General features: G+C 45.2%; 1 protein-coding gene across 7 annotated transcripts; it reads left to right on the top strand.

Moving 5' to 3' along the window:
- Window positions 1–25,192: 25,192 nt before the first annotated feature.
- COL6A3 (collagen type VI alpha 3 chain) lies at window positions 25,193–138,843 on the top strand. Of its 7 annotated transcripts, XM_039494304.1 has the most exons (46): window positions 25,197–25,551; window positions 48,345–48,468; window positions 49,870–50,487; window positions 54,993–55,595; window positions 61,045–61,647; window positions 65,201–65,797; window positions 66,743–67,309; window positions 69,059–69,682; window positions 71,451–72,050; window positions 72,729–73,331; window positions 75,677–76,276; window positions 79,286–79,632; window positions 80,376–80,454; window positions 81,834–81,979; window positions 83,834–83,926; window positions 84,883–84,936; window positions 86,281–86,352; window positions 88,355–88,381; window positions 88,503–88,547; window positions 88,643–88,696; window positions 89,434–89,496; window positions 90,595–90,660; window positions 91,556–91,609; window positions 93,327–93,362; window positions 96,350–96,412; window positions 96,792–96,854; window positions 97,718–97,780; window positions 98,495–98,557; window positions 99,646–99,696; window positions 100,327–100,362; window positions 100,469–100,531; window positions 101,237–101,299; window positions 102,988–103,020; window positions 103,116–103,152; window positions 103,254–103,265; window positions 103,462–103,955; window positions 104,826–104,925; window positions 105,787–106,485; window positions 108,230–108,332; window positions 110,469–110,869; window positions 113,779–114,042; window positions 116,297–116,380; window positions 120,937–121,116; window positions 121,235–121,285; window positions 136,487–136,657; window positions 138,016–138,843. In XM_039494304.1, exons 2-46 carry the CDS (start codon window positions 48,381–48,383, stop codon window positions 138,054–138,056), a joined length of 9,774 nt encoding a protein of 3,257 aa, XP_039350238.1. In that variant the 5' UTR covers window positions 25,197–25,551; window positions 48,345–48,380; the 3' UTR covers window positions 138,057–138,843. The 7 variants fall into 7 exon arrangements, with proteins under 7 accessions (XP_039350239.1, XP_039350241.1, XP_039350238.1 ...); XM_039494305.1 differs by lacking the exon at window positions 120,937–121,116 and having other exon boundaries at window positions 25,193–25,551; XM_039494309.1 differs by lacking the exon at window positions 49,870–50,487 and having other exon boundaries at window positions 25,203–25,551.
- The last annotated feature ends 5,336 nt before the right edge of the window (window positions 138,844–144,179 follow it).

Raw genomic sequence — 144,179 nt, 5'->3', positions numbered from 1 at the left:
GTTCTGCCTGCAGAGCTGGGTGGCGGTATACATACTTGTGCGGTGGGAGCAGAGGTGGGGGCCATAAATGACAACAGACACAAAGAGGGTGCGGGGGAGTGATCAAATAGGTTTGAGCACCACTGAATTATACAAGAATCTGTTGGTGATCTTCTGGCCTCCCACTCAACTTTACATTTCTAGGTCACCTGCAGTTGGTATGACATGGCAAATATTATGTCTAGCGGGTCGTTATAGATCTGAGTGATTTAAAGCTGGTAAAAAGATTGTCATCACATTGCTTGAGGAAAAATTGGTTTTTCAACTGTATTGAATTTTTGATGGAAAATGCCTGTTTTTAAAAACCAGAATTCTAGATTTTAATCAAACCTGAAAACCAAGATTTTTTTTTGCCCCCCTGCAAAAAAATTGGGGGGGGGTTCAGTTTTGACTGAATCGGGAAGATGTTTGATGAAAAAGGGACAAAAAAGGAAGGTTTTTCAGTTGAAATTTTGTTGAAAGAATTTCCTAATCAGTTCCAAATTACTATCATTTGAAAATGTAGGCCAGAAGTGTGTTCGATTTTGCTTTAAGACCTTTCAGTCATCACAACATGGAGCAGGAATTACTGGTTGCATACCATAACCAGTGGGAAATCAAGGTGAGCAGCTCACAAATATGCTGTAGGCTGTAATCTGATCATGTAAATTATTCATACAGATGTTAGACAGGCATTTATTTGATTTGCATTTAAAATCTATTGGGTGATTATGCTGAAAGAATACCTCAGTAACAATCTGGATCAGCAAATGATTCCAGAACTAAAAAGAGAGAAAAGGTTAAATTCACTGTGTATGTTATTCATAAGCAATAATCCGACCAGCTCCAATACTAATCCAAAGTCCATGAAACAGTTCCCATGTTGGCATGGTCTGTGAAAAGAGAAGACTAAGGGGGGACATGATAGAGGTATATAAAATCATGAGTGATGTTGAGAAAGTGGATAAGGAAAAGTTATTTACTTATTCCCATAATACAAGAACTAGGGGTCACCAAATGAAATTAATAGGCAGCAGGTTTAAAACAAATAAAAAGAAGTTCTTCTTCACGCAGCGCACAGTCAACTTGTGGAACTCCTTACCTGAGGAGGTTGTGAAGGCTAGGACTATAACAATGTTTAAAAGGGGACTGGATAAATTCATGGTGGCTAAGTCCATAAATGGCTATTAGCCAGGATGGGTAAGAATGGTGTCCCTAGCCTCTGTTCGTCAGAGGATGGAGATGGATGGCAGGAGAGAGATCACTTGATCATTGCCTGTTAGGTTCACTCCCTCAGGGGCACCTGGCATTGGCCACTGTCGGTAGACAGATACTGGGCTAGATGGACCTTTGGTCTGACCCGGTACGGCCTTTCTTATGTTCTTATGTTCTTCTTGCACTTCTCCAGGACACACCGGCAGGTGCAGCTCCTCCTTGATGGGAAAGACGCCTAACGCAGGAAGTAACTCTGAGCACGTTCAGGGTGGGGTTGTGCTTCCTGCTTGGAAGGATAAGAAAATGTTTTTCCATCAGTAGCACCAGCAGCATGAGGAGCTGCCGCTGTGATCTGTATGTAGCCCAGTAATAAACACATGTTCTGTTTACTGAGCTCACGCCAGCATGGTCCTTCCTGGGGCGCTGCCTATTTGTGCTAGTCCACCAATCTGGTGACCATGAAGTCACACAACGCTCATTTGAAACCAGCGCAAAGATTCCTGTTGAGTTCAATAGGCCCAAACTTGGCATGGTTTACAGCGGAGCTAAACGCCGCTTAGTGTGTTCAGTGCACCACTTAGTTAAGGGCTAGAATGAGCCCTTGTTCAGGGCTCTGAATATGGCATGGTGCATAGTCATGCTGTTCCAGGGAGGAACTGACTCAGAACTGCCTCCTTCTGGGGATGGGGCTGTAATTTGCTGCTCCCTTTTACAGGGTGTAGCATACTCCCCTCCCAGCTGGGAGCTGAGGGAGCACAGCCAAGCTTTGCCATGGCCTGGTCCCTCTCCATCCCCTCCTGGCTCAGGGTGGAGGACCAGCCACTCAACCCTTGCTTTTCCCTCTGGACCCAAGGTCTAGGGACCCCTAATATGGCCATCCGGGTGGTAGGAGGTTTTCTTTGCTGCATTAGATCCATACACAATATAGCCTGAAATAACTACCGTATATACTCGTTCATACGCCAATTTTTTTAGCAAAAAAGGGAAGCACAAGAGAAGGGGGTCGGCTTATGAACGGGTAGAGAGGGAGAGGTGGGACACAGCCCCTGCCCCCAACAGAGGGAGCAGGGAGAGGTAGCACAGCCAGCAGAGCCAGAAGGGAAAAGTCTCTCTGCTTCTGGCCACGTTGCTCTCCCCCCAGCCTCCGAAGCAGCTGCAGCTCCGGGGCTGGCAGGGTGCAGCCCTGCTGCTCGGCCCTGCTCCCCAGAGCAGGCTGTGGCCGCACTGCCTGGCCCCACCTGCCGGAGCACGCTGCGGCCGTGCCACCTGGCCCAGCCCACTGGAACATGCTGCAGCTGCGCTGCCCAATCTGGCCCGCCGGAGCACGCTGTGGTTGTACTGCCCAGCCCGCTGGAACATGCTGCGGCCGCGCCGCTCAGCCCCCCCTGCCGGAGCAGCTTCAGCCAGGCCAGAGACATCCTCCCCTGGCCCTCCCCAGATAAGGTGGGAAGGGATGGGATGGGGAGAGTGTGGGGGTCCCGGGCAAGGGGTGAGGTCATGTGGGGGGTGGTCACAGGGGTTACTCCCCTGATTCCCAGCTTCTCCCCCCCACAAAATTTCCCCACCAGTTGCTGTCCCGGCCCGTCAGGGTAAGAAGCTGGCGCACCGGGACACTTTGTTTACTTAGGTTTACCTCCATGTCTGCAGACGCTCAAGATGGTAAACAAACCAAGATGGTAAACAAACTATCTCAGCCCACCAGCGGCTTATCCTGATGGCCCAGGAGCCAAAGTTTGCTGACCCCTGAATTATAGAGTCAGCTTATGAACGAGTTATAAAATTTTTTCCATTTTTACTTATCCATCTTGGATATAAGCTTATAAACAAACCGGCTTATGATCGAGTATATACGGTATGTTACCCTCTCTTCTTACCATTGCACTGAAGTTTTCAAAACCACCTATGTGACGTAGGAACCTAAGTTACTTTTGGAAATAGGACTTAGGCTCCTAAGTCACTTTGAACACTTCAACCAGGAAGTATGCTTCTTCCAGTGACTGAATCCTGTGTAACTAAACACATGTAAAGAGATCCAGGTGGGACAGGGGACATCCGAGTCTCTGCTCTGCCAGATTTGGGGCAGGTATGTGACCCTGGGTTTCCCACATCCCAGGAGAGTGCCCTCCCCACCAGGCTATATTTGGGAAACCGCAACCCCCCTCCTTGCAAAAAAAAAATCCAAAGGTTTTGGTTTCATCCCAGTGTGGAACAGCAATTTTTTTGAAATCTCAAATTTTCATGGGATGGGAAAGCCATTTCCTGCCCAGCTCGAGTTCAGACTAGAAGGTGTTTCTGAACTGTTCACTTTACCTATTCTACATAGACGTTGCTTAGTTGGTTACTTGAGTCACAGGGTATCGTTTCTGCTTCTTGGTTGGAAGACTGTAGCGGGGCAATAACCCCACTCCTGCCCTGAAGGGCTTAAAACAGCCCAGCGAGAGGGCTGTGGTGGGGAACCAGTAAGCCTGGGCTGATTGGCGAAGCAGCTGCAGCTGGGCCACGCCCCAGTCAGGCCACAGCTGGCCCTATAAAGGGGCTGCGAGGCTGGAGCTCAGAGAGTCTCTCTCTAGATGCTGAGAGGGATGGACCTGGCTGCTGGGAGCTGAGCAGGGGACCTCAAGTGGAGCAGGGCTGAGGAAAGGCCAGAGGATCTGGGGTGCTCCGGCGAGGAAAGCCCCCAGGCTGCAGGCCTTGGTAAAGGCCAAGAAGGATACTGGGTTGCAGAGGGGCAGCCCAAGGGTAGGCAGAGGCAGCAGGGCCAAACCCTCCTTGCCGATGATGAGTGGCAATTTTACTGCAGTCTGCCCCAGTGAGCGGGGGCTAGATGGTGACTGGCAGTAGCCAAAGACTGAGGCGAGGTGGGGATAGGGGGTTGGGGGGTCCCCAGGGAGGGGAGACCCAGCCAGACTGCGGGGTCCTGCGTGGGGCGGAACCCTGAGGTAAGGGGCATTGGGGTCCGGGAGGGACACTGGGGCCAGCGGCAAGCGGGACACCAGCCTGCAGAGGGGGCTCCTGAGTGGAAAGAGCTAATTCCCTGGATGACCATTAGGAGGTGCCGCAGGGTGAGCCCAATTACAAAGACTAAAAACATTTTAAAGAGGAGAACAAATAACCAGCAATTAGCTAGCTCACTTGTCAGTGCAAGTTTTTGGATGAATACGTTTATCACGAAGAGTGAAGCCATACGATTTGCAGAATTCACCGCTACATGGATTTCTACATCCCTGGTTACTATTTAGACACAGGCAATGCTATGAGAATTAATCTCTATAAATTGGGACAGCGATTAAGTGCTTTTCACAACCCACATTAAAATCACACATTTGGTTTTTTGCGCAATAGCATTTCTTTCCTCCAGATGTTTCTTCATTTCTCTCAATTAGAGAAATGCTGTTATCTTTCATAAGTTATCTGCTCTGCCATTCCGCGGACCACGTGACCTAACTGCTTAAGCTTTCGTCTTCTAGGATAAACTCTTCCACTGCTAAAGTATCCAAGACACTTCCTGCGTCTTTACTGTGGCTTATTTCCATAGGGGGAAAAGAGTGCACAATACCGTTCGGCAATTTATATCCGAGTACGAATGGCTTTTACTGAAAATTCATCCTCTCTATGTTCTGCCTTAGGAGTGGTTACATGTACTGTACACCAGCGGGACCCTATTCCACTGGAAGAGAAAAATCACCAAAAATGGGCACAGCCCAAGTTGTGCTTTATGGGGAGCCACAGTTCAATTCCTCAGAGCTTTGCTGCTGCCGTTCAAGTTTGTTTGGCCTAGTTTTAGCTGTTATCGGTGCTCATGTAAGAAGCAAGTTTTGGTGACGTCTCTTCAGATACAAGCAACTTGCTGCTAGGCAGCCTTTTTTTTACAACAGAAAGGGACAACCGCACAGTGTTATAACACTGGGGGGTGACGGGGCTTTCACACGCAGGATGAATGAAATGTTTGCCTGAGACTGCGTTAGTAAGGCTGGCAACTTCATTGGAGCCATGTTTTGCAGGGAACTTGGAAGCCTTTTTTCCACTGGCTTCCGCCATAAGCTGTTGGAAAGGCTGGCAAACAGTAACTGCAGCTATGTAATCCTTCCCCACCTCTTCCTCTCGGAGAACACGTCAATCTTGCATGTGTAAAGAACACCTAAAAAAACAGAGTCCCTTCATATAAAATAGTTAACAAGCTCAGGCAACCCCACAGATACCCTAGGTGCTCACCAGGGAGGATATTCACCCATTCAAGGTTCCAGTTTCAGCAGCACAGCCCATCAAATAGTCCACAGGAGGCACAACAGCCCTCTCCCCTCTTTGTGCCAAGCCATCTGAACAGAAAAACCCAGCAATGGTTCCCAGTCCCACAAGTAATTAATTAAAGAGATCTGCCCTGTACTGTGCTCTGGGGGCCAATAAACTTCTGCTTCTTTAAATGAAGCAGTGACAGATGGACTGAGGTCCACATTTTAAATGCCTCTCCTTCCCACTTAAAATGCCTCATCTCCGAATGGAAGAATCTGGCACCCTTACTCCCACAGAGCACCTGATACCATGAGTCGGCCCACTGCCATTACATGTGGTTGTGAGAATCTGACCCCGCTAGAGGCTGCCTGCAAACCGATTCAGCTGATCTCATTCATCACAGTGATGCATTGCTAGAGAGGTCCCAGGTCCCAAGCCATATGGAGCTTTATAGAATCGGAGTAAAGTTTCAAACCGTGCCTAAAGTCCAGACCATCAAAGGCATTTAGGCACCTAATTCCTATTGATTTCAATGGGAGTTTGGTGCCTAAATACCTTTGTGGATCTGGGCCTAAGTAACTTAGGCTTGGTCTACACTTAAAACTTATACCAGCACAGCTATGTCAGTCAGGGGTGTGAAAAAAACCACACAGCGATGTGACACAGATGTGCTGGCCGCACCCAGGGCTGCCCAGAGGGGCAAGTGGGGCAATTTGCCCCAGGCCCCACAGGGGACTCCACAGGAATATAGTATTCTAGAGTATTGCAACTTTTTTTATGGAAGGGGCCCCCGAAATTGCTTTGCCCCAGGCCCCCTCAATCCTCGGGGCAGCCCTGGCCGCACCCCCAGCATAGATCTCGCTTTGGGGACAGAAGGGTGCTTCTCTTGGCTCAGTAAATGTCGTTCAGGTAGATGGTGTTCCTAAACCGGCAGAAAAACCCCTTCTGTGGGTTTACGCTGCCTCTGCATTAGGGGTCCACGCTGGCATGGCTATGTCGGCATAGGATCTGTAGTGTAGACATAACCCTAGGAACCAAAGCCCCATTTTAAAAAATTAACTTAGGCTCCTAAATCCTATTGATTTGCAATAAAACCTAAGCTGTTACGGGTCAGATTTGTAAAGGTATTTAAGCAGCTAATTCCCACTGACATCCCCGGGGGGATAATAAAAAGGTTTTGCATTGGATCCAGTGATTGGAAAGTCCATCGCTTTTTCCCTTGTAAGGACTCTTCTCTCTCTATAGTCATGTGCAACCGTAGCCAATCTCAACTGGAGTTAAGCATGCACATGAAGAAAATAGGAGAGCTTGAAATCTACCATGCAAAATTCATTGTTTGCAGTGGTTTTAGAAACAGGATTGCCCTCTTTATTATCTCTTCCTTTGAACTTTCCTTTATCATCACAGAGCAGCTTGGGCCTCTCGTGTTATCAAGTTTGTCAGTGATATAAACACAGCAAAACAATCTTTGGTTTCACTTAAATAATCTGACTTTCATTGCACACATAGCAACGAGCATTTTACCGTCTATGCTGGTCATGAATTCCTGGCACTTCTGCTGCAAAGTTTAACCATGGGTTTAACCATCAGCTGTCAATGGGATTTTGGCTCCTAGGTGCCTAAATCTCTTTTGAAAATGAAGCTTAGGGTTGTCAGTCATTAGTCATTGTAACGCTGAGCATAGCGATGCTTAAATATCTTTACAAATCTGGGATTTCAGTGCTTATGTCACTTTTGAAAATGTTACGCCAAGAACTAACATCCAGAAACAATTGCATCCAGAAACAATTGGGAAACCGGTGCAAAACACAGCTGTGATAATATGCTCCCATCAGACCACTTCCACTGGGGGAGTTTTGCCTAGGGGTGTCTGTCACCCCTCGGTTAACATTTTCAGCAGAAGTGCTAATGAATGCATGAAAACAATTAATTTTGCCTGGTAGATTTCAAGCTCTTATTTTCTCCCTGTGTATGCTTAACTGCAGTAGACCTTGTTTACATTTGCACATGAATGTGGAGAGAAAAAAGCCCTTCAAAGGCAAACAGCAATAGATTTTCCAGTCACTGGCTCCCACGGAAAACATTTCTACTAAAATGACTTAAGTTTAAATGCTGACCATGTGAGAAAGTGGAATACGAAGTAATGAAGCAGGAAGCAGAGATGTTGTCAGCCTCGTGACATGTATCAAGATAGGAAGATCTGAGCTGCTGCCAGGGAACAGCAGGAAAGTTCTACAGCTCCTTTTACAAAAAACTTCTGTATTGTCTCTGCTCCCCCTCCCCGACTCTCCAAAGGAGGAGGAGTGGAAGAGGGAAAGCTAAGGGGTGTATCTCATGCCACTGAAGCTTTTTCCGCAGAAGGTTTTGATGGAAAATGTTCAAACAGCCCGAGCCACACTGTTCTCCCCTGGGGGAGAGAGAAGAGAAAGAAGGAGCTTCACATGACAGATGTTAGTCATGTCCTTAATGCACAAATGGAAGGTGGTCAGGTCCAGATCCGTGTGGGTATTTAGGCACCTATATACCTTTGAAGATTTGGGTCACAGATACTACAGGGATGAGGGCGATATAAGAACCTGTATAGAATAGGCCTCTGAGGTAGTATCTTAGGCTTCAGAGTTTATTATTCCAGTGTTCAGTTATCATTGATTTAACCTTAAATTTTGATTACACGGAAATGTGCTTTCCATCTTCTCATCAATGAGCTCTTACTGACTTTTGTCTTCAGAATTCATCTCAGTGGAAACCAATGCGGCCTCTCAGACCTCCTCACACTTTTCTCCACATTGCCACTTCAATTTACCCTACGCTTCTCAAGCTCTCTTCCCACCCCTTGAGGAAAGGTTTAATTCCCCCTCTCTCCATGAAGAATAGCTTCTTTGATAATTAACTTGTAATTAATATCGGGGTTAGCTGAGGTGATAGGTTAGGGGTCAGGCAGAAGTTGAGGTGGGCATATGTGCCGGGAGTTCCGAAGTCTGCGCTAAGACAGTTGTTTATTCTGGATTGAGATACAAGACTTTTCTGTAGGAAGTCCTCCAGCTTCCTGGAGTGCAGCCATTTAACCTTCTGCAGCAAATCTGAGCCTTGTAGAAGGAAATAAACCAAACACATTAGAGGGCTCAGAGTATGCACAGGGACCATCAGGTGCATGACTGGACATGAGAAGGAATTAAACAGAAACCGAAACCAATTGGGAACACTGCGTTGGGCATGTGATATAGAGGAGAGGAAAAGTTCATTACTAACTGTGGCAATGTATTCATCGTGGACAAAGTATTAGGGCAGATTCTGGCTTAGCTCTCTTACATTCAGTGGAACTCTGCCAGTTTACACCAGTCCTCTTAACCAAAGAGTTACCAAAAAATCTCTAAAGTATCTCTGATATGAACGTGACAGGCAGCTGAGAAAGAGCCTAATTGATGATCCTTGGTCTTGGGGCCAAAATTAGGTCCCTAGACCACAGTACTGGTATGCAGAGAGTCTCAGGGAGTGTTTCTGACTCTTGTGTGGCAATCAGGGTTTCCAAGTGAAACTACTACAGATGTTTGGAATGATCACATTTGTTTTTCTTGAAATAAGCAAAGCTGAGGTTACCCATGGACAAGATATTCCTCCCACACTCAAACCCCAGCTCCATCTTACTTATTCTTGCATACAGACTCCAGTGGTGCAAAGATCGCCGCACAGCTATTCGCAACAGCTGTTATAATAAAGCCACACACAGTCAAAGACAGCCGATGAAGAAAAATAGATTTATAGGTAGGATCTCTGTGAATGGTGAATACTCCCAGAGCCATTCTTATTTTCTCAGTCAGATTCAAAGTAATGAAATTTTGATGAGTGGGGACATTACGAAAATGCAGATTTAGGGCCTAATCCAAAATCCATTAAAGTCAACAGAATGGCACCCATTTACTTCAGTGGGCTTTGGATTAGGTTCTTTTTTCTACATCTATTGGGGCACACCCTCTTCTTCATCTGTCTTACACTGGTGAAGCAGCAGGGGCCATCAAAGATTATGGCACTTTCATTCTCAGCCCAGCCCCAAATAATCACAGAGAGGAGCAACCTTGGGGCTGCTCTAACCTACACCAACTGACAGTCATCCCTAAGGGAGCATTTGCTAGGTGGCGATTGTCAAAGTACATTGTGCTCTAGCTATCCCTCTCACTCTGATTCCCCCAATACACCCCCTTGCACAGAAGGCTGCAGAGAAGTGGTGTAGGAGCCAGCTATGGTAGGCCGGGACTCCTCAGTGCTAGGGGACTCCCCAGCAAGTGAGCAATGCAAAGGGACTGAAGGGCTGGTGAGAATCTGCTCACAATTTTTTCCACCAGACTGTCCATATTAAAAGACTTCTACTATCCATCCTTGGCTACTTCTGGAATCTCCATACTTCAACCATACATGCGGACAGTACAAAACTGAAAATCCACTGCAACGTGTCCCGCCCCCTGATTGCTCTGTGCCATTTGATTTAAAAAAGAACAACACAGTAAGTAAAATAATTACCCCAAATCATTTAGTTTAAAGAAATCCAGAAAATGGCAAGGCATACATCCCAAAACTTGCCTTGAACAGGAAAGGACCCATTCTATTCACCCTCATTTGGAAGTCTTTGAAGTCAGGATGTATTATACGTTTATATAATAGTCTCAGCATTGTTCTCTTTCATAAGATGCCCTCACATTGTTTATTTATTACCACACAATAAGCAGATGTTTTCAATGAGCAGTACTGAGTGATTCACAGGGCCACTTCCTATCACCCCTCCCCCGACTGCGATTATCCCACGGTTGCCATCTGGATTAAGGTGGTGTGAAGGGTGTCTGCTCACCGCAAGGCACCTTCTGGTGGTTGCGTGTAATACGGTAGCTTCCTTCTTTGGGTGGCAACTGCCTCCTTCCATGGTGTGGCCCATCCTCCTGGGCCAGCTCAGTCCTAGGGTTTTCCCTTGTGGGGATAGTCCAACCCAAACCAAGGGAATTACCAAAACCCAGAGTTTGTATGAGAGGGAAAGGGGAGGGCTGCCCTCTCTTGCTGTCTCTGTAGCAGGCCCTCCCATCCCCAAGGGAGGGATCTTTGGGCAGTTGTCTTAGGGAGAGATTCTGCCTTTCCCTCAGCTCTTCTCTGCTGGAGCTGCAGGGTGCGGATCTGCTCTCTTCCCTGGTCTGCCCCCCACGTGTGCTGCTCTCCTGCCTTTGGAGCATTTCCCACAGGGGCAGCAGGGCGGGCCTGGCTGAGCCCAGAGCAGTGCCTTAACCCCTTGTTGCCCAGTGTGGGGTTTGTACACTCCATCAGAGGTATAAACAAGACAAAAATGTGGTAAAATGTGATTCCTATCCTCAGCTGGATTAAATGCTACATTAAAAGGTGCATAGCCATGAAGTGCATAGAGATCTGCCTACAAGAAACATTGTACGTGTTTATGATCTTAACCAGCACCGTAGATTATTATTGTAAAGTTTAGGTGTTTTTTTCTGTTATTCACACAGAGCTCGCGCTAGACCATATAGCAATGTGGCTTGGGTCCTGATCCAGAGCTCACCGGGTGTCAAAGGGAATCTGTCTATTGACTCTAATGGCTTTGACTTAGGGCCTTCAGGCATATGATCATTAGAGGCCAGGTCCAGGATTATAGCAACCCGCAGCCACTAAAGAACTTCTCCTTTAGCTCAAGTCCTAGAGGATGGGGCTTGATTGTCCTCATGTACCTCCCCAGAGCTGAAATTTCATTCAAACTTTGAAATTCATAAACTGTCAGACGGCTCCCAAAATAACACATTTATTTGAATTTGCCAAAAGATTATGGCCAAAGTTTACAAAAGTGGCCAGAGATTTTTGGTTACCCAATTTCAGACACCACCATGAACTACCTCGACCCCCCACAGAACAGAGGCACCCCAAGTCAGTGGCCACTTTTGAACACTTTGGCATGTACGTCTTCTTTCACAGGTATCTCCTGTGCTATGGCTTTCAGTAGGAGAAAGCATTGCATAAGTAGTGACATTCCTGACAGAGGAATGTTCTGGTTCATATTATAAACAGCATATTTACTTACAAATTAAACCACGGTCCTGTACACACATTACATTACAGGGAAACAGGATTAAAATTATTTAAATATTTGAGAGTAGTTTGTTCCTTGTGATTAGAGATGACGTGAAAAGAAAGTGGTACAACTGAAGTCTTTTCACTTGATTTTGTTATTTGCATAAGCTCCAGTGTCAGATGACTGATAAACAAATAAGGGACAGGTTTGGATTAAGCACACGATTTGCTATGTATAGCATCGCTATGCCTACCATCACGTTTAGTATCAGTACAGCCTTGTTTTTCACTTCCTTGTCTGAGGTTATCCCATCACTCTATTTATCTTAGGTACTAAAGCTGGTAGGGAATTTTCTGACAGAATGGTTTCCCATCAGAAAATGCCGATTTGTTGAAAGTGAAATGTTTTGCGGAAGCATGTTGATTTAGACGGATTTTCATTTTTAAAAAGTGACACCACGTGCTTCCATAATGTCTGAATTCAGCATTTTCAGAATGGACCATTGTGATTTTTTTCATTTTGAAACGACAGTTTGTTTTGCAACGTCTTTTATTTTTTATTATAATTAAAAAAAATAAACAAACATGTAAAAATCAACTCGAAATGATATTCCCTAACCCCCACATTTTTATTTTGCAGGATATTTTGAAATTTTTGATTTCGTTCTAATTGGAAACAAAAATTCAAATTCATGGAATTTCCCATAAAATGGAAAATCTACTTCCTACACAGCATTATTGGGTACCTGGCCCCTATTAACACAGTATCTGAGCTCATCACAACTTCTAATGCATTTACCCTCACCACACCCCTGTGAGATAGGGCAGTGTTCTTATTCCCCTTATACAGATGGGGAATTGAGGCAAAACAGCTTGCCTGAGGTCATATAGCAAAGCAAGGAAGTAGGGGGGTGGGTGTTGGAAGGAGAGATAGCTCAGTGGTTTGAGCATTGGCCTGCTAAACCCAGGACTGTGAGCTCAATCCTTGAGGGGGCCACTTAGGGGGCTGGGGCAAAAATTGGTCCTGCTAGTGAAGGCAGGGGGCTGGACTCAATGACCTTTCAAGGTCCCTTCCAGTTCTAGGAGATTGGTATATCGCCAATTATTATTAAATTAAAAAACACCCAACTCCCAGCTAGTGCCCTAACCCCTGGACTGTTCTTCCTCATAAAATGACTCAGCTGGACATAGGATCAGCAATAATCTACTACTCCAATGTGCATTATGGGTAAAATCCTTGCTCCACTGAAGTCAATGGGAGTTTTGCCATTAACTCAATGGAGCCAGGATTGCACCCAGGATCTTCTGATTTACCCATCAGGACCCAACCAAGCATTCTTCCTTCCTTTGTGGGACCCACCCCTCAGTGCTGCTTCCACTTAACATCACATCACAGACTGAGGCTAACTGGGGATGTGAACAGGGTCAGGACAAAGGCGGGAATCATATTTGGGAGGCAGACATGATTTTGAATCACTCCCCTGGCTGCAGGTGTATTCTTTGCACCGTATGATGGGAAAGGCAGAACAGGGTATGTATTCTCCTAACTTATTCACATGCAACATTTGCTATTTTCTATCTTGTCTGCATTTCCCGCCCCCACCACATACCTCAGAATTTCCTCTGCACTGCGCCACCTTTTGTTTTAAGCCCAAGTACAGTCCCAAATAGTTGGTGGAAATGTCAGTGAAGTATTTGCATGCAGTGCGACACACAAAACACAAAACTTGTAAAGAAATGGAACCAAGAGAGGCTATAGAAAATATGTTCCAGATCATTTCCTAACTGGGGGAAAATGCTTTAGAAGAAAGCTATGAAAAATCCTTTGGAACTAATGAAAAGCATATCTTTCAAGCAAAATTATAATGCAGCCTGCGATTCTGGTCTAGGACGTAAATCCTTTGTGTTGGAAGTAAATAATAAAAACAGAAGAGCAATTTTCTTAAGGTGACAGGGCATAACATACACAAAATCAGATTTTTCTAGTTTAGTTCACCATACATAATCCAGGTTAGAAGTTGTTCTGTTGCTGACGGACAGAGGGACAAGATGAACAGGTCTTTTCTGCCTCTAATTTCAGTGATTTGTCACTAGCTAACCTCACTACAAACATCAATCTGCAAGCACTTTCTTTGGGAGGAAAGCCACAGATCCAGCAGGACGCACAACCTATGCCTTCTGGAGGAAGCGAGATACTGTTCTGAGCATGTTCAGCCCCACATACTAGGGGTGAGTTGCTTAGGCTTGTGATGGAGTGGAAGGCAGCCAGGCCTTATTAAGCAAGGTCCTCAGTGGTGGACTAAGTACTCTGAGTGACCCAAGCTGTAGGAGTGGTTTATGGAGCCTCCCCGTCCAGGTGATAGTTATGGAAGTGCTTTCTCTGTGTATCTGTGGAAATGGTTAGTTCCTAGGTAAGGTGTCAGTAGATGGTGCTCAAGAATCTGTAGCTTAGATCCTGGCTTTTGCAAGACCAAGACAAATTGATATCGGCACTTCACAGAGCTTCCTCTGTGCAGCTCCTTACATCAGCTCATAAAGTAGTATCGGATATCAAAGACTTCTCACTCCTTTAGCTCTTTGGACAACATTCCAGTTTCTGTAGTGATGAGTGAGGATAACTGTGAAAACCGGAGCTTCTTCAGGGTCTCACGATCAAGCTATTTACATAATTACAGACGTAGTTCACTCTTGTTACAGTGCCCCCGCAAGGGGAAAAGTTTAGGGGCCTCCCTCACCCATGGTGAAGGTGGCCTTATTGGTGGGCCTTCCCAAGGTGACGGTATCCCAAGGTGGGGCTCTCTGGAGGCATCCTACTGTCTCCATGGGTGATAGTGCCCAATGGGGAGGCTGTCTTAGGGCTTACATTACACGGCACAGCTCCATTTGAGTGGGTCACCACAGATGAAATTGAAGCTTTTCATAGAAAAGAGAATGAATGTCTGCTCTTAACAAACAATGCCATTATTTTATGGAAACTCAATTTATCATAATTAGGGAATAATAAATAACATTCATTCCTTTTGGTACCGAACCTCTGCTACACTCACACAGATGAATCCCCCCTTCCCCTACATACGCACAAGCTTCTGTGTCTACACCTGAGGGAACAATCTGGGCCTGCTGCATTTCAGTAAGCTGAAAACCCCCACAAATCATCTCTTTCTAATCACACATACAAATGTCACTGCTAAATCCTAAATACGTGGGATTTTCAAAAGGGATCAGCACTGGCCCACCTCTGCCCCATTGGCTGTTTTTTTTAAGGGGCCCAATCCTGGAGCCCTTACTCCAGAGAAAAGAAAGTTCCCACGTGCACAGTGCCTTGAAATTGCTTTGTTGTATGCAGTGTAGTTTTAGCTGTGTTGGTACCAGCATATTAGAGAAACAAGGTGGGTAAAGCTTGTCTCTCTCACCAATATAAGTTGGTCCAGTAAAAGATATTACCTCACCCATCCTGTCTTTCAAATTTAATGGAAATTTTAGGTTCAAGATTGATGGAAAAGTATCCTCATGCTAACAGGAGCCTTGAATACAGGTTGGAGGCTTGAAAAGGGGAATGCTCCCTAACCTTCTATTCGTCCAGGCAGGAGATGACTTGATCCCCTTCTCTGAGAAGTGATTTTTCTTCTGCAAGGACAGGACCAATTGGTGCTGAGATGACTTGCCCGAAACATGGTTCATAAAGAAGTCATTGGGTTCAACTCACAAAGTTCTTTTGAGATTCCTGACATAGAAATAGCTTATGTTTTTGCCATAGAAGAAAAAAAATATATATATACAAAGTCTGAGATTCTGGTACCCTGACCGAGATCCTTTACTCCACTGCCGAAATCAGTGAGACTACTTATGGAGTAAGGTGTTGAGTGAAGATATCAGAATCTGGCCCAAAGCCAATAAAAAAAGGATTTCCCAGCCCTCAGGCCCAACAAGTGGTGGAAAATAGGGCTCCTTCTGGCATTAAAAATGCATTTCTTTAGGATAATACCAAAGCTGTGCTTCTCCTGCCTCCCAAGTTGAGAATTTACTACTTTATAGAAAAGAGAACATCTTCTGAGACACAGGAAGTAAAAGTTAGGAGGGAGTCTGGTAAAATTAAGTGATAATCTTGTGTCCTGCTGTGCAATGTATAATACAAAGTGATGCAAAAATGTAGGTGACTCCAGATGAATCCCAGCAATGTTTTCCCCAATGGCTTCCAGAATGACTGGCTGCAGAATCAGTATTTGCCCCAAGCCCAGGACATCCTGGGTCTGATTGGTCCGTTTACACAGTATTCTTGTTTAGCTGCATGCTAAAGGTGATGGCCTGGACTTTAGCGGAGCCAGGACTGCACCCGGTCTGCTTTTCGGGTGCTTTGGCACTGATTTCAATATTGATTTTTCTTCCTATCCAGGCTTTGGGCTTGACTGTGTCCTGAGCCCATAGTAAGGGGCAGCATGTAACTTTGATGTGCCAGGAACATTCCTGGGAAGGAATTGTGGCTCAGGAAACCACTGTTCCCTCCCGCTTTCCGTCTTGCTCCTTGTGGGACTAGCAAATTACAGCTGGTTTATACCAGCAGTAGCTGCTGCCGCGCACATGCTGGCTAGTGAGTGGCAGGTGGAACTCAGGCACTGTCCGTTCCCCACCCTTCCCTACGCACCTGCTCTGAGGAAAGAATAAATACCCAGGGAGGCTAGTCTAGTGGTCAGGACACTAACTTGGCATACAGGAAACCAGGGCTCAGCTCCTGTAGCTCGGTCCATTAAGGGGGATGTTCTAAAGGCACAAATGGCACTTAGGTCAGGTGCCTAACTCCCAATGACTTTCAAGGAGAGTTAGTGCCTGTTTGCCATCTGTGGCTCCCCTCCGTCTGTGCCTCAGCTCCCACACACGGTGGCTGGCCCCAGTAAATGAAATAGGCCCCACAGCAGGACAGATGCTCCCAGTTTGGCCAGTTAAGATGGCGGGGCAGCACCTGGGAGCTATAAAGGCTCAGGAAGCGACCCCAGAAGAGGAAGTCCCCGCAGGAAGCCAGTGAGTCAGAGCAGACCGGTCTAGTTGGGAAGAGCAGAGGGCTGTGGAAGGTTCTGGAAGGAAGCAGAAGGTGTTTCCTGGGGGAAGGCTGAAGACACGGGGAGTGCCAGGAGCAGATTGATGGCTGACTTCCCCGATCTGACAGCCAGGCCGGGAGGCAGGAGGAACAGCAATAAAGGGAGCTGTCTGCCGGTTCTAAGCCAGAGCACAGGGCTGGGGTGGCCTGAAGGCAGGGGAGCAGTGGATGGGCTGACCTGCTGACATCTCCAGGGCTGGACAGCTGCACCCGAAGGAACCATCAGAGGGCCAGGGGCCTGAGGGATGCTCGCCTGGAAAGGATGCTCCCAGTAGAGAGGCTTGGGGGTTACTGCTGGGAAAAGCAGGGTTGTACTCCAGTTTGAAGACTGTCCTGGTACAAGGACAGGAGAGTCAGGGCCCGGTGAGGGGTGCCAGGGCTGCGCTGGCGAGCTGGGGCCTCGTGAGGAATGCCGGGGCTGTATGTTGCATGTACTGTTTGGATTATATGTGGGGAAATCTGGACTTTCAGTGAGGGCCTCTTGTTATGATTGATGTGCAGGGAATTCTTGTAATAAACGAACCCCACAAGGGCTATATTTATACATGGGAAGATGAAGTACTTATGGGGAGTCTGAAGAAGGGAAACTGAGGCAGGCATGCCTGCTGTGCTGTGGGTTGCTGCAAGGGAGGACTCCAGTTGGTTCCACCCTATCTGACAGGAAAATTGGAACTTTCCTATCTGCTGGGGGAGTTAAGGAATGTGAGCTGCCTGGATACTGTTATAATAGGGGACACAGGCATACCTTAGACACATGAACCCCAGGTAGCCTGCATAAGGCTATACATGGGCTAGGTATATTTAATCCTGGGGGTTGGACTAGATGACCTCTTGAGATCCATTCCATCCCGACATTTCTATGATTCTGCATAACTTGCTCCCCTGTGCAGGCATGTAGTCCAACATAATCTAGCTCTTTGCATTAGGGAGTTGTAAAATAATTCATTGGGTTTTTTTAAATTTCCCTGTGCTTGCTAGATGGGAAAGGAATCTTTGAAAAACCTAAACGTGCCTCATGGCCATTAAATCATGTCTGGCTAGTAATACTACAGAGAGGACATTTTAGTAGTGTTAGCCATTGTGCTCAGCTACCGTCAGCAGACCTTCATGGCATGTCAAGATGGTGTATTTTAATAATGATCAAAGTCCCCCCACCCCTTTCAGGTTGAAGATGGAAACAAGTCGGAGTCTCAAAAGTGCCTTGCCATTTTCTACGCTATTGTTTATACCCCATCATCTCTAGATAAACCCCGATGACGGACTATATATATGGCTAGGATTTGTCTTTGCTTTGAATTGACTGTTTCTATCTGGAATGTCTCTCTTTGATATTTTCCAGCTGGCAGATGGAATATTTCCTGATGCTGCTCAAAGTGCCTCTGCAGAAGGAGAGGGAATTGCTGGAGTTGGCGATTGAGGCTGTTATGAAACCACTAACAGAAATAACTGAAAACTATTCTGAATTACAAAACCCTCCAAGCACATTGCTGGATTGGCTATGACACCCTTGCCATGAAGCTTTCAACCCTGTTTTGTAAAGAAAAACCTTTAACTAGATTTTTAGCATAAATAAAGCCAATCATGTGTAAGCTTTTAATCCTTCATTACTTTACTTTAACGATCAGAGCAGTAGGTTAGATAGCTTTAATATTAAAACCATATTAAGAAAAATTGGTGTCATAAAAATACAAAATATTAAATTACCAGTCAAATATGTTTTAAATAGAACTGCTGTAGAAATATAATGCAGACCATATGAGTTTCACCACTGTCATTATTTATCTCTGAGGCTGTATCTTAGATGGTTTCACCAGAATTCTGGGTTTTTTTAACAGAGAGCTCCTCTGATTTGCTGACAATACATACTGTCCAGAAAAACTCAAAAGATCAGCAAGGCATAATTTTGAGTGCAATAAATCCTACAGTGTCATTGGATATTAGTGCATAATTTGTACTGACGACAATGCAAATTATATGCATATAGGAGGCTAGGACAGAGCTCAGATATATGCAATTATCACTTTTAATGATTCATTTAGATTTACTTTTATGATCAATTATTGTTTTTATTACAATAGCGCCAAAAAAAACCCCAACCCCAACTGGGAGTAGAGTCCCATTGTGGTAGCCGTTGTAGGAAAAGTAGGAAGAGCCCTTATCCTAAGGACCCTAAAGTCTAAATAGACAAGGGGTGGGAGAGAAAACAAACAGAGTTAAGCAACTTGCCCAAGGCCACACAGCAGGATGGTGGCAGAGCCAGGAATAGACTCCAAGGCTCTTGATTCCCTGTATAGTGCCCTGTCCAATGGAGCGTATCTAATCAGCCATTGATTATATCCTATGCCTGGGCAAATCCTGAAGTCCTTCCTTAGGTGTGGTCTATACTACAATGTTAGATCGACCCGGCCGTGTCTCTCAGGGGTGTGAAAAATCCACACCCCTCTGAGCAATATAGTGAAGTCACCTTAGTCTAAATATGAGCTAAATATGAGTCAATAGTGTGATGCTGTTGCAAAAAAAGCAAACATGATTCTGGGATGCATTAACAGGTGTGTTGTGAGCAAGACACGAGAAGTCATTCTTCCGCTCTACTCTGCGCTGGTTAGGCCTCAACTGGAGTATTGTGTCCAGTTCTGGGCACCGCATTTCAGGAAAGATGTGGAGAAACTGGAGAGGGTCAAGAGCAACAAGAATGATTAAAGGTCTAGAGAACATGACCTACGAAGGAGGCTGAAAGAATTGGGTTTGTTTAGTTTGGAAAAAAGAAGACTGAGAGGGGACATGAGAGCAGTTTTCAGGTATCTAAAAGGGTTCACCTTAGCCTCTAAGGATAGAACAAGAAGCAATGGGCTTAAACTGCAGCAAGGAAGGTTTAGGTTGGACATTAGGAAAAAGTTCCTAACTGTCAGGGTGGTTAAACACTGAAATAAATTGCCAAGGAGGTTGTGGAATCTCTATCACTGGGGATATTTAAGAGCAGGTTAGATAAATGTCTATCAGGGATGGTCTAGACAGTATTTGGTCCTGCCATGAGGGCAGGGGACTGGACTCGATGACCTTTTGAGGTCCCTTCCAGTCCTAGAGTCTATGGATCTATAAGAGTCTAAGTCTGGTCCCCTGTGCAGACAGTGCTACATTGACAGTAGAATTCTTCCATCAACCTGGCTACCGGTTCTTGTGGAGACAGATTACCTGTGCCAATGGGCGAACGCCTCCCGTCGGCATAGGTAGCGTTTACATGAAGTGCTCTAGCTGTGCCCCTTTCGCATTTCAAGTGTAAACAAGCCCTTAGTTCTTACTCAGGCAAAACTCCCTTTGAAGTCAGTAGGAGTTCTCTGGTGACAATTGAGTCAGGACTTCAAAACGTGACGCCATTGGAACAGTGCAAGGTATATGTCGAATATGCAGCCATAACACCGCTGGATGGGGCAAAAGTTTGATACCAACAAATTATTCCACCATTTGCCTGTAAGTGAGTGGTGAATTTTGGCCCAGTGTCTGCTGATTGTGGGCCTAATTTCCAAAGAGTTGTTGGCAATCACGGTCTGTGGTTCACCCACAACTATAACCTATATTTTTTCTTGAGCATCTGCCATGGCCTCATTTTGGCTGTGTGTTCCCTAACTGGCTTCCTGGTAATTTCTCGACCGTCAGAAAAGCCAGCGTGCTCAAGGGCAGATTCGGACATGCCGTGGGCATGGGTGTTCAAGGTAGGGAGAGCATGCAGGGAGCCCACTTCTCTAACCCCCTTACACACCTCTTTGGTAAGAAACCAGACTCCGGATGGGAGTAAGGCAATCTGGGGTGTGTTGACCCTGAACTGAAGTTGTGGGCGTATGCAAAATACTTTGCAGCTATGTCAATTAGCTCATTAAATAGTTTGTCCCCCCTGCCCTGAAGGGAGCTGTAGAAAACTTGGCAGCGAGGGATGTGAGTGTGGCCAGTGGTAGAAGTGGGCAAGGCCACGACTGGTTCTGTCCTTTAGCAAGGGCAGCCGTTCCCCTTCAAGCATGTCTGGCTTTTGCACTGCCTATTAAAATTGTCAAGGCTGCCCCTGCCCTAGGTGGGGTGAGGTTCTGCGAGGAGGGGATGGCTCCCTCGCTGGCAGTGCCTTCTGCTGGACACTTCAGCATCCCCGCTCCCCAACGCACACAGGGGTGTCCACACACTGCCGTGGCTGGGGTAGCATGCAGGGAGACTGCTGCCACTGCTCTTCAGGCTGGCCGAGGCCTCGCTCCTGTTCAGTGTGCTGCTTCCAATGTCTGTCAGTGCAGAGCCCTGGGCCAGAGGAGACACCATATCCCCGCGCTCCTCCAGCTGAACACAGTGTGATGGGAGGCCTTCCGCTCACACCGTTGCCAGTCCAACCAAGGGTCCTGTGTGGGAGCCTCTGCCTCCCCCAACCTGCCCCTGCTGGGCCGTCTGCTAGGGTGGCTGTCTGCCTCTGAACCACAGGAGTCTTCTGCTGTGCCGGCAGGCACTTCTCCGCAGAATGGAAAGGCCTTGCTCCTCAGCCCATGGCGTCTCCTCTGCCCACCTCTGAGAGAGCTGCGAGGAGCCAGGCCTCAGCTTCCTGCCACTCTAGCAGATGGCTTTCTGTGGGACTACACACCTGCCACTCTAACCAGGGTCCCACATGAGACGATGACAGGTATGGGCGAGTACAGTCCATTCAGTCGGGTACAGAGCCCAGATCCTTCAAGAGATTTTGAAAATCCATCCCACATCCTAGAGCATTCAAGTGTCTACAACAGAGAGGTGTGACCTGTAACCAGATAGCTTCCTGTCAGCCATGTCAGAGTTTGGAGTGAATTACACTCCAGAAACGGGTGCCAAGTTCAATGCTGGTAATTTGTGTGAGGGTCTAAAATCTGATCCTTCTAGTCGCAGTGTGTCTGACCGCAGGATCTCGCTTTCCAACTAGGGGGCCAAACTCTGCTCTCATTTGCAGTGGGGAATAACAGGAGTAACTCCATTGACTGCAGCTTAAGAACTTGATTTCGCTCCAGTTCAAGTAAATGAAAACACTCCCATTGGCTTGAATGGTGCAGGGTCAATCCCCAAATGGAGAAGCCTAGAGGGTCTATTCTCCCTTTGGTATGTAGAGTCAATGGGAGTTGCATAGAATGGGACTTGAGCACCAGACAGGTGCCTATCTAGCATAACATGCCTTTTGGGAGAAATGCGGAATCCCAGCTGAGCAACAATTCAGGATGGAGCCTGCCGTGAACAAATGAAAACGATAAGTTATTCTGCTCTTTAGAATCAGAGGGGGAGCCGTGTTAGTCTGGATCTGTAAAAAGCCACAAAGAGTCCTGTGGCACCTTAGAGACTAACAGAAGTACTGGAGCATGAGCTTTCGTGGGTGAATACCCACTTCGTCAGCTCTTTAGAGATATGCTTATATAGGTCTGAGGGCAGAGCTGACCTTTAATCCAGTCTAATCTGGAAAATTGAAGACTGCATTTCTGTCTCAAGTGAAGAGTTGTAAATTCAGTCCTTCATGAAAGCAATGGTCTATAAGGGCTTTCAGAAGGCTTATGTGCAATTATAGTGGTTGTTGAGATTTTTAATTAATACTTCTCTTATTACTATTTTTGAAGGTGTGTTATAGCTCCCAGGGTGTTAACTTCAATGGAGCTATGCAGATTTATGCAAGCTGAGGATCTGGCCCCAAGTCCTCAAGTCTGGAGAAGAAAATCCTGTGGTTTGGAATAAACGACGGAACATTTTTGTCAATAAATTACTTGAACTCTGTACTGGTTGTGCAGATTTACTTGTCTAGGAGTCATTACTCCAGCTGCCTTATCGCAACTGATCATATTTGTCCATATTCTGCAAAGAACCTTATTCCAGCTAGTTGTCCTGTGAGATTCTTTCGTCTCTTTAATTAGCATTCCAATTAGGCTCAGACATACAGTACCTTTGTATGTTCTGTTTTATATTAATGGTCTCAAAACGGAATTTTATGGACCCACATTGTAACCTCTCACCAGTAAAACCAATCAACAAAAACTTCAGCACAATTTCCACATAATCTATAACATCCATGCAGATCCATTATTTTTTCTTCCACTTTAGAAGCAGAAGATAATGAAACGTTGACTTCCATAGTCCTTTTATAGCAGCCTGCTTGGTAAGCTTAAATTAAGCCTCATGACACCCTTGAAGGTAAGTGGGGATGCTAAGACACAGAGAAGTGTGATTCCTGATTTGGGGGCATGCAATGCATGTGCTAAATATATGTGCCATTGCACCCCTAATTTGTGTGTGCAACTGCCACGCCTTCATGTGCAAATTTGAGTTATTGTGCATGCAAATGGCCAGTTCTAGTCACCTATACATACAGTTCCCCATTGCTAGATGTAAGTCACTCCTGCGTAGAGGACTTGCCATCTGCACGGAGGTGAGTTTCAGTTCTTATAAATACAGTTGTGATAGATACATGCATAAATTAGGCACCAGTTTGAGTGTGTATTTGAATGCAGATTTAAATGACTTGCCCAAGGTGACACAGCAAAGCCAGTGGCAGGGTTTGGAATAGACTCCCAGATCCAAGGTTCCCAAAGTGTGGGCTGTAAACTACTGGAGGTCTGTGGAGTATTTGCTGGCCACATGGTGCCGGCTCTCCTTATTTCCAGCTACCAAATTGTCTTAAAAATGCAGCTAAAAATACATTCACTGCACTCCTAATATTACTTTTCCATGGAAGTAATTACTGTGGTCAACTCAGGAATTATATGCAATCATGTATGGGAAGAGGTGGTCCAAGCAATCATGACAGCAATGGGAGGCAGTGCCAGTGATCACTAAAGGAAGGAGAAGTGATGCAGAGGCCAATATATCAAGATGTGAACCACAGTAGGAGAAGCTTGAGAATCCCTGTTCCCTGCCTCTTAGATGATACACTTTAGAATTTAGAACCAAGCCTCAGGTGGTGCCAATCAACACAGCTCCAGGGGTTCAACCGAGCTACGCCGATATATACTAGCTGAGGATCTCAGCCCCTTATTTTGAGGACACTTTCCTAGATGTATCAAATTCCTGCTAAGAAATTAGTTTCCTCTGAGGTCAGGTTCTCTGGAGTTGGGGTCTGTTTTCAGTATGACACACGTAGTATGAATGTTTGTACTACATCTTTATATAAGTTCAAGGTTCAAGTTGCCTAATTTAAGGCAGTAGCCTACTTGATCGTGAACAAAGAATGCCAAGTGCTATTTTGAAAACTGATCATTACATCAGTATGAATGCTCCAGGGTGTTCCTTTATTAGAGCATTCCAGCAATTTTTTATGTGGCTGATATTTGAAATGCCAGAAAATCAAGAACAAACATAGTAAATCCCCCTGTAAAAATGTGTAAAATCCTTTGAGAAACATTTTACTGCTAAACTAGCTTGATTCCAGCCTCAATAGGGCTGAACTAAGAAAATAGAGGTAAGAATAAAGAGGTTTTCTTATCCTAATTTCTTTTATAAAGAAATCAAAACCAAACTATTCTAATTTCAATCAATGACTCCCATCATTTAGAAGGTAGAAGGTTACATAGACCATTAAATACCTGTTTGACATTTCTTGCCTGTTTGAAGAAGTAGGTTAAATTTTCTAAACTACCTAAACAATTTAGGAGCCCATGTTCCAGTTTCAAAAGTGACTTAGGCCCCTAGGGCTAGATTTTTAAAGGTATTTAGGAACCTAACGATGCAGAGAGGTGTCGAATGGGATTTTAAAGAGGACTTTCACCTTGAAATCTCTACTGGCAAAAACTTAGGCACATTTGAAAATCCCACTAGGTGTTGTCATAGCCATCTTGGCACCAGGATATAAGATAGACAAGGGTTGGGGGTAATATCATTTAGTGGACAAACTTCTGTGAGTGAAAGAGACAGGCTTTCAAGCTTACAAGGGCTCTTCTTCAAGGCTTGACTTTTTCACCAACAGAAATTGGTCCAATAAAAGATATTACCTTACTCACCTTGTCTCTCTAATCAAAATCCTTATCTTTTACACTGACCTTATTTTTCAGAGATTTGCAATATCACACAAAGACAACACTCACACATTGCTTGATGACAGATTAAGCAGAGGAAAAGCCCAGGAAAGTGTACGAAAAATCCCACTAATGCTGTCCTGTTGCAACGTAGAAGCACATTGGAACATGCCACACCGAGGGTTCTTTTTGCAACCTCAGTTCTGCCTCTTGCCACTGTTTCTTTAATAACAAGAGATTCAGTACGGAACGCAGGGCTTGCTCCTATTTATTGCTCAGTCTAAAACCCAGGGACGATTTTACTTGCTGGTAAAATGAAAAACCCCTTCCTCAGTCAAGGAGGGATTATTACAATAGATTGTGTGAGCCCCGTAATCCCAAGAAGCAGATTTTTATTTTTAAATGTTGGAAAAGCAGACTGCATTTCCTGTTTTCTTCTTGCAGATACCAGTGAAAAAAGGGGTCAAGTCAAACCCTGGCTAGCAGGGAAACACAGCATGAAACAGCGATCCCAGTCTCAAGAGCCTCCCCACACACAGTGACTCAGAAAGGTGATCGGAGAGGAGACAAACTTTATTTTGAAGAGCTGTGGGACAGAGGCAACGCTGGCTCTGTGACATCACCCCCGCAGAAGGGCCAGAAGAAACAACGTAATGCAAGTCTGGTTTTCATTTACAGTTTGGGTCACTCAGTGAGGCGGCCTTGACTGTAACACTGGAGACAATCCAGTTTGGAGCTGCATCCTCCACCAAAGGCAGCTCCGTTTTCTGCTGCTCCAGCCTCACTGGAAAAACTGCAAGAGGATTTTTACCGTTCACAACCCCGCGCTCACTGTGGAGAATAAACAAACTCCAGGAAGGGGAGATTGAACGCCAAGGGGAAGAGATGAGTCCAATCTGCAGATAATTTGGTGTAAAAGGTCTGGGAATAAGTAATTCTTCACATTTATTTGGGGTAAGTGTTTCTTTCTCTACAGGAACTCCGATAGCCCAGAGTTTATTAATGCTCTATATATCACAGCTGTCCTGAGAGATTGTCTCCTGTGCTCTGAGTTTGCATGTGCTGACTTTGCAGATTTCAGGTGATTTTAGCCAGAGCGTTATCTCCTAGTTATGAGATCAAGGAGCTAGATTCATCCCGGGTGTAATAGTCCTGAATCCTGCAGGATAAGGTGACCAGATGTCCCAGATTTATAGGAACAATCTCGATATTTGGGGCTTTGTCTTATACGGGCGCCTATTACCCCCCACTCCCTGTCCTGATTTTTCACCCTATTGCAGGGTAACATCCAGGCTGAATCCCATGCCAGAACCACTCAGGACACTCTTCCTAGCTCTGCTCCCTCTTCCTGTAGCTAGACGCAGCTACCTGAGCAATCCTGGAGCTGGAAGCCAGCAGCGCAGAGAGAGCTGAGAGCAGAGCAGGAGCAATTTTAAGCCTTTTGTGGAAGGAGAGGGGAACTGAATAGGGTCCAAAGCAACTAATGGCATTTTATTGACATTGCTGACCACCGAGGTCCCGGCTTTGCTGTCCTTACTGTTGTAAATGTTGCTGCAGCCCTGTCTAAGGAGCAGCACGAGAAGGGCAGTGGAAGGGGCCGGTGGCAGGGCCAGTGCCTGAGGGGGAACCTCAGGGAGGGGCTGGGACGGTGGCAGGGCCCGTGCCCGAGGGAAGGGTGGGTGGGGGCTGGGAAGGGGCGGTGGCAGGGCTGGTACCCAAGGAGGCGCCTCAGGGAGGGACCGGGGCAGGTCCAGCGTTTGAGGGGGAGCCTCGGGGAGGGGTTGGCACAGTGCCCGGCGGGGAGGAGGGGCTGGAAAGCGGTAGTGGAGCCGGCGCCTAAGGGGGAACCTCAAAAAGGGACGGTGGCAGGGCCAGCACCCCAGGGGGGCCCCAGGGAAGGGTGGTGCCAGGGCCTGCGCCCGAGGGGGTCCCCAGAGAAGGGCAGTACCAGGGCTGATGCCCAAGGGGAGGTCCCAGGGAAGGAGAGGGTGCCTGAGGGGGGGCCCTGGGGAAGGGCAGTGGTGGGTCTGGCACCTGGGAGGGGGGGTGGTTCCAGGGAGGGACAGTGTGCCTGAGGGGGGGCCCTGGGGAAGGGCGGTGGTGGGGCTGGCACGCAAGGGGGGGCCCCGAGCAGGGACAGTGTGCCCGAGAGGGGAGCCGTAGTGAAGGACAGTGGCAGGGCTGGCACCCGTGGGGGTGGCTCCAGGGAGGGACAATGTGCCTGAGGGGGGCCCTGGGGAAGGGCTGTGGCAGGGCTGGTGTCCGAGGGGGGTGGCTCCAGGGAGGGACAGCGTGCCCGAGGGGGGGCCCTGGGGAAGGGCGGTGGCAGGGCTGGCACCCGAGGGGGTGGCTCCGGGGAGGGCCGGCGTCCAAGGGGGGTGGCTCCAGGGAGGGACAGCATGCCCGAGGGGGGGCCCCGGGAAGGGCAGTGGCAGGGCTGGTGTCTGGGGGGGGGTGGCTCCGGGGAGGGACAGCGTGCCCGAGGGCGGGGCCCCAGGAAGGGCGGTGGCAGGATGCTAGTAGCGTCTGTGCCAGAGCCTTTGGCTAGTCGAGCTCTGGGTGGAGGGGGCGGGCGGCTGTTGGTTGTGCCGTCCTCCCCGGGCTGCAAACGTCCTGGCTTGTCCTGCTTGGAATGACTGGTGCTGTTGGGGTGAGGGGGATGGTGGGAGAGCCAGGCTGGCACTGGCTCAGCTCTGTGCGGAGAGGCTGCAGGAGTGGGGAGATCAGGTGGGCCAGCCCACGTCGGGCCAGCCGTTGGGCATGGCTGCAGCAGGAGTGCTTTTCCCTGGGGTGTTTTATTGCAGTTACCTCTGAACCAGTCCCCACGGTGGGGCACACACTGCCCAGTGGCAGGACACACCCTATGGCTGCATAGGAAACGGCCCTTTACTCCTTTCCTTCCACATCTTTTTTGGCCCCCTCCAGAATGAAAAGGAAACCAACAACTCTGAGCTCCGCTCACTGCAGAGTGGGTGCTAGGGTGGGTGCTAGGGCTCTGCCGGACCTGCCCAGCCACAGTGTCTCCCAGATCCCCCCCCAGCCTGGCCACTGGCCTGCCCCCACCCACCCAGTCTCTCCCAGATCCCCCCCCCCCACCTGGCCACTGGCCTGCCCCCAACCGCCCATCCATTGTCACCCCCAGATCTGCCCCCTGCCACCCACTGCCCTCACTCAGCTGCTGGACATTTCACCGCATTAGGTGACTTCTTGGAAGAGCCTCTGGATCCCTAGTAATTTCCCGGAAGGTGGGAGGTGGCAGCTCCGTCAGTTTCCCGTGCTGTGTATTTGGTGCGGGTGGGTTGGGTGGGAGTGAGTAGTGGTGACAATGGGAAGCGGTGGCCAGTGTCAGTTTCCTTCCCTGTCCTACGGGGCAGCGGAGACGTGGGGTTTTGCGTGATCTGTTCCGGGTGCGGTGCATAGCCGCGATTCACTCTGCAAGCTGGACCCTGGCTGCGGGCAGGGGGGCGCGTAATAGCCAGGCTCCCCGGGGGCAAGGTGTGTTATGGAGACGCTAATCATTTGTTCTATCTAATTGCCCTGCTGGCTGAGTCCCCACCCTGCCACTTCTGTCCACACAGAGTTGTCTCCCCAGGGGGACTGATGCATGAGAGAGGTAGGAGGGGACCGAGTGATCCCAGCAAGGCTGATTCTGCTACTCACGTGCACGCTGAGTGGCACCCTCCCCCTGCAGTGCTCCTGTGGAACCCAGGGGGGCTACACACTCTGGTCCTTTATATGCAATGCCCTGGAAGACTATGGGGGGAGAGGGAACAGCCTGGCCTTTGTGTATACAACTGCCAATGAGAGCGACAGAGATGCCCTCCCAGGGGAAACCCCAAGACTTTTATTACCGGCTGGGGCCACCGAAAATGTAGCTGGGCGTCTGCTCTTGGGGGATTTTTGCTCTGACTCAGCTCCTGCCCATTTGCTCTAGCAACACGCCCCTCCTGACCAGAGCCCTTGGTGAGAAAAATGTTCCTGGCCCCAGCTGCTTCCTGACCAGACATCTGGGCCAAGACCGCTCCTGCCCCAACTCCGGCTGGCTAAAGTCAGCTTCATTCCAGTGGGACGCTGCGGAGAGGGGAAGCTCTCCACTTATTTGTGGCTCTTTCCCTGTGGTGGTTCATGCAGGATCTCTGGGGACTGTCAGTTTTAATCCCATGTCTTTGCCCCCCATCTGCTAGTTTAATCCCACTATTTGCTCCTGCACTGCAGCAGGCATTTCAACTAGAGCCTGTCATCAGAGCTCCTCACATTTTAAAACATGTTTAGCTCAACACCATGCTTGTGATGTAGGGCCATACGGTTGTCCCCACTTTACCGGTGGGGAGCCAAGGCACACAGAGGATAAGTGACTTGCTCAAGATCACCCAGGAAGCCAGTAGCAGAGCAGGGAATTGGACCTGGGTCTTCTGAGTCCCAGGCAAGCCCACTAACTACTTGGATCATCCCTCCTCAGCCAGCCTCCTGGCTGAATGGCACTGCCACCAGTCCCCGTGGTTGAGATAGCGTCACTCCCTTTCCCGCCATTTCTTCAGAATACAACGGAGATATTCACGAAGCGCCCCTTGAGGAGAACAAATGAGGGGTGACTGACAGCGGATTGCGCTGTGATGGACAGCGCACATGACTCCCCACATCCATGAAGCAGAGCTGCCATCCGATCATGTTCTCCCCCGGATTAATCCCTGTAGATCCATGGCTTTTGTGGGATGAGATTTTCAGGCTGAAAACTAGGGCTCTGATCCTGCTACCACTGATCTCAAAGACTATTCTTTCCCTGATTTCAGTATCATCAGAATTCGTCCCTAGGCGTGGATATGTATTCCCACGTGACAGATTAAAAACATCCTTCACTTACTTCTTACTTTGCTCTAATGATTTTGCTCTTATAATTCAGGTTTATGATCTTGACACATGTGTGAAATACCTAAGGGGGGGAGGGAGGTATCATCAGCACCTTCGGTGGAGATATTTGCCTGAGGTTACCATTTTCCTCTTGTTTGTCAGGCTGCGATTTCATTCTATCCAGCTTCTCCTGGTCACATTCAGTATGAACTGTAAACCTGGCTTACCATTCTTCTCCCTGCCTCTCGGTTAAGTGTATTAAATGTAGTTTGTCTCTCGGTGGTCTTTTGTGCCAGTTTTCTCCTGTGAATCAGATGTGAAGCACTGGTGTTCCACACATCCATCAGTTTTTCCACATTTTAACGATCCGTGTTCTATATTAAGAAGACGAGCAGCGTGGGTGGAGGGGACCTGGTACAGTAGGTTCCAACATATAAAGAGTCATTGATTCCTGAGGGAGTTTCCTCGTTTCTTCAGCAAATACTCCCTTTCCTCTTACTAACTGCTCTGGTTCAGTCCCAGATGTAAGAAGTAGAAAATAACCAGATTTTAAGCCAACAAGAGGATTTTAAAGAGAAAAATCCCTCGCAGCTCAGTATGAATTAACCACCAACCCTTGTCTCTCCTTTCCTCTCCCTTCTTTGATGTACTTGCATTTTCCCTGATGTCGGCACAAGAGGGCTGGGAAATCTGCTCCAAAGGAACCGCCTTTGCGACAGAAGGGTGTGGTATGTGGTCTTCAGTTAGGGGAGTACGAAGAGACGCTGTAGAACTAAAATGTTTGCATTGTATCGGCTCTGCTGAATGGAGAGTTTCCAAGAACTTTTCTGTGGAACCTTACCCCGTGCCTCGGAGACCTGACCCAACTGCCAATGACGTCAGCAGAAAAACTCCCATTAACTCCAGCAGGGGGCAGATCAGGCACAAGGAGAATAGGCAAAGTTAAGGAATAAAATAAGCAAGTCAACACACAATGTGACATAATTGAGATGAGCCGCTTGAGCGGCTGTTCCTAACTTGTGTGCTCATTCCGTTTTCCTCTAGGGATGCATGAAACAGCTGATGGATTGCATAATAAGGCTGGGGAAGTTTACCAAGTGGGGCTCACAGAGTGCATAGATCCAGCTACTACATTTCTCACCAGAGATCACTACTGACTTTAGTTAGTGGTTAGGTAGATCAGCAATGAATCACTCCCCTTCATATTTCCATACATCTGAAGTGGATTTGGAGGCAAAGGGTATTTTTTTTCGTTCAAACGCACATATGCAACTACCATCAGAGCTAGCACAGGTGAGAGCTACCCAGGTACAATGTGAGAAGAACATATCCCAAAACGTGTAACCCAGCCTTCAGCAAAACAGGAGAGCTAAGAAAAATTGGGTTGCAATGGAAAGGTTTTAAGATGTTCTAAACCTTTTGTTTTTTGCTTAGTCCAAGTCTAACTTGCAGTCTTTGGGAGAGGACATCATCCTAATAAAACCTTCACATTTCAAGTGTCATCAGTTTTCAATATCAGTAAGCAGCTCTGCTGTTAAACACTGATTGGGCCAGGTCTTCAGCTGATATGAATTGGTGCAGCTCCACTGAACTCAGTGGTGTGCCATGTCAGCTGAGGATGCATAGGAACTCTCATTGCTCTACAGAAGAAGCCTGATCTGAGGCTTGTTTGATGATGGTGTTGTTTGCCACAATATGACCAATGGGTAAGATTTTCAAAGTGCTTAAGTGATTTAAGAATCTAAGTGCCATTTTCAAAGGTGACATAAGCTCGTGAATCCCAGATCTTCAAAGGGGTTCAGGCTCCTAACTCCCAAGAAGTTCGGCACCTGAATACTTTCGAAGACCTGGCCCTCACAAGCCTAGGTCTCACTGAAAACCAGTGGGACTTAGGCATCTAAGTGTCTAAGTCATTTTTGAAAATTAGATTTAGTCTCCTAGGTCTCTTAGGAATTTTTGAAAATGTTACCCTGTACGATATGAAGAGAACAGATGAGAAAGGCACAAATTTAGATCCTTCAGCAAGAATCTCTTATTAGCAAAGGGTTATTCTAAATCATTTGTTTCTGTTTTCAGGCATCTGGCAGCATTCAGTATAGCAAATGCCTTCACCACTTGATTTCAGGGAGTATGCTATATAACAAGAAACATCTGAGCCTCCCGCAGGTATGTCAGGCTAAAGATTCGGTTAGGGAGACTTGTAGAACAAACAGCTTTCTGCAAAATTGCTTAGACCTCCAGCTGTCAAACATTTAACATTGATTAACGTTGGGGGCCATGATTTTGACTCTGGGGTATGGTCCTCTGCAGTCTTCCAGATAACTTCAGAACTGGAATTTATTGAACAGCAGCTGTAGATGATTCAGGTCTCAGAGGACAAAGTTCCAGGAAATCAGTAACTGACTAGGAGACTTCTGAGGTAAGTATTTAGCTGGCCAATGTGGGAACGGACACTTAAAACTCATTTGACTTAAAATACAGAGTAAACAAACAATATGGCCTCTGGGGCTGTGGTTCCCTGGCTTTGTGACAGCCACTAGGCCTGGCTGAGTTCTGCATTGTAGTCAGCTCTACCAGAAACGGATCATCAGTTGTGTCTCAGTATTCCGAGAGCAGCAGTTGTGGGTAGTGCAAACGCAAGAGTCGCTCCCTCTGGTTTGAAATGGTCAGAAATTGAGTGAAGGCGAATTTGGTTTTTTTCGGTTTGTTAGGATCAGATTTTTAAAGGGGCAGAAGGAAGTTCTGTCTTAGTGGCCTCCCCCCATTACCAGAGTATCTGAGCACCTCACAATATTTATTGTATTGATCCTCATAACGCCACTGGGAGGCAAGGCAGTGCTACTGGTCCCATTATACAGGTGGGGCGCTGAGACAAGTAGACATTTCTGAATCGTAAGGAAAGGGCCCCTGTCTGGGGATTCCATAGCAGTTTGAGAATGCAAAGCCCTGCTTTAATGGTGTGGTTAGTCTTTTCTCTCTGGACATGCTAAGAGAAAGAGGAAACAATTTTGAGACTCCAAAGGGGTTTTGTTTCTTTGCTCCCTTTCACAGTTGAGATTCCTTAGTCCCAAATTTCTTAGCAGCCAATTTTACCTCTTGAAAGAATGGGCCAAATTCAGTTCCCCATAAGCAGTCCCGTTGATTTAACAGGATTTCTCTTTGGTGGGGGTTGGATGGGTAAAAGGAGCTGCCAATGTGAGACCCTGACTCAGCAATGCAGTTGCATTCCTTGGTGCTGCTGCAAACCATCTGCAGAAAAAATTGGTCATGTTTAGGTGAAGTCAAATTCCACCCACGTTAGAACTGCTTTTTATGGGCCAGTGACTTTTCATTTTTCTCTGATGCTGTAGAAGTGCCAGATGCCAGAAGGGCTGAGGAGCATTAACACAGAACTTGAATACATACATGACATTTAACATCGCCTTTTCAAACAACTGCATTTAGAGGAGGAGTTGGATTCTTTAACACTGAATTTTAATCCCAGTTCAACCGCCAACTTGCTCTTTGACCATGGGCATTTAATTATTCTGTGCCTCAATTTCCCCTGACCAGTTTACCAGTGTGGAGCTCATTGAGTTTACCTAATGCAAGGGTATTGTGAGGATTCACTAATACTTGTAAATTGCTTTGAATATGACAACTACTATACTAGCAATAAATATCGTGAGTATAAAACTCACGTTGACTTACCCCAATACTTGAGAGAACACTGTACATTCTGCTGCATACGCTGAAGAAATGTTAGTCAAGGACTCCAGCAGATGGCAGCAAAACGGAGATTATGAAACACGTCTCTTGGCAACTGAGAGACCGTTGTGACTCACACCAGAAAGAATCATATGAAGTTCAGCCAAAGCTGAGAGCTGAAGAGATAAGCACGGATGTCCTCACTACATTAGCCTTTTTTAGTTGGTACCCTGGGACGACTGGACAGAGATAACTCATGTATCATAAAAATATTTCTGCAGAAGTAGATCAGCAGCAGCCAGATTTACTCTCACTTTCCCGTTAGTAAGTTAGAATAGCTAAGAAGAGATGGAATCGCCTGTTTTTCTAAGACGCTTAAGTCAGTTGGGCTGATTTACCCCTTTTCGTTCCTATCTGGCAAGTCTAGAAAGGGGCTTTTTGTTTTGCTTGTGCTTCAGTCATGGCTTTGCCGCAAGCCTTGAGGTAGGCCCAGTGTGTAGTTGCTCTGCCCAGAGGACAGAGTCATTCTCTGGGCCCTGGTTCTCCTTCAGAGAAGAAGCAATCTATGCCAGCCTGGCCTCGCCCACTTCCTCAGGTGCCAAGGCTCAGTGTATTGGGGAGGTGGGGCCAAAGATAACCCATTCCCCATCCTTTGCTGCCCATTCCCCCTCCAGATGCATGGGAGGGGGCACAGCGGCCCCACGGAGGCTGCTCTTATTCCACACAGCTACCCGTGAAGTGGGTACCCAATGGAGAGGAGTAAGGCCCTCCACCCATGGCTCCCCGACCCTTAATTCATTTAAAAATACAAATGCTTGAGTTATTTCTGCACACACTGAGTGGAGTTTTATTCTCAGAAAGAGACACAGCCTCTGAGTGTAGCTCAGAAAATACTCTGCCAAGGCCTCAATTATGATCCAGGGTATGGAATGGCTTTCAGACAAGGAGACACTAGGACTGTTTAGCTCAGGGAGGAGACCATTAAGGGAGGGGTATGATAGAGGTCTGTAAAACCATTAATTGAGTGGAAAGAGTGAATAGAGGACTGTTATTTACCCCTTTCACACCATTCAAAAACTAAGGGTCACCTGATGAAATTAATATGCAGCAGATGTGGAAGTACTTTTGCAAGCAGCGCACAATTAACCCGTGGAACTCATTGCCATGAGAGGTTGTTATGGCCAAAAGTATAAATGGGTTCAAAAAAGAACTAGATAAGTTCATGTAGGATAGTCCATCAATGGCTATTAGCCATCATGGTCAGCCATGCAACCCCATGCTCAGGGCAACTCTAAATTTCTGACTGCCAGAAACCAGGAAGGGAAGACTTGGCAGATCACTCCAAGTTTCCTGTTCTGTGCATTGCCCTGAAGCTCTGGTCCCAACCACTGTCAGAGACAGGAGACTGGGCTAGATGGACCATTGATCTGACCCAGTATGGCAGCTCTTACTTTCTTATATTAATTAAGTGTGAATAAAATATAGGTACAAAATGGATTGGCAAACAGACCTCTCACTGTTCTGCTCAGGGTCTGATCCTCTGGTATCTCAGTGCTACAGCTATTGCCAAATTGCAGGCAGGCTAATGCCATTTTGACACCAAATGAAATGTTTTTAAAGTCACTGAAGCGTGACTTAGAAAGTAACATTGCTACAGTATGTTACGGCGGAGATCTTCAACATCCCCCTAGGGATTTGAACACCCACTGCACATTAAACTGAACGGGAAATGAGCCCCTAAATCCCACAGGCAACTTTGAAAATCTCAGCTTCTCTCTCTCTCTCTCTAACATCACATGTACTTCCATCCCCTGGAAAAAGTGCAGTGGGGCGGAGGGGGAAACCTACTTGGATAGTTCATTGGTTTCTGAATGCTGCAAGCCCTACTGAAGAATTCCATCGTGTGATGAACTGCTGATCAGTAGGGCCCATCGGCTTAGGCTGAAGACACATGGACCCATGGCTAAAGACTAGCCATCCCATCTAGCTGCGTGCCTCCCAAAGGCCTCGGGGCTGCTTTGGACTGCCATGGGCTCCCCCCTCACTCAAACGTGCAGGAATTTGGTCCCTCACCCCGATGGGATTGGCTGTCTGCATAGAGCAAGTTAATGCTGGTGGATTAACTTATGTTGGACTTTTCCTTGCCTCATGCGCTCATTTTGGGAGGGCTGAAGGTGCTGGGTGGGTGATTCCTCCCACTCCACTCAGGCCTGATTTGGCATGGCCGGGTGCTTCTGCACCAGTCTTGCTCTGCTGTCCTTCGGTAGGGCTTTTCTCCTGGGCACATGCTGCATGGGTGTTTCAAACTCTGGTCAGCCTCTAGATCCCTCCTGCTAACACTGGGATCACAACTGACAGACATGCCACTCTGCCATTGTCTACCCCAGCCTGCCACCTCTGTGGGCTCCGTAACCCACAGCGGGCGTGTTTAACGCTTGCACTAAGTAGATCACCTCTATTCCCTGTTACTTATCCCTCTTTGCTTTGGGAGCACTGCATGTAAATCCATGCTCCCTGTCTCCCTCAGCAGCCAACCATGGCCTCCCAAGGCTGAACAGAGCCCAGAGGTGGCTGCACAATGAGAGAGGGAATCTAATGAGCCACCATGACTCCATGCTTTTGGGTTGGCTGCCATTTTGGCTGGCATACGTCTGTTAGTCTATAAGGTGCCACAGGACTCCTTGTTGCTTTTTACAGATCCAGACTAACACGACTCCCCCTCTGATACTTGAGCTAAAGCGTTCAAACTGCAGCTGCGGCTCATATCCTCTGTGGACAGGGCCCAGAAAGGGACCAGTAACACACATTCTCACTAATGTCTTACAGACCTCAGCCCCTTCGCCCTATGGAGAACATCCTACGGACGTGGGCCTAGATCTGCCTTCTGTCCATGAAATGAAACGTACCTCACTTGCACATTAGAGATTATCGGCACAAAAGCAACGCATGCATTTGTTTAATATAATACTCAGATACAGTCCTGGATCTCAACAGAAGATTTGTACCCCTTGATCTGTGTTCTTTTGAGGCAATGCATTACGTGGATTGCTAACTGCATACGCCTAGTGAGCACCAAAAAATGTCCTACAAGAGAGGGGAGAAACTTCATCCCCTCATTTGTATAATTATAGCTCAGTAGATAGGTTTTGCGTTTTGCTAGCCGGGAGCTCTGAAGCAGAGTGTTCTGCCCAGGCACCTCCAGCCAGGGGTGGCTCTAGCCATTTTGCCGCCCCAAGCAGGGCGGCATGCCGCGGGGGGGCGCTCTGCTGGTCACCGGTCCCGTGGCTCCGGTGGACCTCCCGCAGGCGTGCCTGTGGATGCTCTACCGAAGCCGCGGGACCAGCAGACCCTCCGCAGGGACACCTGCGAGAGGTCCACCGGAGCCGCCTGCTGCCCTCCTGGCGACTGGCAGAGCGCCGCCCCAAGCACGCGCTTGGTGTGCTGGGGCCTGGAGCCACCCCTGCCTCCAGCCCCCACCATGCCCCTGCACTGCGGGAACTAGCATAGAACTCTCTATGCATCAGCTGAAAGTTCCCCAGCAGTGGGAGAATGGTGAGCTGTGCCTTTAGAGCAATGCCAAAGGGCCCTAGCACAGGTCAATACATCGCCTCCGTGAGTTAAAGCTTGTGAAGTTTCCAGTCATCTCAGCCCAGGGGGCAGCAGATTGGGAACATTCTGTCATATCTCCGTTTGCTGGCTCTGAGCAGCCCATTGCTACATCTCCCGTCCACAGTTGACGTTGGTGCCATTATGATTCTATTCCCTTCCCTCTGCAGCTTCAGTGCCATTTTGGGGGTCTCCTTGGCATCCAGATTTCACAAATAAATCACTAGACAGGGCTGGCCAGTTCCCCGATGCAATTCTACCCTTCTAAAACCTACTCTGCCCTCAGTTTAATTGTGTCCTGCACTTAAATAATTAATTAAATACAACATAGAAGAGCAAATCGAATATTAAGGTCCTTTAGTTCATCTTGAGCTGCCTGATGTTCCCACATGTTCTATCGCTCGTTCCGAAAACACTGCATAGCTGGATATTTGAATTTAATGGGAATATTGAAGCCACATTGTAGTTATTCCCCTTGGACACAAACACACACACTGGAGTCATATCCACATACTCCCTACCCCTCTAAACCAGTTGGGCCAGATGAGACATGTGCAACGAATCAGAGTGATATAAAACAGCTGCAGTAAGTTTTTCCTGCCTTTTATGTTCAGATCTTTTAGATCTCGTCATCCGCTTTGCACGTCTTTATTTTTAAAACGACGCTCTAGTGAAAAAACAAATACAGAATGATTTTAGAAAGTCAATTTTAAACATCCACTAGAAATACAAAGTTATGTACAATGTCAAACTTTACGCACACAAGGCAGAAAATAGCTGCTGAGAAAATATTTAAGGAAATCAATTTACTACGTTAGTGGTAAAAATGATTGCCTTTTGAAGGGGTTATTACTAACAGATGGATATTATTTGATGCAATAGAGTACATATGTTGTATTAAGGGGTCAGTACATACTATATACATACACTGTAGCCAGACATGGTATTTGGAAATTTCAGTTTTATGTGACTGAATCTTTCTACACATAAGCTATTAGTGAAATTGTTCTGCAATCTTTGTATGAATTCTAATCAGCGCAAGCAAATGTCCCGCAGTTCCAACTTTACTAAAAGCTTGTCATCCCCACAGGGATCTCAGCCCCAACTCTCTCACATTTGCAAACTGGTGGCTCAATCAAGCTTTCACACACTGAGAAAAAAACTTTCCATGAAAATCTAAGGAAGTTCCCGAGGAAAAAAACTTTGTTAACATGGTAGTAAGTCTATAAATAAATATCTACCACTTTCAAACAATATTATTCGAATGCTGTCGTTGCAATATAACGAAACATTTGAAAGGAAAGACATTCAGAGGTGTGATTGCTTGAAAGTCAGGAACTTAGAAGGCTGTAATGCAAGAAGCCCATTTGCCATAATGTCTGGAAGGGCTTAATCATGAGTGGGCCTACGTGACTACACAGGGCAGTAAGGGACATGCGGTATCCCTGATTTCCCTACATAGGCTACGTGAATCACAGGTTACAGCACAGTGCACAGAATAGCCACTAGGAAGTTGCTACCCTTCCTCTCCTGTGCTGCTGGGTTGGGAGTGGGCGAGACGGGGTGGGGAATGGGTGGATTCTTGGTTCTCCCCTCCCCACCTTGAACGCATTGGCCTGCATAGCTGAACTGACGTGCCAGGGGAAGTGAGCTGTGATAGGGACAAGGCTGGTGCAGCTTACTTCCCCCGTGCAGCAAGGGGGAAGCGGTTGGTCTTTGTTTGGTTCCTACCCTGCTCTTGAGACAGTGTGGGCCCTTTCTAAGGGCAGACTGCAGGTTTCCAATACCCTTAACTCTGCTCCTTCTCTTACTGGTAGAACGGTTTCATTTCACTCCCCCTCCTGTGCTGGGGATTATAGAGTGCTCACGAGCATAGCTTCCTGGATGTCTGTGTGGCCCCATTAATCTTCTAAACCATCAGGCTATCCAGGTCCTCCCACTCTTGTCTCCAAGCCTTATGCCACACAGTACCCCCGATTGATCCTGTCTGCCACGCCCCCCACCTTTCCTCCTGCAAGCCTTGCTGCAAGCCTTTCCCTGGCACTTCTGAGCATGCCCGTGGGAGGGACGTATGAGGAAGGTGAAGGAAAGGATGAGGTTGTTAGGGTGTGCTGATGGCAGCAAGACACGTGCATCGACAGCCTCAGCAACGTCATTTGCTGATTCCTGTGGCCTTCCTCCACCTATCCCTCCTCACCCCTCAGCTCGTGTTTATCCCTTTTCCTGCCATGGCTTGTCTAAACTTAGGCCCCCTAGCCTGCGAGCCAGGGGCCTGCAGGGGCCTGCTAACTGCAGTAAGGCTCTGTGGGGGCGCAGCAATCCACTCCTTGCGCCAGCAGCTCCAGGATCGGGGTTTTAGCTGGGAAGCTCTTTGGGGCAGGTTTTGTCGATTCAATCAGTGTACAATCAGTGTACAATGCCCAGCACAAATGGGCACCCTGATTCCTAACTGGGGCCTTCAGGCTGTACCCTAAAAAATAATAAACTGGAGTAACACAGTGGTGAATCAGGCCCTTTGGCCTTAGCTGTAGAAATCAATAATTAAATCAGAGGACCCTAAATTAGCTGAAGGCAAATAAAAAGACTAACAAATGTACTTTGTAAACTATCTCGTAATATTCAAGTCAGTCTCAGGATCCAGCTCATGATTTTTAGATATGTGGGGCTGACAATCTGGGGTATATAGAGTGAGAAGAATAATGTTTGCCTATATTGCAGGAGTCTTGGGAATAACAACATCTAGCTCTTATGTGGACCTTTTCATCAGTAGATCTCAACACACTTTGCAAAGGAGGTCAGCACTATTATCCCCATTTTAAAGATGGGGAAAGTGAGGCACAGAACTGGGACTAGAACCCAGTCTCCTGAGCTCTATTGTACAATTCTGCCTCCCATACCCAACGGTATCATGAGGAGAAATAAAGTAAAGACCTTGAGGCACTCAGAGACTACGGTAAATAAGGCCTGTATATATATTAGATAGACAGACTGACACTGTATTTTCTCCCATCCGTTGTCTTGTCTGTTTGGACAGTAAACACTTTCGGACAGGGACCAGCTCTGTGTATATGAACAGTGCCTGGAATAATGGATGGTTAGGGTCTCTATGAATAATAACAGGAGGGCTTTATAAATGCAACATGACAGTGCTGCTGCTAAGTTGCAGACACCTTTACTTTGTTATTTTCACTAATGCATGGGGAGGAGAAAGTCGCATTGTAGTAAAGTATCATTGATACTTAATTATTTGGTCTTTATTAACAGCACATGGCGTGTACAGGTGTTTGAGATTCTTTTAGGTCTTTTAACGCTCAACAAGATTTTTTTCTTCCTAGCCTGGGACTAGAATGTGCAACCTAAACATACTAAAAAGTGTTTCCTTCATATCAAAGGACTTCTTACAAATATATATTTTTTATGGTATGCTGTATTTCAGAGCCTGTAAACAATTTAGGAAAATGACTTACAGCTGCTTAATATTAAAACAGAAAACCAAAATTGTTTGGATGGGCCCTTTCATATTAGCTGGAAAAAGATTGTCTCAGTTTGTGAATATTCTTTCCCACTTCCCTACAGACCAGTTGTAATAGACTGTGGCATGTCTGATAAAATGAAATACAGGTCTAATATAATATACCTTTCAGAAAAAATTTGCAACAGAAAAGCTTCAAAAACAGACTCCAACGAGAAACTGCTGAATTAATTTGCAAACTAGATACCATTAATTTGGGCTTGAATAGAGACTGGGAGTGGCTGGGTAATTACACAAAGTGAATCTATTTCCCCATGTTAAGTATCTTCACACCTTTTTGTCAACTGTCTGAAATGGGCCATCCTGATTATCACTACAAAAGTTTTTTTTCTCCTGCTGATAATTGCTCATCTTAATTTAATTAGCCTCTTAGAGTTGATATGGCAACTTCTGCCTTTTCATGTTCTCTGTATGTATATAGATCTTCTTACTATATGTTCCATTCCATGCATCTGATGAAGTGGGCTGTAGCCCATGAATGCTTATGCTCAAATCAATTTGTTAGTCTCTAAGGTGCCACAAGGGCTCCTGTTCTTTTTGAGAAAAATATCAATCTTCTTATCAAATGAAAGATGTTATTCACATTTGGGTGAATAAGGACAGCAAAATTCTGAAGCCACATTTTGGCTTATGCATTTTATTTTAGATATTTGATTAATGGCAGGCCTCATTTTAATCCCAGTTGATGAAACTAATGTTAATAAACAATCATAGCATGAAACATCCACTTGTCCAGTATTTCTAGAATCCCATTTTCCCACAAGGGGATTTTTCCAGTATGATTTAATAGGAGATCAGTGTTAACTGTTCTTCTCATTTATTTTTTGCAAATCTAGGTCCTACAAATACTTACGTATTTGAGTCATTTTACACAGGTGAATAAACCCATTGAATTCAATGGCTGGGACGATTCACACGTGTAAGCGTTTGCAAGGTCAGTTTGCCAGTTACTTCAGTGGGGCCAGGATTTCACCCCTTTTTGCAGTTTGGAAAGGATTATGCAGTAGGGCTTCCAAGAGAGCAATCTGTGGCAAGGTCCTACAGAGAAAGGAGGAGTCAGCTGGCTCAGTGACCAGATGTTCAAAAAGATAACAGCTATGTATGAAGCAGCACTGAGTTCTCCAATGGTTAGCATGTAATTGTCGCAGGATCTTCCTGCGTGAACTGCTGTCTTACAGTTGACAGACTGATTGAATGTAAAATATATCGGGCCAGATCCTTAGCTGGTGTAAATCAGTGTAGTTCCAGGAAAGCTAGTGGTGCAATATTGATTTTATACCAGCTGAGGCTCTGGGCCCAGATCCTCCAAGGTATTTAGGCACCTAACTCCCCTGGGAATTCCCAAGGATTACATTACTTTGTTGAGGTCCTAGAATGATGATGGTTTATTATTTGTGTTGGGCTTGCTCCCAGAGGCCCTGGCAACATGTTGCTTTTTTAAATGTTATATCTCCCTTGTTTCCTGTTTGTAGTCATAGTTCACCAGGATTAGAAATAAAGGTCCAGGTTGCCCCTTCCATGGAGGAACATGCTAGAGAGGGCCAGAGTTGGCGGGCATAGGGTGACCAGACAGCAAGTATGAAAAATCAGGGTGGAGGTGGGGGATAATAGGAGCCTATATAAGAAAAAGACCCAAAAATTGGGACTGTCCCTATAAAATCAGCACATCTGGTCACCCTAGGCGGGCATCCCCTGGGTTTTCAGGCACTCCTCTCTCTCTAATGGGAGGAATTTGGAGGTAGACTCAGAGTGGCTGGGCACAAGGCTCCCCCACCCCATAGATCTATGGGGAAGGGCATTTCCCACATAGGCAGGTGATCAGCAGTGTGGATGGGAGCCCCTTTGCATGGCAGAGCTGGACCATCCTTCCCTCTGAAAGCAGGGCAACCCTTTGTTGGTGCTTAGAAATAGTGGGCTTGATTGGCCACTGGGTTTCTCCAGCTTCCTGCCAGTGTAAACCTACTGGAATCGCATCACCGAGGCATAAGACTGGCAGAAAGCAGTGGGGAATCAGGTCCCCAGGTAAATCAGTTATGAAAATAACCCGGCAGGGGCTGTTGGGGAACAGTGACAGAGAGGAGCCTACAGGCATTAAAGCTGCCACTGCCGCTAACTTCCATCAGGATTTCTGGGCAGCAGAGCAGCAAACGCTACTGCAGAGAGTGGCTGCCCCCATGCTCCATCCCATCCGGCCTCCTTCCCGTGACTTTTCAGAGGGAAGATGGCCCCTGAAACACCTCTGGAAGGGATTTCTCAAGGCTGTTAGGGAGTGGTGAGATGATAATGGCCTGGTGGGTATCCCTCCTTCCCTTCCTCCCAGCTTGGGAGAGTTTTGCCTCGCTTTGACTGGACTGGAACCTTTGCTTGTCAATTAAAAATGGTCATAATGCCCTGTGCTATGTTGGTTGCCTTTAAAAAGGCCACCCTGCCTTACATGTGGGTTGGGAAATAATTGCAATGTCTTGCCTATTGCTTTGGGCATATGTTGACTTTTTAATAGCAAGTACTTTGTAGAATCATTAGGGTTGGAAGGGACCTCAAGAGACCATCTAGTCCAACCCTCTGCTCAAAGCAGGTCCAATCCCCAAATTGCCCCCTCAAGGATTGAACTCACAATGCTGGGTTTAGCAGGCCAGTGCTCAAACCACTGAGCTATCTCACCCCCCCCCCCCATCATTACTTGGGGTAATGATTGTTTGCTAACAAGGAAATAAAGTGCTGCCTTTGATTTTTCTTATTCAGTGGCTTTAATGCTGTGAAGCAAAGAAGTGCAGCTAGAAAGAGTGGCAGGGTAATCCAGCCATTCATATAATCTGGGAGAGTAAACACTGTGAATTCTTTCACCCAAATAGGAAGAAAAATGTGTGTCTTGTGGGCTTTCAGTAATTCATCACAAAGCAAGTGAGTGTTTCCTATAGCTCTAGCACTTCCTTGAAATACATAGGGCCAGATTCTCAGCTGATGCAAATCAACCGTGTTCCATGGAAGTCAATGGAGCAACACTGATTTACATCAGCTGAGGGTCTGGCTCAGCATACCTGCTCAAGTTTCAGTTGAAACCCAGTGGGACAATCATGAAAAGAGCATGTGTGAAATTGTCCCAGTGTGTGCAATTAACTTCTCAGGTGCCGCTTTATTTGTGCATTTCAGATGATCGAGGGTGCCTGGATTTATTTCCAGCTGTTTTTTTGGTCAGCTGTCTGGCTTCCAAGGCTTTGTTACAAAATCTTGTTATTCTTTTCATTGATGGTCTTGGATTCCCTTGTATCACTTAGGAGCACTGAGTTAATTGAGTTGGCAAGAACAGCAGAAAACAGTGAATGTAATTTTTTAAAGCTGACTTAGTTTAATCATTTGACTTATTTGAATCTCTTCTGACTCATTTGATTGCCTCATGTCCTTCTGGGGGAAGAGAAATATTAAATCACTACATTTTATACTTGGATGATATTTATCAGCTACGAAGTATTACTGGGGTATGCTATTTAAGATTGGAAGCAAGTCTTAAATCATAAACTCACCACCAGTATGGCAGCACATCTGCTGTCATACTAAGGGCTATATTCTTCCAGCCGATTTGCCATGTGAATGTCAGATAAAAAGCTTACATAAAGTATTCTCTTGGCTACAACATATAAAGTTATTCTTGGGACACTTCCATATTCGTACTATGGGATCATCCCCACACAGGAGGGGATTCCACAGAGGGGACCGGAAACATGCAGGATTCCTGTAGTTATTCTGCAGATCAGAAGAATTAATGGGCTTGAACTTGGACTGAGGTTTCCATGCCTGCCTTTGGTGTCCCTGAAACGGGTGAAGTGAGTAGAATTGCTATCCCAGGCAGAATGTCAGTCTGGCAGTGGCTTAATAAGAAAAGAACTAGCAATAGAAAGAAATGTTGATCAGTGCACGATGCTCCTGACTGGGTGGCCTCCAATGGCCAGCTGTAATCCTAACTTTTTTTTTTAAATGGGGGAACTACAGTTAACTAAGAGAAGCACAGGTAAAGAGTGGATCCTCCAAGTCCTTGACAGAGGTCTAACCATACAAACTCCTGAGCCACAGAAACTGTGGCTTAGATCCTGGCCCATGCTAAGGTCATTGAATTGCCAGAGTGGCACAAAAGGACCTTAAAACCTCCTTATACGGGGATCTGGGATTCCCCCAACTCCCATGCTTGTCATTCCTGAATATCTCTTCCCTTGTGCTGTAAAATAACCCGGCTGGGTGCGATCACAGACTTTGTCCCTGGGCAGGTTTTAGTAACAGGCAGCCACATAATGCCTAATGTCGCGTCACATGTTGCAGCCAGTGGGAAGGAAAACGGGGGGCCCAGGTGGAACCACCCCTTCCCCCCTTTGGGCCTACCAGACCAGCGCTGTGTATGTTAAAGAAGCACTAGGACCTCTGTGGCTGTGGGAAGAAAGAACTTGCCAGAAGGAGCCAGCCCCCGGGGCCATAGGCGCTGAAACCATCAGGAGTAGGCAGCCGGCTTTGATATCATCAAAATGTTCGCTATGGTTTGGACTGGACATTCCCTTCCCTGTGCTGATTGGCTGCTTGCTCCAGCCCATCCTGCCCTCGCCAGGTCTCTTCCCCTCAGCCTCGTTCCACCTGCCTGCCACACTCCCCTCCGTCCTCTCCCTCGCCCTCCCTTTGCCCTTCGGCCCCGCTAAGCCGCTCCCAGCACTGCTCCGCTCTGCGGGTGAGAGCCCCGGTGTGTGCTGTATCAGCGGCCTCCTCCAGCGCCCCCTGCTGATGGCCGCGCCGCTCCCAGGGTGGGTCCGTCTCGTCTTGCAATTCACCCTCCAGCCAGGTCACACTTTAGACACCCCCCTTCCGGGGTAACAAAAGTCCAACTAAAAGTCCCAATGGAAAGGATCCATGTACCCGCTTTGGGGCTATTCCTCCACCCGCCCTTGAGGCCCCATTCTGGGCTCAGTACTTCTTATCTTAGGCCTGTGCGCCCTGTTCTTGGGGCTGGTAGGGGAACCCCGGCCCACCCTCTGCTATGGGCTCCAGTCCAGGGACCCTGTGTTAAGCGACTCTTGCAGACATGCTGTTTATTTGGGCCACACCCTATGTCTGAGCCCTTTGTGCTGCTTCCCTCTAGAGCCTGTGCTTAACACAGCCTCCCCTGTGGTTCCCAGGCCTCTGGCTTCTCCCTGGGTCCTCCCAGCTCTGTCTTTTTCTCGCTCAGGACTGCCTCCGTGCCTTTCCCCCTCTCCAGGGCCCACCACAGGGAACAATTCCAGCCCTGTGGCCTTCTTCACACTGTCTTCCCCAAGCCCTTTCCAGAGAGCAGCGACTGCGCACCTTCCCTCTCCTGGGTCCCTCTCCTGGACCACCCCTGTAGCTTTCACTTCCTCCTTTTGTGAGGAGGACCCAGCACCTCCCCAGCTGGGCCTGACAACTAGTCAAACCCGACATGCCCCCCAGAAGCAGCCAGGTGGGCTAATTGAGCTCTCCCTCCTGCTAACCCTTTGGTCACCCCATCCCACCCACCCCAAAACATGTCAAAAGCAGCTGGTGCTAACATGCTGTTGGCCTGTCGTCACTCTGCGTTGGTACTCCAGCCCTTCCCCTACCCATTGCCTGCCTAAGCTATTCAGACTGCAGGCTCTTTGGGGCAGGGATTGTTTCCTGCTGTATGATTGTACAGCACCTGGCGCAACGGGCCCTCAGCTTGGTTGGCCACTGTAATAAGTAATACATAATAACAACAAAGGCACAGCCATTTTCCTCTTGCACTTGGAAGGAAGTATCTTGGCCTGGATATGGCCAGGACATAATATAGTTTGCTTTGAGCCTTTCTGAATTTCTTTATGCTTCAGTTATGCTGAACTCTCTTTTATAATGGATGCTCCTGGACCTAATGATTATTCTTATTTCTTATTTGCGTTGCAGCCGTACTTAGGAGCCCTGATCATGGCGAGGTGCTGTACACACCCACCCAACAAAAAGGCGTCTCCTGTCCCAGCAAGCTCACAATCTTCTCTTGGTGACAGTCACATGTCACCAGTCTTAGAAAAGAAAGAGTGAGAAACCACAGTGAGATGCCCCGCTGGCATTTATTGGCATAGCTCCGTTGACATCAGTGGAGCTATGCTGCTTTGCATCAGCTGAGGACCTGGCCCTCGCTGACAGGTTTTATGGAAATGTTTTCTGCTCCTGCTGGTTTCCTATGACAGAACATGCCTCTGTTGGAGCCAGTAGGGTCCCTGTGTCTCTCTGCTCTTTCCTTTGCATTTAGGGCTAGATCGTGGGTTAGGCAGTACATCTGGCAGGGTTGCCAGGATGACTAAGAAACTCCTCTATGCCCCTATGCTGGCTACCCAGGCTTTGGGTCCAGGTGCACAGAAGTGAGCAGGAAGGGAGGGGTGGGGCGTGGATGGAGTCATGCCAGGCTCCGCCTCCCCAGTGCACAGGCCTGTACTGCTAAACCAGTGCATGGGGAAGGAGAGTAGGAATTTGTTGCTGTACGGGCCATGGAGCATGGAGGACAGAAGTGGGGGACTGTGTGTTTCCTGGAACAGAGCAGCAATGCACCATCCCTTCCTATGGGCAGGGACCTGGTGGCATGATCTAGCCCTTATGTAGGAAGGGGCTCTGATCATCGCTCCACCAAACTTCATCTCTGCAGCATTGTCTGTTTCCCACTCTTTGTGGTGTCTTCTGCTCATATGAAAATGTTTTCCTTACCAGATTGCCATTTCCCATTTGATGCTGTTTATTTCTCTTTTGAAATTCACACACCTGGTTTTTGCCTGTCAATACCCACTTCCATCTTTTACATGACGTATCATGCCAAAACACGTCATGATTTGTGCATCAGCAATGCTGGCAGCACACATCCAAATACTGTTTTATTTAAGTGATGCTACAAAACCCCCAGAAGTCATATAAAAGATTGGGAAATGGGACAGAACGAATGTTATCGAGAGCAGAACGTAACCTGTTACGGGACAAATCTTCTTCCCAGTTACCCCGGTGGAATCCTATTGAAGGCAGTGGGATAAATTCAGCCTTGGTATAACCAGCACAGCGCCCATTGAAATCAGAGGGCGTTATGTGTTCTGATGCCAGTGCCAAATTTGGTCCAACTACATTTCACTGTAACCGAGAAGAGAATTTGTCCCGGTTATGGTACCTTTTCATTCACAGATCTCTAGCAGAAGTCAGCGTGAGTTCTAAGTAAAACATTAATATCAGGAAAGGAATTTATGGTATTTACTAATGGGGGTGGGAGGGCTTGTGGCAGGTGATGACTCCCCAGCGTGGCGCCTCCTGCTGGTCGTCTTGAGAATTAGCTCTTTCCTCAACCTGGAGCGCCCTTTACAGGCTGGTGTCTCACCTGCCGCTGGCCCCGTGCCCCTCCCGGACCCTGGTGCCCTCCTATGTCAGGATTCTGCCCCCATAGTAACCCACAATCTGGGTCTCCTCGCCCAGGGGAAACCCCTATCCCCACCTTGTCTCAGTGGCTACTGCCAGTCATCATCTAGCCCCCGCTCCCTGGGGCAGACTGCAGTCTGTAAACCACTCATCATCGGCAAGGTGGGTTGGACCAGCTGCCTCTGCCTATATCTGGGCTGCACCTCTGCAACCCCAGTACCCTTCCTGCCCTTTACCAAGGCCTGCAGCCTGGGGGTTTCCATCCTTGAGCTCCCTGGCTCCTCTGGCCTTTCCCCAGCCCTGCTCCACTCTAGGTACCCAGCTGAGCTCCCAAGCAGCCAGGCCCGTCTCTCTCTGAAGCTAGAGAGTGTGTCTCTTTAGCCTCTTTAGCTGTGGCCTGGTTGGGGCGTGGCCTGACCTGTGGCTGCTTCCCCCAATCAGCCTGGCTTTTCCCACTGCACCCCTCTCCAGGGCTGCTTTATCCCCTTCAGGCAGGAGCGGGGTGACCACCCCGCTACAGGGCTATAAAATCCTTAATCCATTGACATCAGGGGGGAGTGGCACTGGGGAGAGCATGGGTCTGAGGCCTTACATATGCCCCTAACACTGTATCGTAAGCTCTGGTGAGCTCTGGTGTGAGAACGCAGTTTACACTGATAATCTCTCTATTCCTGTTTAGGTCACACATTTGGTGCTTTGAAAAACAAAACAAAAAATGAGGAGACATCGGCATTTGCCGCTCGCGGCAATCTTTTGCCTCATGCTTTCAGGCTGTTGCATGGTTGATGCTCAGCAACAGGAAGGTAAGGCTCAGACATCCTTAGAGGATTTGTTATTTTCCAAAGTTTGATGATATTTCCTGTTGTGTTTGTGGACTGTTTTAAAATGTGCATGTTGAAAATATATTGTGACCTGTCAAGGTTTTTGACTGAGAGTTAGTCCGAGCATAGTAGATGCTTATCGATTGCTCACAAGTCAGTCAGCCTGAATGCCAATTCATAGACACATGCCAGAGTGGACTCCCAAGTTATCCTAAGCATGTAAAGAGTAAATGGTGTCAGTCTGATGTTGCTTTGTGTTGCGAGTGGCGCATTTGCATCTACTGGGTTGACACCCTATGTATTGTCTATGCTTCTTGGCAAAGGTATTTTGCATCCCTTACATGTCCGAAAGCATGGGAAGAAAAACGGAATGTTGCAATGAAAAGAACACCCAACTTCCAGCTGTTGCCACTGAATGGGCAGAAAGCTTCTTTAGTTTTCTGAAGGGATCTAATAGCATCTTTTGGAGTGTAACTAGTTTGTTAGGAGTTCATGGGGAGTAGAAAACACTGGGAACTCAGTATACAGAGCCCAGTTCTGCACCTTAGTCCTTATGGACACTAGCAGGGGATCCCTTGTCCAAACAAAGGTTACAGGGTTTGGATCATAGAGCATAAATTGCCTGTAAGCGATACTCATGTATATTAACATTACTGAATACCTAAGCCTGCGTTTTGACTAATGGAGAAGATTTCCTGGTGCTAACAATCCATGCTCCAGGAATTATTTAGTGGAACTTTGATCCTTTAATGGTTTTAGGCTTGGATCCTGCAAAGCATTGAAGCATGTGTGTGACTTTAAACTCATGTATAATCCCGCTGACCTCAATGGTACAGATCATCAAAGGTAGTTAGGTGCCTATGGGAGTTAGGCACCTAAATACCTTGTAGGATCTGGGCCAATGAAACTAATCACATGCTTTTGCATCAGTGGACCAGGGCTTTCGCCACAGCCCACAGTAAGGGGAGGGGAGGAGTCACGCCACTCCAGTGAGAGTGCATAGGGGAATTGTCCCAGCGATAAGTATAATGCCCCTGCAGTGCAGAAGGGGCATCACCTATGGAAGAGTGCAATGCATGCTGCTTCCCATGCTAAATGTCATAATTTCTCACCCTGGTGCTCTGGGAGTGCCAGGTCTGGGATTAGTTCTTGTGCAGGTGGAAGGGAGGATGGCTTTTCGCATCTCTCCCCCTCCTGGTGTCCCTGCGCAGGGCTATTCACAGCCTAGTGTCAAATGATCCTTTTGTCTTGCACCAGGTTATATGGGGAATAAGGGGCTTCATTTGATAATGCAAAATAGGCCATGTCTGAGGAAGGGTTTGGGCAACATGGACTTATTCAACTGACCTGTAGAAAATCCTAAACCAATCTGTTTTTTTAAAGATGTCAGAATCGTTGCTGCTGCTGATATAATATTTCTAGTGGATTCCTCTTGGAGCATTGGAAAGGAACATTTCCAACTTGTTCGAGAGTTTCTGTATGATGTTGTAAAATCTTTAGCTGTGAGAGGAAATGATTTTCGTTTTGCCCTGGTCCAGTTCAGCGGAAACCCACACACAGAGTTCCAGTTAAATACGTATCACTCTGACCAAGATGTCCTGTCCCATATTTCGAACATGCCTTATCTGGGGGGAGGCAACAAGACTGGAAAAGGATTAGAATACCTAATCCAAAACCATCTCACTAAAGCTGCTGGAAGCAGAGCGAGTGATGGCGTCCCCCAGATTATTATAGTGTTAACGGACGGACGATCCCAGGATGATGTCGCTCTGCCATCATCTGTCCTTAAGTCTGCTGATGTAAACATGTTTGCAATTGGAGTGCAGGATGCAATGGAAGGGCAATTAAAGGAAGTAGTGAGTGAACCCCGAGATACGCACCTTTTCAACATAGAGAATATTACTGCTCTCCACGCCATAGTAGGAGACTTAGTGGCAAGTGTTTGCACATCCCTGACTCCAGAAATGGCTGGAGGAAAAGGAGTGATTAAAGACATCACAGGTAATGGCAAACTGCTGTGCTGAGACATTGCCGTACTGATCCTTGAGATAAGTATGGTAATTGCTGGTATTGCACTGTTTAAAGCCTTTGTAGGGGAGGACCGAGATGGACGTTCAAAGGTTTAAAAACAAAGGTTTCCCAGCCAATCATACAGTGAAAGCCTGTCACTGTTTGCAAAATATACTAACCTCCCTGCCAGATTATTAAATCAAGCATTGTCTAGGTCTGTGAGTCAGCGATAGGAGAAAAGCATCATGCTTCCAAATGCAGGCCCTGAACCTGTGATCCAACCCCCATGGGCACAAAGGCCAGCCTGCTTGCACAGAGCTGATTGCAGGACTCATGGGCAGCCTCCTCCTACAGTCAATGCTTGGGCCAAACTCTTGCCTGATCACAAAGTGCAGGGCTCGTCCCTAGGAAAATTTTATTCCAAATGCATGGGCTTAATAATGCAAACAACTGCAGAAATCCCTCCCGGAGGCATTTTTGTGCATTCATTAGCAGAACAGGTTTAGGGATTTTTGTAAGAAATATTCTTACGAGACAACTTAGTAGCAGCTAAGGATCTTTACGCCTAGCCCATAATATCCACTATTTGAGGCGCACACCCTATCAGCTGCCCAGTTGGAAGATGGGAGCTGATAAGCTGGGACTAGGCTGTCATTGATTCACAGTGAGATGTGAAATAAAGGCCTGCAGCAATAATGGCAGCCGTAGAAACATTCCCCATAAGACCCTGCTCCAAAACCCATTGAAGTCAGTGGGGAGACTGTCACTGACTTCGGTGGGCCCGTGAACTAGTCCTACGTGCATAAAATATATCTAGATAATTCGGTTTGTGAAATACAATGGATCACACTTGTCTTGTCTGATTCACAGCCCATCGGAGCTGATGGGAGCCACTCCACAGACTTCAGGGGGGTTGGGATCTGAAGTTGTTTGGGGATCATTTTCTCTCCTCAAAACTTCGCTATGAGCAGACTCTCACGATAGGAAGTGAGGACCAGTTTGGCAGATGATCTTCTCCTTGCACTGCAGGGAAGACGCTGTGGGGGGTTCTATTAACCCCTGCACTTCCAGGAGGCACTAATCAGTATAAGGAGCTTCAGGAAGGCCATGTTTGCACTCTCAGAGTGACACAGCTTTAAAAACTCTGACTATTCTTCCTGCATCTCACTGGGAGCAGATGCGGCAAGAATGGCTCTTTCCTCCTGTTGGCTCCCTGCTTGGTAACAGTGGTGGTGAGACTAGGCTCCAGATATTTTGACATCCCATACCCACTGTAGGATAGTGGCAGCTTTTCTTCTCCTCTGCTCAGTCTGCTCAATGAAGGCGGGCAAGTTGGTAATCCCCGTTGCAGTGCTGCAGTAGGACCATCTTGTAAAAGAAGGGACTGTCACCTGGGACCCCACTGACTTCCATGGTGCTGCCCTGGATGCAAGAGAGGGCACAACTGGGCCCAATGAATGAGACAATTTTGCCCCTTTATGCGATTACAAAGTTGGAGAATGACTGTACGTTCCACGTAATAAAGCTGAATGATCAAACCTTTGGTTTTATTCCTGAGACTCCATCTAAACGTCCATAGCCTTTGGGTAATGTAAGACAATAGCGATATACAAGATATAACATTAATCCACTCATTTTGTCTTGTCTAATTAACCTCTCATTTCAGTCCCACCAGTTGCTATCCATCATTGCATGATACTTTGCACAAAAATGCGTGAGCACAGGCCTATTGTTTTGCTAAGCATTTGACGGGGCAAATAGACAGATCATTTGCAATCCACGGGGAAATTAAACTTTTTCCCACCAGTGACCTATGATTTCTCAGTTATAATAAGGGATTTTTTTCAATATATGAAATAACTATGATATCTGACACTCTGATTGCACTCTATAGAGAGTTCAATATTTTTGCCACTAAGGGCCTGTTCCAACTCCTATTGAAAACAATTTGCATTTTGCCATTGCCTTAATGTGTGGAGGATTGGGCCTGTATATGAAACATCTTGACAGGTAACCAGACTAATGTGTTGAATTCCCTATTGGTTCATGGACATTTTTCTAGAAGAAAATATTTTTAAGCCCAAAATACACGTTTATTTCCATGAAGGAGTATTTCTAAGGTTACCTCCCTTCAAGAATAATTTTGGCGAGTGTTATTTTTCTACTAATAAAATGAAAGGTAACATTAGTACATAACTGCATTTTGTCACTGTGTGATTTACACAACCTAGATATAAATGATAATAAAAATAATGGTGCAGCTGATGATCAATGCTGGATGATATTGTGAGCTCCCCTAGACACAGTCCAAGCTGATCATCTGTCTAACATGACTTTATGGTGCCATTCATTTAGCTGGTAATTGACTTTCATTCATTTTATCTTGTGATCCCATGTAGCCCTTTTTGTAAACTTCTCCACCTAAAAAATGCCATGGCCATTATAATACATGAAAACTAAGTGTAAGAGGAAAAGCAGACCTTGAATTTGCACTCTAGAAAACACAAACTTTGACAGCCACAGAGCTGGCTAGAGTGAATAGGAAAGTCAGCCTTGAATTTGCCCTGATGCCTACATTAAATCTTAGCTGTCTATCTAATCTGACACTCTTTGCTTAATGGTGTAACAAGCATGTTTTCATTTGTCCTCCATCACTGGCTTGTTCCATCAGTGTGTACGTAAGTACAAGGTTTTTACAGTGATGAAAAATTATCCAACATTTGCATACATTGTATTCTGGTTTCCTCCTGTACAGGAGCTACTCATACTACGATGACCAATGGACACGATGGTCAATAAATTAAATACCATTATTAAAAGGAGGGTCAGGACACATGAAATAGATATGAACAAAGCCATGTATTGTTCAAGCTATTTCCTCTGCTTTTTTTATTGTTATGTGGGCTGAGTACACCGCAGTCTGAAATGATCAATTCAATTAAAAGTTAAGGACTTTCATAGCTTTTGACTAAATCTCCGAGCCCTTAGTGGTTCTTAACCATAGCGAAGTTATTTAATTGGCATTGCTTATGGGGACTGCAATGGCTCATGAGATAGGTAAAGGACTAGAGCCTTTTACTGTATCACATATTTGCATCATGTGATGGTATTTCACAGAAGTGGCTCCTGGCAAAGACCAGAGGTGAAATCCTGACCTCATCCAAGTTAATGGGAGTTTTGCCATTGACTTCAGTAGAGCCAGGATTTCGCCTTAGGTGCTTTAAAGCTCAGAGTCAGAGAAGATTCCCCAAATCAACCTGTCAGTTATTTATTAATGGCTTCAGGATTGCTTAGTTGTATCGTGGAAACATCTGTGTCCGCTTTGGGGTATATTCTGCCCTTGATTCATTTGTACAACTCCCATTGACATCAATGAGCACAAGGAGGGAAGAACAGACTGTTAAGGAAATTCTTAGTCTGCTTTGATAAGTCCTGCACAAAAAGAGGTCCTGCCTCCTTTTCCAATTCATAATTCATTTGACGTACATATTCACGTTAGGTGTTTGTGACCATCCAGGTTATAAGTAAGGTTGGATAATTATGTCATGACTGGTTTCATCCGCCTGTTTTAACATGATTCTGCATTATTTGATTGAATATCCAGTGGTCATGCAAAAATACAAAACCAGATACCTGCATTTGTAACCAATGCAAGGTTCTGTGTTTGCACACAACCACAAATACAAGCACATTTATTTGTGGTCTTCATCTGCGTAGTTATTATACCTGTAATGATAAACTTTTCCGACTAATATTGTGCATGGACTGGACAACTGAGAATAAAGTTCTAAAATGAAATAAACAGTCAATCGTTCAGCCTTTTTTTATTGTTGGTCTACAAACACATTTTAGATACTGGTCACTCAGTGTGAAAAAAACAATATATTCAGCCAACATTTCAAACATACAACACAGCAGAATTCCAAGTAGAGGCTGAAACTTTCCATATGAAAAGAACTACCGGTTCACCAGCTGTGAATATATTCTTACAGCGTAATAGTTACATTTTGTCTTGAAAAAAGTGCAATGAGATAACTTCCCCTGAATTTAACCATGATTACAAATTATGTTCACATTTCCACTGACTGTGCAAATGTGTGTTTATGTATAAATCTGTTTAGTTCTTTTGGGTCTCCTAACTTCTGTAAATATTTAGACAAGTCACTTCCACAGAAATTATCTAGATTTCACAAAATTCTGTGCTCTAGAGTTTCCCCCCTGTAAAAATATTGTCACGGTATTTAACTATAAAAATGAATTTAGATTTTTTTTCATAGTATTATATTGTGTCATGAAACAGATATTTGGTCTGTTAACTCATATTCAATCAGAATGCAGAACTAAGAGGCAAAATTCACTGTCCTTAATAAACGTGTGTTTTGTTTTCCCATTTTCGTGTTTCTTACTGTTTTCCAAAGAAACATGTCAGAACACTGTATGACTGCATGTAATCACTTGTTTTAATGCTTTCACCTTTTGCATTTCTTTTTTTAAAGCGCAAGAATCTGCTGACCTTATTTTCCTTATTGACGGATCAAACAACATCGGAAGTGTCAATTTCCCAGCCATACGTGATTTCCTTGTAAATTTCATTGAAAGACTCTCAGTTGGAACTCAGGAGATACAAATTGGGGTGGTGCAGTATAGTGACCAACCCAGAACTGAGTTCTCTTTGAACCGCTACTCCACAAAAGCTGATGTTCTGAATGCAGTGAAGGCACTTAGTTTCCTTGGTGGCGAGGAAGCTAACATTGGTGCAGCACTGGAATCTGTGGTGGAGAACCACTTCACACGGGCAGGAGGCAGCAGAATAGAGGAAGGCGTGCCTCAGGTTTTAGTGCTGATAAGTGGTGGAGAGTCTAGTGATGATATCAGAGAGGGAGTGTTAGCGGTGAAGCAAGCTAGTATATTTTCATTTAGTATTGGGGTCCTGAATGCTGACAGTGCAGAGCTTCAGCAGATTGCTACTGATGGAAGCTTCGCATTTACTGCCCTGGATATTCGTACCCTTGCTGATCTTCAGGAACTCTTACTGCCAAACATTGTTGGAGTGGCCCAAAGACTCATTTTGTTAAATGCCCCAACCTTTGTCACAGAAGGTATGTATGCATTTATAGAATGTTGTATTTCATTGAATGAATGGCCTCTTGCATGTTTAAAACACATCTCTGGTATGTTCTCTGAGAGAGAGAGGAGAAGACACCGGGCTACTTTGAGGAAACGCATTAGCCCAGCAGGCAACACGTTGACCTGATGCTATCACAACAGGAGGTTTAAACCAAATAAGCAGGGTATAAAAAAACCAGATGTGAACTCCTCTGATTTGTCAGTCTCTGAAGAACGCTTGTGTCATGAAAACTTACAACATATGTTGCTGTAAAGCTTCAATAGAAGGCTTAAGTGTGACATTTAGTCAGGGAAGTTAACAGATGTAAAATTCAGATGAGGACTCCACAGTGCTATAGACAATGATATGACTGCAGATTGGGGTTCATTATTCTTAGTCATTAGCTAAGAAGTAACTAGTAGGGATGGCCCCAACGTGCAGCTTTCATATCCAGATCTAGATTTTGAACAAATACTATGGTGAGAGGATGTTCAGAGCCAATTTGGGTTCAGGAGGGAGCTAGTTGGATATGTTTTTCCCTCCTGAAAATGTTGATTTTTTTCACCAAAAACAAACAAAAAAGCCAAAAAATGTTTTTTTTTCTTTTCAGTAATTGAAAATTGAAATGTTTCAGCCGAGACTTGATTTTTCCTTTCTTCTCTTTTCTTTTTTTAGTTTTTTTGGTTTTCTGACAAGAAATTGAAAATGTTCAGAGGAAGGCAGAAATTTTCAGCAAACATTTTCATTTAGTCAAAAACAGTTTTCCACTGGAAAAAGTTTTGATGGAAAATGTCAACCCGCCCTACCTCATGCCCAGCCCTACTATGCCAGATTTCTACATTAAGGGCAAAATTCATCCCTGGGCAAAGGGCAATTTCAAGTCCTACCAACTACTTAAGTCCTTTATTTTGAGGACTTAAGTGGCACAACTTAAGTGACACATAGATGTTGTACAGACCATCTGTACAGGAACGAGGAATAAGGTTGCATTAGAGGGTACTATTACATTGAACTATTTTTTTTTTAAAAAGCAGCCCTCAATTATTTTTAGAGGCAATCCCTATCCTATTAACATAATTTATCCTTAAATACTGTAGCTGAGTTGGTTGGCAGCTTTACATGGAGGCAGTGAAAGCAAAACACTGAAGTGTCACTTCTCGGTTTAATGGCAATGAAGATTTCAAGTAACACACCCAATCTATTTATTACTCAGCAGCATTAACCGGGTTATTGAAACATAATTCATGAATATATCTGGTAACATGTCCTTGAAATGAAACATACCTGTGCTGGAGTTAATATGTAACACATTAATTTTATGGAACATGCAGGTAATTAGGATCCCTTGGTACTGTCATTTTATAATTGCTTTAATTAAGTTAAATTCAGTAATATATGGTTACCATAATAGACATGAAGTGCCATATTTTCAAAGGCCCCTGTGATGAGTGAATCTTCCAAAATGTTCATGCATCCATTCAGCCAACGCTCCTCCCTGGGTACATGAAGATATCCATTTGTGCATGTCATTACCCAAGTGATATACATAAGAAACCCTTTCTGGATCCAAAGGCCAGTACGGACTATGATACATTTTGTATGGTTCACCCACTGCGCAGGCATTTGAAAACGTCATCCCAAAATGTTTCAATCAGTTATATTCTGAACTATATTATATCATTGGAGTTGTATGGGTGCAGCCAAGGGCAGAATTTGGCCCAATACCTTATCTTACTACATGGGCTCCATTTGTTCGTTGGTAAATGCATGTAATTCTCACTTGTGGTAGTTGTTTAATCTAACCATCTGGCCTGGTTTCAAATTTAATTGGGGCAGTTTGTTCTTGTTTAGCTAAAAGCGTCTATTCCAAAACCCACTAAAATCAAGCCCAAAGGATCCAGTTAACAGCTCATCTGTGCATGGGGGGGCAGCAGCTGGGGGCTCTGAGTTTAGAACTTTTTTCCAGTTCTTTGATATTTATGTTGGAAATTTTTTTTTCTAAACATTCTACTCAGAGACTGCTAAGAGTGTAAATTTCAGTCCTCGCAATACCGCACGGGTTGTAGTTCATTCTGTTTCTACTTGTATATTTTCTATTTACAGCACCACTCATTAGAAGAAGTATCAGTCTGGAACATTAGACAACAACTAAGAATATGTCTGTGTCTAGAAAAATGGAGAGAGAGAGAGAAAAGGAGAGGCTGGAATTTTCAAAAGTGCCTATGGGAGTTAGGCCCTGAAATTCAATGGGAGTAGGGCACCTAATTCCCATCTGTGCCTTTGAAATTTTGCCCACAATGTACAGATTGGATATATTATACAGATCAGCGCGAGCGATAAGAAATCATTCCTGCAAGGTGCTAAACACCCTGTGAAACACCGAGGCCCAGATCTCATAGGTAGCTAGGCCCCTAACTCCCACAGTTGAGGGAGCCCTTTGGAGCCCTCAGCATTTTTCAGAGCCAGGTCCTAATGGCCTGATGCAAAGTCCATTGAACTCAGGGGGAGTGTGTCCATTGGCTTCAGGGGTCTCTGGATCAGACTTTAAGAGTCTAACCTCCCCTAAACAATCTGGAAGAAATAGTTTTGTCTTAATCTTGTCCATTGAAAGTGGCACTGTGATGAAGTGGGTTTTTAAAAATGTTTCTGGGGGGCGGGTGTTTGCAGTTCCTGCATTCCTGTTTTATGAGGAAATGTAGTGTATAATTTGACCATGGCAATCACTTATTAACAAAGACTTATGCCTTATTGGTCACCTTTGTGCCTGCCAAACTCTTTGGATGAATCACCCTAACTTCTATATAAAGTTAAAAGAGGACCCAGGGCCTCCATGTTTGGATATCTAGCTGCTCACAAGCCCTAAGGGTACTGCTGGCATCTTTCTGGAGGACACAAATCAGTGCTTTAACAAGCCTTATTATTAAGCTGGCATCCTTCCTACATCCAAACCTCTGGCTTTGTGCCTGGCACCCCTCTCCGGTGGGAAACTGATGAGGAACAAAACTGACTGCTGGGGGAACAAATATTGGAAGGGTTTGGAAACTATTCAAGGTTCTGGAAAGTGGCTGAGGGTAAACCACTAATGAATGGTATGTGACTAGCTTAACTTTGGCAGCTTATGTTAGTAACATCCTTTTTAAACTGGGAAGCCTAGGCAGTTAGAACTAGATTGTGATTTAGATTATCCACCGGCATAGACAGAGTAAGAACTCCTGCATCTAAGGTGACCAGATACCAAGTGTGAAAAACCAGGACAGGGGTTGGGAGCCTAAATAAGAAAAAGCCCCAAATATTGGGACTGTCCCTATAAAATTGGGACATCTGGTCACCCTACCTGCACCCCACACACCCAACATTGGGTCCAGGGGCACAGGAATACACCTATTCGCCTGCTTGCTCTCATCTGGGAGTAGGTGGGCGGGTTGTGGGCAGAACCTTGGCTTTACCCTTTAATGTAGTCCAAGTCATGCAGTCCTTAGTCAAGCAAAACTCCCACTGGAGTCTTTCAAATCATAGGGCTTTTGCTTGAGAAAGGACGTAAGGCCAAACACTAATCTTATTCCCAGCCAGAATAGATGGGCAGGGGCTCGCTGATGGGCTCAAAGACTGCCATTTCCTGCCCCCACGCTAATGGCGTAGAAGAGTTGCTACTACCACCCGTGAGCTGTAGTAAAGGCTATTACTTCTGTGCTCCCACTACTCAGCAGCTTTGGACAACAAGTACAACATAGTCCGGAACCATTGGCCAAAGTTCCGGTGCAAGCTGCCACAGACAGAACTCTGGCAATCTTTGCCGTATTGTGCGCATGGAGTACTGTATTGAATCCCTATAACAGCCTGCCTGCCGGTGCATCAACTCCACTGCTTTTTAGGCCTTCTGCTTCGGCACAGAGTCTGCTCACAGCAATGGCCCTGATTATGGATTTTGCCCCATAAGAGCATCAAACTCCTAAGAGTATTTTAAGGTGGCACATGGCTTTTCACCGGCCAGCCATATCACAGAGAGTATTGTAATATGGACTTTTCTTGTACCCTGCTTTCTTAGTTAGCCTAAAACATACAAAACAAGCTGGGCAAGGTTTTCAAAAGTGACTTGTGATTTTTGAATGTCTCTATTTTTGGGTGACCAACTTGAGACCCCATAATGGAGTCTGGCTTCCAGCCTTTTTTGGAAAATCCATTATAAGGCATCTTAAGGTGGGCACCCGAAATTAAAGCCCTCAAAATCACTAGTCACTTTTGAATATCTTGGCCACTGTGATTTAAAAAAAAATGGAAAAAATTCCTCCAGTGTTCTTGTACAAATTGCTTTTCACTGTCACCCGGAGAAGCCAAGAATTTGTAAAAAGAAGTGTCAGTTAAGGCTGAATGTGGAAATTGAAAAGTACCCTCTCCCCATCCTATAATTGTTGATTTTCTTATTATGGATTCTAGGGTAATATTGTTGAAAGTTAAATGAAGATTGCGCAATATTCACATGCACAAATGATGCAATTAATATTTATTTATGATAGTGTCTATATATCATCATATTTTATCATAATGCCTATTAACCATGTTAATATTTATTTATCTAGTGCCTACATTTTCTGTGTTAAATGTAATGGCGTTTTGATTCCAGTATGGCACAACCAACTTATTTTCTAATTACCAGCCCTTCAGACTCAACTGGGGATTTGAAAATCCAGTTGTGTTCTTTCTACTTCTTACATCAACATCCCTAAAAAGATTTGGCAGTTAAAATTTAGTCAAGCCAGAATAGAATCCAGCTCACTCTTCCAAAGCTGGGCTGGCTGTGTTGAGCGAAGAACAGTAATAACTTGTTTTATTAGCTAAGGAAACAGACAGGACATGAAGACACACAGGGAACAGGTATGTGGAATAAGTGGGAACTGTTCTTTACTTAATTGCTTTTGTGAGCATAACCATTTTGAGACACATGGGACTAGATGATGTAAATTAGCATGCCTCCACTGAAGCTAATAGGAATACACCTAGAACTGATGTTCTAGCCTTTGAATAGGAATACACCTAGAACGGATGTTCTAGCCTATTGAAGAGTATGATGATTTTTCATTTGTGTGTGTTTCTTCTGTGCTAGAATACATTTTGCAATTTTATGATGATTAGCTTTTGACATTTTTCTAACTTTTACCCATGATTTAGAAAGAGACATTGTTATAATAAATCATATTATAGTGGAATTCCATGCAATTCCACATTAGAAAATGGGGACATGTCCTGAAAGGAAGCACTTCAAAAGGGAAGGAAGTGAAGTTCATGACACAAAACCAAAGTACCCATAAGAGGCATGTAAAACAACTGTAACACTTAAAGCAAACAAGAAGTCCTATAGCCCATTCAATTGTTAATGTTGCATTACTAAGCATTGTTGATTGAGCACTTCCACTGACAATATATCTGTATATTGTTAATTGCAGTTGTTGAAGTGAACAAGAAGGACATAGTCTTCCTGATAGATGGCACAACTGCATTGGGAACTGGCCAGTTTGGGGCAATCCGTGATTTCATTGTCAAAATCATCCAAAGGCTGGAAATTGGACCAGACCTTATCCAAGTAGCTGTGGCACAATATGCAGATACTGTAAAACCAGAGTTCTATTTTAGTGCCAGTCAGAATAAAAAAGATGTCATCGCTACCATTAGGAGATTGAAGTCAATGGGTGGTACGACACTCAATACAGGTTCGGCATTGGACGTTGTTAGGAAAAACTTCTTCACCAGTTCTGCAGGGTACAGGAGTGACGAAGGTGTTCTGCCCATGCTGGTGCTCATTACTGGTGGTAAGTCCACAGATGACGTTGCCCAACCAGCAGCAGAGATTAAAAGGAATGGAATTGTGGTTCTCACCATCGGGTCCAGAAATGCAGATCAGTCGGAACTTCGAGCAATTGCCCAGGAAGCAAACCTTGCATTCACTTCAGCTGCCTTCAGTACTGCAGCTCTGCAAGCCATTCTCCCGGCAGTGCTGACACCTGTAAGAACACTCTCTGGAGAAGTAGTTATTCAAGAAATACCACAAGGTAACCATACACATTTATCAAAGGAGATGTAGCTAACATAGTTCTCAATTCTTATTTTATACCTAGTAGAGATGAATGAATCGTCCATAATGGACATTTAGTTCAGTTAAATGTTGCCTCTTTTCCATTTGCAAAATGTTCATGAGCAGATTGTTAAATTCTTTAATGCATTTGTTACTTGAGGTTTTTCATTAATGTCTTTGTAAATTTGCCCTCCCCATATATTTGTCATAAATATTTAGAACCTAAACTTCAAAATTCATGCTATGCTGGTTAATTACATAAGTCACATGGTATTGTTTCTGATCTCTGATGAGATGATTTGTGTTACTAATCACCACAGAGCAAATTTTGAATATTACAATCAAATATGCAATTTGAAATTTGCTTTCAGTGGATATTCAGTCGATCGTGCAAGCTTAAAAATTCTATTTGAAAGTAGTGTACATGTGACGATAAAGCTTGACCATTCATATGTTTACAGAAAGTGAACCTGAAAAGTTTGTGAACATTGATGACTTCTAATTCACTTTCAAATTCAAATTTGCAGAAAAAATTCTCATTATCCATCCATCTATAAAACTAACTGAGTATAAAACTAGTCTAGAATTGATTGTGTTCATTTAGGGTGTGACCGAAAGCCCATTGAAGTCAATGGTTTCTTTCCATTGACTTCTGTAGGCTTTGGATTAGACCCTGACACAGTAACCTGAGTAATGGCATCTGAACCAGTTTCCCATGTATTTCAATAGATGATTTATGTGCCTAAAGATTTTGTACTAAGGTTCTCCTCAGGATTTTTCACCAGTAGGTGTGAGGCTGGATTCTTATAATAAAATAGAGGGTCATGTTCTAAACTCTCATTTCAGTCCCATGTCATGAAAACATTAGACAAATAAGGCCTCCCCCTCAGTTCCCATTAAGGTCACTAGAGAGATTCCCATTGGCTTAAGTGAAACTGGATCAGGACTGTATCACTTTCTAGTTTCTCCAAGTTACTAAAATGATAACCCAGGGTGCAGAGAAACTGTATGGTTTTAGGAATCCTTTCAAAATGCAATGACTGCTCCCTGACATTTTACAAATCAGTTTGCCTGCACTGGTCCTTAATTAAGATGAATATCACGGGAAAAGAATCTAGCATTTAACAAGCTTTTTCAAAATGTGTTTCCTGCTAATACAATTTCGCATGGCTACATGTCAACCCTGACATTTTTATTTCAAAATGCCAAGTAAAAATGTCCTTAAACTTTTTGTTCTTTAAAACTTATAAATGTAGCTTCCCTCTTTGTCTCTCTGTCTCTGTCATAAACATAGCCATAAAGAAACACTGAATGCAAGTAAATGTTCCCTTGCAACAGCCCATTACAAATATTCCTACTGAGTATGACACTCCAATAGATTATCTGAGGATATTAGTTCACATCAAGGCCTTGAATGGTGACCACAGATGAGAACAGGGAAGAGCAACTTAATCTATATGATTTGGCAGAAATCATTTCATTCCAAAGGGACCAGTTTTGCCCTTTTGATTTTTAATGCCCTCTTACTAGGGCCCTACAGAAAGAACCTGAAAGAGAAACGGATAGATCTCTCTAATGTTCAAGTTTAAAGACATCAAACATTACCCTTGACAAAAGGACCTTCAGAATAGAGGAACGTACCTACACACATGCCTATATATGTGGAGTTGGCATCCATATGATCAATTGGAGAGGCATGCTATAAATTACATAGGCAAGTGATAAATGTGTTGCCTTCCTATGGAGTTTATCTCAGACATAGGACCATGTCTCCAGCCCATTAGTCTATCTCCCGGGGACTTCCCCTAACATTTCAAACCCCTCAGCAGCTTCAAACACCAGACTTAGTGTTTTTTAATCAACCTACAAGAGAAAAGTTGACTCCTGCATCCCCATAAAAGTGGAATTTTCCCCCAAACTGACCCCAGGTAGAGGCCCAGATTTGTTCCGGAAGCAATGGCAGCTTTTCAGCACATAGGAATGTTATGATTTTAAGTCTGATGTCACAGGACCTTTAAGGACTAGAAGTGGGAATTGGAAAAGGGAGATTCTAAGGGTGAAATCCCAACCCTATGGAAGTCAATGGGAGCTTTGCCATTAACATCAATAGGGCCAGTATTTTACCCTAAGCTTCCCAGTGGGATTTAGCACTATCTTCTAATCCTATAAAGGGCTGAGATACTATTTTAAAGCTGTGACATTTTGACCCAGATCCTGCAGTTTGCTGCACAACTCCAGAGCAAAAAGGCCCTAATGCTGATGTAGGGAGAATCCTCTAGTGGGATTCAGCTGGAGTTGTGGATCTGATGCCACCTTCCTCTGAGTTGCAGGAGAGCATGGCTGGGCCAGGTACTATGCAACATCAATACGAGGGGCCAGAATTTGGACCTAAGCAAGGAGTGCAGGATCAGGCAGTACGTCCCCAAAGAGGGAAGTTCTTGTCCATCACTGATAGCAAAATGCAAATCTGCCATTCTGCAGCTAGGGAGGGTGGAGATACACAGGCACCTTACATAGTCACCCCAATCAGGGCCAGCTCCAGGCACCAGCGAACCAAACAGGTGTTTGCGGTGGCCAATGAAAAGGGGCAGCACATCCAGGTCTTCCATGGCAATTTGGCAGCAGGTCCCTCAGTCCCTCTCAGAGGGAAGCAGCAAAAAAGCTGGAGCCGGCCCTGACCCCAATACAGCCAGGAGAAACACCTACTTAAAAACACAGCATACAGTGAACAATATTTAAGGTGGTGACTCAAAATACCATCAGAAACCAGTTACTTAAGACAGGTGCTCTTCTACTGACAGTTGTACTCCAGGGGCCATATTATGTTCTCTGAAACGCCAGGGCAAACCTGGAGTAACTCTACTAGAGCCCATGGAGTTACCTCAGATTTACACTGACAGCAAAATCTGGGTCACTATGCTCTGGGGGCAGTCGCTCGGAATGAGACATTGTCGCATAAGGATGGTCTCTGGTACTGGTTTCACTATATTTGGCCATGTTTCAGATCACAGTGTATTTTACATAATACCGAGCTCATCTTTTCTATAAGGTGTTAATAGGAGGCCCAAGTTTTAATTAAATATTATCTCCCTCACACCAGTGTAATGGAGACTAACTGCAGAGAGTCAGATTCTTCTCTGGTGTACATTAGTGTTTCTCTATTGAAGCCAATGAAACCAGTTGACACCAGCGGAGGTTCTGACCCAGAGTAACTACAGAGTACGCAACCATTCTGATTGGTATTAGTGATAATATACATTTTCTATGCAGCAGACAAGGTTGAGGCTCCATTTCTAAATACGAGCCATTCAATTGCAGCACAAGCGAAAAACAAAACATCCAATAACTTCATATAATGTTCTTGATGTTACTCTCTTGGATACTCTCTCTTCCCTTCGCTTTCTCTCTCCCACTCCCCTCTTCTCTCTAACAAGGTATACATGTGTGTACGGTACATACTGTATGCACACATGACAAATACTGGTATGTTTTCTATGATGTCTCACATTATTTTCTGTGCTCCACTGCAGTTCAAAGCAAAAGGGATATCATCTTTCTTTTGGATGGATCACGCAACGTTGGAAATACCTACTTCCCATTTGTACGCGACTTTGTTGTGAGCCTAGTTAACGGCCTTGATGTTGGAAATGACAATGTACGCGTTGGCCTAGTACAGTTTAGTGACACTCCTACAACTGAATTCTTTTTAAACACATTCCCAACCAAGGCAGATATCATTACTCGCCTGAGGCAGTTGTCCCCTAGAGGGGGAACAGGGCTGAATACTGGCGTGGCACTAGACTTTGTCCTTACGAATCACTTCATTGAAACTGCTGGGAGCAGAATAGATGAACAAGTTCCACAGGTCCTGGTCCTGCTTGTAGCAGGGCAGTCTGCTGATGCATTCATACAAGCGGCCAATGCATTAGCTCGGGCTGGAGTCCTGACGTTTTGTGTTGGAGTTAGAAATGCGGATAAGGCAGAACTTGAGCAGATGGCATTTAATCCAAGAATGGTGTATTTTGTGGATGATTTCAGTTCTCTGGCAGATTTACCACAGGAGTTAATTAATCCTTTAACAACATATGTTAGTGGAGGTGTGGAAGAAGTTCCACTTGCCCCTTCAGGTAATATCTACCTTTCTTCATGTTGACTGTATTAAGTTGGTCTTGTTTCTTTTGATTGTTTACTTTGAATGTTGCACAACTTCTTACTTGTTCAAGGCCCTGATCCAGCAAAGCATTAAGCCGGTGTTTAATTTTATGTGGGTAGACCCACTGACCCACTGAAGTCACCACTAACATGCTTACAGTTCAGCATCTGCTCAAGTGCTTTGCTGAGTCAGCACTGGTCTATGTCCACCATACCAAATATCCTGCCCAATTGCCCCGTAGCCTTTGTATCCCGACCTCTTGGGATGCATTAGTGCCTACGATAGGTGTTTGTATGGACCAGCTCACATGTAGGGAGTGGTTACTGCTCCCCACAAAAAATGAAATGGAGAGATTAATATAGTACAGAACAGCATAGATCAACCAAAGCAAAAGCAAACCCCCAACATAAAAGGCTAGAGTCAACCCTTAATTGCAATCCCACTGAAATCAATGGGCTGGTACGGGTGTAGAGGAGGACAGAATTTATTCTTGATAGTGAGCTAAAAGTTAATGAAAGTCTCTGACATTATCTCCAAAAATATTTGTGTCAGGTTTAAAGTTAACCTGATATATATAAATATTCCCCCCTCCCCGAGTTCTTTTATTGTGGCTCTGTTCAGAAGGGGCTATTAAAAAGATTATTTAATTTGGAAATGCGAAAATTAAGAGGAATTTGACAAATAGATAACAGAGCTCCACTTTGCTTTGGAAAGTCAAAGAAATTAAAAGGTGACCAAAGTGAAATAGGTTAAGTATCCCTTTTCATTTAGTTAGATACTTTCATTTTGATACTTTAGTTAATGAAAATCACTAAATCGTTTTAAATATCAAAATCCAGCTCCTTAAAAGAAAAGTTTCCATGATGAACCATAAAAAAGGTTTAACATCTTGTTTTCTTTTTCTTTCTATTTGTTCTAGTGAGTAAGCAAGACATTTTATTCATGATTGATGGCTCATCCAACCTAGCTGGGCAGTTCCCTCTTGTCCGGGACTTTGTGCACAAAATTATTTCTCAGCTCAACGTGAAGCCAGATGCTATCCGAGTCTCTGTGGCTCAATACAGCGACAACGTCCAGGTGGAGTTCACCTTTGACGAAATCCCATCCAAGCAGGAAATACTCCAGAAAGTGAAACGAATGAAGATCAAAACTGGGAAACAACTGAATACGGGGGCTGCACTGGATTATGCAGTGAGGAATCTGTTTGTGAAGAGTGCTGGAAGCAGGATTGACGAAGGTGTTCCTCAGTTCTTGGTTCTGCTTTCTGCTGGGAGATTTACTGATAACGTGGAACAACCAGCAGAGGCCCTGAAAGGAATGGGTGTTGTCGTTTTTATTATCGCAGCCAAGAATGCCGATGTCACAGAACTAGAAAGGATAGTTTATGCTCCACAGTTCATTCTAAAAGTCGATTCCCTTCCTAGAATTGGAGACATACAAGCAAAGATAGTGAACTTATTGCAAACCATAGACATTCAACGGCCAGGTATGGAAAGCCACCATTTTTTTTGTTTTTATAATGTTGAAACATGTATCAAATTTGTTTCAGAGGACTAAAAAAAAAATGTTGCGAAACGATCATTGTAAATTAGAACTACACATGAAACAATAGATCCTGGGCCTGATCCAAAGCTCACTGAAGCTGGTGGAAAGTCTCCCACTGATTTCAGTATGTTTTGGCTCAGGCCCTATACGGCTGAGGTTTAAAATAATTATGTAGCAAGTGGTAGTCTACGCTGGTTTTCCTTCATTCAGGCTCTGATCCAGTAAAGCACTTCAGTGCATGTTTTCCTTTAGGCACAAACAGTCTCATTGAAGTAAAAAGCCTATCTTATGGTTTACGATTTACATTATAAAGTATAATCCGCAGGTCACAACAGAGACTGCAGCCCCATTGTGCTAAGCACTGTGCAAACATAGTGTAATAGTCTCTTCTCTGAAGAGCTTACAGTATGAGTAGCTTTAAGCGCTTTGCTGGATTAGGGCTACAAGGAGCAAATTAGGGCAAGGTTGTCTCTATTTCTCTTCCAAACTGATTTTGTTCTTCTTGAAAGTGGTGTGGGGAAAGAGGAACATGGCAGAATCAACAATCCAGTGCATAAATCTATTGCTTGCCATCCTAGGTTCATTTGTCTATCTTTCTTCCTGAATGATCAGCTTTTATTTTTTGCACTCAGATATCAACCCGTAAATTAAATGCTATTGAATCAGTTGCAATTATAACTGGAGGAAATTAAAATGGCAGAACTAGAATAAAGGATAACAAAAGGGTAACAATTCAATTATCAAAATTCTAAACAGCATGGTACCATACAGACATCGTCTGTGAACACATATGCCTTTTTTTTTGTGAAACATCCCTGCTTTGCCAGCAAAGACAATGGGTATTATGGGCTCCTACCAGCAGATGGAGACAGGGAAAATGCAACATACTTAACATGAAGCCTCCATAAAGGTTCTAGGCAGATGAACCTTATCCGGTCTTTGACAGGCAGTGACCGTTTACTGGTTGGCCTGAACCAGGGTTTTGAAGTTTGGTGTGAGTTTGTTTGGTAGTAGAACTGATCAATTTTTTTAGCTTTTAAAAATGTTCAACTACTTTTTTCACAAAAAACGATTGAACATTTTTCATTTTTATTTTAGTTCACTTCTTTATTTTGCTGGCTTGAGCTGGCTGAAATATTGTTACAAAAATATTTTCACCGTTGTCCAATCAGCTGTGGAATTTGTTTGTGTGTGTGTGTGCACGTGCAACATTATTTATTTCTAGGTTAGAACACTCCCTAGGGAAGCTTTTTTTTCTATTTCTCTCCTCCATCTTGCACCCCCTCTCTAGGGCACTCTGTGTGGAGTAGTCAGCTGGTGCTAATGTGTTCCACTCCCTAGAGACCCTTGATCACTTTGGGAGAAAATGCCCCCTGGTTACATACTCTATTTGTCCTCCCTTGCTGAAGGCTGATGCCTCCACTAAAGAGTATAGAGCCCCTCCCGACTAGGTAGGTATCACCCAGCACATGATGTCGCATGGTTTTTATTGGATTTCCATCCATCTGTTCATTAGTCAAGAGCATTTGACTGCCTGGCTAAAGGTAAACTATAAAGAAACAGGATCAGCATCTGTGATACATGACCTAAGAGCCCAAGAGTTTCCTCTATCTACAAATCATTTTATACAGAGGATGTCTACTTTATGCCAAGAATCTGACTTATCTTCCCCTCCCCTCATTGTCTCCAGAAACAGCTGATGAAAGTGAGAAGAAGGATGTGGTGTTTCTTATTGATGGCTCAGATGGTGCCAGAAGTGGTTTCCCTGCACTGAGGTCCTTTGTGCAAACAGTGGTTGAGAGCCTGGATGTCAGTCCTGACAGGGTCCGTGTTGCCGTGTTGCAATACAGCAACATCGTACAACCCGAGTTCCTTCTGAACGGCTACTCTGATAAAGCAGATGTGATCAACGCCATCCAGGGCCTGTCCAGTATGGGAGGGGCTCCTCTTAATACGGGTGCAGCCCTGGACTATGTCATAAAGAATGTGTTCACGAGCCCAACTGGCAGCAGAATAGCTGAAGGTATCCCTCAGCTACTGATTCTGCTGACATCTGGCAAATCAAGGGATGATGTGAGAAGGCCCTCGGTGGCCATGAAGACTGGTGGCATGGTGCCATTAGGCATTGGAATTGGAAATGCCGATATCACGGAGCTGCAGACCATCTCTTACATTCCAGACTTTGCTGTTGCCGTCCCTGACTTCAATCAACTGGATACTGTACAGCAGGTCATCTCAGAGAAAGTCACTCAGCTCACCAGGGAAAATATTGAACAGTTAGCCCCAGTTCTCGAATCGCCAGCACCAGCTCCAGGTGAGAAGGTGTTTTCTGGCTGTTGTGTCTGCAGAGCAATGCACATTCGAGTAAGATTCAGAGACAAAAAACTGATGTTTAAATAAAATTATGGTTCTGATGCAAAGAGGGAAAGGCAAGGCATTCACAATTAAGGCTCCAAAACCAACCTCATCTCCCTGCCAATTTATCCTCTATTTGCCCACTTGTACCTGGGTTTGCAAGGATCTGTGTAATTCCTGCCAGTCATTCAAATACATCTATAGGCCTGTGGTCCACGCAGGCAGACTGCTATGTCTACACAGGTATCAGAGGGGTAGCCGTGTGAGTCTGGATCTGTAAAAAGCAACAAAGAGTCCTGTGGCACCTTAAAGACTAACAGATGTATTGGAGCATAAGCTTTCATGGGTGAAAACCCACTTTGTCAGATGCAACTGCTGCGTCTGACAAAGTGGGTATTCACCCACGAAAGCTTATGGATATTAGGAAAAACTTTTTCACTAGTAGGGTGGTGAAGAACTGGAATGGGTTACCTAGGGAGGTAGTGGAATCTCCTTCCTTAGAGGTTTTTAAGGTCAGGCTTGACAAAGCCCTGGCTGGGATGATTTAGTTGGGTTTGGTCCTGCTTTGAGCAGGGGGTGGGACTAGATGACCTCCTGAGGTCCCTTCCAACCCTGAGATTCTATGATTCTATGACTCTTTGTTGCTTTTTATGTCTACACAGTCCACTGAAGTTAATGCAGGCTCTGGACCATAGTCTTACAATAAATAAATGGGGTGATATATTAATTAATAACTTAGTGACCAGACAATTTCTGCCCCCACTTCCCCAAAAGAAAACTAGATCATTTAGATAAGAAACTGACATTTTCATGTAAATTCAGATTGCTGTCTAGATGTTTCAGACATTTATAATTCAGGCACAGAACTTTGCTCTGACCTGAAGCCAGGTAGAAAAGCTCATCATCAGGAAGCAAACCTTCCTCTAGGAAATAACAGCAATGGGGAAAATAACTCTCAGATGGCAAGTGTAGAGCAGCCTAGTGATGCAAAAGAGATGGGGGTGTCCCTGAACTCACTTTCTCAATGTTTAGATGGTCATCTTGCAATCTGCCCTGTGTAAGGGGCAGCATGGGGCTGCGCCTCTCCGGGAAAAGACCAGAGAAGGACCTGTGGCTCAGAGATAATCCTCATGTTTACTACCTCATGTGTGTGGCAAGCTAGTCTGGCCAGTGAATAGCGGGTATGTGTGGAGCCAGGGCTCCTCTGACTCCTTGCCGTCTCAGCCCCCTTCCTGGCCTTCACTCAGAGGACTCATAGCAGGAGAGCAACCATTACTCCTCCCCACGTGGCCAGAGTCGCAATCTGAACAGGGGATCAAAGGGGCTTTAATGCTTCTGTTCCCTGACACAGCCAAGAGAGAGGGCTGACGGTCTCCCCTCTGTGCACTAAATGACAAATCGTGATACCGATTTTTTTAATTAGTGGCTGGATTGAAGTGAGATTGCGGGACAGAAGGTGGCCTGCAGGGTCTAGCCTCACTTGGATTCTGAATGTTGTAAATCAGAATTGTGTATGAGGCCTGCAGACTAGATTTCCACACTATTTAATCTTACATGTTGATTTCATTGGACAGCTGATTTCAGCACGGTGCTGCTTGCGGATGACCCCGAAAACGATGATGTGTAATTGCACATCTATGAGTGCCTTAAATTTTTGCCCTTTAGATCATTTACCAATGCAACTCTTGGGCATATGTGCATCATCTGAACTCTTTCTCTTTTGACAGTGAGCAGCAAGAAGGATGTTGTGTTTCTCATTGATGGCTCCCAGTTTGTTACCGCTGAGTTCAATCTTATCCGTGGTCTGATCGAACGGATAGTGAACTCCCTGGATGTGGGTTTCGATGCCACCCGGGTTGCTGTGATCCAGTTCAGTGATGACCCCAAGACCGAGTTTCTTCTCAATACTTACTTCAGCAAAGATGATATGCTGAGTGCTGTGAGAACATTAAGGCCCAAATTTGGCGGAAGGGTTAACGTAGGAGCTGCCCTGGAGTATGTATCGAAGAATGTCTTTACAAGACCTTTCGGAAGTCGCATAGAGGAAGGTGTCCCTCAGTTTTTAATACTGCTCTATTCCCGCCAGTCTGCTGATGAGATAGAGGACCCTGCCCTCCAAATCAAACTAGCTGGAGTCGCACCTCTGACTATTGCAAAGAATGTGGATCCTGAGGAGCTGACAAAGATTTCTCTCAGCCCTGAGTATATATTCTCAGTGAGAAGCTTCCAGGAACTACCCAGCCTAGAGCAGAAGCTGCTGACCCCTATTAGAACGCTGACTTCAGACCAGATACAAAGGCTCCTGGGAGACATAATTGTCCCTCCAGGTAAGATTGTCTGATCACCCAGTGCCTTTGTGTTGCTGTTCATGTAGATATTGCTAAAAGTGCAAATAACTTTCCATTCTTTCCCCACCAACAGATGATTTCTCCCTGAAAAACAAATACAGCACATTCACACTGTCAAGCGAATGGAGATTCATTAGTGATTTCATGGAGATATTGAGGGCTAAGGTTTTCTGGTCAAAAGCATTGCTTACCTTGTCTGCTGCTCTTTGAAGAGTTTTCTAGTTCAAATGAGCATAAATCTGGGGCCAAATGAAGTTAGGCACATTTAAGGAAATGAATGCATAAAAAGTAGAAATCAGAGTGCAGGAGATTAGGATTTGGGGTGAGATATACTTATGATTTTGGATGTAAATTTAAACTGACTGGTAAAGCCCAAAAGAGGCAAAGAAAAAACACCGCCCCCCAAAAGAAACCAACTCCAATTCCCATGCCTAAAGGTGGATTTTCACTTTAATAGCTAGCACATGTTAGCATTCCCCCTTAAAAACAAAGCACATATGCTCTATTTATCAGGTGAATGGAGCTTCATCAGAGATCCCATGAGTTGGCTCATCTCTGGGAAGAGATTGCTCAGAAACCTTACAGCAAATCTCAAGCCAAGGAGGTTTTTCGTGTCAGTAATTTTCCTCTCTCCTTGACGTTTTTGTTCTCCTGCAGAATTGGACGGCGATAGGAAGGACGTCGTCTTCCTCATCGACAGCTCTGACAGCGTCAGGACCGAAGGTCTTGCACACATTCGGGATTTCATCATCAGGATTGTTCAGCAGCTGGATGTTGGGCCAAACAAAGTGAGGATTGGTGTGGCCCAGTTCAGCAATACCATATTCCCGGAGTTCCTTTTAAAACAACACAAGACCAAAGATGCTGTTCTGCAAGCCATACGCCGCCTGAGGCTAAAAGGAGGGGCCCCGCTGAACGTTGGCGCCGCGCTGGACTATGTTGTGAAGAATTACTTCATTAAGTCTGCAGGGAGCAGAATAGAAGACAGGGTCCCCCAGCATTTAGTCCTCCTCCTTGGAGGGAGATCCCAGGATGATGTGACTAGACCTTCTGCTTTGATTGCATCCACTGGGGTTAAAATCCTGGGTGTAGGAGCAAGGAATGCAGATAGCACTCAGCTGCAGAGAATTACCAATGATCCTAGACTTGCATTCATAATCAGAGATTTTACAGCACTGCCAAGCATTGAAAAGAGATTCATCAAATCGTTTGAGGAACCTCAAGAGCCTACACTTACACCTCCTCCAATTCCAATTCCTGGTCAGTCTTTTATTCATGTTGGTATACACTGGGGGAACCTTCGGGATGCAGCATGGGATACAATTCTCATAATTTGTAAAGCCGTTCAGAATTAATGTATTTTAGTCCTTATTCCTTTGCTTGCATTGCACTAAAGAATACTCGCCGAAAGGGCCTTGCAGAACTTGGAAAATGGTAGAATTTCGAACGTAAATAAGACGGAAATATGTCCCTCATAAAAATAAATAACGTATTATATAGTGTAACATTTGGGCGGGGTGGGCCCATGCTCTGAGGTGGCACTGAGCAGTCTCTCTCTTAGGGGCATGGCTGGCTGGCTCTTGCTCACATGCTCAGGGTCTAAATGATCACTGTATGGGGGTTGGGAAGGAATTTTTCCTCAGGTCAGATTGGCAGTGACCTGGGGGGGGGGTTCCACCTTCCTCTGCAGTGTGTGGGGTGCAGGTCACTTGCCAGGATTATCTGGGTATGTCTCACTTAATCATCTCCCTGCCATTGTGGGGGTCTTGGGCACTGGTGCCCCTCAGTCCCTCTTGTTCTCTGCCTGTGGCACATAGAGGGTACGTCTTCACTACTGGCCATATCGGCGGGTAGCAATCGATTTCTCGGGAATCGATATATCGCGTCTCATCTAGACGCGATATATCGATCCCCGAACGCGCTCCTGTCGACTCCGGAACTCCACCAACGTGAACGGTGGTATCGGAGTCAACAGGGGGAGCTGCAGACGTCGATCTCACACCATGAGGACGGTAGGTAACTCGATCTAAGATACTTCGACTTCAGTTACGCTATTCACGTAGCTGAAGTTGCGTATCTTAGATCGATCCCGCCCCCCCCCAGTGTAGACCAGCCCTTAGTCTAGTCTCCTGTGGGCTGTCGTACTTTGGTCTCATTTCGGTTGTTGAGTTTAGCGTGTGGGTGCTGGGTGGTGACGTTGGCCTGTGCTATACAGGAGGTCAGACTAGATGATCTGGGGGTCCTCTCGGGCCTTAAACTCCATGACTCTATCATAAACATTATGTTTTCTGGACCCTTTCATCTGAGCAGTCACAACACTGCTTGTGTCGCTGAAGAAACATTAAGATGAGATGGAAGTGAGAGGGAAACGTGACATTACTTCACACGGGGCCCACTCCAAAGTCCATTGAAGTCAGTGGAAAGATTTCCATAGACTTCCAAGGGCCTTCGATCAGGACTATATTTGGGAGTTCTCCTAGCCTTAAAATAGAACCGGGCATTTTGCTAAACTAATAGAGGTTTTGCACTTAGATTTGGCATTTGGGATTCTTTTCCCTGCCTTCCCCCACCCCCAATATATCCTGTTCTCTGCACTGGCGTCACCCTGGGGTGCTTGCATGTTGTGTGTGAATCACTGTTCTTATCATTTGCTTGCTCAGCATTTTCCTCGTTTGATTTTTCACTGGTGCCCAGTAGTGAATTACACCCAATGGTACCCTAATCTGGACTCTTGATGGACAAACCTCGTAATGTTTGGTTCCAATGAGCCCATAATCTTTGGGTGCGTCTCCAAAGCTTTTAAAATACAGTCACTCCTTTTCTTCATGTAACCATCGTTGTCTCTTTCAATGACCCTAACCGTGCCCTTTGTATTCTCAGCATATAATCTGTCACCCTAAATGGTTGCCTCAAGCCTAGGCATATTGATTCTCTTCTCCTTCCTGTTGCTATGGTCTCTTTTCCCCCAAGAGGTCACCTCTGGTTGATATTTTGCCAAATGCAAAATGTGGTCTCAATAGATCTTGCAGAACCTGCTTTGCTGGCTGGTTTCTTCAAATCTCACATTTCAGAGGGCTTTCCTAGTTCATTGGTGCTTTAGGACATTTTCCCCAGCACGGACTGACTGATTTTGCTAGGGATTTAGCAGGCTAGCAGCACAGAGACTTTGGACATCAGGTGCTAATATGAATCTCCAAAAAGGTGAGGTGTGAGCTGGGGTTTGTGTCAGTTTGTATAGTCCGGCCAAGATTTTAAAAAGTGACTTGTGAATTTGGGTGCTAGCAAAAGAAGAGACATCTTAAAGGGGCCTGACTTTCCGAAAATGCAGCGGTCACCTGCTCCCTGAATGTCAGGTTCCTTTAAGATTGGCCTCTCACTTTTGAACGACTTGGCCTTCACTGACTCATTCAGAATCAGCCATAGCCTTACTGCTCATCTTATTTCCCAAGGCAAGACGTGTTTCTAAATAAAAGGCAGAATTATTTCTTCGTGCAGCACGCAGCCTTTGCCGACAATTTAAAAATGGTCTGTTTCCTCTATTGTTTGAGACGATATTCTGGGTGCCACAAAGCATTTAATACCCACCTTCTTTTTAACTGTTTCAGATGGTAAAAAGGAAGTCGACATCGTGTTTCTGCTGGACAGCTCCATCAATTTAGGGAGAGAGAACTTCCAGCAGGTTATCCAATTTGTATATTCCATAATTGATGCTCTCTATTCAGATGACAAATCCATTAGAGTGGGATTGGCCCAGTACAACTCTGATGTGACCGATGAATTTTTTCTCAAGGACTATCCCACCAAAGACCAGATCTTACGTGCTATCAATGGAGTAACCTATAGAGGAGGCAGAGTGGCTAATACTGGAGCAGGCATCAGACATATCCAGGCAAAGCACTTTGTGAAAGAGGCTGGTAGCAGGGGGGACGACAGGGTCCCTCAAGTTGCTTTTATTGTGACAGGAGGCAAACCTATGGATGATGGACAGACAGCAGCATTGGCACTGACAAACGCAGGTGTCAAGGTGTTTGCCGTTGGTGTGAAAAACATTGACCTGGATGAAGTGAGCAAGCTGTCCAGTGATAGTGCCACTGCTTTCAGAGTGCCAGTGGCCCAGGAACTGTCGGAACTGAATGAACAAGTGTTGATTACTCTTGATGCTGTTATGGAAGAGCAGCTGTGTCCAGGAGTGAGTGAATTCAGAGGTAAGTACCACTGTCGTTAAAAATATTATTTCCATGTATAGTTCTCCTTTTGGAGCGCTTTGCTTTAAACAGCCCCCTCCAATAGCATCATTGTATTCCTGTTCCCATGCTTTCTAAGGGCTGGTCTACACTGTGGGGGGAGGGATTGATCTAAGATACGCAACTTCAGCTACGTGAATAGCGTAGCTGAAGTCAAAGTATCTTAGATCGAGTTACCTACCATGCTCATGGCATGGGATCGACATCCGTGGCTCCCCCTGTCGACTCCGCTACCGCCGTTCGCGTCGGTGGAGTTCCGGAATCGACAGGAGCGTGTTTGGGGATCGATATATCGCATCTAGATGAGACGTGATATATTGATCCCCAAGAAATCGATTGGTTTCAGAGGGGTAGCTGTGTTAGTCTGGATCTGTAAAAGCAGCAAAGAATCCTGTGGCACCTTGTAGACTAACAGACATTTTGCAGCATGAGCTTTCGTGGGTGAATACCCACTTCATCGGATGCAAGACGACGAAGTGAGTATTCACACTTGCATCTGACGAAGTGGGTATTCACCCACGAAAGCTCATGCTGCAAAATGTCTGTTAGTCTATAAGGTGCCACAGGATTCTTTGCTGCTTTTAAGAAATCGATTGTTACCCGCCGATATGGCCGGTAGTGAAGACGTACCCTTACAAATTCTAGTGACTGGATTCAGCCCTAGACTGTAAACTCTTCCCTAGATGATAAGCTCTTCAGCACAAAAACCATGCCTTCCTATCCATCGGTGGGGCACCTAGAGACATGTGGGGTGGTACTGCAATATATGTCAAATAACAATCCCAATAGGCATTCTAAGATGACAAACACTAGCATAGAATATCAGGGTTGGAAGGGGCCTCAGGAGGCCAGCTAGTCCAACCCCCTGCTCAAAGAAGGACCAATCCCCAGACAGATTTTTGCCCCAGAGCCCTAAGGGCCCCCCCATTAAGGATTGAGCTCACAACCCTGGATTTAGCAGGCTAATGCTCAAACCACTGAGCTGTCCCTCCCCCCAGAATTGTAGGACTGGAAGAGACCTCGAGAGGTCATCTAGTCCAGTCCCCTACACTCAGGGTTGATTGATCATGTGTTGACAATGATAGTATCGCCACCTCAAACAAAATAGTTACTAAATGATCTAATGCTGCCCTGTGGATTGAAGTGTTATCTGATCTGATTGGCCCCTTTGTACTGACTTAATTAGTTTTCATGGTGTACTAAGTGATAAACTCAAAACTAACTGCCCAAGGTTAGCATGCATGTTATGCCAGTGAATTCCAGCTTGACAGGTGGCCTCACCATGGATTTTGCCTGTAGATCAGAACTGGGTATAACTATATATATCGGAGGATTAAGGATTGTGGGGAGAAGAGTAGTGAGATTTACCCCTTTTGTCAAGGTCTGCCCTTAACTTTCAGGGCACATTGTCGTATTATAGGATCTATTTCATTGGTCCATCCTCAGAGAGCGATGGGCTTTGTTTGGCTCTAGAAAGTACTGTACAACTACTGGGTCGTTCTGCAGATAGCCCAGGTCACATGATGCTGGCTCCTCCTCATTTCCAACTGACTGCATGGCTGCAGATGTGCCAAGATGCACACAGAAGCAGCTGGCAATAAGGAAGGCGATGCTGGTGTTTCTGCAGGGTTCTTGCATGAATGGAAAGGGGATCCAGACTGGTAGGGCTCCAGTGGATGGACTGGGAGGGGAGGGGAGGCTGGGTGTTGATCTCTCTATTAAGATGTGGTCCCCGCTGGGGAAAAGTTAGACATGCCCATGATACAGATAATAATAACATTTTGCACTCATCATTTCATCTTTCATCGAAGGATTACAAAACACTTCACGGAGATCGATTACAGCTCACAACATTCCTGTGAAGTAGATAAGCCCAGATGGAGCTAACAGAATCTACCTGCCATGCCAAATGATACAAAACTGTTTGGCCACTATACTGGGACTAGAACCCAGGAGTCCTGGCTCCTAATGCCCTGCTTAAACCACTAGACTTTTTGCATCTCATATTAAATCTTTGTACTAATTCTCTCCTAAAATAATGCAAGACTTCTAATTCTGGTCAAATCAAGATAAAATGAAACTCCAGTTTTTGCTCACAAATTGTCACACATTTTGGTCACACATTTGGTCGCAAATGAAAGGAGAAAACACTTGCCCACTATTAAAGGATGGACAAGCTTTTACAGAGGCAAAAGAAGGTATTTCCCCATGCAATCTAGAACACATTTATTTCTTAGCAGATTCATTTCCTATTTGTTTTTGAACAGATGAAGTCAAATTCTAAACAACAGCTACACTGAGAAAAACATAGGCCCTTTCCCCAATATAACCATTTTTTATTCATTGTTATTATAATAAGTAGTAGCTAGGGATCCAAACCAGGATCAGGGCCTCATTGTACTTGCCGTTGTCATTTGGACAACTAGTACAAAGATTGTCGCTTTCCCAGAGAACTCACAGTGTAGGATTCAGATAATAGTCAACAGATGAATAAGCGGTGACTCAATTTAAAAAAATAAATAAACAGATTTCTGTACCTGCTCTGTTCTGAAGCAATCATTGTAGAATCGTAGAAGAATCATAGAAGATTAGGGTTGGGAGGGACCTCAGGAGGTCATCTAGTCCACCCTCCTGCTCAAAGCAGGACAACCCCAATTAAATCATCCCAAGCAGGCCTTAAAAACCTCTAAGGATGGAGATTCCACCACCGCCCTAGGTAACCCATTCCAGTGCTTCACCACCCTCCAGGGCCACCCAGAGGATTCAGAGGTCCTGGGGCAAAGCAATTTCGGGGGCCCCTTGCATAAGAAGAAGTTGCAATACTATATTCTCATGGGGGCCCCTGCAGGGCCTGGGGCAAATTGCCCCACTTGAACCTCCCTCAGGTGGCCCTGCCACCCTTCTAGTGAAATAACTTCCCCCCACCACTTACTCTGTGTCTGAATGAGTCTACACATTTTTCCTCCCCAGAATGCAAACTGGATGTGATACTTGGGTTTGATGTCTCGGATGTTGGACCTGGGCAAAATATATTTAATTCTCAGAGATCATTGGAGTCCAAGGTAGAGATCATTCTGAACAGAATTACCCAGATGCAGAGGATCAGCTGTACTGGCAACCAGCAGCCGACTGTGCGCGTGGCAATCATGGCCCAAACACCCACCAGAACCATTGAAGCATTTGACTTTTCCGAGTACCAGCCGGAATTGTTTGAGAAGTTCCAAGAAATGCGCAACCGTGGTCCATATGTCCTGACGGCACAGACGCTGAGCTCTTACCAGAACAAATTTAGAACAGCTCCTGCCAACAACGTGAAAGTAAGTCTGGGTGCTCCTCTCATTCTAGAGGTTTTTCGATGTGCTTTGAAACAGAAACACAATGGGCAAGATTCTCTACTGGTTTAAACAAGCACAGGTCCATAGAAGTGAACTTAGCATTGCAAGTTTACACCAGGTAGGAAACTGCCCCACTTGAAATGTTGAGAGCATGAAAGATTTCCTGACACTGAAAAGCAAAGATCCCTACATGTCTGGGTCCCCCCCCCCACCCTCCATTATTTCTTTACTTGGAATATTGCTGTATAAATTTTAGTTTAATTGATGCAGGGAAATTAATAAACAAAGCAGCCTTATTAGAGATTCTTAATTGTATTGTCTTGCTGCACTTAAGTGGCTTTTTAAAATATATTGTAAGGCACAACACTGTGGAGTGTCACTCCGGCTAATGTTTGTGAATACCAATTTGGGCCATTTACTGAGCTGTAGCTATTACTAACTGGAAAATGTACATCTGAGTAACATGATCCAGCACGTCAAGCCAAAAAAACCACATATTTGAAGGGCAGGAGGAATCGGTAAGATCAGCTAGTCTCACCTCAGACGAAACGTGTGCCTGAAGAAAGCATGTTATTGCAAGATCGGCTCTGAATATTATAGTGTAAATTCCATTGAAGGCAATGGAACTAAGCAAAATTGATGCTAGCTGAGAATCTGGCCAAACATTTCACTGTATGTGGCTGTGTTTCACAATTGAGGCCTGACTTGAATTTTTTCCTTCCCAGGTGGTAATTCACCTAACCGATGGCGTAGATGGTAGAATGGCTCAGCTGGAGGCTGCGTCAGCCGCGCTGCAAGGAGAAGGTATTCTATTAGAGTGCCAGGACGCTCACTTTTCATTTTGCTTCATTTTGCCCCAGGCTTCTCATAAAAGAGGTGCACCCAGCTTTTTGATGAATGGTGAGGTCAGTATTAAGCTGAATTCCGCACACCCTTGCAGTTTTTAATCCTCTTCCCCTTTGAATAATGCTATGGAGGCGTTACACTGATGGAGACTCTGTGCATGGTATATCGCGGGCAGAGGCAAGCCCATGCGGACAGACTCAGATCTGAATCTGAACGTCTTAGAGTCTGGGGCACAGGGGTGGAGTTCAATCCAGGATCCACACAGCTCTTATTCAGCTTACATTAACCGATAGCTTGGGACCTGTGACGGCAGAGGATTCCCGGGATGCTGATCTGTTTCATCCAAAGTGATGGCAGTGCAGGATGGGAAATGGAATCCTTCTGGTACAGAGCAGGTCCAGCATTGGCAATGACAGTGCAAGCCCCACCTTACGCTGCTGACAGGGTCAGCTATAGGAATGAGATGGGAGTTCAGCATCCACACTCATTCATGGGCCGATTCTGCAAGCCCTTCATACACGGAACTCCCATAGACTGCAGGGCAAGTTCCCGAGGCAAAGGGCTGGCAGGACTGGACCCACTGCCTTTGCTCTTTCCACCTGGGATTATGCACGAGCTAGATTGTATTGTTAAGGTGCAGCCCTGCACTGCCACTGGCGACATTCTGCCTCCTAGTGCACTGTGGGCAGTACAAACTGCTACACCCCTTTAGAGACTGCAGCATACACCCTGCACGCTCTCACAGCTGACCACGGTTCTCTCTCCTTCCTGCCCCCTTCTGGGCACAGTGCTCCTAGCGGAAGCATCTTGGGACAGCCCGGAGCACAGAAGCTGCAAGGCTGACCCAATCTTCTGCAGCCCACACAAGAGCAGAGCAATTCCTCGCTCTCTCCCTACTGCACCACCCAGTTATGGGGCCAGCAGGAATTTAGCCCCATAAGGACAATTTTGGTCATCTGGCCACCTGTCCCCACTGGGCCGAGACCAAGTAGCTTTAATTGGACAAATGATCAGCCACCAGGTGTTTCAGCCATTAAATGAAGCAAATTGTATTCAAGCTGGTGACCTAGAGGTGAAACACTGTGTGTGTAGCCCATCCACTACCTACTGGCACCTAAACATGATGACTTTCAAACCCAGAGAGAGGCAGATGGATCATTAATCCCTTCCATTATCCAGACCCCCTAAAATCATTCAAGTTAATGAACATGTGCCAATATTTTCTTTAGATTTCCAGTTAAGCAGACAGGAACAATCCATGCTTAGATTTTACAATATGCATGCTTCCAAGTGTTGCTGGCACTTTCACAGAAATGCATTCTGTTCCAATCCTTCAGGTGTAAAGGCTCTCATCTTCGTGGGGCTGGAGAGAACACCAAATTTTGAGGATGTGATGCAGTTAGAGTTTGGACGTGGGTTCACGTATAACAGGCCTCTCAGAGTAAATCTGCTGGATTTAGATTTCGAGCTGGCAGAACAACTTGTAAGTAACTTTGAGCTAACAGCTTGTATAGAGCAGAAACTTTACAAACACTCTGGCCGGATCTTTGGCTGGTGAAAATCCTCCATCCATGGAGCTCTGCTGATTTACACGAGCTGCGGATCTAGCCCTATAAGCTCATTTGTGTATTTTTGTGGCTGCTGCAGTGAATAAAATTAAATCCTGACTTTCTTGTATGGACTGGTGCTGCTCTATTGATTTCAGAGGAGCTATGTCAGTTTATACCACCCAAGGATTCAACCCTGTACTCCAGATGCGATGCCACAGAACGGGGCTATTGTTTCCCTGTTCCAAGAAATTAGGCCTCTCTACATGCCATTTGCATTAGTCTTGTTGCTTTATCTCACTACAAACTTGTGGCTACCTTGCTCTCACTCTGTGTCACCATTAAATCTCTTTAGCAGTGCTGCTTTCTAGGTTTCTTCCTCTGCGTGGATAGCTGTCTTTCAGTAATATTTCTGATAGTGCACTAGCTTGCAATTGTATTATTTTACACCCAAGTATGTAATCTCTCTAGGGCTCTTTGCAATAATTTTCTATCTTCATTGGCATTTGCAGTTGCCCCCAGTTTAGTATCTCCTGCCAGTTTTATAACCTTCCTCATCCAGATCATTAATTAAAATGTTAAATAAGACCAGATTTCACACTGATCCTCGTGTTACCTCCACTGGACACTTCTCCCACAAATCACTACATAGCTGTTTAACATTACCCTTTGGCTTACCATTCGAGCTAGTTTTCAATCTACCTCTGTGCAATTCAATTTGAATGAATTTTCCTAGTACAATGCTGAGTAGAGAGAGGTGAGACCTCTGTGACAAACAAATTTACTTGCTGAATTTCGTTACTGGTTTCCTGCTAATGAACTACCCAAAACTAACGAGGAGTCCGGTGGCACCTTAAAGACTAACAGATTTATTTGGGCATAAAATTTCGTGGGTAAAACCCCCCCAGTTCTTCAGATGCATGACTCCACAAAAGCTTAGGCCCAAATAAATCTGTTAGTCTTTAAGGTGCCACCAGACTCCTCGGTTTTTTTGTAGATACAGACTAACACGGATACCTGGTACCCAAAACTAGACAACTTTTTATTAATTTGTCTGCTCTTTGTGGAAATTGTTTTGTTCAAATGACTTTCAGCCTTGGAATGCCAGCGGGTTGCTTGCTGTGAGGATTCGTTGGAGCATTCCATGTTCATGATTTGACAGTTCAGCACTGCGATTGGTCACCTTAAATCATATGGCATTGTTTCTGGGCGAAACTAGGGCATACCAAGGCCAATGCACCACTCAACTCTCACTCAAGTCCATGCATTGGCCTTCTGCCCAGGGGTGAATTTAGATCCTCTTTTCCCCGGTATGTGACTTAGTCTGTATGAATTACTTCCACTTTCTGCCTGAAAAGGAGTTTGCTGGGAGTCTGGCATTCACTTTCCATGAACGTGTGTGTACACACATCTTTGCTTGCATGAACATTTGGGAGGAGCAAATAGAAATGGTTGCAAATATAGTGGAGGCAAAATTCCATTTAAAAGCATCTAAAATCCTGGGGCATATTTTTTCTCCACCTTCTCTGGCTCTGTTCAGAGGCTGTATCAAACATTTCACTAAAATCCACTAATATCTAGGTCCTTACCCTGCAATGAAACCTTGCTCAATGTGGATAGACTCCTAAACTTGTGCAGTGTTCACTGCAGGATTGGGGGATAAACCTTAGCTCCTTCATCTATTAAATTACTCTTCCTGCATACCTGTCCATCACACAGCACTCAAGGATGAATGTTGCTTAGGGAGTTCATCTCCTGCATGGGTTTTTAACAGCTTTCTTTCATTATAGGACAACGTTGCGGAAAAAGCATGCTGCCAAGTACCCTGCAAGTGTTCTGGACAGCGGGGAGATAGAGGAGTGCCAGGTACCATTGGACCAAAGGTACTGTGCTGCATCTAGTTTTGTAATATCCAAGCTTAGGTTCACATTTCACAGAAATCCTCTCACAGAAATCCTCTCCAGACCTTTCCCCAATAAAGAAATATAAATGTAGCACTCACTCACTTCAGCATCCTACATGCCTAGCTAGAAAGGTAGGAGGGATAGCTCAGTGGTTTGAGCATTAACCTGCTAAACCCAGGGTTAAGAGTTCAATCCTTGAGGGGGCTACTTAGTGATCTGGCTCAAAATCACTACTTGTAAAGGCAGGGGGCTGGACTCAATGACCTTGCAAGGTCCCTTCCAGTTCTAGGAGATTGCTATATCCCCATATATTATTATAAGGCACAAGTTCCCACATTATTATTTTAAAAGCACTTTTTAGTTTAAATAAAAAAAGGTTCTGAGCTGCAAAATGGCACTTTTTTAGTTTTTAGATTTGCTTGTTTTAAAATTACAATTCAGGAGGAGACAATCATCTAAAGCAACACTAATGAAACTGTGGGGCTTCACGTTACATAGTAATGGGATTCATTCAGAATTTCTTCTTCATACAGTTCCATCTAGTGTCTCCAGTCAGGGTCAGAACCTGACTGTGCCGGGTCCTGTACAAACACAGCAGGAGACAGAGCCTGCCCCAGAGCATTTACAATCTAATTTAAAACAGGACACAACCGGTCGGTGTAGCAATCGGATGGGACGATGTCGGGAAAATGAAGAATCATAGTGATAGAAAACGTGGTTGCATAGACTAGTTAGCTGCACAGCTTGAAAGTCTGTGGAAGTCATAATCAGATTATTTAATTTAACTAGTTTCTTTATAGGTTATACGATCCACGCGTCTGCTCTGTATTAAATCCAGGGATATTTTGAACAGGGGCTTAAAGGGGGAGCATGGATTGTAGCAAGGAAACCTCAGATATTATGTGAAAAATCGACTGATATGCCTTGTGTTTTAGGGTGTTCCGGGTGAGAACGGCTACAGAGGCTATCCAGGCGACGAAGGTGGACCTGTAAGTAACTGCCTACAGCTATATTGTCTCAGAGGGGAATGAAGGGGGCACTTGGCCCTGCTCAGATTGTTTCCGGCTGTGGCGGGTGGTGGGTACTTCGTGCCCAACATCCCCTCCTGTGTACGTGGGGCAGGGAGTGGGAGGTGCCCTGCTTCCAGCCCCCACTAGTTACTGGCCTGAAACGGTGTTAGAAGCAAGGGGGAGCTGGGGAAGGGTGTGTCTTTCAGTCTCTGGGCTACTCCGAGGGCGGAGCACACACCTCTTCGCCACCCCTTACTCAGGGCAGAGAAGCTTTGGCTGCACCTGAGTTACACAGGGAGCCAAACAAACAGAGCAAACATGCTGCCTGTGTGAAGATAGTGGAGTACCCCAAAGTAATGGATATGGACTAAAAGAAAGGTGGAGTGATTGTGCTGCCCTTTTCAGTCCAACCTCTGGGATATCAGACAGTAACAGTGATGGTGAAGACAATGAGTCCCATGACTTTAATTTCTAATTAGCATCATTGCCTCTGAACCGATACTTCACCATGAAGTCCTCAGGGGTGGCTCTAGCAATTTTGCCGCCCCAAGCACGGCGGCACACCGCGGGGGGTGCTCTGGCGGTCGCCGGTCCCGCGGCTCCGGTGGACCTCCTGCAGGCGTGCCTGTGGAGGGTCTGCTGGTCCCATGGCTCCGGTGGAGCATCTGCAGGCATGCCTGCGGGAGGCCACTGGAGCCGCCTGCTGCCCTCCCGGTGACCAGCAGAGCGCCCCCCGTGGCATGCCGCCCCTAGCACGCGCTTGGCATGCCGGGGCCTGGAGCCGGCCCTGGAAGTCCTACATAAACTAAGAAATAAACAAACACTCCGTGATGCACAGCACCAGATGGTGAGCTGGAGACCAAATGGCTGGCTTTTCTCATCCATCCAGCAACATCATAGAGAGAAGCCAAATTCTGCTCTCAGATACTGTGTACCATGGGAGTTGTGTCTGAATAGTTAAGGGCAGGATCTCATTACTGACCCATCCAGAATGCATTTGCTTTTAGGAGAACCTCCTAGAGACAATTTAACAAGAAGATATTCTCTTTCAATTGCTTCCTAAAATGAGGGATGGCCCCCACATGTCGTGACCAAGGTCTTTGGCAGGATGCCGTGAGGAAACTCACACTGCAGCTGCCTGCCCCTGTCAGTTACTGACCTCTGGAAAGTACTGTTAGATTTTATCATGGAAATATGCCCAGCCCTTATATGCATATTCAGTTTCTGGTACAGTAAAACCACAATCCAAGCATGCAAATACACAAAGTTAGGGTGAGTAGGGTGTATTGTAGACCGTTACTAATTGCTTCATTCCTACAATAGGGTGAACGGGGTCCCGCAGGTGTCAATGGAACTCAAGGATTCCAAGGATGTCCCGGTCAGAGAGGAATTAAGGTATGTTTTTAATGAAGCTCTAGAGAATACAGCCAGATCCTAAGTGGGTGTCAATCAGTGTAGCTGCATTACAGCTTTTTCCCGCAGCTGAGGATCTTATGCAAAATTAAGAAAGATCTAAGATCTTATGCAAAACTTAGACAGAAATATGGTGCCTTCCGCATACGTCACAGTAGCTGTAGTTCATAGCACTGTAATGTGAAGGAACAGTACCATGCAAAGCGCTTACACCCAATATCACACTGTCTGCAGACAAAATAACATTATCATTGGGAGCCTTTGCAGCTGGACCACAGGGGAGAGAGAAGAGAGGAGACTGATTTTCTTGACACCATCAACATGTGTGAATGTTGGCTCAGGGCTGGGATTGTGTGGGGGAGGGAAACTGCAATGGGGAACAGAGAGCAAAGTGAGAAGATGACTATCGCTTTAGATGGATGTATTAAATAATGGCTCAGAAAAGGGGACAAGGAAAAACAAGAACTTGGGGGGATGTGCAATTTTTATTATAAATATTCATAGACTCTGAGGCCAGAAGGGACCATTCTGCCACATGCCAGAGAATTTCTCCCAGGGATTCCTGTGTCAAACCCATATCTTGTGGGTGAGCTAGAATGTTTCTCTTAGAAAAATATCCAGTCCGGAACACCCCTTGGATATAGATTTATTGTGGCTCAGAAAAGGGATCAGGCATGAGGTCATTAGGTTGAGGAGAAGGGGATTTGTTTAAGGAGTAAACTATGTATTGAGGCCACTGGCTAAAATAGACATTACTTTGTGATGTGGCATGAGAATGGGGGAGGGGGCCCAATTTCTGAAGGCCACTGTGTGGGCTAGATTGTGCCCTTGTCTTACTCGGCAAAGTCAGATGAGTAAAGGGCAGTAAAAGCCGCACTCCAAAGTCCCTGCTAGACTAAAACCTACCCAGATCTTGGGTCCGGTGGGGATTCCAACCCCTGTTCTCCAGATACTGCCTGTGGTGAATGAGTGTGGGGAGGGGTTGGAAAGTGGTCTCCTCTCCCCCCCTTCCCCCCCATTCCTTGCTGGTCAGGGGAGCTGCTGGGTGGAAGGGAGCGCGCAGTCAAAAGCTGCAGTGAGAGAGGCTTGTAAAATCCCCTCCCAGGGCGATTCAGCTACATCTTGCCTCTCACTTTGGGCTCAGTCTGTCCTCAGCTCTCCTCACACTTGGAAAAGTTCCTTAGAAAACAGCTGTTTGACTAAATAGGGCTGCTGGCTCCCATAGCAGATTTTTCCAAACTCTTCATGTTTATCAGCTGATTTAGCGCACAGTCCAGCTCCGGTGCTTAATTTGTAAAGAAAGAGCTGCCAGGACTCAAGTAATTAGGTGCCAGGGCTCAAGAAATTTGTTTACTTTCATAACTGATGTGGCAAGCCCAGAGGTGCCGGGGCTCTGAACTGCCAGGCCCAGAGGTGCCGGGGCTCTGAACTGCCAGGCCCAGAGGTGCCGGGGCTCTGAACTGCCGGGCCCAGAGGTGCCCGAGGCTCTGAACTGCCAGGCCCAGAGGTGCCGGGGCTCTGAACTGCCAGGCCCAGAGGTGCCGGGGCTGTGAGCTGCCAATCCCAGAGGTGCCCGAGGCTCAGAGCTGCCAGGCCCAGAGGTGCCGGGGCTCTGAACTGCCAGACCCAGGGGTGCCGGGGCTCTGAACTGCCAGGCCCAGAGGTGCCGGGGCTCTGAACTGACAGGCCCAGAGGTGCCAAGGCTCTGAACTGACAGGCCCAGAGGTGCTGAGGCTCTGAGCTGCAAATCCCAGAGGTGCCGGGGCTCTGAGCTGCCAATCCCTGGCACAAATTAAGCACTGTCCAGCTCCCACTGATGCCAGCTGAAAGGCTCTAAGGATGCAGATAACCTGGCTGCCTCCCCTTCTCACTTTGACTGGGGGAGGTTTATGATGCTGGTTTGACTGCCCCATCTCTCCCCAGCTGCAGATCTCTGTGGGAAGTCTCTAGGGGAGAGTAACTGTCTATTTTCTGTTATCTTCAGGGTTCCCGCGGATTCCCAGGAGAAAAGGTAAGTGAACGTGTTACAAACATAACGACAATGTCGGGCAGTGCCTGCATGTGTGAAATATTTCCTCTCTTCACCTGTGTGCGCATTTAATCATTTGTACCATGCTTCTTTTATTCTGTAGGGCGAACTGGGAGAAATTGGCCTGGACGGCATAGATGGAGAAGACGTAAGTCATTTTAATGAGTTCTCTCTTAATGAGCTGCCGGGGTACTATTGCCCCTAAAGCAGCAGAAATTCTTCTAACGCATGTGTCTTTGGCAGGGGGAGAGAGGCCTACCAGGCACGTCTGGGGAGCGAGGCAATGCCGGCAGAAGGGTATGTTTTATTATATTCGCTGTTCCGGAACGATTACACTCAGTGACTCTGGTCCTTGGCTGGGGTGGAGGGACACACCACACAACTTGGGAGGGGATGGGTTTAAGCCACTTTTCCGCTCTTCTCATCCGGGGCTGGACGTGCAACAGTCTGGTCCCGTGGTATAAAAGCAGCCTTCAGGCTGCTCTAAATTATATCAGCTCCCTGCAGTCTCAAGGGATTGTTATACCAGCTAGGGATTGCTGGGGCAGAAGGAAGCCCTGGGCACGTCCCCTTTCTCCTGCCACATTTCTTATCTCAGCAGGGAGTTGGAGAGCATAGGAGCCACTATATCACCTGTACAGCAGCAGGGGAACCTCCTACACTGGGGAAATCCTCCCATGACCAGCTATAACAGCTGCAGGGCTGCTGTGTGCGTAGCTAAGGATCAAAACCAATATGCTCCCTTTCTTATGAGTGGCTGAATACTTTTTATTCATTAAGACTTGTACCAAAGCCAATAGCAGTGGACAAATCCAGAGCCAAAGGGACTCTCACCAGCAGTGATCAGTTTTATTCCATGAGTCAAATTCACATGGCTCAGCTTGAGCCTGCATTCCTCACTTCATCCTTACGGGAGTTTCGCCTGAGAGAGCAGAGGAGGATCACAGTTGATGTGCTGAGTAAATCTACCCCATATAGGCAGGCGTGTGAGCCCGTTCTGTGGTGTTTCTAATTTTCTGTATATCTCCTGAAAGGGCGAGAAAGGCGTTAAAGGAGCCAAAGGAATACGAGGTGACCAAGGGCTTCGAGGTGATCCGGTAATTATACTTTAGCCTTTGCAAGGATTTACACTGGCCAGGCCTCCCCACTCTGCCCTCGGCACGGATTAGCCTACAAAGATGGTTCTTCATTCTGCTGTACCCAGAACTCCAGCTGATTGGGGACTAGATCCTTGATGCCTTGTAGCTCCACTCGAGTCACCAGTTGAGGAGCTGGCCAGGGCTGTGTTAGGAATGTACAAAGAGGCCCTCAGTAAGGGACAGAATGGACAAGAGCTGTCTGTGCTGTTACCCCACTTCCAGAGGACAGGCACACGTGAAATTGCCGTTGCCAAATACATGTCAGTAATATGCCTGTTTCCAGATGCCTGCCAGAATGTGACCCATTGAACCTACCGAGGATGGCTGCTCAATAAGATGTGCAAGTAAACATTACAGGTTGCCTTGTAGTTAAATATGAGAAACCTTCCTGTTTTGAAACCCAAAGGTGCAGTCTAAAAATATGAGGCTGAGATGAAACAAATCAGAACAATATAAGAAGCACACACGAGCCAGTCTGTATTACATGGCTGATGAGAAGAGTCATCTAAATAGCTTCACAGGATCTAGACGTACTGTGAAGGTGGTAAAGTAGTTGCCATATGAAGGAACTATTATATTGAATCATACCTATTATCTAAGTTACTGTGTGGGCAAAGGAAAACCCCAATGTAGTTGCTGCCTGGGCAGAATCAACATGTGGCTAGCACTTACCTCTTGATATTGACTTATGTTTAGGGTGACCAGATAGCAACTGTGAAAAAACGGGACAGGGGGTGGGGATTAATAGGTGCCTATATAAGACAAAGTCCTAAAAAATGGGACTGTCCCTTTAAAAATGGGACATCTGGTCACCCTACTTATGTTAAACTGGCCATTCGTTTACTTATTGGAAACATGGTTTCGTTATACGAAATCCTTTCCCCATTCTTATTCCACTCTTACAATATGTCTCATGTCCCAGGCAACCATTGTGATCTATTTATGTTAAAAAATGAAACATGGATGTTAAAATATGATGGACTATTTTACAGCGTGTGATGTCTGCCTCAGTGCCCCACTTACACCGGTGTTTTTCATTGCTTCTGCTGCTTTCAGGGTGAGCGTGGAGCCAACAACACACAACGGGGACGCCGAGGCCCAAATGGTGAAACTGGACCAATGGTAAAGTATTGAGATTGTTTTTTAAGTAGGTTAGAACAAATAAAGCAGGAAAATAGGACATGGCAAACAATGTTTAGATTTAGGAGAGCTGGTCAGAATTTTTCAGAGGGCATATTTTTCCACTGAAAAATGGCATTTTGTTGAAATTGAAACTTTCTGTGGGACCATGTCACTTTTAGCAAAATTTATTTAAAACCATTTGAAATGAAGCTTTATTGGAGCAGACGGTTACAATTTCATTTTGACGCTACTCTTCACTGAGAAATGTTTTTTTTTCCATATTATTATACATTGGAATATACCAGGGGTTCTCAAACTGCAGGTCGGGACCCCTCAGGGAGTCGCGAGCTGTCAGCCTCCACCCCAAACCCTGGTTTGTTTTCAGCATTTATAATGGTGTTAAATATATAAAAAAGTATTTTTAATGTATAAGGGGAGGTCACACTCAGAGGCTTGGTATGTGAAAGGGGTCACCAGTACAAAAGTCTGAGAACCCCTGGAATATACCTTAATAAAAATGAATTATAATATAATATATATTATCATTTTAAATATCGATTTTTTTTAAAACTCCAAGATTGGAATGAAGCATTCAATTAACCTGAAATGATTTTTTTTCCAAAAATTGTGTTGAGCAAGAGATTAATTATTCTTTTTTGAAATACTGGAATTTCCTATAGAATGGGAATTCTGAGTTTTGACTGACTCTAAGGTGTATGTGAAGGGCCTGATCCAAAGCCCACTGGAGTCAATAGAAAGATTTTCCATCGACTTTGAAGGACTTTGGATCCGTCACTAATAGAGCTGGCATGAATGTTTAATTTTTGAGAGCTAAACCGTGTTCTGCTTACTAGTAAATCTCAGGATTCTCATCTCAGTCTTTCATTTACCATAGGGAGAACCTGGACCAGATGGAGTGCCGGGTTCCCCTGGTGGAGTTGGAAATGACGTGAGTATCCTTAGTTATCCTGGTGTTGTAGACATCCCCTCCCTCTCAAGGAAGTATCTGGTGCTATGAAAAGGATCTTGAAGGGTCAATAAAAAAAGTAAAAGTGTAAAAAGGGTGTAAAAGTACACCCGATGGAACCTAAATGAAAAAGGCATTGGTCTGTCACTTCAACCAGTGCTGCTTAACCACGACAAGCCATATTCTGCTGTCTTTTCTGTACTTAATGAATCAAAACTCCTAAACTGCCAACTCAGTGGGAATTTTGCCTAAGTAGGGACTGAGTAGAGATTTCAGGATTGAAACATACATTTTTTAAATTTGTATAGAGGGAACTTAGACATAATATTTAAAGAGTGCAGTTATTTTACAGAATTAGGCTTGTATTTTTATTAGACATGGTCCCAATTCAAATCCACCAATCTGAACATCCCAAACTGTGGGGAAGTTGGATAATAATGTTGCAGATTAGATCTCTCTCTGCTTTTGATAGGTAAAATTTTACTTCTCTTTGCATGTTGACTATCAGAACAAAAAAAATCATTACCTAATTGTGAAACAAAGTCAACTTGACACGTGCCAGGTGTGTGTGTGTCTTGGATCTACAACATGTATGTCAGAACTTGATGGCACTGCTGAGTGGACATCGAGTGCAGAATGTGCCATACAGATCTCAAAACAGAGGCCTGCTTCTGCTCTCGGTTACCCTCTAGAGAAGATCTGGGAGGTAACACCAGTGTGAGAGCAGATTAAATTAAATCTCTCCCCAAATTCACAGCTCAGGGCTATGCCCTAATGGCATGATATACCCGAAAGAATATTGTTGCAGGGGACAGAGTGGTGTTATTAGCTCGTAGTTTGCATCAGAGCACCTGGTATATTTGACATGATTCATGTTCATAGCAGTGAATTCCTTTTTGAAACGGCCATATTGAGTCACGGAACCAGGACACTTCTCTGAACCCTCTGGGCTCCATTCTAATCTCATATATCACAATGTGCATTTGTGCGTCTCTGCAGAAAATTGCAACCTCTCTTTAGATGCTTTAGTGGAGCTTTCAAGAGGTATGGGGATGCTTATTTGTATGTTTGGGATCCAAACTGAGCCCTGAAAGTGTAACCAAGATGTACCCAGCCTCATTTGATATAGGGTCTGCTATAGCCCTCAGGACACGTGCTATAGTGAATGTGCCTCTTCCGATTCACAAGTGTGTATTTCATGTATTTTCTTTGCCGATATTACAGTTGGGAATATTTAGAGCCAGGTCCTCAGCTGGGGTAAACCCAGGTCACGTCTGAGGAATCTTGTTCACAGAACGAACTTGCTTCGTTCTGTGCCTTACTTCATATTCTCCTTACAACTCTAAGAGGCAACTAAAAAAATACCAAACAAACCTCAAGAGGAAAAGGCCTCGTGCTTTTCCACCCTTTTCCCAGAGTTTTAAGGTCAGACTCTGATCTCCTGCCACTGGAGGAACTCTGGTGATGCCTGTGGTGTTGACATTGGTGTGAAAGACAGCAGAATAAGGCCCAAAAGGAAGTCGTTGCTATTTCAGCTGGCAAGCCAGAGCCCTTTGGAGACACCTTTCTCTTCTGCTCTGTTGCTTCCATGCTGCGTACATAAGCACATGGTTAAAGGAATCAGCGCAGACCACAAGCTGTGAGTATTAGATTCAGTTGCTTTGCATAACATGTTTTGTTGCAATTTATTGATTCACAGGGGAATTTCGGAAGAAGAGGGCTCCCAGGAGTCAAAGTAAGTGTCCAGTGTGTTGCGTGGTAACCATAAAACCTGGCAATGTTGCACAGGCGGCCGGTTTGCATTGCAGACCGTGTAAGTGGTACAGAGTTGATGTGTTCCAGACAGAGAGTTGAAAGTGACTTGCACAGTAGTGCTGGAAGCAGATCTGGATTTTGTTTTTCTCTTCTTTTCTTCCACATCTTCTCCAAACTTACCTCCTTCCTCACATTTCTCAGCTCCTTCCCCTCCTGTGAAATTAGACTCCACCTCTGCGAAGTGCAGGCCCACTCTACTCTCTCTTTCCGTCCAGGCACAACAAGTGGGAGGCCAAGGAGCAATCTCATTTTAAATAGAGCAAGAAACAAACCCCAGCGTTAACTTCACCTCCAGTCATGTGTTCTGAAAGTAAAGGAGGAGGCAGTGAGCAATTGGAGGAGACTGAAACGAGCTGAGAGAATACTTGACAAAATTTCCCAGGATTCATTGCTTGAATAGAATAACGAAATTGATTTCAGCTCCACAGTCTCACTCCTGTCTGCATTTGTTACTATTGTGAACGCATGTATTAGCCGAATGTTCATGGAAAGGGAAAATTTTAAGTGACTGTGCAATTCGGATGTTGAATTTCTCAGCATGAGTATTCATATTGGAAACTTGAGCCTCACAATTACACTCAACAAACTATAAAGCAGAAACAAGTCCACATGACATGTGTGTCCAATCATCATTAAGTAACACAGCTCAGATTTCAATATTGACTACTGAACACTCAGAGTGGTCTTGATTCTGCAACTCTCTTCCTGGAAAGTGCTATTTTCCTGCTTCTTTGAATCCAGTCTGGCCCTTCTTTGGGTGTTTCGGTACATCTTACTTTGTTCAAAAGCATGTTGACTACTTTTAACGTAGGAAAAAATAATGTGTTGGGAATCAACAATCTAGTGGCCTGGGTTCCTGATCTCGTGTGCTTAATAAGAATGTCGTGCAGTTATTTATTTAATATGTGACCATGTGTATAACAAATTAATTTTGGCACTGTCTGGTCTGTACTGCACTGCGTTGTGTCCTCTGTCCTACAAGATGCTGAGTCCCTCCTAAGAAACTGCGAGTGCCCTCAACTTCCAGTGAAGCAATGGGAGTTCAGAGTGCTCAGGTCATTCAATGCTAACCCTACAATGGAGGGAGGGATAGCTCAGTGGTTTGAGCATTGGCCTGCTAAACCTAGGGTTATAAGTTCAAGCCTTGAGGGGGCCATTTGGGGATTGGTCCTGCTTTGAGCAGGGTGTGACAGTGCTGCCTGTGGGAGACAGCTGAGGTCACTCAATCAGGGTGAACTGCAAACCAAACAGGGCAGACAAACACTGGTGGCTATTTCAATACTTAGATTTACAAAACAGCTTCTCTAGTACCTCACTGGTCACTTAGAAGTCCAAACCACTCAGTTCCCTTAAAGTACCCAGCCTCAGGCCTCCGTCCAGACACACCTGTCAGATATTATGATGATTCCTGAAAATTTTACTTCATCATATGAAAGAAAAGGTTCTTCCAATCCCAAAGGATCAGCCACATACCCAGGTCCAATTATAATTTAGATCTTACCCAAAATACACGCTATAGCCAATTCTTATTAACTAAGCTAAAATTTATTAAAAAAGAAAAGAGAGAGAGTGTTGGTTAAAAGATCAATATATAGACAGACTTGAATTCAATTCTTGAGGTTCAGATACACAGTAGAGATGAGCTTGCAGTTGCCAAAACTCCTTTTAGAAATAGTCCATAGGTTATAGTCCAATTTCCATATTCAGGGTGGCTCCAGTCAATGACTGGGGATCTCAATCCTTATGGCTTAAGGTTTCCCCCTCTTGAAACCCAAAGCAGATCTGAGATGAAGAAGGATCGTGTCCCAGGCTTCTTATACATTTCCAGCAGCCTTTCGGCCTGAGAAAACAATAGGCTTAACTCCTTCTCCCAAATATCCTGGCAATTAGCACAGAGTAATTTATCCATTAAACAGTTCAGATACATGTTAGCACAACCTTCAAAGAGACACATAGACAATAATACTTTTTCACTCAAGTATCATCATAAATGTTAATATTCCCTTTTTGATCTTTGAATTAAAACTATAGCAATAGACAAGACTTGTTTGCTTACATCACAAGACCTGAGCAAACGTCTACCCTTCTACCTCTAACAATGCAGACTTGCATTTCAAAGCTCTATTCATTTACATATCTTCCTAACCAGTCCTCAAGGTTCGCCCATGGGTCAGGTCTGTCTATGAGTTAATTAACTCTTTCTGGCCCTGTCACCTTTCAATGAGATATTATATTATACTCATAACGTCACACAGGGGGTTGGACTAGATGATCTCCTGAGGTCCCTTCCAACCCTAATAATCTATGATAACTGGGGTGAAATCATCTGGCCTGTGTTAGACAGGAGGTCAGACCAGATGAGCGAAAGGTCCCTTCTGGCCTTAGGTCTACAAATCAATTGTACTATGCTGTGTGAATCCAGCCCTGCAGATCTCATGCCAGTGCTTTCGTTGCAAGGTTTATCTGAGTAAGGACTGCATGATCAGCCTTTGAGTTTATAAGTCAGTGTCACTAATGCTAATGGGACTTAAACACATATGAATCAGTAGGAGAAATGAACCCCTTAAGGCACATGGTTTACTGGCCTTAAAGGGTTCATTTTCATTGTGCCTGATTCTCATTTATACTAAGGCCTCTTTACATCACCAGAACAGTGTAACTAGGCCTTTGAATACACAGAGCCATTGTTCTTGCTAAAGCAGAAGGCAAGCTAGCAGGAGCGTGAAATGACTCTACGTCTGTGATTTCCAACCGTTGCTGTACTGTGACCTCAGGTTACATGAGAAAAAACCTCATAACTCCCCTCCCATCTAGCCGTAAAGAAAGGGAGGCTAGTTGTGACTCGCTGAAAATTGTTTGCGACCCCAGCCCTGCCCTGTTCTAATCTGCATTGTGTTGTATTTTAAGGGTGCCAAAGGCGCGCCGGGTCTACCAGGAACCGTGGGAGAACAGGGTACAAGAGGGCCACAGGTTAGTAAGTTTCACAGGCCATTCCTAAACAGCTAAATATGTTTTCCTTTGCTATGTTACTTCCTTTAACTTGCTGCTGCAATATGCTTCAGCTTAGGCTTGTTCTGTGTAAACATCTTTGAGACCTTGTCCATAACTGCTTCTGAATATTACAACATGGTGACTATGATCTGTGGTTTGCACTGTGGCTGACATGAGTCACTCATTATATTTATGGTGTGTTGGTCACATCATAAAACATTGGAACTGGTCCCACGGTTTTCAAAATTGTCTTTTAGCCTCGTAGCTTTGGTTCTTCCTCTTAGTCTCATTTTAACAATGTTATCTCAGCCCTTTAATCTTTTATATCTTATATAGTATCTATCTTTTCCGTATGCAGGGTCCTCCTGGTCAGCTTGGAACTCCAGGCCTAAGAGGCGAGCAAGGCATTCCTGGCCCAAGGGTAAATATTTCTTGTTCTTCTCATTCTGGGGGACCAGAAGAAGCTTACTAATGAAGTCATTGAGAATCTTTCCATTGATTTCAGTGGGACTTTCAGTGGTTTGAGCATTGGCCTGCTAAACCCAGGGTTGTGAGTTCAATCCTTGAGGGGGCCACTTAGGGATCTGGGGCAAAAATTGGTCCTGCTAGTGAAGGCAGGGGGCTGGGCTCAATTACCTTTCAAGGTCCCTTCCAGTTCTAGGAGATTGGTATATCTCCAATTATTTGTCTTTCTCCCCAGTACCACGTGCCTTGCAAAAATAATTTGATTTGAAGCTCATGGTAAGGTTCCCCAAACTACTGGTTTAAACATGAACATGAATGTGAAATTCATTGGATCAAATCCTGACCAAGTTCCAATTTTTTTACAGGCAAAGTCCCTGTAAGAGGGGGCTTGGAGGGCCAGGTGGCCTAGTGATTGGAGTGCTTGACTTCCAGCCCCCTACTTCTGTGGTCAAGGTGCCTAAGTCTTTAAGGCAGGGGGATAGGGGGAAGGAAGAAAGAGTTACTGAGGAATTAAAATGCATTTAGTCCACAGACAATGTAGATTGATATTAACAATGCCACCAATTCAATTTTTCCACTCATTTCCCATTAAAATCAATGGGAACTGGGCCTCTGAACCCCTAAGCAGCTTTGATGGATCTCAGTCTTAATAGCTAATAGGTGGTTTCCACTGTTGGGCAAAACCTTTTCATTGTTTGCTGTGGCTGATCCACACGTTATTAATAAATGAGCTATGGAGCTAGGCCCCAATATTTAATTTCAATTTACTGAGCTTTATTGAAACGTTGCAAAATTTCAGCTCTTTTCTTTCTATTGTAGGGGGGTGGTGGTGCTGCCGGACCACCTGGGGATCGGGGCAGGATTGGTCCCTTAGGACAAAAGGTACGTTGAGCATTAATATTGAGCATCGATGCCTAAAATAATCATGAAAAGCTGCTGAATGTGAGTTTAATCTCTTTTTTTAAACATACTGGCAATCAACATGTTCAAGCAAAGTTGTGATTTATCATCTTCAAGAGTTTGCATAGAGTGGAACAAAGCAGGCTAAAGGCTAAGCCACTGGCTGCTTTACTGGAATCCTATGTCATTGAACTAGAAGGCACATTTATTAAAATAAGAACAACTTTGAGATTCATAATATTCTGGGCCAGATCCTCAGCTGGTGGAAATTGGTGTCGCTTGATTGACTTTGCTGATTTGCACCAGAAGATGATCCAATCCTTTTCTTCGTGATCTTTATCACTGTTATGCCCTCTTCACATATAGCCACCGGGCCACCAAACCTGCTGTTGTAACTTCGCCGTGGAGTTGGATCAGGAAAACATCTGGCCCGTTGTATTTTGCCTTTAGTGTTGATATGCTCACAAAAGACAAATGGTGGCACTTATTACTGCAGCTTCTGTGTATTACACCATTTCTGAAATCACTGGATCAAGCAAAACGGTCAAGAGTGCTTCTGCTTTAGCCACACATTTTCAGTTGTGTAAACATGGCCGTGCATTTCTGCTTGTCAGGGACCGTTACAGATGCATTTGTAGCAAAGAATCAATGCATAAGCAGAGAGATAGGGGCTTAAATGAATACTCCCTTTTTCAGGGTGAACCTGGTGATCTTGGAACAAAAGGACAAGCTGGATTTCCTGGGCCTCGAGGAGAGACCGTAAGCATTGTCATGTGCCCCGCTAAAGGATGCTGGGCTAAATCCCATTCTGGTATAAATGTGCAAAATTCCATCAAAGCAGAAAATTTAGTTTAATTGTCCTGTCTATGGTCCTTGTATCTTATATGGTGACATGTAAAGAAGAAATATACATCATAGTTTTACTCTCATGTGAGCACTTTTTTACATTGCAATCACTCTCCGGAGGAGTCTTTATATTAGCTGAGGGGATACTATTAGGTGATTTTTATTTTTTTTTGCCTCTTACTATCTGTTCCTTAAACCTAAAAATTCTTCACAATGAGCAAGAACAGGTGTATAGACCAGTGCAAGAAATATTATCAGCGCTATGGGTAAAATTCACCCTGTTGCCCTGAAGTGGTAGCTAGGTCTCTTTCTGGCCCATTGCACAGGGCCTAGATGGATACCCTACTTAGCAGTCACCATAGTTCCTATGATTCTCAGCTTATTACATATTGCAGTCGTAAAAGTCAACTGTAAGAGTCATCTCATAGGACCTGACACTCCTTACGCCATGTAGGATTGGGCCATAGGAGAGATGGTTGATTGTCTAAAATAAGGAGGAACAAACTCACCTGGATTGCAGGATCAGCACTTATGTAAAGTTAAGCATATGCCTAAGTATTGGTGAGATCAGGGAAGTGGTTCTCAATCCTGTTCCCGTTGAAGGCAGTGGCAAAATTTCCATTGACTTTATGGTTCCTCTAGGAATAGAATAGCTATCCAATATACTGGTTCAGAGAGACTTCTGGTTTCTTCTGAGCAACATAATATACAAACAGGGTAAAATCCTAGTGCCACTGAAGTCAATAGCTAAATTCCCATCAACTTCAAGGGGGCCAGATTTCGCCGAGAGTGCATATACACCAAGCCTGTTTTTAATTTTATATCTTTGTTTTTACTTCTCTCTAAGTAACTAATTCTAAAAGGCCTGATTCAAAAGCCTCTTTCCATTGACTCCTATGGACTTTGGCTCTTGACTAAATAGATTTTTGTGACTCTTACATTGCACCAATAATCCTAGCACATGTGTTACATATTAATGCTTTCATCTTTGTCAACTTTAGGGAGAAGATGGGCGAGATGAAGTCGGCAGGCCAGGATCTATAGGCAAAAAAGTAAGCACAACCATGACGTGTCTAACAGTATCGCTTCAAGGACCTTAAAAAACAACCCAAACCCTGGAGGTAACAAGGACCTCCAGCCTCCAATTGAATCCACATGCATGGTACCTGGGGGTATCTAGTTGAAGTCAGTGGGTTTGTGCATAGGAACAAGGATCTGTTCTAGTGTGTCTGATTATTGAATCACAACAAGATGCCGGCCAAAACCCTGCGCCCTCATATGTGTTGGGTATCAGAGGGGTAGCCGTGTTAGTCTGGTTCTGTAGAAGCAGCAAAGAATCCTGTGGCACCTTATAGACTAACAGATGTTTTGCAGCATGAGCTTTCGTGGGTGAATACCCACTTCTTTGGGTGTCTTTGTGCTTGTTAGCTCCTCAGTGGAACTTGTCCTGCCAACTGATATAGCAGCATCGGCTGTCATTTCAGTCTTGTTTGATATTAACAGTCCAATAACAATCAGATTTTTAAACCAGCTGCCATTTATTCTCTCTCGATCGTACCAATGTTACGAGTCTGCAGTTTCAGTCACTTTTCCTCCACCGGTTCTTTTCCTTCGTACATTTGATTTGGGCCTGTCTTCAAAAGCAAGATTAATTTTTTAAAAAAACTTTTCTGTTATTACAGGGTGAAACAGGATTCCCAGGATACCCAGGGCCAAAGGTACCACTGAGCTTATGTAACTTCCCTTCATATTCTGCGAGCGTAGCAAATTTCTGCTTTATGCTGTCTGCCGCTACAACTCCTGTTTATGCTGTTTTCTAAACAGGGACCATTTGGACCTAAAGGTGGCCCTGGAGGGCCTGGCCCTAAAGGATTCAAAGGGCGCAGGGTAAGTTTTACCACGACACAGTTTCTCATGCAGTTCCTTTATGCGAGAATGGAGTGAAAGCCTGCTCAGCTCCAGGGCTTTGTGAGTTCTGCGCAATGGTCATTCGGGCTATTCTGAGGGTTCTCCCGCTACCAGTGACTGGGATTGCTAGGCTGCAGCTTTGGGAGAGTGATCGGTTGGGCCAGATTTTGTTCTTCGTTACACTGGAGCATGCAGCCCTGCTCAGAGAGTCCCATTCTGCCTGGGGGGGAGGGGATTTACCTGCCACAGGTAGATTAATGCAGTCACTGGTCTGAAGAAACCGCTGCACATTGGTTCCACGGGTGAGGGAGGAGGATTCCTCTCACCGTGAGCATGTACCGAGCTTTCTGGCTGGCTACTCATGTCTGGATTTTCAGTTAGAGCACAGACATATTGCTGTGCTGTATGTAGCACTTGTAGTCAACTGGACAAAGTTATTCCTCAGGAAGCCACTTCTTTATATTAGTACCTTTATTCTGAAAAATAATCCACCATGGGAGATTACACTGGTTGTATTTCCGACACCTATTTTTTAGTGGGACTGTCCCTTACAAAGCTCCTAACTCATTAGCACCTATGTACATAGGACTCTGTTCACCTTGAAGAGCATTCGGGACATTCTCCTAGTCTTGTGTTCAAACATATCGAATGTGGATTGGTGATCTTTATTCTACTGTTTCCTAGGCAGGTGTAGGAGATCCTGGGCCACCAGGTCCAAAAGGAGAGATCGGATACCCAGGACCACCTGTAAGTGTTCATTGTATTTACAGCTGGTCTAGTAAACGGACTTCACTGTCCCCAGAGAACTTGCTAATTTCCCTTTCCATTAATATGTAGCATGTTTGCCAACAAATGAAATAAGCTCTATTTTGCCTCCTATCATCTTACACTATGGCAAATTCATCCTCTGTTATCTTGAACAAGTTGTGTGTTTCCTTTAGGTCTAGTGAGGATAATGGGATCATAATTTCATTGTGCTTGCTTTATAAATTCCTAGCATGTTGTTATCACTGACCGATATTCATACGTGCTCCAGGTTCAGTGGGTGACGCAAAGAACCTTGCGATGGAAGTGTGCCAGTTAAGGGCCTTATCAAGAACTTTCTCTGATCTCTGGTGCTTACTAACACATACAAGAAGTATGTTGTACATAGTGGTGAAGTCTGGCCCTTTGCCCATGCTGTAGGCTTGAGGCAAGAATTACTGGCTAAAATCATTTTGGCTTGTGTTATGCAGAAGGTGAGACTAGATGATCCTAATAGTCTCTTCTGGCCTTGAAATCTGTGAAACCTGTGGTGAAGCTAAGGTGGTAACTTCCCCAATGAAACGTGTGTCATTTGTCAGTGCACTAATTAAATGGACTCTGTGTGTGTCCATGTCTGGCCATGTCTGGGATTAGAGAGGTAGTGTGAGATGTGCCATTCTTTCTTACGCTGCATGTGGAATATTTTGCTCCAGTCATGAGACCTAAGACTGGGTCCTCCCTCTCTCCGGATCTGCGGCTAGTAGTAAAGGGCTGGCACATGCTGAGAAGTTTGTCAAGGTACATTTCTTTGACATTTGGCCTTCAGTGGTTCCACATGGGAAGTTTCCTTCCCAGCATTTGGTTAATTGGAAACCAGCCAAATACACCAGCTAAATCCATCACCCCTTAACAATATCATAAGTACTTGGGAACTTCTCCCGCAGTGCTTCTGGGGACAGATTGCCAAGCCTGCAGCTGCAGGGCCCCGGGTGGGAGGTGGAGGTTGTGTGGCTACTTGTTTTCAAAGCAGCAGGAGGTCACCCATCTGCTAAATCTGCAGAGCTTTTCATTGTATCCCCTTTCCTTACCCAGCATGCCATTTTTATTTATGTAAGGACTACCTGTGACTGAACGAGTCCTGTGCTACCAGGTGCAGCATGTGGAATAGCAGCTGTTCCATTGCACCACCCAGTAACGCTCACCAACAGTGGTATGCAAGTTGCTTACTCCTGGGTATGGATGTGGAGTGGCCTACATACCCCAGCACAGGACTGGGTCCTAAGAAAACATCCTGAGTCTCAGACACAAGGTCTGTGTAGCACTTCATTCTCACATAAGCCCTATGTGGCGCTCCGAAGGGATGGTGACCCTCTGCACAGGGGTGAATTTCACCACACGCTTACCAGTGACTGCAATGATTTAGATAAGTAATAAGAGCCCTACATGCCTGTAATACAACAGAACCTTGAGTTTAGGAACTCCTCCATCTCCAAGTAGTTTGTAAAACAGGGACTCTATTGTATGACATTGATAAGGACAGAAAGTTGTGATCTCTTCCCGGAGATGGAAATTAAAGTATACAGATTTTTGCTCTTACTGCCGCATGCTCATTGGCTGAATAACAATTTTAAGTGACTTTGGTATAACAGTCCATCACTGTGTATTGTAATGCAATCTTTTTTTTTAAACAGGGACTTAAGGGTGGAAGAGGAGAATCCAAAGATGTAAGTTGAATATTGCTTCTCTGCCTCCATCTTGTTCTGAAATATCTTTTGTTTGATGGCGTGTTTATCTCTCTCTCTTTTCCTCTTTTTTAAAGCAATGTGCCCTTATCCGGAACATCAAAGATAAATGTCGTAAGTATCTCTGTGCTATCGTGTTCCTGTAGCTCACCTTGTGTGCTGATCATGCTATACAAACTGACCCAACTAAATCACTTTCTTTTAATTATTCACAGCTTGCTGCTATGGTAAGTCACTTTCAATTGTTTCATTTCTGGTAGCAACTTTTACATATGTATTTATTCAGGGCCAAAGCCTCAGGCGATACAACACCCTCCATTGACTTCAATGGCGGTAAGTTGATTTACGCCAGCTGAGGATCTGGTCCTTGCTATTTAATAATAATATCTAATATTGACTATTTTAAACCCACCTTTCCGGTAGGCCCCAAGGAATGCCCTGTGTACCCAACTGAACTGGCATTTGCTATAGATACCTCCTCAGGTGTCAATAATGACATTTTCAACCGAATGAAGCAGGCAGTGCTGAGAGTGGTTAACAATCTAACCATTGCCGAGAGCAACTGCCCCCGGGGTGCCCGGGTGGCAGTCGTGACCTACAACAGTGACGTCACCACGGAGATCCGTTTTGCTGATGCCAGGAAGAAAATCAATCTCCTGGAACAGCTTCAGAACCTCCAAATCACCCTGACGACAAAGCAGCGCAGCCTGGAAACCGCCATGTCCTTTGTAGCCAGAAACACCTTCAAGCGTGCACGCGGTGGCTTTCTGATGAGGAAGGTGGCTGTGTTCTTCAGCAATGGCCCAACAAGAGCCTCATCGCAACTTAATGACGCTGTGCTGAAGCTGTACGATGCGGGAGTCACGCCGGTGTTCCTGACTAACAGAGATGATCGAGTGCTCACAAATGCACTGCAGGTTTGGATCCCTCATTCCTGCGCTTTCCTTTCTGCTTGATGGGCTCTATCCAGCTCCCAGGGAAGGCAGTGGGCACATTTCTATTGACTTATATAGGCATTGGCTCAAGCCTTTCAAATGTCTAGTTTTGAGCAACATTGTCAGGGCAAACAACAGGCTTCACGCATATTCCAAAATTCCTTCCCAATGCAACGCATGCCGTGGAACGAGGATATTGATTCTTGGTATTCTGGTAGCTCTTAGAGGCTCTAGTCATGGAGCAGGACCCTATTGTGCTAGGCACTATTCTGACAAACACAGAACAAAAACAGTCCCTGCCCCAAAGAGCTTCCAATCTCAGTAAAATACCCACACGAGTACCTTACTCTTAAGGTACTGACGGGAATGAATGGCATTTTGTGAATGAATTGGGTGAGAGGTCTCTCACACACGGAGAATAGGAAATCTCTGTACTGTACGTTGAAATACAACTTAAAATCTGAGTCAGCTCCAAAGAATGTATTATTATTTGTTAGTATCCCAGCAGCACCCAAAAGCCCCAATCACTCTCTGTACAAATGTAGCAAGAGACAGTCCCTGCATTGAAAACCTTATAATCTAAACAGACAATACAAAGGAGGTGGGGGGAAGAATGGAAGTACCACATTATTATCCCCATTTTACTGATGGGGAACTGAGGTCCGGAGAGATTAAATATTTTGTCCAAAGGTCACACAGGGCATGTATGGCAGATTAGGGAACTGAATCCAGCTCTCTAAGCCCCAAGCCAGTGCCTTAATTCAAGACTACCCTTACCCTAAGAAGTGTATATGTTTAAATGTATTAATACTCTGTTATGAACCCTGTGCTTTTTGCTTTTGTCTAAACCAGATGAACAACAGTGCAGTGGGTCAAGCTATTATCCTTCCTACCGGTGCAGCTCCACTTAATCAAACCATTAGGAAACTACTGACCTGTCACATTTGTTTGGGTAAGGCCCTGGATTTCTCTTCTTTATAATCCTGTTTAGTTAGTGCCTTGTCTTACATGAGCAGCCCCATGACATCCAATGGAAGTGCTCATGTGATGGAGGTGCAATCAGGAGTCGGCCTTTATGCAGTATGAGGTGGGATACATTTATGTTTCTATTTTTTGCTGAGTTGTTTTGTTTGAGAGAGAACATTCAGCAGAAAGGTTCTGGATCACACTGCAGTTTAACATGGTGGTTCTCCAGTTATTGCATTCTGCAGATCACATCAGACGTTTATATTCCTTTCATGGGCTGTTTCTTCTCCCAGTGTCTCGATCCCCTGCTTCTTAGTGCTCAAAATACTGCATTCTCCAGTTGGCTAGAAAGGGCTTGATGGACTGCACAGTGTGGAATTCATTGATTTAGTAGACATGTGTTCAAGTAACTGAAGATGCTTTGGGACGAAATCCTCTATATATCATATAGCCTACTGATTTCTCCTCAAGCCTTGGTCGTATTTCATATTATGAGGGAATTAGATTGTAATAGCTATATAAAAGATATGTTCAGTAGATGAATCAATACAATTTGAGCATGTTACTACAGAGATACGTGATATAATTAAGGAAAATTGTAATTGATTCAGTTGCACCTACTGGAACGAATGCTTAATTTATGCCAACAATGTGGAAACAAGCAAAACTATTATTTGATTTGTTTTTATAGCAAAACTATTTTACCAGGCATATGACATGCCAAAGTATTTTATCGGAGACCACATTTGTGTTATAACCTATTTTCTGATGAGATCAAACAATAACTATGTCAAGGAATGATCATCTTAAGGATGTGCATATGAAACAAGATGTATTTCTTTTCTAGATGTATGTGACCCTGATCCCATCTGTGACTTTAGTCCTCGAAGGCCTTTCTTCAGAGACAGGAGGGCAGCCCCCACAGACGTCGACATTGACATGGCATTCCTCCTGGATAGCTCTGAGAGCACCAGTCCTTTGCAGTTCAATGAGATGAAGAAGTACATTTCCTACATAGTAAGTCAGCTGGAGATCAGCTCTAATCCAAAGGCATCACAGCACCATGCAAGAGTGGCGGTTCTCCAGCATGCGCCTTATGAATACGAAAGCAACTCAAGCTCACTGCCAGTAAAAGTAGAGCTGTCCCTCACAAATTATGGGTCCAAAGACAAGATGATGGATTTCATTCAGAACCAAATGGCCCAGTTATATGGCACCAGGGCTCTGGGAAGTGCGATTAAATACACAATGGGACATGTTTTCGAAAGTGCACCAAACCCCAGGGATCTGAAAGTCATGGTTTTGATGATGACTGGAGAAGTTAAAAAGCAAGAACTTGAGCACCTTCAAAGAGTTATCCTGGGCGCCAAATGCAAAGGGTACTTCTTCGTGGTACTTGGCATCGGCAAGAAAGTGAACGTCAAGAATATCTACAGCTTGGCTAGTGAGCCAAATGACGTGTTCTTCAAATTAGTCGAGAAGCCGTCTGAGCTGCATGAAGAGCCCTTAATGCGCTTTGCAAAATTGTTACCGTCGTTTATCAGCAGTAAGTAGAACATAGCACAGGCATGGGGAAAATGGAGACTACAAATATTAATATTGTAGTGCAGCCTGGAGATGGGGACAGCATGAAAGTACAGAAAATTAGCAGTTGTTGGCATAGCTTTTTTGTCTTATTTGATTTTAACAAGAGATGGGCCTACAGCCTGAACTGAAGATTTGAACACCTGAGGATGTTAGGCAAGTTTTCCTCTGGAACCAATCAGGATGTCTGGTGCCTAGATCCCTACATTAAAACTCTGGATCTAGGCAGCTCAGCCCTTTGGGGAACTTTGGCTCTGAATCTGTATTTTGCATTTTAGAGTCAGCCCTAATTATAACATTTTTTATCCTTTCATCTTGTAGATGCAAATTGGTTCCACAAAAAGAGAGTTCTGGGCTGGCTGCTTTCGGCAGTGCAAAATCTTTAGTCATACTAAGTCTTTGGTGGCTCAAAGAACCACAGAGATTGCAGAGATTCTCAGAGACGGGTCCAATGCTGCTTTGTTTCTTGCTGTCCCGTAGCATGCTGGAAACTCACTAAGCATGATTCCCTCTTTACCCCAGCACCCCACCCTGGTGATATATGAAGAGGTCAAACAAGGAATTACAGTTCTCTGAGCTTAATGCTCAGGAGTTTAGTGATGTAAACCATGCTAGCCAAAGATTCAGATCTCAATCGTTTTCTCAGCCCTTTGTCATTCAGAGGTAGCTTACTGTGTATGGCTCCTTTAGAGGTGCCTTGAAAACCAAATCTCTGTTGCACTAGGAATGCCCGTCAGCACGTATAATGTTATTGGCCAGATCCTCAGCTGGTGCAAATGGTCAGAACTCACCATTGACTTCAACTTATGCAAGTTGAGGATCTGGCCCACTGAGAGGAGAATTGGGTGCTTTGCTGAGGTCATTAGCTCTTGTGTGTGTACATTAACCCTCTCAGGGTTCTTCACAACCCTGCCTCTCCTACAATACACAATACTGCAGTACCAAAAGCAACCCATTGGGCTAACAAAGCCTCAGTGTTGGGATTTTCCCCTACAGACTCCACAACTACCACCACCATCATACAGTCTTGGCACCTGGGAATAAAATATACATTTAGAATGCTGCAGCTTGATTTCCCCATCATAGAATATCAGGGTTGGAAGGGACCTCAGGAGGTCATCTAGTCCAACCCCCTGCTCAAAGCAGGACCCATCCCTAGACAGATGTTTGCTCCAGATCCCTAAATGGCCCCCCCTCAAGGATTGAGCTCACAACCCTATGTTTAGCAGGCCAATACTCAAACCCCTGAGCTATCCCTCCCCCCAAGGAGGACTAGAGCCTTTAAATTGTCAGAAAAATATTACATGTTCAGCTGAGCCTGTATTGAGGGAACACACGGGTTTTGTTTAAGTGCAGCAGGGTTTAGACATTCTCTGTATTCTTGTGATTTGTCCTGAAATAAATCTAAAATTTATGATCACTGTGGAGATGTTGCTGTCTTGAAATAATAAATACACCATTTTAAGCAACAGCTTAATTTTCTGTAGTGATCAAATGCAGCTAGTGCCAGAGATATTACAATATAGTTGTTAACACAACATTCCAAGCTAAAACAGGTCTGCTGTCTTTTGTGGCTAAAGTGAGATCAATGTGGGTATATTAACATGAAATAATTGTTATGCTGAGTTGATGAATTCTTTTTTTTTTTTTGAAATATTACCATTATTAAAAAACAACATTTCACACTGAGCTGTTTCTCTCTCTAGGTGAAAACTCTTTTCACTTGTCTCCAGACATACGGAAACAATGTGATTGGTTCCAAGATGACAAGTTAGCAAAGAGCTCTTCTAAATTTGGCCAAAAACCATTGTAAGTAGTAGTTTTTCTGCAACAGATTGGGCTTTGGAAGCCAAATCTCTGAGCGATAAGCACGGTCTTCATATGCCTTGTAATATTGAATTAAACTGAATCCTAGATCTTTCCACAGGGCATCTAAATGTTCATGCAGCCTGTTGTCCTTAGTGCTGTAGCCAAGGAGCGGCACATCTATGTCTTTAGATAATTTTGATTCCTCATTTGGACCAAGATTTCCAAGTGATTGGTGGTTTTGGGTGCTCAGTTTGACTCACCCCAAAGGGACCTCATTTACAGAGAGACCAGTCGCTCAGCACTGTCTAAATAGGGTGACCAGATGTCCCAGTTTTATAGGGACAGTCCTGATTTTTGGGTCTTTTTCTTATATAGGCTCCTATTACCCTTCACCCCCGTCCCGATTTTCACACTTGCTGTCTGGTCACCCTATCTCTAAAACATCAGGCCCTTCTTAGATAGCGTTTCCCAAACTTTTGAAAGCTGATCCCCTGCTTCAGGAAAATGAAACCAGTCACACTCCCATTTGACCTGGCCATGTGTTGTTAAAAGCTGTCTCCTCTCAATTGAAACATCTCCTGCTCCAGCTAGTGCTTTGCACTCCCTTAAGGGGCATGCTACACACTTTGGTTAATGCTGCTTTAGGGGGTCTCACTCAAGTTGGACACCCCAAAAGGAAGACACTCGCTATTGACTAGCGTCTTTGGAAAATCTTGGTCCTGGATTTTCGTAAGCAGATTTTTTTATGTTAAATTTACAAGTCATGCCAATGGACCCATCCTCCAGGTTCTCTCTTCATCAAAATCCCAGTAATGCCAATGAGAATTCCAGGTACAGAGCAAGCAAGACTGAGCCTGTTATACCTTGCTATTCATCTGTTAATTGTGCATCTTTCTCTTACTTCACTGGCATCACTGAAATCACTGCTAAAATGATTGTGCTATTATGGGATGTCATGTATGGTAAGGGCTGTTGCCCTCTCTCATATCACAATCATGCGATGAGGCATGGTCTTGGTATACTTGGTCCTGCCTCACCACGGGGGGTGGGGATGGAGTAGATAATTGCTTGAGGTCCCGTCCAGCCCTACATTGTTATGAAGCTATGTGTGGCAAGATGATTCAGCTTGCATGGTGATAGGATATAAAAACCAGGACAGGTATGTTTGAAAATGAGAAAAATGAATTTCTTTTAAAAAGCTTATACTATAACAGGGGTGGACAAACGTTTTGGCCTGAGGGCCACATCGGGGTATTGAAATTGTATGGCGGGCCATGAATGCTCACGAAATTGGGGGCAGGGGTGCAGGAGGGGATGAGGGCTCTGGCTGGGGGTGTGGGCTCTGGGGTGGGGCCAGAAATGAGAAGTTCAGGGTGTGAGAGGGGGCTCTGGGCTGGGGCACGGGAGGGTGCTGGGGATGAGGGGTTTGGGGTGCAGGAGGGTGCTCTGGGCTGGGACCGAGGAGTTCGGAGGGCGGGAGGGAGATCAGGGCTGCAGGCTCTGGGCAGCGCTTACCGCAAGCAGCTCCCAAAAGCATGTTCCCAACTCCAACTCCAAGGCGCGGCCAGGTGGCTCTGCGTGCTTCCCTGTCTGCAGGCACCACCCCTGCAGCTCCCATTGGCTGGAAACCATGACCAATGGGAGCTGTGGGGGCGGTGCCTGCAGACACGGCAGCATGCAGAGCCACCTGGCCATACCTCTATGTACTAGTTAGGAGCTGGAGGGGGGTCATGCCGGCAAACCGCCGACCCCGCTCCCTGGCGAGAGCTGAGGGCCAGATTAAATGGTCTGACGGGCCGTAGTTTCCCCACCCTTGTACTATAGGATACCTACAGTGCTATCTAATTAATGGCCTACTTACCAACAGAACTTGTAATGTACTGGCCATGATAGTACTTAGGCATAGCGCTCAGGTGTTTGGCAGAAGTCCACCAGCTTTTCATTTCTCTGTGGGCACAGTCTACAGCACAGGGAGGTCCATGGAAAGATTCCCATTGACTTAATGGACCTTTATTAGTCCTGCTACCTCCAGAATTCTAGTATAACATGAATAAAGATGTTATTGCCTGGTACAGCTACATGTCATGTTAAATAGAAAAATTTACTGAGCTGTAACAACTGGTTTTGTTTAAACAGCTATGTTGCAAACAATGTGACAACAAGTGCACCTACAACTACAACTGCAAGCACAACTACCAGTGCTCGTAAAGCTACAACTACAACTGCAAGCACAACTACCAGTGCTCGTAAAGCTACAACTACAACTGCAAGCACAACTACCAGTGCTCGTAAAGCTACAACTACAACTGCAAACACAACTACCAGTGCTCGTAAAGCTACAGCTGCAAACACAACTACCAGTGCTCGTAAAGCTACAACTACAACTGCAAACACAACTACCAGTGCTCGTAAAGCTACAGCTGCAAACACAACTACCAGTGCTCGTAAAGCTACAACTACAACTGGAAGCAAAACTCCCGCTGCACGTACCACTCCAACTCCCAGTGCAAGTACAGCTGCTGCAGAGAAACCAGCAGGTATGTACGGTATTTCCCAGTCTTCCCTTTTTTAGAAGATGGGCTGTGATCCAGGGTCTGAGCAATAAAATTCAGTGCTCACTTTTTAAAATACTGGGAAATAAAAAGTCAATGCTTTCAGTCTCAGAAAGGATTATATTCATTTAAAAAAGTGTCTAGAGGGCAGAGATCCTCTACTGGTGTGAAGTGGTAAAATTTTATTGACTTCAATGGAGCTTTGTTGATTTACACCAGCGGGAGATCTGCCCTAACTTCTGTGCCTGGAAACTCCCACAAAGATTTGGTGGGATTGCGTGGCTATGAATGAATCAGAGACTAGAGAGAGTTTATACTAAATAAAAGATATTTCTTCATTCAAATGCATTGTTGATTCTCGGTGGTTTTGATAGAATAAATAAAGTAAATGATCTATACAGTCCAACCCAGTACTACTGGGTCATAGGTGTAATGCCATTGGCTTGACCTTGAGGGTCTGTAATAGCATTACAGCAGGGCTGAATTTGGCCCATTGTGGTTAAGCACATAGCCACTGTATAGGATCATTTGACTTCTGAGTCAACTAAACATCACAGTCTGTGCAGACAGAAGCAATACTGGCACCATATATGGGAAAATAAAGCCTCTTACATAAGCAGTGGTAATTGAAAAGAGCTATACCATATGCTTTTGTCAAGGGATTGCACAAGTCTTTACTTTTCAGTGACACAAGTAACAAAGAACATATGGCAGATGTACACTAAATGTTTGCAGAAAACACATGTCTCCATGTAAATATACGGTTACACTTTCATTAGGGGACAACTTTTTCATCAGCTTGCAGAGGAGACACAGTCTCATGCTTCACTGGAGTTTTCAGCCACTTTTCTATCATTCTATCATAGTTTTATCCAGAGCTAGGCAAACTCTTCACTGCAAATAATTTGACTCATTTAGACCTATTTTCTGTTCATAAATTACCCTTGGGTGGACATTGGGCTAGGGCTTCATCTGGTATAACTCAGAAGTCAATTATCAGAGGGGTAGCCGGGTTAGTCTGGATCTGTAAAAGCAGCAAAGAGTCCTGTGGCACCTTATAGACTAACAGACGTATTAGAGCATGAGCTCTCGTGGGTGAATACCCACTTTGTCGGATGCATGTGTATTCACTCACGAAAGCTCATGCTCCAATATGTCTGTTAGTCAATAAGGTGCCACAGGACTCTCAGAAGTCAATGGAGCCGTGCCAGCTTATAATGTGGCCTGCTGGTGTTTGCAGATTTGTTTGCTATTTGAAAGTGCTAGGAATGTCATACAAACATATTTCAGTTTGTGGGAGGATTGATTGCTTTGAAGATGTCTTTGACTAGTCACTATTCTTCTACATGTACCATGATTTGGTCACTTGTCACATCGGATAGCTGGGTGACTGAAATTTTTATAAAGAGGAAGAGGGAAAGCAGAAATGTTTCAGCAATCATATGAACATTTCTGCCACAGACCTTCACATGATAATATTTTTGCTCAAGGTTTCCCAAGAGTCCGCTTTCCGTGAACTTTCTTATGAACAAAAAATGTTGCTGGTGCCAATGAGTGGGGAAAAGCCAATTCACATCTTTTAGTCAAAGAAACATTCAGAAACAGGTTTTTGCAGCTCCACCCAGATCTAGTATTGTTTCTAGAAAGAAAATTGTATATGTGAATGAAAAGTATTGAAGAAATATTATGTCATTTAGAACTGAACTGGTGATTTTGAGGAGTTGAAGTAACACATGGCACTATGTGCTTTCTTTGTTTTAAGCTTTAACCCTGGTACCTATAAGTAAGCTGGAGAGAGCAGAATAGGGTCTGATCTATACTAGAAAATTAGGTCGGCATAACTACATCCGCACCCCTGAGCAGTGTAGTTAAATTGACCTAAATCACCTTGTAGACAGTGCTAGGTCGATGGAAGAATTTTTCTGCTGACCGAGCTAACACCTCTCAGGGAGGTGGATCACCTACACTAACAGGAGAACCCCTCCCATTGGCATAGGTATAGTCTACACTGGAACACTGCAGTAGCACAGCTGTGCTGCTGTAGTATTTTAAGTGTAGACTAGCCCTAGGGAAGGGCTGGGACTGTTCTGCTGTGGTCATGGGGCAATCTTCCTCCAAGGCTGTAGCTCAGCAGCAGACCCTAAGGCGTGAAGCAGCCTTCACAGAGCTGCAGTGGTATCTGCAGCTACTGTCCTCCTGCCCCATTTCTGTTGGGATATTTTGGCCACATTATCACAGATCTACCAGCTCTGACTCTTCCCTGATTTGCACAGGCCTCTCGAACCCTACTGCAGCAGTCCAGATTAAGCCCTCTCATTGCACATCTCTTGCAATCTCCATGGGCTCCTCAAACCATGCCCTTTTTTGAGCAGTCAACCCATCGTGGTTGCACTATCCATTGTTTTTTTCTGGTTCCACAATGGGGTGGGCAAGGATCAAGAGTTCTTTCTTAATGAACAAACATAAGATACTTGAGAAACACTGACTAAAGCAGTTTCCAAGTGTGAGTTAAAGAGCATGATTCATTTTCTATAGAGCATTTTTAAAAATTCAGTTCAGAACTAGGGTACTATGCCATATATGGCATTGCAACCAAGATTTTCACAAGTGACCAGGGATTTGGGGTGTCTCAATTTTTGGGTGCCCAACTTGGCACCCCTTGAAGAGTCCTGAGTTTCAGGAAAGGCAGCACATCCACCCTCTGAAACTCACTTTTGAAAATATTGGCCGTAGTATTCTATAATCTGTTCCATACGGTGATAATTAAAGCCTTGGTTAACCTTCCCATCCTCCTCCTTAGGAACAGCTAATTGGACTAGAATCCCTTATGCACCAAACCCTCCCTGCAGCTTTTCTCTTCGAAGCCTCTGACTTTACTTTGTCTTGCACTGCAGTTAAAGTGGAGAGTGAAATCCAGATCACTGACATCACTGAGAACAGCGCTAAGCTACGCTGGGTGAACCCTGAACCCCAGACCCTTGACTTCTTTGACATCACCATCACCTCTGCCCAGGACCACTCTCTAGTCCTGAAGCTAAACTTAACCAGCACTGAACGGGTGATCGGAGGTCTTAGAAGCGGGCAGAAATACCAGGTAGCAATTACCGGGTACCACAAATCACAAGTCAAAGTAACCTACATGGGAACGTTTAGCACAAGTAAGTGTCTTTCTGGGCATGTGGGATGGAATAAACATTTTTTTCCAGGCAAGATGTTGAAATCATTAAATGGAAAAAATCACAAACAATGGAGAGTAAATTGGTGATGATTATGATGATACATGCCTTGATAATGCTCAGTGTGTAACCATGTGTCTTACATTCCACCTCTCAGTGCAGCAGCCTGGACTGTAGTGCAGTGGCAAACAGAAATTGTTTGCAACAGCAAATACAAGTTGTCATTTCAACTCAATTAAATTGATGAAGATTTCAATGGAATTAGGCCATTCCCCAAAGAGATATTTGTTTCTTATTGTGTGTACAGCCCCTAGCACAATGCGGCCCTGATCTTTGACTCAGGCCTTCAGTATCAAAATAACTCAGCTTCCCAACTGTCTTAGTATAACATATTATATGAGTCCATTCAGAGGGGATTAAGCAGCAGGTTACTCCTCTGGAGACCCAAGTTCAAATCCACATGCAGGTAACTCATGAAAACCACCAAACACTTTGGCGCAGTCGGCAGTGGCTATTCAGGCTAAGCCCAAGCTTTTTGCTGATCAGCACTGAGGTGCACTGGCAGAGCAGTATGGGGAAGATTGCCTTGTGCTAGCCAGCTCCATGACCGGCTCACTCTAGTGCTGGTAGAGCCTCTCTCAAGGCCCATGGGAGTCATCAGGAGGCTTTCCATTTATTTCAGTGGTTTTTGGATCACACTTGTCGCGGTTGCTTATCTTTGCGAGCAATCAGTTCACCCAGCAGAATATTCAGAAAAGACATCAGCCCGAAGAAGAGGCATTTGCATGAACTGAATTAGAAGCTAGGATGCCTAGTAAAAGGATTCCCCCTATCGCTGCTGCCTGCATACACCCATACTTTGAAAAACAACCCTTCCCACAGAAGCACTGCTGCAGAATTTATGGAGAGGGCTGTGTCCTTCGGGCTGAGGATCGTTATTGAACCATCCTCTTGACTACTGTTATACTTTGGGCAAAACCCAGTTTGGTAGAAGCTTCCATTGCAGTATGAATAAAGGCCTTTTCCAGCAGAGTTTGGGCTTGACAAGGTCTATGTATCCCTGATTACATTCAGCACAAATGTTATCATCAAAGCATCTGTATAACTGCTACCACATCTGGGAACTGCAAATTGCATTGGAGGTAGCGGCATGCTCAGCTGTTGTATATTGGCATAGCTCCATTGGAACTGATGAGGCAGCACTGATTTACACCAACTGAGTATTTGGCCCACTGGGTGGGATCATCTCCCCTCTCAACCCAAATCCACATGTGAATCACCCTGTCCTGTGCAGAAAGAAACCTATCAGTGTTAGCTACTTTTGAGCACCATCCCCTTCCTTCCTCCCAGCGTTATGGAAGGGGGAGTTGGAATCTGTACTGTTGGGGGGAGGGGGGCGAGATGGGCAGGGAGAAGGGGTATGGATGCCTAGGGCAGCGTGCCTTGTGGAGATTGCTCTGCCCTCCACTCCAAAAGTCCTGGGAGCAGTTGTATCCAGGACAGAGTTCTTGGTAGCGCACATACACTGGGGCTGTGCTACTGTCAACTGTGTAGTGGGGGTACTAGGGACCAGAGCAGGGCCTCAGTGCAGATACCAGGGGATCCTGGAGTTTGAGAGTAGGCCCCACGCACCTTTCTAGGGGTTTCCAAACTCCCCAATAGAACAGTCAGGGGGAACCGCCATTAAAGGATTTTTATGGAGACTTCCTCCTCAGGAATCCCTGCCAGCGGGATTTTTTCCCTGGTATGGTGTGATCTGGGCTCAACGTGATCCCTGATGAGTAAACACCATCTTTGTTATAATACAGAATAAAGCATCTTATCCTGTTAGCATAGTTGCTGGAGGGAGAAAAATTAATCCCAGACACAGTTACTCTGACATGAATTACTCATTGTCTCAGCTGCAGTCAATACACGTTTCTAGAGTTTATGTATTTATGTAAACAGACCCAGCTCTGAACATTGCAGCATCTCTCCCTCCCCGCACTAGCACATATTATTTACCAACTCTTATTCCAGTCCTTCCATAACCAATATGATCAAGGTTGTGTTCGGTTGGCAAGCACAGTTCCTAATCCAGACAGTAGATTTGTAGTAGGAAAGAAATAGAAGACAGGTGGCTGGCCTGGAAAAGGTGCGAGGGGAGGTGGGGTTGGATTTCCTTTAGCTACATGTGTTGCTCTAGGATTTCCCCCCCGCCTTTGGCTGATCATTCCATTTGGTTTTGCTCTTACAGAGAGTATGCCAGTGCCCAAGGCACCTGCAGTAGCGACTGCTAATCTGATGGTGAATACTGAGCCCCTGGAACGGCCAGAAATAGGTAAGTTGCAATGCATTCAGCACTATGGGAGCAGTAGGTTCCATAATTACCTGTGTTGTGACTGTACTAGATCCTCCGCTAGAGTCTGCTCTAGCTCCATTGAAGTCAATTGACTTTGGTGGGCCTTGATCAGATCCTAGTGTAAACTGCATGGAGATCAGTGAAGCTAAGATGATTTCCACCAGCAGAGGATCTGGCCCTTTATTTCTGTTATGAATGAAGTTATTTCCTCAGCCAGTTAAGGGGCAAAGAGCTGGAAAAGTTCTGTTCGTTCGGGGCCAGATTCTGCTGGCCTGCCTGACCCAGAGCAGGACCTTACTCTGCAGGAAGCCACATTGATTGCAATATGACTGCTCAGGGAGTGAGCTACAACTCCCCGGGCCTGGTCCAAAGCCCATTGAAGTCAATAGGATTCTTTCCATCAGTTTCAGGGGCCTTTGGATCAGTCCCCATATAAGTAAGCCTGGCACAATCTGGCTCTTAGGCCAATCCCAGGCATAACCCCATTAGCTGTTCTGTACTGTTCTCCTGATACCCTCCCTTCCTGACCTGAGGGTGTAAATGGTGCAAGATGCTCTATGACACACTGCACCATTGTACTGGAGTGTCAGACTGGAGAAGGAATGAACCATTAGATGCTTGGTTCACTTGGCTCCTGGGTGTAACACAGAGCTCTACCCAAGAGTCTGTGGCCTACCGGGGAGCAAAAGTGAGATTTCCCAGGGATCCTATGAAGAATGGTCATGTGACCTTTTGAGTTGGTTTAGTAAGCTTCCCTCACATTGTAAGTCCTACCACCTGCCCACCTTCCTCTTCATTTCTTCCACCATGGCATCAATGGTTTATTGTTTATTGTAATAAACCATTAATGAGCAAGTAATCAGATCCTATTCAGTGATTAACAGTGTGTTTATTATTAACATTTGTTATTAACATGTAACCATTGTAGTGATTAATACCTATAATGGCTCCTCCACTTTGTTTTAAATGACCATAAAGATATTACATTAAGGCTATCCCCCGCCCCGAAAAGAAAAAAGAACGTTAAATACCTGATTGCACCTAATGTGATCACTTACACCTCAGCTAGCATCGATCTCAGCCCCCTGGCTGTAACACCTGATTCACAAACGAGGGAGTTCTGGACCCTCAACTCATGGAAAGCAGCATAGTTTCATTGCAGTCACTGGGGCGGTGCTGTTTTCCGTTGGCTGAGGACCTGGCTCCCAGTCTGAACTGTAAGCCTGAGGTTTATAACCTTTGTCTTGTTAAGACCTTATTGCTACCTTAACACCATTGTCTTTGAAAATAGGTTCTGCGGATTTGAGTTAAAAATGCAGACCTGGAGGGTGAGATTTTCAGAGCTGACTAGGGGGGTTGGGTGCCAGATTCTCATTAATTTCTAATGGGAATTAGGAAGTTCTTGGGCCAACCCACACAACCCCGCTGAGGTCAATGGGGTTTGCCTGGATGTACATGAGGGTGAAATATGGCCCCTGTTCTTTAAACCAGATTGAGTTTATTCAAGTGATGTTTTTTTACACACACTGAATCTTACCTCTCCCCACAGCCCCCAGGTGCTGTGAAGGACTAGGATTCCTAGGAACATCTGAAAAAATCTTTGCTAGCTTTCCTACAGTTAACACTGGCTTTGGGGAGGGACAATCTTATTATGGGTGCAGTATGTATAACTGCCATTGCATTTAAATAGCACTGCTCAGCAGCAGCACTTTCAACTTGCTGGCTCCAGAATAGAAATATTTCATTTCTCTGTTTGGATGACATGCCATTGCTGAGATTAGCTGTAATACACTGAATGATTCCTTCAAAGTACATTCCTCTTCATTTGCTCTCTTCCACCATTTCCATTGTCTGTGTGTGAACCATCTCCATTTTCTTTTCCCACCCCCTCTATGGTTCTTCATCTGGAACGACACAGCTGGCTTGGAGTGCAGGGCTACTTTGAGAGCACCAGCCCTTGTCTACATGTGTAACCCTTCGTTTGTCACGCCTTCCGAAACAGCAGCACAAGGTGTCTGGTGCACTGTACATCTATGTGTCCATGTGTGACAGCATAGGACATACAATGTACTGCGGGAATGCTTAAGGGTTGATATACGGAACAAAACAGCATCAAAATACATAAATTATACACAATACAATAGCTAATCAGGCATGGGTGCCTATGGAATTGATACAGACTCTCAGAGGACTAGGAAATATGTTGCTTCGAGTGTCGTGGTACCAGGGGAGCCCAGGTTTCCAGTAACTAGTGTTCTGGAGGAAACATGCCGTTCGATAAAGAGTTCAGTAGTTCATAAAGTGGCATAGCTTATCTGGATTCCATCCAGGTGCTTAAGACAATAACCAGAATAGCAGACTGGAAATACTGGGTTACGTAATCTTAACCCGCATACAAGCTTGCGTGTCAGTTATTTGGCACGGAAAAGAGGCACGTGTTCAAAGTAAGGGCCAAAATCTGTAGTCAAACTCCTATTAAAGTGAATGGGATTTTTGCCTGAGCAAGAACTGCAGGATTTAGCCCTAAACAATCAATTCCAGACTCCAAGTAAAATACTCGAATCTTCAGTTAAGTCAGACCTTATGAAATCAACGAGTTTGTAAAAAAAATGTACTTTCAACCCAAAACTCATGCCAAAGCAAATAGGTTTTTGACTACACACTTCAGAGCGCAGTACTCTTCGAGCCCAAGCCTGCTCCCATTAAAATCTACAGCAGACTTCCCACTGATGTAAACTGGAGCAGGACTGGACCACAGAAAGCAAACAATCCCCATCTAGAGATCTCAGAGAAAACCCAGGAGTAAAGCTGAAATTCCTAAGTGTTTCATCCATCACTTTCCCAAGAAAATCCAACCACCATTCGGAGCACTTGAAAATGACAGCTTACTCCTGGAACTCTCCGTTTAAGGAGACAGGATTTTAAGTTAATTTTCCCTTTGAAATTCCAGCCTACACTGTTATCTGAGGAGCTTAAGGGAATTAGCCACACTACTCCCACTGACCTTCCAGGGAAGCTGGCTTCTTTAGCCTCCTGCAACCTCCCTGACTTGGTATCTCAGTGGCTTCATAGGGTTTTAGCTTACCTGGAGTACTGAGGAATTTCTTGCTATGGTACTTGAGCCCACACTGTATTTCATGCTTTCTGCCAAGATAGAAAACCTCAGTGATCTCTAAACTGACACCACTACCACATGATTCCTGCCATGGAAAAATGTCCAACTCCGACTGACGGCCCAGTTATTCCTCAGAGTGCATGCGATGGGGGTGTATTGTCCAAGCAGAGGTGGGTGGGTGGGGAATGCCGTGACTGCATACGGCATAATGCCACAGGGACTGCTGGGGGCTTCCCAAAGTGATACTTGCTAGGCCTGTTGCAAGGTGCAGGGTGTGTTTCCTGCTGCCACTGGCTGGAGGTGGTGGTGATCAGCCTTCGTCCCCATCCTGTCCCTTTGGGCTGCCCAGCATTGCCATCAGTGCTAGAAATGTCCCCCTCTTCCCAATCCCAACCCCACACACTGTCCACAGGGAGCATTAGGAGCCGCACTGTGGCTCTCTTCTGCACTGGTGCACACAGGGAAGCCTTGTGCCCTCGGACATGGGCATCTCTGAGCCAGCTCATGCCACCCTTGCCCGCAGAGGAGCAACCTTTCTCTGTGAGCGGTTCCATTAAAAAGAATAGGGCTGCTCCTGGCGTACAGAGCTCCCCAGCCTACTTAAAGTGGCACAGCCTCGCCCATGACTTGCCCCTCAGTAATGGATGAGTTGACAGGGATGATGCCTGTGCTGCGTTTTTCTGCTGAGATCTGCTTGGTAGCAAACTGGAGAGGATCGTGAAATTTCACATATACGGCAAAACGACATCCCAGTCCGACGTTTCGCTCAATTCGGAGCAATCCCTGTGACACCCCCTGCTCCAGTATCCCTGGTTTCTGAGGGTTTTGCTTAGCGAGGGCCAGACTCTGAACCTCCGATGAGCTGTTATTTGCAAAGGTAGTTCCCACTGACCGCTCCTGGGAATAACTGCTCACCAGTGGAGCGTGGAGCTCACAGTCTGGCCCAGAGAAATTGGGTTTTGACAAATATTTGACTTAGGCCAAAAAATTGTTTTGTTTGATCATGAAACCTCTGCAAACAGTAATGTCCCTGATTTCATTTGGGCTGTGAAATGTTTTACACTGTTCTGGCACTTTCACCATGCTCTGGTCTGCCCCTGATTACTACATTGCATTGATTTGGCGCTTATGTCCTAGGCTAGGTAGAGGCATGTATAAGCACAGAACATTTCCTGCAAACCTATGCAAAAAAAAAAAAAAAAATCTGAGGCGCATGCACCAGCTGCTTGGCATGTTTGATCTGATGGGGTTCTTGCAAGAGTATGTGCAGATATGACTAGAGACCTGGCACATGCAGAGTTCAGGCCAGGCCCAGTTCTACTGATAATTTTTTTAAATGCTTGATTTTTTTTGCTTTCTTTGCCTTTTCAGCTTTTAACCCTTTCAGAGTCATTTAATGTTTGCACATTTTGAAATTCAGATTTGACAGATCCTTGCTTGCTGGATTTTGACATGGGCACACAGTGCAAGGAGTATCAGGTTATGTGGTTCTTTGACTACAAAAACAAGATCTGCACCCAGATTTGGTATGGTGGGTGCGGCGGTAATGCCAATAGATTTGAGACAGAAGCTGATTGCATTAGCAGATGCTTGAAGCCATGTAAGTACCACACGGGGTTAACCATTTTTGCTCTTTTATAATATTGTCAAATAAAATTTTAGATTGGCAAGAAATTTTGGTTTAAAAACAAAACCCCAAACACTTTTTCCCCCTACAGCGGCTGAGAAAGTCATGCAGGAACCGCCCCTTGAGAAAAGATTATTGCCAGGTAAAAGCACAAAAGCAGCAGATCCTGCATTTAATCTCACTGCTCTGGCCACTTCTGTTGCAAGCTTTGCCACTGTGGGACTAGGGCAAATGTAACCAGAAAGTATGTTTTTTTCACTTGTCCACTTGACCAGCTGAGAGGATCTCATCACGTGCTTTGCATGGACACGCTTTCGGCATGCCTCGTGTTGCATCCAGAAACGCAGTGTTGACACGAGTTAATTACAAACTGTAGTTACAGCAAAACGGGGTCGTTTATTTCATGATAAGTATATAGTCACTGAATTGGAGAGGATTGCAATCACAAGGAAACTCGTGTTAGCACTGTTGTGTTGTCCCCTGGTAACTGTGTCCCTAAATAATCTCATCACTCTGTTGTACGTGTTTGCTTTTATGCAAATAGTTACTCCTGGGGGAATTCTGTGCCAAAAAAAATCCAAAATTCTGCACCAAAAAAATCCAAAATTCTGTGTCAAAAATGCAAAATTCTGCATATTTTATTTATCAAAATAATGCCATATAATCACACAAGTTTCACTTATTTTGGTAATTTATTTAAATGACCATACAGAAAAAAATTCGTGATAACTGTTCAGGATTTCCTAAACACATGAAAGTTAAGTTCCAAATACTTGGTACCCAATACTCTGCAATCCAGTTATAATCCTGGATTTTCATTTGAATTACGTTACTTGTATTTTTGTGTTTGGTGTTCTGTAAAGTAGAATGCCACGTTATACGGCCCAGACTTTCACACATGAAAGTTATACAGTTTTGTTAATCATTGTCCTGTATTTTTTTAAAATGGATAAGTAAAATAGACCCTGCGCCGTAATCTAACCCCATTGTGCCTCTCTGGCACAGGAAAAACGGGAGAAAGCCCATAGACCTTCCTAGCTGAGGAGTCCCTTACAGTTATTTACAATAAGCCTCCTTTACACCACTCTGGCAAGGTAAAGGAGCCTTAATTGACTAAGAATGGGAACAATTCACTAACAGTGGGAACATGAGCAGCCTGCCTGCTTAGTTGTTACATGTCTGCTCTGCCTCAGGGACAGAGCCTGCTTCACACCGCCTCCAAGCCTGGGATGCAGCAACGGAGAGCGAAAGAGACAGAGAGTCTCTCTCCAGGGACTCAGGCACAGTTGCCCAGCCTCCCTCCTCCCCTGCATGGTGATCTGCTCTCTCTGCTGTCGGCTCCTCCCAGCAGACTTGCCCAGGCTGCCAGGGAAGGGGCCTGTGTTCCCCACAGATTTCTTGGCTCCCCCATTTTTCTGTGGGGGAGCCAAGAAATCTGCAAAAGGTATGAATTCTGTGCCCCTCAAAGGGAGCAGAATTCTCCCAGGAGTAAAGTAATGTGGAGCTGTACACTTTTCTTTAACTGAAATACTTAATTGAAAAATATTCCTCATTGCTTGGGTCTTGAGTCCAGATTTTCCCCTTATGTGGAAAAACCCGTAAGAAATGGGAGAGGGACCCACACTAGAAAACTGCAATGTTCTCCTGAAGGAATTTCCTTTGCTCTGCTGTGGGGGGTTGCAGCTTTGTAGACTGGACAGAGGGTGTAGCCTATATTGCATGGGATCTTGAAGATCAATGCACAACAGACTTCCTCCTCCATAGCGATGTCACAGGACAAAAACCTGAATAGAACAGCGTCCTGCCAGCATTGATGGAGCCCTATCTCCAGCCCACTCTCTGAGAGGGGAGACAAACCCAGGAAGGAAGCTAATGCCAGGGAACCACAGCAATGTAGGGCTCAAAGGGACCTTGAGAGGTCATCTAAGCCAATTGCTAGAGGCAACATGCAATGTAGCTAATAGAGCTATCTGGGAAATGGGATTTTTCTTCAAGTGATGGTCCCTGTGTGTGAAATATACATAGGGACCGCACAACTCGAAGAACCTCCAGTTACAGATAAGTAACCGCTTCTTTCAGTAACACAAAAATGTTGAGTTTTTTAACAAAAAATCATCCAAATCAGGATGAATTTTGTAGGGGAAAATTTCAATTCTGCAGAAACTGAATTGTCCATCAGCAAATCATTCTGCTGGAAAATTCCTGACTACCTCTAGAGACCAACTGTCATGATTTTAGTGTAAGTCTCATGTTATTTGGTGCGTTCCTGAATACCGCAGCTCCTGCAATTACAAGATTTCTTGGGAATCTTGGCTTTCATATTTCCTTTTTAAAAAGAAAGTTTCTAGCCCTCATGGTGGCAGAGAAATACTTCAAAACATGATCCAAGTGCATGCTAAAGACTCAAAACGCAAAAAGCAAATAAAAAGAATGCCCACATTTATTGTTAGTTTTAAATCTTACAATGTTTCAGCCAATCTCATTGGGGGTGGGGACTGGTCATGAGTTTTGACCACTTGGGATTGGTAAAGGGGGGCTTGATCGCAGTCTGTAAGTACCCACAGGGGGAACAGAAATTTGATAATGACGCTTCAAGCTAGCAGACAAAGGTATGATCCAAGATGCCAGGGCTGGAAGGTGGAGTTAGACAAATTCAGGCTGGAAATAAGTTTAACCGTGAGGGTCGTTAACCATTGGAACAACTAACCAAGGGTTATGGTGGATTCTGTACCACTCACCATTTTTAAATCAAGACTGGTTGTTTTTAGGAAAGATCTACTCTAGCTGAAACAGGAATTAATTCAGGCAAGTTCTATGGCCTGTGTTGCACAGGAGGTCAGACCTGAGGATCACAGTGGTCCCTTCTGGCCTTGTAATCGATGAACATGAACTCCTATGTGGATTTCCTAGTGGAAATACACTAGAGGAGCATGCCATTGAGAACTGCAGAAATGTCTAGATTGACAGTTTGTTGCACCAAATGGATTACCGAGTCCTTTATATTAGAAATAGATTGTGTCCCATCACCAACTCTCTAAACTCTGGAGAGAAACAATGATCTGCGGACCATGGTTTGATAACACCGAGCCAAAGGGAGCATATTGCTAGTGTGGAAGCGTTTTCTGGCTTCGATTCAGCTAGGCATGTCAGCACATCCTTAACTCCATTCCTGTTCAGCAAAGCACTTAAACTCATTCTTAACTTTAAGTAAGTACTGAAATCCCATTGATTTAAAGTTAAGTATGTGCTTAAGGACTTTGTTGACTAGAGAGACCTTGCTGAATCAGGGCCTAAATGAATAGATTTACCATATGAGATCTATTTCTATGTTATATTGGTTTTGCATTGATTGAGTTTCTGATGTCCCTTGGTGATGTTTCTAGTGAATTTTGTTTCTTAGGCTAAAGTAATATTTCAAGTACATAAAAGGTTGGAAGGAAAAAATTGTTCTCCTTAACTTCTTAGGATAGGACAAGAAGCAATGGGCTTAAATTTCAGCAAGGGAGGTTTAGGCTGGACATTAGGAAAAACTTCCTAACTGTCAGGATGGTTAAGCACTGGAATAAATTGCCTAGGGAGGTTGTGGAACCTCCATCATTGGGGATTTTTAAGAGCAGGTTGGACAAACCCCTGTCAGGGATGGTCTAGATAATACTTAGTCCCGCCTTGAGTGCAGGGGACTGGACTCAATGACCTCTCAAAGTCCCTTCCAGTCCTACAATTCTATGATTCCTAAAGTTGGCATTATTACTCTGCAGACAGTCCACAGCAGCTTGACAAGAAGAGCAATGAAAAGGCCCCCTTTATGGCAGACAGACATTTATCTCCAGGATTCTCCAGGAGAATTCTTCTTTTTATTTGCAGGTTTTAGTTAGACTCTCTTCCCTCTGCAAACTTCAGCCTGAATCTTTGATTGAAAAAAGAGATGGGTCTGAGATACAAAAGTCAGCACCAGATTTCAGTCACTGATACTGGGGTGAGGGTGGGGGTTGGATCAGGGATTTTGGTGCAAAGAGATGAAGAACAGCTGCAACATTGGGATATACATGAGATTCCAAACCCAGCCAAAGTACGAAAGGACTAAACAAATCTAAACAGCAGCAGTCCAAGCCTAGCATTCCAGTCATACCTTTCTGTGTGAGACGGGATCAATTAAAGCCATGACTCACGGTGGCCACCTCCTCTTTTTCAATTATGTGCTATATGGCCGCAGTTTAAAGCCCATTTCAGTTAATTAGGAGGTCTGAACAAAATTCAGAACACAACACTGTGATCAGACCCAGCTTGTCTGGGTAATTTTTTGTCTACTGCAAGCTTTAGACACAAATCTTCTTCTTAGCGTATGCGCAACTTGTCTCAGGTGAAACGTGACCAGGATTCATCACCGAATTTGGTCCTCTGGTTGGATTATTAGCTTGCCTGGCCTGGACCTGGTACTGACAGGGAGTGCGACATGAATGCTGATCCGTGCCACCCCCAGACACCAGTTAGATGCACTGAAACTAGTTAGGGTCTTGGTGCCTAAACTACTAATAAGAATTCAGTCAATTGTCTGAATGATTTGCTCATTAATAGCACAGTTTTCCCACACTTGAAATTCACACGGTGGACACACGAGAAATCAGAGTGAGTCAAAAGAAGCAGAACTCCCGTTGACCACAGTGGGAGTTGAGATTACTCAGTGGCTCAGACGAGTGCTTAGCGTACTGCACAATTGAGCCCGTAGTCACCCTGACATAAGAAAAATTCAAAGTTTAGCTGGAGAGGAAGACCCTGAAGGGAATGTGGTGCATGAGGCTGACGAATGGAGTTTGAAAAAGGGTCAGAATAGAGCTGACGTTACTTACAGAATACCTTTTATCCAGGAACATCAATGTACTTTACTAAGGCGAGTGGTAGCCTTATTTTAGCAAGAGAGTAAATTACTTGCCCAAGATTACATCAAGTCAGATTAAACTAAAGTCCTCTGGTTCTCAGTCCCCTGGACTAACAGATAGTTGGCACAGCCTCCCTGTAAAACAACCGCTTTCAAAATACCCACAGAAGAAATTACCTATGGTTAGGAAAATTGAGACAGAATGCAGAATGAATGGCAAGAGCTGCTGTGAAACAGACAAAAGAAAGAAAGGCTAATGAGATCGTAGGAGGCACATGGAGACTTGTGTAAATAAGAAGCTAATTAGCCACAGAAAGTAGAAAACAACAAAGGAAAAATAACCTGGAGAATGCAAAACTATCACGCAAAGGACAAAAGCTGGAACAGGGGAAAGGAAATGAATTGCATAAGCAACATAGATGAAGCCCAAATAATGGCACAAAAACAAGATCTCCACATCCTTTGCTGAAGCACCAAGGCCTTAACTTCAGTCATGTGCGTTAGTGCTTTCCTGGACAGGGAAGCTATATGAATCAAGGCCCCAAGTAGAGTAAAAGCTTTGTTATCATAGAATATCAGGGTTGGAAGGGACCTCAGGAGGTATCTAGTCCAACTCCCTGCTCAAAGCAGGACCAATTCCCAACTAAATCATTCCAGCCAGGGCTTTGTCATGCCTGACCTTAAAAACCTCTAAGGAAGGAGATTCCACCACCTCCCTAGGGAACCCATTCCAATGCTTCACCATCCTCCTAGTGAAAAAGTTTTTCCTAATATCCACTCCCCCACTGCAACTTGAGACCATTACTCCTTGTTCTGTCATTTGCTACCACTGAGAACAGTCTAGATCCATCCTCTTTGGAACCCCCTTTCAGGTAGTTGAAAGCCGCTATCAAATCCCCCCTCATTCTTCTCTTCTTCAGACTAAACAATCCCAGTTCCCTCAGCCTCTTCTCATAAGTCATGTGCTCCAGCCCCCTAATCATTTTTGCTGCCCTCTGCTGGACTCTTTCCAATTTATCCAGCATGTTGAGGGAATTGGGGATGCTGGTAAGTAAAAGATTCTAGTCAACTAAGAGGGAAGGAGTTTGGGTATGAGAGGGGCCTCAGGACTGAGGTTGGGACACGGCAGGGGGTGTGGGGTGCCTGATCCAGGCGCCACTCCCACAGCTCCCATTGGCCATGGGGTGGGGTAGGGCAACGCACAGAGCTGCCTACCCACGCCTCCACGTAGGAGCAGCTGGGATGTGTTGCCACTTGCAGGAAACTGCCTGAGGTGAGCACTGCCCAGATCCAGCACCTCGCACCCAAACTCCCAAGGCCCATGTCCTGCATCCGCTCCCGCACTCCAAACCCCTCATGTCCGTTCCTAGAAGCAGCAGGGACATGTCACCACTTTTGGGGAGCCAAGTGGAGCCAGGGGGGGAGCCTGCCGGCCCCGCACCAACCAGACTATAAACTGGATGTTCTTTGAAGATCAGAAATGCCGGTTTATAGAGCTTTCCGGTTGGTAAAGTGCCGGATGACACAGCTTTTACTCTGGGCTTAACTCTTCAGTGTTCCCTAAAAGTCAGTGGGAGGTTGGCTCGACCTAGAGTCTCTCAAGAACTGCAGGTTATAATCCATTGCCTGGAGATGGAGCCAGGAAAATGCATGAAAGAAATTAAAAGATTTAACTAGTACTGAAAAAAAAGCAAAGGGAAGACAGGGTCAGCACCTCTGCAAATTACTGCACAATCCAGAACCTGACACATGACCAGATAATATCACTTATTAGCAACAAAAATGCTGCGTATTGTGGAAAGCTAATCAGAGAAAGAGGTTTAAAAATGCCCCTAGAGGACCATGAAAAGGACTGGACTGATAAGAAAGTATCACTTTAGAGCAGAGGTGCCATTGTGTAACAGTCAAAGTCAATTTAGCCTAATAGGAAAACTGGAGAGAGACTGTTTTGCTATCTGCTATAGCCAATCTCATTCTGAGTCAGAATTAAAGCACAGAGTAGCGTCAATCATTCATGGTGCATAATTTCGCTTCGGGACTAGCTATGAGCAGGATTTCCTTGCATGTATTGCTCATGAACAGATCACTGCAAATGTTCAATATTCACTCTCCAAGATAGGTCAGTTACTTGTGTATTGGTTGGATAAGTCACATGGTTCCCACCAGCCACCACTCTCCAGCCACCCAGCTGTGAAGCCAGTGCAGAAAGAAGGGTGGCAATACTGCCTCCCACTGCCCCCCCCGCCCACAATAGCCAGATTTCACGGGGAAGACCAGATTTCATGGTCCGTGATGCATTTTTCACGGTCGTGTGTTTGGTAGAGCCCTAATTATGGTAAATCATTGAAATAAGCAAACACCTAAATGGCTCCCTGAATTCTCTGGATTAGGAGACAGTGCTATGAACATCCATTACACTTGAGCCCTGCGCAGATACAAATTGATACCTGCAGATGCAGATATCCGCGGATAGAACTCAGTATCCGCAGAACCGCAGGGCTCTCCCGGGAACCACAGTGGCGAAAGGAGCAGAGCGTGGGCCGGGCAACAGGACCACCGGCAGCTGTCCCTGGCTGCGCTCTTGTGTTCCAGCAGCACACACGCCCCCAGACAGGAGATGCAGACAGCTGCGTGGAAGGGCTGGGGGTGGTACAGCCCTGCCGGAGCACAGTTCTGCGGCCGGTACTGGTACAGCCACGCTGGAGGAGCTGCTGGCGCAGGGTGCTGGCTCCTGGGAGCGGCGGCCCCACGTTCGGCTCCTTTCACTGCTGCGGTTCCTGGAGAGCCCTGCGGTTCCATGGATACCAATTTCTGTCTGCGGGTATAAAATTGTATCCGTGCAGGGCTCTACATTAGACACTCCCATAAATACTAAGGGCCCAGTGGCTGCAAAGATGTATGATGAAGCATATGCAAGGAGAGCTACATCTTCCAACTTCTACGTTTGCATCTGAGTCTGGGCTGAATGTAATGATTGCCCCCAAATGGCCTTTCTGAGAGAGCCACTAAAATAACATGGAATCGATGAACAACTATCAACTACCCAAGATGCAAAGATAGAGGCTAACTATGAAGACTCACACACAGTATATCCCTCCAACTGACACTGAAATGAAAACTCCCTCACTATGAAAGAAGAAACAAAGAAGCTAGTCAAACTGAGGGAAGGGATAGCTCAGTGTTTTGAGCATTGGCTTGCTAAATCCAGGGTTATGAGTTCAATTCTTGAGGGGGCCATTTAGGGAACTGGGGTGGGTTTTTTTTAAAAAAAAAACTGTCTGGGGATTGGTCTTGCTTCAAGCAGGGGGGTTGGACTAGATGACCTCCTGAGGTCCCTTCCAACCCTGATATTCTATGGTCAGGAACTAATTTAACAAGCAGAGAGGATGGTTGCTTTGGATCTGGGCTTGCTAATAAGGTTCTGTAGCACATAAAGGAGAGGTAAGAAGGTGAGCACAAAAATATTGCCTACATGATGCTTTCAAAAAGCAGGTAGCTCCAGAGAGTTTTAATGAAAGGCTCTAGAAGAAGAAACCTCTTCTCCGACCACTGAGGTTGTGTCTGTGTACAAAGTGCAATATCAAAAAGAACAAGTGGGCTCCATTAACAATATACAAAAGGACTCATTTCTATCGCCTGTACCCATTAAGGCTCTCATCTTTCAGGGTGATGTGTGTCCACATGGTATCTGATTCCTTTGACAATCAGGCCCTTCCTTCTTTCCAAAACTCTTAAGATTCTCCTGTATTTTTTTGGGCATGTAATAACCGCAAGCTGTTGTTATTCTACATTATCAACATACACGGTTTCATAAATCTTCAGCTACGGTACAGCAGAAACAATCCTAAAGTTGAATTTGAAATTTGATGTGTACAAAGTAAAACAGTAGTTGACTTTTACTGTGTATCAACTGATCTAGAATATCCGCTGACTCGTTGTTAGTCTTAAAAAGGAGGAGAGGGTGCAACCTAACTCTGTGCTGCAGAGAACTAACTACCTATACATACCATGGTCAGACAGCTTTGCTTACCAGCTGGATTCCATAACGGGGCACCAGAATTTGGAGCAGATTGATTTTTGTAAGTGCTGGCTTTTATATTTGACCTTGGCTGATTGGAATGCAAAAAGCAGTGAGCTAGAGTGTTGTTTTTTAAGACAACACCCTCCTCTCCCAAAGGCCTGGAAAAGCTTTTGGCTGCAGAAGTCCATCAACAAAGCTGAACTGAAAGATCTGTATTGATTGCAGACTTGTAGGGGACAATGGATAGAAATGGCAAGCACTAGAAAAGTGCTTTTTAAACTTTCTCCTATCTCAGGATTGCAGTTCCTAGTGTCAGTGGATTATACATGACGATAAACTGTTAGCCATAGAGAACTGTTAAACGGAGCAGCCAACAAATTTCCGATGTGATTCCAGTAGGGAGGATGGACAGTTTGCAGTTGAACCAATTGACACATTGGAATTTCTTTTAGCAAAGATATACTCAGATATATGTGATCATAAAACAGAGAGAGACTCTTAATATAGCTTAAAGCATCACAGTGGGGACCCCCCCCACACACACACTTCAAATGAAGAGCAGATTTGATTTTATATATGCCAGATTCTGAGTCAGAAGTATAATTGCGTGAAGTACACAACTGCATACATAGTGTGTGTGTGTGTGTGATGACAATGTGATAAATTGCACGGGTTTGTGATAAAGATCCTTACATGTATGGCACACTTCTGACTGCATCTCCAGGCCCTTAATCCATCTCCTGGGATTTATTCTAACATTCCAACCCCCTGAGTAGCTTCCAGGACCTACCAGTATTATTTATTTCCATCAACTTGCCATTGGAATCTTTTCTCTGGAGTTCTTTGCCAGACCTATTTTCTAATCAGAGTTTCAGTAGCATAGTTCAAGGTCATTCCCAAAACAGAGCTTAGGGACTATTAAGTCTTGTTCTTTAGGATCTGCCTAAGCTTAAGAAACGAGCTTGCAAATGTCCGTTCATTCCCCCAGCCTGGAAACAGCCAAACAAACCGACCCCCCAAAAACAACAACAAAATAGGCAGGGAGGCTCTCTCGTTATTTAAAAAGAACTGGAAGAGAAACTATATTCAGCCCTAACACAGGGGTTCTCAAACTGGGGGTCGGGACCCCTCAGGGGGTCGTGAGGTTATTACATGGGGGTCACGAGCTGTCAGCCTCCACCCCAAAACCTGCTTTGCCTCCAGCATTTATAATGGTGTTAAATATATTTAAAAGTGTTTTTAATGTATGGGGTGGGGGTCACACTCAGAGGCTTGCTATGTGAAAGGGGTCACCAGTACAAAAGTCTAAGAAGCACTGCCCTAGCAGATTTCTCTCATGTTTAATGAGAAAAAGTCCTTTATCCTCAACGTTGATGTAAAACTGCTTTATAGGAAACTGGGGTCTGATCCCACAACCATTTATTCCCATGATTAGTCCTTACTTGGCCAGCTAGGCCTGTTAAACTCAGTGGGACGTTTTGTGGGAAGGAGGATTACTCTTTGGGTCTTCTGTGCTTCGTTAACATTAACTAAAATTTGTAATCAGGGTGAGGACTGCTGAAACCATTGCAGCTGTAACGCATGTAGGCCGAGATTTCTGAAAGTGACTAGTCAGTTGAATAGCTCAAGTTTTCGATGTCCAAATTGCCACACCTTCCAAAGGGCCTGATTTTAAGGGGTCTCAAGCTGGGAGCCCCAATGCTGAGTTACCTCAAATCCCTACAAGTGCTCCTGTTCTTTTTGCGGATCCAGACTAACACGGCTGCAACTCTGAAACCTCTCAAATCCCTAGTCACTTCTGAAAATCCTGTTTCTATATTGAACTGTACTTTACAGAAGCCTAGGCTAAATTTCATACTGGAAAGGAAGGCAAAGGTTTTTAAATTAAAAAAAAATGTACTCTTGATCTGATGCAAAATCAAGCATGTAAAAAGTAGTTATTTCCGCTTTCACATCCTGTGAACGTCTTGCAAAACTGAATGCAAATATTGCCAGCCCTGCAAGGCATTTATTAGCTTTAGCCGGCTTTCCCCCTTGCAGCTGTTTATGAACTACATAAACACATGATGAATTTGCTACCCATGTTCCCAAGTGATGGGGAAATATTGCAACAATTAGAACATCAGTCTCTCTCTCCGCCCCAGCTAATTGATTTTATTTTCTGGTTTTTTGTGTGCTGCGTGTGATTTTTAATCCCGTAGCAGGCTGGAAAAGGTCAGTCTGAAACAAAAGAGAACAAGCAACTGGAAGTATTGAGGAAGATGCTTGGGTCCCACTGATCTGTGCATGGCACAGGACCCCAGAGGGGTGTCAAAGATGGTTGTTTGCCAATTTTAAACGTCACCCCTTAATCTAGAGGCCAACTAGACCCACAGATTAGGGCAGCTTCAGGACTGCTCTAACTTGCGTTCCTTGGTGATGGCTTCCAAGTGGCTGCTATGCCAGACCGAGATTACCAGGACATTGCACGCAACTCCTGCCCCCTAATTCACCTCCTTGCACCAGAGCCTGCACAATGGGAGTGCCTCAAGCCAGCTTTGTGTCCCTCTTCTTTGTAGCATAAAGAGCCTGAGCAGAGGACCAGGATCTCCCCCATTGCTGACAAATAACTGGAAGAGAAACTATTCTTTAATAAATAGAAAAATAAATGACCAAGGATCAGATGTTTAAAGGTATTTAGGTGTCTAACTCCGAGTGATTTCAATGGGAGTTGTAATATAAATCCACTTATATAAATACCATTGACTCTGATACTGTAAAGTTCAGGGTCCCTATCGATAGTGTAGCTGCTACGTGACCTTTATTTTTATCTGTACCTAATCAATCAGCCATTGCACTCACTACTCCACGGGCTCTATTTAGATGTATTAGCCTTTGTTTTGCACTTGGATCAGTGCAGGAACTCCAGGGCCAAGTCTTCTCACTAGATTCTGCCTGCCTCACCACTGCCATTTAAGGCCTGGATTTTGTCTTGCCTGTGGCTGACACTGAACTGCCCAGAAATAGGCAGTGCTTTTTACATGGCAGGCTATTGAAAATACATAGTGTTCTACTAAACAGATAAATGGTGTTTCTATGACAGGCTGTGGTTTTATAATCCCGATTCCATGCCTGGGCTGTCTTGGTGGTGAATCTATCCGGCTAATAGATCATTTCTTGCTAGGGTGGGGAGTGCTTCTATGCTATAACCTCAGCAAAGAGATTTGTATCTGTATACCAGGGCCGCCCAGAGGATTCAGGAGGCCTGGGGTCTTCGGCGGCGGGTCCTGGAACGGAAGGACCCTCCTGCCACCAAATTGCTGCCGAAGACCCGGAGCGGAAGAAGCTCCGGGGGCCTGGGCCCCGCGAGAGTTTTCCGGAGCCCCCGGAGCGAGTGAAGGACCCCGCTCCAGGGGCCCTGAAATACTCTCATGGGGACCCCTGCGGGGCCCAGGCAAATTGCCCCACTTGCCCCACCCCCTCTGGGCGGCCCTGCTGTATACTGACAAACACTGGACCTTTATACTCCAGGTAGGGCAGTGCACACTGTAGCCAGCAATGACTCTGATGCTGGTCCTAAGTATATTTTGTAGAGGACCCCAGTGAAGGATCAGGGCAGCTCATTGAGCTAAAGCTGCAAACTCTTTCTGCTTCCCTCGCCAACCCCCCTGGGGTCCCTCGGCCCTATTATACATCCCCTGCACCAGGAGGGTGTATCGAGTCCACTCTGTGACACCTGGCTCTGAGTCACTAAGGACTGTGCTGTGACTAGACTGTAAATGGAAAGGCTTGCTAACATCCCATCAGGTCCCATGGAGAACCATGTGCATAAGTGATTTTTTGGTTCAGTTGCAGAACTGAAGAAAAATAATGGTTCAGAGCAACCCAAAATAAACCTTTTTCGATTTTTTGAGTGAAACAAAAAAGTTGAAGCAAAAGTGTTTTGGGTCAAATGAACTATTTTGTTAGTTTTCAAAGGCTTGGGGTTTTTTTAACTTTTTTTTTTTTAATGGTGTGAAATTCCAAAATGAAAACTCAAAATGTTTTCGGGTCGGAAATGCCCAAACAAATCATTTTGACATTTCCAAATTTTTTCTTTGCTTGACCAAAACAATTTGCCACAGTCTACCCGAGCCTGCAAATTATTGTGGTCAACCCAAATCTGCTTTCTTCAGCAAAAAAAAATTATTTGCACATAAAATTTTGCCCTGTGGTCGTCCTGTGGAGCAGCCCTCTCATCTGGGGTAAATCATGGGGCTGATTCACATGGGTTGCCCCTATTTACACCACCTGGAGATCAGAGGATCCAACTGTGGCTTAAACTGCAACTATGTGGGGAGGGATAGCTCAGTGGTTTGAACTACTAAATCCACAGTTGTGAGTTCAGTCCTTGAGGGGGCCATTTAGGGATCGGGGCAAAAATCTGTCTGGGGATTGGTCCTGCTTTGAGGTCCCTTCCAACCCTGATATTCTGTGATTCACTAAAAAAATCCAGAGAATCTTGTTTGTGTGCAGATGGCACATCTCTGGAAATGGCTCCATGAGGAAAAGCATCTTGACCCTGACATACCATGTGCAGAAATTTAGGTCAGACTGGTTTCAGTTGACCGGGCTGACCCAATATCAGGCACATTCAATAACAAGTTAACTAAATATAAGAAGTTATATTCAGCCTACACTGTCTAAGAACAATGTCCCTAAGTGAAAGTAGAGGGATTATGTCCCAAATTACCTCAGTTCAGATGGCCTCTATAGCATTCACAGATTTTGTACATATGAGAAGAAGATGGTATTTTAAGGCAGAAATGGGGTAACGCAGGTGGCGAGTGCCACAGACTGCTGTAAGCCCTTCTCACCGAAGGATTTTCCCTGTGTTTGCTTGGGAAAGAGAATTCAGCAGCCAGCGACAGCAAGCCAATATGGCACATGATGAGGGCTGGGAGCTGACTTCTAACCAGGAGGTGTCATCTTTAATCATGGCACCATCTGACATCGGGAAGGCTTCCGGGTAGTCAATGCATGGTGGAGTTCTGACCTTTGGCTGAGCTATGCTGGACATCAGTGAGGCAGGGGCTAGATCCCAAACTCCAACAGTTTACAAAATATGCCCCTGTTACTGTGAGAAAGTGACATAGTTTTGTGGAGCCATTTAAGGTGACGTAAATGTTTCCAGATCAGTTTCTCTATCACACATATAGATACTATAATAAAATCAGCACCAAAAATATAGTCACCTAATTTTGAAATGTACTATCCGTCATGTCACACCCTTGCCAAACCCAGACACAGCTAATGCTAAGGAGCAACCCTTTAAATTGCCCCCCGCCCACACACATAATCACATCTGTCCACATCTAGTGGACTCATTTGCGACATTCTCGGTGAGAGCCCGCTCTATGCAGCCGGAACAGTTTGGTGCCAGGAAAACTGGAAGAGAAAAACATAAATGTAAACTTGTCAGTAGGAGAGAAAATACTGTCCTTTGAGAACAGACTAGAGAGGTCAGTGTGCAGAATTTGCTTACAGCCATTGGAGAGGATCCAGCACCACTACACCATTGCTCTGTCCCTCATCACTAGATGTGAGTTTGTTCCCAATGTAGGACTGAGGAATGAGACTTTTTCACTCCCACACCTGAGCAGCTCTCACTACACAGACCAGCCTGTGCAGGCCTGAATTTGACCGGGCTTGGATTTTAAAAAGGACTGGAAGTGGGCTTTTCGGTCAGCATTGTTTGTAGTCAATGTCTGGCTTCCCTCTTCCCTAGGCACGTGAGAGTGGGGAGCAGACAGGGCATACAGCCGCTGGAGCTTCCAGTCCCCTCTGGCACCACTGGGCCGCATACACTGACGCTAGTGCAGCCTGTTCCAATTCTACAGCCAATTCCACTGGCTGGCGCAGACGGGAACACAGACATAGCCCTGCCCTCTCTCCATCCTCATTCTTGGGGATGCTTGGAAGAAGCAGAGACTATGTTCCCATCAAGATTGTGGCCAGCCCCTGAGTAGTGCAACATAGGGGAAGGGGAAGTGCTCCCACACAGGGGCTGGCCAGATCATGTGCTTCAGAGCTTCAAGTGATCACTTGCAGGGGCCAGGAAGGAATTTTGTCCTCCCTGGAAAACATTGCATAGTTGGCTAGGTAATTGTGGGTGGGTGATGGCAGTCCTGCCTTTATCTGAAGCAGCAGCTTCTACTGGCAGGACTCTAGAATGACGGACCAATAGTCTGAACTGGTCATTTGTATGTTGTAATAAGGAGATTGTCTCTCTAATCCTGCATGCCACATGTACCCAACGATCCATCTGTCTCAGTCTTCCAAGCATGCACTTTTTGAGAGGACACATCTGACTTTGTGTCAAATGGTATCTCTGAAACCATGGAAGTCCAGGAGCCTGTCTGGAAACGTGGTGGTGGTGTTTGCATTTATCGGTTGCTAAGTCTTTCTCTTTCTCTATTTATTTGTAGTCGCAGATATCTGTAGGTTGCAAAAAGAAGCAGGAACCTGCAGGGAGTTCACGCTCAAATGGTACTATGACTCAGGGACCAAGAGCTGTGCAAGATTCTGGTATGGTGGCTGCGGTGGAAATGAAAACAAATTTAACACACAGAAAGAATGTGAAAAAGTTTGCATTCCTGGTAAGTGGAGCCCCTTCTGCCATTACACATCTCCATTTGGCTACAATAGCTGGAGAGATGAAGTGGAAGTGTTGGCAGTTAATCATCACTTAAGATCATGGAGACAGCTCATCAGCTAGTGTAAATTGGTGTAACTCCATTGACCTCAATAGAGCTGTTCTGATTTACACCAGTTGTGGGTCAGGTCCATAATAGTTACGGCATCAGGAAATTTTCACTTCTGATGTGATACCAAAACACTGGCTTCTGATTACAGAATGCTCCAAAACGTGTATCACGTGGACATTCCAGAAATAGACTGTAAAGGAGCTCAGATATCAATTCTGACAGTGACTACAATCCCTTTTCCATACAAGACCTGAGCTAAACCCCATTCAAGTCAGTGGGAGTCTTTCCATTGACTTCAGTGTGCTATGGAGTAGAGCACAGGTGCACTGAATTATCCTTCTTGAAGTCTCTCTTCCAAGAAGGGTCTTGCTCCCGCCCACTGGTTGCTGTGGGCCAAAATGTCAAGTGTAGCTTAGTGGAAGGACTTGCTGCATATGGGGAAGACACTAGACCCCAGCCCATTAGCAGTCATCCCAGTTGGGGTCTTGCTGTGATCACCTGCCTTCCTATAGATTAAATTTGTGTACAAGAGATCTGTGGTCACGGGAGGACAGCAGAGAGCTGGCAGGACAAAAAGCACCCTATATTGTGTGCTATAGCTTAGCTCTTTAATTTAGGACATGAGAGTACATAGACGTGGCGTCAGTCATACCCAGGACCTGGGGAGACAGCCATCCTTGATGTGTTCCTCACTTCCATAGCCACGGGCACATCTGTGAGGCATGGCCAGAGAGATCAGGACATCTCCTGGTTACAGTAGTCAGTCAACCCTTGTATAAATGGCCTCAAGAGAGGCCACTTGGGCGATGATCTTGAGGAACAGCATATTTAGGGCTGTGTTGTGTTCCTTGCACGTGCCCCTCATAAAGAGCAGCACATCTAGTCTCCACCCTGACCCAGGATCTGCATGTGCTTCAGGAACAATTCCTCCCAGGGGGTTGTCCCCTGCTCTGCTGGGAAATAACTCTGCAAGGTGCAGCGCACCACCCCTTGCATAACCAGGCTGCTCCACTAGCCAATGTGCTGAGGGTAGGGTCAGGGCTCCATGGATGCCTACTCACTCCCCATCCACCTGCCTCTGAGGGCAACATCCGCCCCGGCCTGCTCCTGAGCTGCTGTCGGCATAGCCTGCACACAGGCTGTGAAAAAGGGGTTTTCAGTGCCTAAATGTTGCCTTGTTTGGGGCTGTACGTGCAGGGTCTCCTGGCCACCCAATAATGTTGTTGTTTTTCTCTCCATTCAAATTTCAGCTCACATTAATCCTGGGGTTGTCACGACAATAGGAACCTAAAGACAGCAAAATATCAACACATACCTCTCAGAGAACCAGGAGTCAGCCAATGCCAACTTACCCCTTTAGAAGCTAAGGGTATAGACTACCTTGCACTGTACTATTTCATGCTTTAAATTCCAAGCAAACCTTGAAGAGAGTGTTTTGCTGCATGACCTATCAATATGGTGCTAAACTGTTTGTGGACTGAGTACTACATGTGTCCGGGTTATAGTGTATACCTTCAACAATATGTAATAGTTATCCACTGCAGATTATTTTGTTAGAACATGTCTACAAACTACCATTTCCTTCAGATTCTGGCATTATGCCTGTTTATGGCAATGTAAAGTCTAGAAAATAAGGACAAAATAATTTCACTGCAACTGTTATGTACTTGCTTGTATCATTTTCATAACTGAGCATAACTTTAGATGGAAAGCCTATGTGTAAAGGAGTCATTAATTCTGATAAACAGGCAGTTCAGTTTTTCATTCTGTTTTTTACTCTTGCTGGATTCGACTTCAAACTGATTCTTTTTTACGCATTTGTGACATATGTGATCAATCAAACCAGAAAAGGGGGAAAAAAGCAAGATTTCTGAATACAGATGCACTGCTGGGACCAACACCTCAGTTAAAGAATTTTTAAGTCGTGGTGTAGAATGTTTTTGGCATTCCTCTAATGTTGTGTGTTGTATCTTTTTTGTTTGTTTGCAGGGCTGGGGATTTTGTTTTTAATTGTGGTTTTTGTGTTTAGGAAGTCTATACAAAAGAACTTTTAAATAAAGTCTACTGGAGGTTTTGAATCTCTCGTGGTTTTGTGCCATCTTTTACAATCGTGGATGGTTTCTTAACTTCAGTGGAACTACTCCCATGAGCAACATTAGCACATAAAGTCAGAGTCAGAGTTTGAGGCCAGAAGGAACCACTGGATTATCCAGTCTGACCTCCTGTATAGCACATGCATAGGTCTTTGCAGGATCAGAGCCTCAATCATTGACCAAAATAAAGAAACAAGGAACTTAACGTGGATTTTAGAGACCGAACAATAAAAATACTTAGCTCTTCTGTAGCAATTCTCACCCATAAACCTCAAAGCACTTGACCAAGGAAGTTGGTATCATTATCCTCATTTTATAGATGGAGAAACTGAGGCATAGCGGACAAGTAATTTGCCCAAGCTTACCTAGTAAGTCAGTGACAGCACTGGGAATAGAACCCTGCTCTGCTGAGCTGCTGTCTAATGGCATAACTATTGGACCATGCTGCCTTGTAAAAGATCATAAAATACTGATTTCTTGTGTGGTTCACTAGCCAAGACCCTGGCTTGAGGTTTGAGGTGACACCCACTAAAGCCAGTGACTACACTCCCATTGACTTCAATGGGTGCAGGCTCACACCCTCAGGAAGCTTCCAGGGTAAAAAATATAGCTGGCCCATGCTCGCAGGCAGGCTAGGAACAGTGACCTTGATTTCAGCGAGCAGCCTCCGGATGTGTAAATGCAACATTGCACACACCTCTGCCCTTCCTTTTTATGCACTGTCACCTGCCTGTCAATGCCAGGATTGGTGCAGAGTTGCAACATCCCCTTCCCAATGGGTAATGGGAGTGTGCCTCCTGCACTATCCCTTTGGGAGTTGTCAGCTGCTCACCGCTCCAGATCGGCCAGTTCCAGGGGACAGTGTGCGATGGGCCAGGGCTTGCCACCTCGCCTTCTTTGGTGTGATTTGCATGTCTGGGTTACTATCAGGGAGTACCCCGATGTGCCCCTCCCAGGGCAGGGACTGCTGGTGTAGCTGACAGTTATGCTAGAGTACCAGGAGGTGGGAGAAGGCTCTGTGAGCCAATGCTGCCCTCACACAAGGCCCAGCATGCACTGCGCTCCATGTACAGAGTCAAACCAAAATCGAGGAGGCATTTTATGAAATGAGAGGAAACCTTCCAGCATGGGGATGAGTCACCTAGAGAAATTTGCCTGTCAGGCCGGACGATGCCAAAGTGAGGTGTCAGGATCTGGGTTCTTATCCGAGCTCAAACAGCAGCTGAGATCAGATTCTGGAGCAAGCGTCTGAACCGAATTGGTGGAAGTCACATTGTGTCTGGCTCCCTACCCCCAGCACCACTAACCCTGCACTCCCTTGGTCTCCTCCTTATCCTTCCTGTCCTCAGGCTCACATGCCTTCAGCGCCCTTGTTAAACTCTCCAGGAGTGAGGGCTGGCCAACTCCCCCCATGGCTGCCAGGCTGCTGATGGCCTACAGCACCAAGAGTCATCGGGGAGTGGGTCTCTAAGGTGTCACAAGGACTCCTCGTTTTTGGGGGGCGGTGGTGTGACAGCAGCCCTACCAATACACACATAGGACAGTGGGGAATAACACTGCCCCTCCACATTGACTTGTCAGTCCAGCAGCTGCCCCAGAACCCCCCTTTTCAGGCGTCAGATCCAGGCCCCAGAAGATGGATCTGGATCCTTCTGTGTTACAGGAAGTTAGACTAGATGATCAGAATGGTCCCACGTGGCCATAAAAGAAAATTCAGTCACAGCCACAAGGGCCATCAAGAAACAGATGGTATCTTTGGGTTTTCCTCCTTACCCAGTCTGGAAAAAGTCTGCAGAAACGGAAGGATCTGGAGCTGGAATTTCAGATATTTCCAGTGCTGCTCATGGCAATTATAATATTTTAGGACCTGGTGTTCCCAGATCTAGTCAAGACGATCCTAGAAAGCTACTGGCCAAGGCAACGCTTTGAAAGTGGACTGTGCCACCTTTGCTTGCTTGATCAGAGAATCCCGATTTAGATCAACAGGCAGATGAGTGATGGTCACATCAGGAATTCATATTAGGCAAATTAGTATCATCATATTGAGTCATACCCAATCAAAGGGCATCCATTGCCTTTGAAAGGATCCCGAAAGCCTAACAGGTTAATCCAGGAAAAGGGATCCCACAAATCTCTATAGGATCAGAATTAACATTTGTTTCCATGGGGACAAAAGCCAGAATATATTCATAGCGCTAAACAGAGTGAAAAAGTGATGCTCAGATGATGACTGGGTTACATCTGATCTACACGACTTCTTCTGATACCCCTAAGTGCCATTAACACTACATCTGTGATGTCAAAGAGCCACAGTCACCCCAGTAGCACAAAGAATGACCCGTGTGAGCTCCATGTGCCAATGAGGACTAACCAGGTGTGGTTATCTAGGGGGTGGAATAGCTCAGTGGTTTGAGCATTGGCCTGCTAAACCCAGGGTTGGGAGCTCTATCCTTGAGGGGGCCACTTAGGGATCTGGGGCAAAAATTGGTCCTGCTAGTGAAGGCAGGGGGCTGGACTTGATGACCTTTCAAGGTCCCTTCCAGTTCTAGGAGACTGATATATCTCCAATTATTCCTATCTCTAGGGCTCTGCCAGGAGTGGTCAGCTTTAAGTTCTACCGGTGAATGAAGCTGCACTTCAGGTGTGCAGTATCAGCACACTCCCAGCTCAGCTGTGCTGCTTCAGTGTCGGGTCCCTTAGCAAACTTTCCTCTGCAGGGAGCCCAGCAACCTGTGCAGGGAACAGAAGTGGGATCTGGCCCCAGACTCTAAATGGGGAGCTAATATTGGTCCCATTGGGTATTTTTCTGGAATGTGCAGAAGGCCAAGACTGTTGTCTCACAATAGCTTTTTAATTGCAGGCTGCAGGAAGATTTAATATCTGTTTCGGATCCAGTATATGGTTTTCGTGAGAGCTCTTGGAGAAGGGCAGCTGGATTATATTTTCCATCTGCTCCAAAATATTTTACATATTGGAAAAACCAGGTTGGAATGGCTCAGGCACATAAATACAAGCAAAAAAAAAGTCACTTCAGAGGAGGATTAACCATTGGAATGGTCAAGTGAAATCCCTGGATCCGATGGGGTTAGAGGAAAGCACTCTGCTCTTTGTCGGGCCTTTATAGGCAGAAACAACAGAGCTTGGATTCGAGTCATTGGTGTGACCCAACTTGGATTTGAGTCATTGGCGTGACTCAGTCTAATACGGACCATGTATATTAATCAGTAAACATCTTTTATGGGGGATTTTTAAAAATCGCCTTTAGGAAAGGGACTGGTCTGTAATTAACGCAGCAGTGTTACCAAAGCATTGTATGGTATTATTAACGTTAGGTTAGCACCTGGAGCAGCCTACTGAAATTGGCCCCATTCTGCCAGGCATTGTACATGAACATAGCAAGAGGCAGTCCCCGCCCTGAAGAACTTACAATGTAAACAGACAAGACAGATACAGCTTTAGAGGGGGGGTTGCTCAAGATCACACGGCAAGTCAGGTGGGAGAAGGAACAGATCCCATGTGTACCATATCCCAGTCCATTGCCTGATGCAGGGCACCATGCTGCCTGCCTTTTGAGTGACATCAGCAAAGCAGGCAGTGGGATAAATCTGTATTCTGTACTAATGTAGATGCACTAAAAGCAATCACTCCCGCTGCCCTGTCTTTCCATCCCGCCTGAGTCCTGACTCTTCTCTCCCTTGGCTCCCCCTACTGTTCCCTAGTGTGTATTGCATTTACCGACTCCTGCTCTAATCTATTCAATTCAGACACAACAGAGAGATTGTTGTGGGGCTGGAACGCCATGGGGGGAATAACGTAATATAAAACGGTGCCGTTAACTTCTGGTGTACTAAGATAAAAGGATATAAGGCGGGGGAGGAAGGGCATGCACCAAATATAAACTTACGACAAAGAATTCAAAGTTTCAACAGATGGGAAAACAGAGCGAAAGGGCTACCAGAAACGGCCTGATACACAGCAATGGTGCTCAGTAACCACCTGTTCTGAAGGGTGTTAAAATGATTCACCACATTAAGGAGGAGCTAAAGTAAAAAAAAAGTGTTTCAGTTGGGACTTAAAGCAAGTGACTCGGGGGCTGGGAGAGCCTTTCCAGACCCTCAGTTCATGAGTGATTCCTAAGGGTCAGCCCTACCCTCATGTTGAAAAGTGTCTTACTCCATGCCATCACTGGGAGTGCCATGCTGCCCACCATAAGTGAGGGTATCACAATCTGATCTTACGTGTGCAGTGCATGGAAGGAACAAAGAGGAGGCAGGAAGCGTGCTCTACTGGATAAAACATTGGATTGGGATTCTGAGTGCACACTGGGCTCAGCCACCAACCTCCAAAGTGACCTACTCTGGGCCTCCATTCCCCATTTGTCAAGCAGGGGCACTTCCCTACCTCTTCAGGACACAGCAGGGATAATCCATTAGCGATTGTGAGCTGCTCAGACACTACAGTGAAGAGAGAGGTGGTAGATATGACAAGAGATGAAAGAAAAGTTAGGAGGGGATGTGTCTTGTGTATCAGCCATGGGACTGAGTCCCAGAAGTACAACTGGGTGAAATTTTTCTTACAAAGCCTTTCCACACCAACCAATGGAGATCGGGGGCAACCAAAACAATTCACAAATTCCACTTGATTGAGGCAAATTGTTTTGGAAAAAATAAGTGTTTTTCAGGAATGGTGAAACCATTTGTTTTGGCATTTCCAAAACAAAACATTTTGACTTTTTGCTTTGGAAAAACATTTCATTTTGGATTTCCCCTCAATTTTATTTGAATTATAAAAAAAACCCTTTAAGATAATCCCTCAAAATTGCAACAAAAGGTTTTGTTTTGATCAACATGAAACATTTTTTTTTGCCAATTTGGCCAATGATAGGGGCCATAGAAGTCCACACAAAGAGAGAGAGAGCTGGAATATGGCACCAAATATTTCTTGAGGCTGTCTTGAGCACGTAAAAATCATTGACAAGACCTTAGCAAACTTGAGAGAGGATTGGCCATTTATATGCATAGCAAGAAGAGAGGTGTAATAGTTTACTCTAAAATAAATTTCTTGGGTGATAAAACTTTATATTTCAGCGCTTAAGCCAACCACTAACTATTAGGAATTAGGATGAGACCTTCATGGGACAGGTTATCCAATAACTTCCTACTGCGGAGTTTCTTGCACCATTGTCAGAGACAGGATATTGGACCAGATGGACCACACAAGTGATCCAGCCGGCAATTCCTATATTCCTTTGACGCAACTTTTCCAGCATTTACATTTGCCCTCTGTGGCATCATCATTCTTTTAATCACCAGACAAAAGTG

This window comes from Mauremys reevesii, linkage group 11 (assembly GCF_016161935.1).
Source record: "Mauremys reevesii isolate NIE-2019 linkage group 11, ASM1616193v1, whole genome shotgun sequence".
Taxonomy (NCBI): domain Eukaryota; kingdom Metazoa; phylum Chordata; order Testudines; family Geoemydidae; genus Mauremys; species Mauremys reevesii.
Note: the sequence above shows the minus strand (reverse complement) of the source record. Positions and strands in the feature narration are given on the sequence as shown.

Coding starts and splice junctions, on each gene's coding strand:
- COL6A3 (XM_039494304.1), top strand. CDS start 48,381: ATGAGGAGACATCGGCATTTGCCGCTCGCGGCAATCTTTTGCCTCATG. Junction 50,488..54,992: donor AGTGATTAAAGACATCACAG/GTAATGGCAAAC, acceptor CTTTTTTTAAAG/CGCAAGAATCTGCTGACCTT. Junction 96,855..97,717: donor AAGGCATTCCTGGCCCAAGG/GTAAATATTTCT, acceptor TTTCTATTGTAG/GGGGGTGGTGGTGCTGCCGG.